Genomic DNA, 131974 nt, shown 5'->3' with positions numbered 1-131974 from the left:
AATTGAAATGCTTCAAGAACATAGTTGGTGATCTTTAAAATTGGATGTGATATATGATATGATACTAATATATTATAGGATTTCAATTTCATACATCTTATTACCTTTTTCTTCTCTTTTTCCAGTACAACCTTCATGTTTTTCTTCACAGAAACGTGTGTGCTATAATTTCATTCTATTCCCTTGTAACCACACAAAATTTCCTGGTTTTGCTTTAAATATTTCTGCAAAATAAAACCTCGAGTATTGAATTAACTTTCAAGAGCAAATTTAACTTGTCTAAATTTTTTACTAGCACGGTTAAAACGGACCATTCGATCCAATTTGACCGAACTTATTACGGGTTAGTCACATAGTGAGCTAACGCAATCTAGTTTATTTATTAGCGAGTCGAAAAAATTCGGACTCAACCTAATCCATCACAAATTAGTGGGTTAAACGGAGAGTGTTAGTCCCTTCACTACCACGGCTCCTTACACCTCTCCAATTTTTTTTAATTCCAAAAATATCCTTATTTACTTTTACCTTTTGCCTTTTTTAAATTTTTCTTAAAATCCTAATTTTTTACTCTCTTATTCACTCAGCCACACACCACACCCTCATCTCCACACTCTTAGGCTTTGTTCACTTGAATAAATTTTGAGGAGAGTGGTTGAGGGGATTTGGAGGTAAATTTTGTTGTTGTTTATTTGAGTAGATTTGGAGGCAAGTGAGAGTGGATTTGGAAGTAAAGTTTGTGAGAATTAGTGTGAATTTAATTGATATGACAAATTAAAAAAAATTACTTCCAAATTCATTCTCATTTATCTTCAAATTCACTCAAATAAACAACAAAACAATTTACCTTCAAATCCTCTCAAATCCCCTCAATCACTCTCCCCCAAATCCATTCAAGTGAACAATTTACTTTGCTCTTTCTCTTTCCCCAATTTCTCATCTTCCTCTTTCCCCAATTTACCATTTTCGTCAAGGTTCTCTTCTCCTTTGCTTGGTTCGTGCTGGTGCTTGGTTGGTGGTGGGTTCATGCTTTACAGTTTGATGCTTCCTTTGTTGTTGTTTCCGATCTAAGTTAGTAATTTTATATGCGCATCTTTTCCATGTTAAACGAAGAAGAAGAGAAACGTTAAAGGCTGCAACGGATATGGGACATCCGTTGATCCTTCAACAGATCTCAATATCCGTGGACAGATCTCGAGATCCGTTGAAGGCTCAACGGATGTCCCATATCCATTGAAACCTTTCAACGTTTTCGGTGTTTTCCTCCGTTAAAGGTCCAATGGATCTCCCATATCAGTTGAGGCCTTAGCGTTTCGTTTTCTTGTTTTTTTATGTTATTAATTTAATTTTATTTAGGTTGTTAATTTTTGTACATTTATTTTAATTTATATATTGGTGGGAGAAGGAAAAGAAGTGGAGTGTGGGGTGCATTCATATATTGGTGGGAACCTGTGAACCATTAATGAAGTGGTTGGAAGTTGGAGAAAGTTAAAATTTTTAACCACCACATTAAATATTACAAAAGGGCAAAAGATGAATGGAGAGGTGCAGGAAACCCTGTGTGGTGATGGTGGAGGGAGTAACACTCTTAAATGAGTTGACACTCGCTCACTTAATTACAATTTTTTTTAAAATAAAAAAAATTACAATTTTTTTGTAATTCAAATTTAAATAATTTCACTCTACATGTTAAACTCACAATTCAAAATAAAAAGTTAACATAAACTCAAATAAACAAGTTTATAATATTTATAATTTTTGTATCACTTATAATAATATTAAAACACAAAATAATAAATAATTAAATTAAAGTTTAAAATATAGGAATAGTAAAAAATACAGGGAGTAATTGATTATTTTAATTTCCAAGTGACTTAATAATTTAGTTATTGTTTACAATATACATTAAATTATAGGTCATTTGTACAGTATATTTTAAAATAAATATAAAAAAAATGTAGTTTAGACTATTATTTTTTAGTATGGCAGACTCAATATTGGAAAGTAGAAATAGGAGACAAAGATGAATATTGTACTATATTTGGGATTCACAGTTCAATAACATGTTTCTATTATTATTTTTCAACGAGATGAGGTTGAAAAGATAGATAAAAACCTTATGTGACAGGATATTTAAGTATGTAGTTACCATATTATCATAATTAATCTATATTTATAGTTAATTGATTAATGTTTCACATTTATTTACATCAAAATTTTGATATTCTTAACACTTAGGTGATAAGAAAGGTTTGATCTAAAATTGTTACCAGATGAAGAGACTTCAACACTATCTTGACATGAAAATATTTGTTTTGAAAATATAATATGATAGTCCTCATGTACCAAATCAGTGAGGAAGATTAGATTCAATTTTGTGTCCATCAGTTGGAAAATTCTTGACATGTCAATTTTTGAGAATTTTTATAATGACACAAATTAGTATTTAGAATATTTGATTGTCTTATTTTTATAATAAGACACTAATTTTTTGGAAAATTTTTATTATTGATGATGATAATAACATGACAAAAGTGGAGAATGATCTCATATGAATTTCTTTTTACCATATTATTCAGGCGGAGAAGGAAACCCATGTAACTATGGTGGGACTTTAAAGAATTTGGAATCTATAGTACTAATATCCCATTATAAATTTTTTTATCTTATACATTGGTGGTTGTGAAAGAACTTCCATGTTAAATATTTTAGTCATTCAGGTGAGTCATGTTATATGTTATATATTTACTACATTCATTTAACTTATAATTATTGCGTTGAGTACATGAATAAATTGAGTTTGGAGCAAATCAAATTCAAAATATATAGATTTGTTAAGCCTCAATCCATGTTGAAGTCTGAAAATACAAAAGTCTTAATCAAACAATATTTACAAATATGGGTGAATGACTTTCATAAAAATATTTATATGATTTCATAGATTGAATAATTGATTTTAATGATTATATATATTTTTTAAGTACGGTAATTATTCAACCAACAATTTCTCAAAGATTATATTATAGTGTGATTTTATCAGCTTCACCAAAAACCCAACAAAAAATAAACATTTATTATAAAAAAAATTAGATTTTTTAAATACATTAGACAAGTATAATAATTATTCCTAACATAGTTCTTTGGTTTAATTAGAATTGTGTGGGTGATGAGTGGAATTAAGATGAATTGCATATATAGTATTATTGATAAAACCGAAAAAGGTCGTGGGTTCATGAGCATTGGGATCAAGATGCCACGTTGGGGAAGACTCATCAATTCATTGACTCCACCAACATAGTTACGAGCAATGAAAACAGCAGGCAAAGAACAAGGTCTTAATAATGGCGTTGCACAGGCAGCAAGAGCTCTTGCAGAAGATCACCGCTGGACTCTCTAAAACCATCTTTTGTGTTGAGTGCAGAAATGGGGAAGTAAAAGAAAGTTTGAGAATGAGTTACCACTTAAACAGAACAACCAAAGATGAGGTTTTTTATGTGAGATTCAGCCAAATACGGCATTCTTATATAGTGGCAATGGAGAAAAGTGGAGAATCATCGATCAGATATTTGGGTCGGTTTCTTTCTTTGTATGGTTTCAAAAGTAATACTTATATCACTTCATTCACAACTATATTTCAATGTTTAATGTTTAATGCCCACACTATTTGATTCTTGCCACATAATCAAAAGTTTTCGTGTTTTGTTTTACATGATTGCATATAACGTACGACTCCTGTTTGGGGAATGAGGACCAGTGTATTTATGTAATTGTTGTTAATTTGGAGCCATTAGATTAGTTAATTACTTAATAAAGCTATTTGAATGATTAAATTAATTTCCTAATCATGGTAAGTGTTGCTAATTGTGAAGTTTCTGCCTTATCTCGATCTTTGAGGCATCTGCTCCGTTTATCCAATTGGGACCTCTTTTTGTGCTGTTTTAGATTCGCATCCAATTCCAGAAAGGGAAAGATCACTGGAAATTAAATATTTTTTACATAATATTCATGATCTTCTGCAGTGACAAAATATTGTGATTTTGAGAGTTGAAATACAAAACTGTACATATTGCTATTTTATTAAGAAAAAAGGATCAAATCAAAGAGCCATGTTTAAATGATATAATATATATACCCTTTTGCCTTGGTTATTGCTTTTTAAGATACGAGACACACAGAATTGAATAGCTTAGCCTCTCGCCAAGTATCCAAAAAGCACAATTCAAAAGCAAAATTCTCTTGTTTTTCTCTTTTTTTTCGCATGCCGAATAAAATATATCGAAGAGTATATATGTATATATATATATTTACATACTCATATGGATGATGAACTTTTGCAATTTATATAACACTTATTTATTCCATAGTTATAAGATAAAATATATTCGGAGATTTAACAAGATTGTCTGACTATGATTCCCACGAGCATTATGATTTGCCTTTGATTGCGGCAGAGCATCTATCTTAATCAACAACCGTATGCAATTGCAATGTTTTATCACATGCAAAATTATATATTATGATTTCTTTTTATTTTAATCTACAATTATAACCTAAAATCTTGAGATGATAAATTTGTAAATGGTTTTTGTACTATACATAGGTAGCAGAACATCTTAGGAGAGGACCATCTACACCGACCGGTAATTCAATGATTGTGAGCAAGATAAGATGGATGTCGTTAATGACCAATTAATACACTTGTTGACCATATCAGTGAAAAATATACGGTATTTATGGACAGTTAGCAGGTATATTATTAATATATTAATGGTTTGATTGCCGTATCAAATATGAATATTCGACAATATTGTCATATCCAATATGAATTAATGAGCTTGAGTGACATAAGCCCTATAAATATAGGGTTAATGTCCAGGTAAAAACATCTTAATCTATTACAATAAAATATAGACCTCTTTATGAAACATATCTGACTTGAGTGTCTTCTGCAGGTCAACAACTCATCAAAGTGGATTGCATTCTCGGAGAGGATTGAAGATCAAAAGAGAGTAGAGTAAGGAAGGACGACCGACCTTCGGACCAATTCTATCGAAACAGTTTTATTCAATTTAATTTAATCAAAGATTTAAATTTATAATTCCTCGTATATTTATATATTTTTGTTTTGTTTAGATAATAAAAATAACATTTTAACTATTAATAGAATCTATATATTCGTGACGCTTTTTGAGAGTGGACATGCTCTGCTAAGCTAATCATCCGTTTCAGCTTGACACTAACACTAATGATCTAATTTTTTTAGTGATTAAGTTATTATTTTTTAAATAACATTATAATTAATACTTAAATACACCAAATAACTATAGTTTTTTAAACAACTAAAAGTATTTTACATTACTCATTCACAAACCAGTATGGTTAACTTTGTAAGAAAAAATATCATATTAAAAATTACTTTAAAGATTTTTATTGATTATGGTTATAAATATTTCAATATCCCTGGCCACTGGTCATAGCACTAGTTTGTCCGAATGTGACAAGTAGAAAAAGTAATATATAGTTGAACGAGACCGGTAACCTTCGTCCTGTTGGAAATCCAAGTGTAAGTTTTAAATTGAATAGAAAGAAAAAAAGTAAAATATTATATAAAGATAAAAAAACATATTAACTCATTGTTTTAAGGTTTTTGATAGATAATGATGTCAATCTCTTATATAGTTTTTGAGCTCATATCTCATTGGTGTATGTGAATCCCTCTTTGATAGACCCAACACATCAAATCATAATATAAGAGAAAAACATTTATTCTCTAATTAATTATTAATCAATTTAGATATTTGTTCATTTATTTTAGTCAAAATCTTAATAGATAATGTTTGTGATTAATTTAAAATTTAATTCAAAAATTAATTATAATTTTTTATTCATAATAGAAATTATTTTACATATATCATTTTTACATATAAATTAGTATCTCAAAACTAGTTATTATAGCAATTAATTATTTTTCTTTTAAATTTGATTATTATTTAAAAATTAGTGGATGTATAAAAACTTAAAAACTATTAAAAATATATAAAAAAAGAGTTATAGAAACCTACAAATATCTCGAATGTATAACTATCAATATGTTTAAAACACTCCAAGCAAGCATGTTATAATACACTACAAGTTTAAAAAGATATAACCTTTTATTCAGAGATTCAATTTAAGTAAATAAAATGTTTGTTTTAAATACTTTTAGGTGTGGCAAATTTCAGTTGGAGATTCGGTTCAATAATTTTCTCAAAATTAACTTTTAAAGAAGGTAAACATCAACTAATTAATTTGTGAGATGGTAACTTTTTTTTACTCCATTTAACATTAAAATTATTTAGTTGGAAATTACCAGAGTGACAATTTATTAAAATACACAACACTAGAATCATTTTCATTCAATATTCATGAACAACAAATTTATATTTATTTTTATGTTGAGAATTAAAGTGAGTTTAAATTTTATATTGAATAGAGATAAGAAAGTTAAACTAATGAGTAAATTTTTTATGGGTTTGTTTTGGTGATGTTGTGGTGTTATCTCTTTTGTGATTGAGATGAAAGTTGCAATAAAAGAAAAGAAAGAAATATGCACAACAACATAGAGACTTTTATTAGTAAGTAATTATTTGTAGCCAATTGCAAACTATGACCTTTAATAAATTTTCAAATCACACTCCCTTTTCCGTCAATGTATCCTATATATTATTCTCTTAATTTTTTGTTTTTTTATTCAAAAGGTTTGAATTTAAGACTTATATACTTATAGAAATTGAATTATATGTTTTTGCTGGTTAGGATGTATTATTTGAGTTATATGTTTTTTATTGTTAGTTCAAGTGAAAAATATATTTAAAATACGTGAGATTTAAAACAAAATTGAGTAAATTGCGTAATTTAAGAAAAGAAAGAATGAAGTTGAAGATAGAAGATTGCGTAATTAAAGTCACAATTTGAAGAATGTGACAGAATGATTAAAGGCCCTCATAAACTTTTTAGCTCAAAATTGTTAAGGTGAATTCTCTCCTAGGTCGATTATCTTTCACCGGTAATATTTACAAAAGTTATATAACTTCTTTTATTTCTACTTTTCTAATTATAATACATATTTATATTATAGATTTTTTTTTTTATCAAGAAAGCTTGCCAATGTATAGAACAAGTTACGGACAAAAAGAGTAACATGTGATAGTTGAAAATTATAATATAACTAATCAATAAGCAAGTTATCTCCTCCATCTTACAAATTAAGTTTTAATTAGATTTTGTTTACGTTTTGTTTTAAGTTTTAGATTATCAATTTTAAGTTATACATCTTACTATTTATTTTTATTTCAGAACTATTTATTATGTATTGGAAATGAATAATTTAAAATATATATTTTATTTCGGAAATTTTTTTTGTATTACAGGATTTTGTTTCCTACCAACACAAAAAATTTAAGTCTGTCATAACATACTTAAATTTACTGTTTTTTTATTTAAAAATTTACTTAAATTTAAATATGTTAATTATCAACCGAATTAAAATTTAATTCTATCAAATTTAAATCTATTTTAAAACAGGCTTAAAAATCCAAAATAACAGTAAGTCTTTTTTGTAAATTTTGTTTGAAAAATATATTGATCCCTAATACGCACAGAAAAAACTTAATTGCTTGGCAAGTGTATTCTCATTTTTTTAACTTTTTAAATAATTTATGAGGTTGATATCTATTGGAAATCATGTTTAAAACGTGATAATAAGATGTCCTTACAACCCAATTTTATAAATTGAATAACATTAAATTTAACTTTTTAATACTTTTAAGTAAATCGTATTATAAATATTATTAAGAAGTGAAATTCGAGCGTGAGAGTAGAATTAATGGGTGGTATAGTAGTCCGACAACGAGTGAATCCAACCATAGTTCTGATACCATGTTAAAGAAGTAGATTTTAAATCTAACTCAATCTCACAAAATCGGTTTGTATGATAAGGTTTGCATCACACTTATATATTATAATTTGACTTTATCTCTAGTTAACGTGAGACTTTCAACAAGTATTTTTTTTTTATGTGTTTGTGAGTAGATGTCCTTACAAGGAAAAGTTCTCAATGTTGTCTTAATGATTATTAGGACGAATTAAACATCACTATAAAGTAAGTAATGCTTAGGCTTATATTTTTGTTTTTGTTTTTTATTTTCACTCATAACCTCTCTTTTTTATCTTCTTCTATTTTTATTTTATTCTTTGTTTTCCAATAATTGTAAAGAAAACAGTGAAATAAATTTTACTATTTATTTAAAAGTAATATGTTACTATATCTTAAGATATGAATACAAGTGTTAAGAATCGTTTAAGTGTAATCTTAATTACTATTTATTTAAAAATATTAAGAATATTATGTTACCTCTATTCTGAACTCCACCTCTTTCCTTCCTTTAAAAGGCAATTGAAATTATTAGAATTGTATGAATGACGATTAATATATATTATTGGATTAATTTACTTCCTTAATTCAAAGTCAATTTGAACAATGCAAATTTGGATGAGGATGAATACAAATGTTATATTAATCTTGATTTACTTTTAAAAATAAAGATATTACGTATATATACATAAAGAATTATATTTGACTAAAAATATTACACTATATTAAAATATTATCTTTTTTAAATACATGATTTAAAATTACTTTTGGCATTTTATATTTTAGATGTCATTTTTTAAACATAAATTACTCAAATTTTGTTTAGAATTACCTATATATATATATATATATATATATATATATATATATATATATATAGAAACATATTTACATATTAAAAATGACTTAATAAAAATACTTAATTAATTGTAAACTTCAATAAACAATTTTATAATTGACAAAAGTAAAAAATAAAAATAGAAAATCTAATCATTTAATATTTAAACATTAAAATTCATAAAAATTTAGAACTATCATGATTAATTGTATACAGATAGTAATTGTACTCCATGCAGACATTAAAGTATTTAGATAAATATTGTTTATGAAGATTGGTATTTGATGTCATGCGGCCATCCCATGAAAAGGCATAAATGCATCGACACGATAAATATATCATAGATAAGGTCAAAACATGTAGTGAAACTCATATACATCAAACCAAGCTTAATAATATTATATAGTTTCTTATATTCGTATATATTAAATAGAATTATTTATAACTTAACTCTTTAAACTTAAAAATATATTCTCTTAATAATAAATCGATGTAATAAAATGATTAAATATTTTTAGATGAAAATTGTCATAATAATTTGACAAAGAATATTTTTGCAATTGATATAGTATGGGATGCGACTATTCGTATCCGCCACGTTGTGTGTTCCCATCCATAGTTGACATTCCCTTAAGCACCTCAAAGGACATTTTCGTCTCCATCTTTCGGCAGCGTTTGGCTTATCTTTATGCCCTAATTGATTCTCTCTCCATTCTCACACAACTAGCTATGCTTAGCAACTAACACACCACAAAAGTCCCTATCAAATCAATGGTATTCCCATGCCAAACACTGCACAACAACAACTCCTCCACCCTATATATAAATACTGAACCCCTTCAACCCTAATCACATCACAGAGTATAACTGTTACCATAATATAGATGGATCGTGTGGCAAAGTTGGCATCACAGAAGGCAGTGGTGATCTTCAGCAAGAGTTCGTGCGGGATGTGCCATGCAATAAAGCGACTTTTCTACGAGCTTGGGGTGGCTCCGGCAATATACGAGGTGGACGAGGTTTCAAGAGGGAAGGAAATAGAATGGTGTCTGATGAAACTAGGATGCAACCCTTCTGTGCCTGCAGTCTTCATTGGAGGCAACTTTGTGGGTGCTGCTAACACTGTCATGACCCTTCATCTCAATGGCTCACTAAAGAAAATGCTCAGAGATGCTGGAGCATTGTGGCTCTAGAAAAACTAACTCCACATCATCATATCATCTCATGTCATATCATGCATGCATGCAAACCAAACAGCAACAGCAAAAAGCATGCGTTTTCAGAACCTGATTTAGATGCATGTATTATAATATAGCTTTTTGGGGTGGCAAAGATATTTGCATGTATGTCCTTCTTTTGTTATCTTTGAGGAAAAGATAAAGGTATTAAGTACTAAAGATTGTGCTTAAATCACTTTCTTTTTCTCATGCACACTGCTGCTTTTAGAATATACCTACTTAATACTGGTTATTTTAATTAATCAAAAAATAAATATTTTTAATTAATCAAATAACTAAGTCAGATTAAATTTAAAATAACTACCGTAGTATAATCCAAAAATCTATATGCGAGGGAATTACTTAATATAATGTAAACCTTGTAAATAAGTTCTAAAATTGTTTAGAAAGTTACATTCTAGGGTTGTGTAAAGAACCTGTTTTCTACATTAGTTAAAAGTAATATAAGTACTTTAATTAATTTTTAAAAATTATCAACTGCGTTATACCATTTGCAATACACTCTAAACCGGAATTGGTATTTGTAAATCTTGATTTCCAGTTCTTTTGTTTGCAAATTAACATAGATAATACATGAAATAAATAAAGAAGGATAAATGAAACAATGATAAAGTTAAAAATTATTTTTCAAAATTGTAAAAAATAATTTGAGAAAAAATTGAGATTTGAACAGTAAAAAAATACATGAAAAATAATTGAAAGTACAACTAATATTTAAAAAGGTTTGTGCAAATGTGGATGGCAATACGTCATTCTACTGGACTTCCTGGATCATCAGTTAATTTGATAAAATTCGTTACCATTACTTTTTTTATTTTATTTTCTCTATAGCTTGACAAATATGCATACGTATGTATTGGTCAAACTTAAGTTCTACTTTGATCTCTGCAGCATTTCAGAATAGTAATTTACTACAACTAATTCTACTTTTTTATGGATGTTGACATACAAAGAAGATTAATTGTTTGATACACAAGCATCAACACCTAAATTTTCTCGAATAATTAAACTGTTTTGAAAATTAATAAAATTCAAAAGACACTAAAATAGACAAAATTTTATTTTGTTTTATTTTTTTGAAAAGTAACTTTTATAACCAAAATAAGTTTTTATTTAAATAAACTACAAAACACAAAATAGTTTTTATAAAATTAATGTTTTAACTAATTTAATAATGTTAAATATTAAAAACATTATAAACTAATAAAAATAAGAAAATGAATTTCATAATAAAATAGGTTTTTATTTAAAATTCAAATATATATAATGTTATGTTATAATTCTATTGCTGGTTTGCTGGTTGTTATGTTATGTTAACACTTCAAGCAAGAGGTTTGCTGGTTGTTAATGCATATAATGTTATAATTCTATTGCAATTAGTTTTTATTTATTTTATAAATAATTTTTTCATTAAAAAATAGTTAAATTTTTTTTCTCTAAATAAATCTTATAATTATAATGTTAGATATTTTACCACGACAACTCCTTAAATTTGAAGAACTATATCTTGAAGAAGAGAAACATCATTAAAACATTATCAGTTAACATTATGATTATTATTATGTAAATATCTTTATATGGATAACTATAATAAAAATAATCTTTGCCGTAATTATTAAAGTAACTTTAATAAAAATTAATAAATTTAATATATCTAATTAGTAATTACTAATATATTTAAAAAATTAGTAATATTTTTTGTTGTTGTGATAATAAATATAGTTCAATCAAGTCAAGCCTCTCAAATTTAAAAGTGTCATGTTTTTCATCTTGATTGGTAAGTGCTTTTATGTTTATGGTATGATAAGATTGTATTGCCTATGATTGTATTCTAAAACCTTTTGACATGATTGGTGAGATATATATGATCATAATAATGTAAGGTTTTGTGAGATAATTGAAAATTGTGATATTAATTATTAGTATATAGAGAGAGAGAAACTAAAGGTGATGATGAGATAAAGAAGAATAAAGAGAAGTTTTGTGTTAGAAAAGCTAATAAGATTGAGTGATGGAATAAATTCCAATTTATCTAATAATAATAGCAATATCCGAAAAGTTAATTATACCATTCATGCACACTGTTACATATTTATTATTGTGCCTTCATCCTCGAATTTTAATTCATCATCTTCATAAAATTCATCAATGTTGGGTCAACATCTCATTCCTTTTATATTATTCGATCAATCAATCTTATAACAAATAACATTGTTCAATCAATCTTATAGTGAGGATGTTTGAGCTTAACATTTTTTTTTCTCAACAAGGAAAAAAAAAACGTATATATTAAAAAAGAAAATTCTGTCTTTTGGTAACTATCTTTTTAAAAACTATATAACTACTCATAAAAAAAATTACTAGACAAAGTATTTATAATAAAAATATAAAAATTAATTATTGTTATAATTATTTTTTATAAAAATCAATTTAATAACATTTTTATTTTAATAATTATTATAATAATACACTTTTTTTTTTTGCTGTAATGAAGTAAAATGGTAAACTAATTTATTTTACTTTAGAAATTGGTTAACTTTAAATAAACAGTACCTTAAATGTAATAATAATGGTAAAAATTTGTATACACAAAAAAAATAACCATCTTTTATTAATTTATAACTATTAATAAAGGGAATTCACTCTTATATTTGTTTAGTTACCCACCATAAGCAATTGTCATACTACCAAAAGAATTTTACAAACCAAAAAATTAATGCGTCATAAAATAAAATTTATCAACAAATTATAAAATTTTAATAATAAACCTATCAATAAAATATGTAAAAAATTTAGTTGGTAATTTTAAAATTTTCATAATCGAGTCAAAACAGTGTATCATACACACACACACACACACATATATATATATATATATATATATATATATATATATATATATATATTAGTAATGTATGATATAAAAAAATTAGTAATTTACTATTTTCTAAAGTTATAATTATTAATTACAAAATTCATGGTTAATTAAGAATTTCTGAAACACTATTATTTATTTTTTTGTAATTATTAAGTAAATTTGGTTTTGTATAAACATGTGTTAATGTCTTCACCCGTAACTCTAGTTTCAAAGTTCATTAGAAATCATAAAACAATGACAAAACATGACAAAAGCAACAAAATGGTGCAATTTTTACTTCAAAGTTATTAAAATGATGTAATTTGAAAATTATATCAATTTAGTACAATTTTAATTTAGTACGATTTTAATTTAGTAAGATTTTATTTTAGTATGATTTTATTTTGAAGAAATAATGTTAACTTAGTAAAGTTTGAATTAAAAATAAAATTACAATGAGTTGAAATCGTATCAACTTAACATAACTTTCATTTATATCATTGAAGTTGTGTCAATTTATATCATAATACATTAAAGTTACATCAATATGACATAACTTCAATTAAAATTAAAATAAAAAATTACTAACAAACTAAAATGAATCAAGATTTTTTTTTAAAATGAAATCATAACAAGTTTACACAATTTCAAAATTACACAATTTTAGTAATTTAGCCGACAAAACATAGTAGACTACGATAAAACAAAAGAGAAAGAAATGTACTTATATTTATACTAAAATAACTTTTCAAAGGTAAAGAACAATTGAAGTTGAACAATTGTTCACTATATATGATGAGAAATGACCTTGTATTTACACGGGTACTTAACAATTATAAGGTAATAATAAAGAGTAAATAAAAATATTTATATTACATATATAAATACTCACATGTAAAATATAAAAAAGTATATAATAAAATTATTAAAATAGTTTTTTATTCTAAAATATTGAATCGAGTTTTTAATTCATGAATATGTTACCCACCCAATTTTAATTGGGCCAAATAATAAAATTCAAACCAGCTTAATAGTTTACCCCAACTCCATATAGTGGAATTTGGTTTTGTTAAGTTGACCCATTTATGCTCCTGTATTAAATTTATTTTTAAAAACGAAAATGATTTTTTAAAATATTTCTGTTGAAATAAATTTTCAACTAAATAAATAAACTGGAAAGAACACCCAATTAATTTTTTTTTGTAACGTATAGTGAAAGTACTGTAAGTTAAAATTTAGAGGCAAATAAAAGTACTATAATTTGAAAAAATTAAGCCTTGAAAATAATAAAATATAAGTAATTTGAAAAAAAAAATCTTCAAAGTAAACATTGGTAATTTACATATGTATATACATTAAGTATATTGGACGTAATTTTTTGATATTTTTTATGTCTTTAATTTTAATAATGTTAATTTTAGTTACATTTTGTATAAGTTCTTTGAATTTAAATCTAATCTTTAGTATCTTACATATTTTATTATTTTTATCAGTTTTGAAAGTGTTGGCAGAAGAATAAAATTTGATAGATTTGGAAGGGAATTGAGAATGTGAATATTACAATACAAAAAGTGAAATTTATGGTTTGGACTTATAAAAAATTGAATAGCTTTTGTATGAACATTTAAATGGCCTATTTCAAGATGGTTTAAGTAACGATCTAGAAGAGAAAATAGGTTTTTTTATAACATTTAAACTACCAATTTTTTAACACTTGAGTTAAACATAATAAAAAAATAAACAAGTTTTTATAAACTTTTAAACCATTGTTTTTTTACAGTCTAAACATTTTTTTATATAAGTTTATTACTAGCAAGAAATACAAATTTTGAGACATTATTAAAAATCAATTTTTTCCGACTCCCCATTGATTCTCTAGAGTCATGCTTGTAGATTCTTTTATTGGTTATGGATTTTGATCATGTTTCGAGAAGAACTTAAATTAGAGGTGATAATGCTTATTAATTCATCTCGTTTTGATTTATTTTGTATTTGATCCACAAAAAAATGTATTGTATTGACTCATTCTGCATAAGAAATATAAACTAATTTCTAATTTTATTATTTTGAATTAACAAGTGTAATACATTATGTTCAAAGAATAAAAAAACCGTAGTTTAAATGTAACTAATAAAATATTAATTTAAAATAAAATAACATTTATACTTTTTAAATGAATCTTAATTTTTTTCTCCTTGTAACTATTAATTTTTTTTAATAAAATTAAGAGTACTATTAATTATAAAGGTTAAGTTCAAAGATTTACCTAAATACTTAATAAATAACCTTTCTTGCAAATCACCGTGTTGTATCATGGAATATTTGTCTTTTCATTTAATATTAAAATATATAATTCTTTTACAGATTAAATTTATATAAACAAGGTGCAAGTTATACAAAGTACACTTAAAAACTAAATTCATCTCACGTCATCATATCTAACTTTGTAATTGGTTATGGATGCATAGCTAACTTCTTGAATTAGTAAGATTTAATATCATGTAATGATTAAATATATTATTTTTTCTTTATAATTATGCAAATGTGTAATTTGAGTTTTATAAAGAAATCAATTATATATGACATTTCTACTTCATTGATATTAATATTACAAATCAATAATGAAAATTTATTAATAAACATATTTTAATAATTTTGAAACTAATATCAATAAATTAACAATATATACTAATGAATTAATAAATATAAATATATTTAAATTAAAATCCTGAGACTGAAATTATACAATTTTAAGTGTCTAAGAAAAAAAAATACTAATAGTATTAACTCACGTAAATTTGGAGGGAATATAATCATAATCAACAATACTTTCACGTACTTATAGCAGCGCACTCCATCTATATATACTGTCATTACATTGTATTTTATACTTCGTTTTCAGTTTCTTAGTCTCTTGAAAGAGCGTTAAAGATCTTCTTCAGAGAGTGAAAGGAAGAAGGTAAAGACAGAGTGTGATTGGTTTTCTTCCATTTGGATATGGGTTGTGTTCTCTCTTGCCTTAATGGATCAACAACCATGGAGGAATCTGAGGAAAGAACACTTATTGCTCTTGGCTCTACCACAGGTCACAACAAATTTTCTATCTTTCTTCCATTAACTGCTTCTTCCTTCTATTTCCTACACACTTTGCTTTCAGGGTTGCATTAAATTTTCCTCTTTTTTTCGTTTTCTTTCTTTTTTCTTGAATCTTGACCATGCTTTTCTTGGAAACTATTGGTTTCTTTCATCTTATATATTATTCATCAGTTTGATGAATTTCGATCTTGAGGCACAAGAAATAAGAATGACACAAGTTAAATGTTAAGTTTGCTGAGATGAAACTAAATACTTTACAATCCAAGCAAGATAATTAAACTGCTGAAATCGCACTTTAACTGATTGTTGTGCAATATGCACACCCTTGTCTTGGCTTTCCTTATAAAAGATGATTGTCAATGCATTTTACACCTTCTGGCTGCATAATCTTTTGCAGTATCAACATAATGGCACAGCCTGTCTACAAGCTTTGAATTCAATACTTTCTATTGGCGCCTACTTATACCGTATTATTTAATCAGATAGAAGAGCAAGATCAGAGAGTCCAATTGCCATTAAACGTGCGAAAGCATTTTCATTCAGAGAGCTTGCAGCAGCTACAAAGAATTTCAGGTCAAGACTTCTGTTAGGTAGAGGAGGCTTTGGGAGTGTGTACAAAGGTCAACTCAAAAACGGCCAAGTAATAATTAAGATCTTCGAAGACTAATTATCAATATATATGCTGTGTGAGTTCCCATTTCTAATCCATCCATGCATTGCATTGCAGGATGTTGCTGTGAAAGTGCTTGAAAAAATTTCCCAACAAGAAGACCAAGAGTTTGTCACCGGGGTTGAGATGCTGTCTCTCTTGTATCACCCAAATCTTGTGACACTGATTGGTTATTGTTGCGAACGTGACCAGCGGCTCATTGTTTACGAGTATATGCCGTTGGGGTCCTTGGAGAATCATTTATTCGGTAAGAGATATATATTCTATGCATATTCATTTTACTTTTCCGTAAGGTTTGATTAGTGATGATTGTGTTGGTGCAGATCGTCCTCTTGGCAGGGAACCACTTGACTGGAATACAAGGATGAAGATAGCAAGCGGTGTGGCAAAGGGATTGGAGTATTTGGAGATTTGGAGAGACCTTCCTGTGATGTTTGGAGAGCTCAGATCATCGAACATCCTCCTGGACGAGGGTTATCATCCCAAGTTGTCTTATTTTGGGATACCGAAATTTGGTAATAGCAGTCATGTTTCAACAGGATTAGTGGGAACATATGGTTACTGTGCCCCAGAATATGCAGTCACCGGCAACCTAACTCCGGAATGTAAGGTCTACGGTTTGGGAGTGGTCCTTCTGGAACTCATTTCGGGGCGTAAGGCCATTGATAAGAGTCGTTCCCCTGAAACGTGCCATCTTGTTAAGTGGGTGAGTTCTTCACCTTGTAAAAACTTGATTTTTTTTTTTTTTTGAGATGTTTGATCTAACTCTGCTGGTGGTGTTTTGGAAGGCACAACCTATTTTGAAGGACATTAGTGAGTATCATAGATTGGTGGATCCTCTACTTCACGGGTCTTATCCAGTGGAATGGCTTAATCAGGCGATTGTTATTGCAGCTATGTGTTTGCATGAAAAAGCTGATAGAAGGCCTACGATACGGGAAGTGGTGTCTGCTCTAACGTACATTGAATCACAGCAAAAACAGTGTAACAGAAGGGGTCGACATCCATGCTCTTTCTTCTACCCATCTCTTGTCAGAAAAGAAAGTGGATTGGAAAAAGAACGGAAGAAAGGGGAATTTGAGAGAGGCAGTACCGGTTATGGTGCAGATAGTGGAAAGCAAGTAGTTGGGTACATAGAAATGCTAGAGATATGACTAAACATACCGATTCATTTGTTCTGCTAGATTTTGCAAAAAGGTCATATCTTTACAAAACTAAATTTCCATGTATAGTATCATGCATATCAAGAACAGAAATGAGGCCCTTTTAATGCAATCATCATACAGAATGTCGGATTTAATTTTTTAAAATATGGTTTCAAAGTCATGTTTTCGAAAGATAACTTTTGCATTTAATCAGAAATTGTGTTTTCACACGAATTTTGTTTTTATTTTTTTTTAATTTTTTTATTCTTCTCTTAACAAAGTCGCATCCAACATGATTTCACTTTTTTATGTTTTATATATTTTTTTTCCAGATAAACTTCTTTTTATTTCAAAAGTTACTTTAATTGTTCGATTAATAAATTAAAATCTAAATATTCAAATATTATCCTATATTTTTAAAAATATTATTAGAATTTTTAATTTTGCATATATAATTTTAATAATGTCAAAATTTAATAATGACATTTTAATAAAAAAATATTGACATTTTTTTTAAATTTTGCATATATAATTTTAATAATGCAATTATCCAAAAATTTTAAAATAAATATATTTTTTATAGAATAAAAGAAACCATAAATTTTAAAGAGTAAAAGAAAATTAAAATATTATTTTTAATTCATTATTAAATAAAAAATTATGAAAACATGAAGAAAAAGATAGACGAAAGCAGAAAAGTTAGAAGTCGTTAACATGAAGTATGACTTCTGAAAAAAAAACTAAAAGATAGAAATAGAAATATTTTGATGTTAATCCATCAATCTCACAATTAAAAATGTATAGTTTACACGGTTTCTGATAGATGTGAATTAGATTTAAATTATTATTTTCTAATTAATGATTATTTTTTACTATCAATTTTATTTTTTATCAATAGTTAAAATTATTTTCAAATGCTCGTTGAGAAAACGTACAAACAATAATTATTTTCTTGCATGTCAACTGGAAAAGAATTAAGTCAACATGAACAGGAAAACGAAAAAAACAAACAAATTCATAAAAATAATAATCAATCTTAATGGCTTTAAAATTAGTAACAATTGTGTGATATTTAAATAATTTTTTTCATTCAGTAAAATAATTAAAATATTTTATTTAATGAGAAAAAATATAACTTCTAATGTATAAGACAATTATTATAGGAAAAAAAATAATGTTAGTAATTAATAAAAAGGATTTATATGTTAATAAATACCACACAAATTTGAAAGGTACATACTGATTTATTATAGGAGGTGATAGAAACTCAATTGACTAACTAGGATTCTGAAATAATTACAAAATGTTTCAGCTTCTAATACAAATGAAGGAGAAAGCAAACTGAAGTGGACTGGACTATAACTAAAGCGATAAAATGATTAATGCCGCATTCGATTTCCAAATCTAGTAGAACAGTTACTGAAACACAAGCAAAAGTACAGCTCAAGTAATTTCAAGTTCAGGACTCGTATGTTGAACTTGATGCAATAAAATAAAACGGGCATCTAATCTATCGGTTGGTGTTAGTAAATTTACAAGGGGTTGGGAAGCACACCAGCCAATCACCTAAAATATCAACTAGGCCACATCATATATCATTCCCCTTCACCTATTTATTTTTTCTTCTTTCCCTGTCACAATACCATACGGTCAGCATCTGGAAAATCCCAATGATGAAATATAAAACTTAAGAAATAGGAATATACCGAGCTTAAATAGTCATCCATGGTTAACTGCTTCCGCTTCTTCACCGAGGGACTATCGTTCTGTCTAGACATGGAACGCTTCGACGGGGTCATGCTCTGCAATGTTCGCCAAACTTGGTTACAACAACACTTGAGATAAACGAAATTTAAGTATCTCGAATAAGTTCAAAATACAAACCTTAGCCGCAAGTTTCTTCTCTTTACGAGCTTGCCTCTCCCTCTCATCATATTCTTGATTTTCCTTCTCCACCAGCCGAATGAGAGTGTCACACCTCCTAGTAAGTTCTTGTGTTGTGCGAGACTTGACAAACCAATCAAAACGAAATAAGGGAGACATACGAAAAGCTGCCTTCAACTCATCCCAATTACCATAGCCAAGTTTGTGAATCATGCATATCTGCGATTTTTTATAGTCAGATAACGCACTATTATGTTAGGTGAACACCTGATAAGGATATGAACAGAAACGAAAGACAAAAAAACTTGGGGGATAAAGCAAAAACTTGGTACCATGAATCGATCACATTCTTCGTTGTATAACTTCCCTTTGTTTTGTCCATATTGTATCTTCAATTCTAGCCAAGGATTCTTATAGCGGTCCAACTTCTTCCCGATGGCTTTCATGATTTCATCTTTCCGGGTTATTCTCGCCTCACCTCTTTCAATGTTTTTAATAATTCTATCATAATCTACATACAGTGGGTAAATAACAAATCAGGACCCCTGACATTTTAATGGGAAACTAAATTCAAGCTTCACTTGGCAATTTAACATGCATAAGACACTTCATATTTTAGTAGGAAACCATACGGCCCATATAACAAACCCGTAGTCATTCAGTGAGAAACTTGAATGTAACTTGTTATAATTCTCATTAGATTCTGCTAAGTACCTTTTAGCTTTTATGATGTTCTATGATAGATAACTGTCGCATTGGATAAACTTACCATTTAATTCCCTGTATCTTTCTCTGAAAACTTTTGCATATCTTTCAACCTCCTCTTGCGTTTTTCCTTCCATCTCAGAAGCAATACTTTTTATATCATTTCGACCATACTTCTCACAGGCCCTAATGAAAGCATTAAAATCCTTCCGGCTCCATGACGAAAATCCCTTTAATCATCGAATACCAAAATCAAAAAAGTTTAGCAATGAACAGAATTGTATCAAATCCTAGTTTATGTATGAATAATAATGCAAATTTGCTCACCTCTTCAAGCAACTGCTCCTTCTCTTCTAACTCTTCAGCAGTTAATGGATCTCCAACCTCTAAAAAGTGAACACGCATGGCATCATTGAAGTGACAAGGTTAAATTACGTTTCCATCTTAGGGATGTTTAAATTATACTCTACCCTCTATATTTAAAAATTACAATTACCTTTTTCCAAAGGATGCCATACAAATTTAATGTAAAACAACCACTTTCTTTTAGGGTGATAAACAATTACACGTGAGCCTCCTAGAAACATCTTTCATCCATTAACTTTCTGATACTATTGTAAACTAGTTGTGCACATCATTTATCAATTTTAAGATTTTAAAAGACAAACATGTCCTAAACATAAAAAAAATGCATTTCAGCTTCACCCAAAACGTTTAGTCTATTTTGCTGGTAAGCTAATGCTTCTGTCATGTCTAATGACAGCAAAGAAACAATAGAATTCTATCCACAAATAATTATCGCTTCACAAATGCTACAAATTTGAATGCCCCTTTCCCAAAAATCATTCTTAACTATTTTCATATTCCTGTTTTCTTCTAAGAAAAATTACTCTTTTTACCCTCTGTCCTGGGACAGACGGTAATGTAGCTACCTAATTAATTATACACAGATCGTAATATGGGAGGAGACAACATTCTGTTGAGTAATTTACATACCTTCAGGTTCATCAACATCTATGGAGTCTTTTAACTGATTCTTCTGATGTGTTTGCTGAAATTTTTTAAGCAATGTAAGCACCAGTTATACACACGTTGAAAGAGCTAAACTTAGACTTGTCTAATCAGTAAGGTTAGGTTAGTTAGGTTACATACCATGAGGTAACGAACTTCCTTTTCATACAGCTCACTCAGCCTTTGTGTGTTGAAAAACTGGAAATCATGCCTGAAGAAAACAGAATTGAGAACTCGGTTCAAATAAAAGCACTATTGCTAAAAAATATAGGAAAGGCTTTTGTGAGAAGCTTACAATTGAGGCATCCTAGGTATGCGTGGCTCTTTAGGTTTAGTTGGAGCACCTTGGCGCATTGTTTGCTTGAAATAATCAGACTCTGAATAACTGAAGTCATATCCCCAAATAAATTAATTTATAAATTAGTGACAACAAAAAATCACTGACTCGATATAAAGAAAGGGTAATATTTACTTGCGCTTCCGTTCTCTTCTTGGCGGCTCAACCCAGTTTTCACTCACAATTTTTTTAAAATCAAATTTGTTTTCATCCTGCATTTAAAGAAAAAAGTACATCCAGAGGTTGGTTAAAATAACATGATAAATGCAACGTGGTTGATGTCAAAAAACATGGTTCATATTGAGCAAAGATAAAATGTCAATTTACCTTCTCATCATCAAAATCATACAACTCAGCAGCTACAAAATGAAAATATAAAACATCAGTAACTTCAAACTTCGTAAAGTTTAAAAAGCAATATTAACTACCTAAACAGGAGTAAAAAAACTGCATTGATGAACATTGTGACTGTGTTGTATCTTTTATGCATCTACAACAGGAACTAACATACAAAACAAAGAACTATTAAATTAACTACTTCATTATTCAATCACAAGGATGACATTTCAGAGGGATAAACCACACAATGAAAATGATGCAAAGCATTTATTTTTTCGCTTAAATGATGGCTAGAAAAGTGCAGAACAAAACACCAAACCAATTGGTAAACAGGAATTCAGAAAAGAAAACATCTTAAATTTGATAGGTAGAAATGTTGCATACTGTCATCCATCTTAAATTTGATAGCATCTTCCGTAAATTTTTTCATCTTAGCATCAAGTTCAGCAGTTGCTTCCTCTCCTTTAGCAATAATTCTGTCGATATCTTCATCTGTAATAGTACTGTCCTTGGAACTAAAAACCATTTCAGCACCAAATCTAACCATTTGAAGCAACTCGTCTTTATTTACAGCTGCACACAAACAGATTGTACCATTTTATATAGTCCATAAATCTTGGAACAAAAAATAAAACAATTCCCGAAAACCCTTACTCTTCTGTTCAGCTAATCGGCCTTGCTGAATAACCAGAGCATCAAGTGCAAGCTTTTTGTAAGCTCTTTCAATGACTTTTTCCTCAATCGTATACTGCATGCAATGCAATTAACATGATATAAGGAGACATCGACATATAGATAGTAAAAACCATGAAACACCTTGACACGAAAATGGCTGTTATACCAGCAGCATCAACCACATCTTGAATATCTTCATAATTTCTAGGCACATATTTTTTTAATAACTTTTACACTTTATCTGCCAATATAACATTATTCAATGATTGGTAGTATTTTATTGTATCTACAGTTGCTTAGTTATGAAGCTTGGTGTCTTTATTCTAATTTAGCACTTCTAATTTATGTTGAAAATAGATATCAATTTTATCCCTTGAAGTAGTAACTTAAGAGCAAGAAACTAACAACTTTTAGAATTATTTTGTACCCACAGCCAATTGAAATCTCATTTATGTATCTAGTGCTAGTATCAGTGATTTCAAGACAAATTTAACTAATGAACAGGATAATAAAGTAAAAAATTAAAAACCTCAGTGCAAAATCGAAAAACTTGAACTTCTTTTTTCTGGCCAATTCTATGAGCACGATCCTGAGCTTGCAGATCAACTTGAGGATTCCTGTTATGAAACCAACAATCATTTAGACTTTAACTAATGGTACTATCACAAATCAAAAGGCTGCTGACAATCAACTAGAATACTCACCAGTCGCTGTCATAAAGAATGACAACATCAGCAGTAGCAAGATTAATGCCAAGGCCTCCTGCCCGAGTAGATAACAGGAAGACAAACTTTTCACTTCCTGGTTTGTTGAAATTCTCAATGGAAGCATCCCGATCCTCTCCACCAGTATTACCATCTATGCGACAATATTGGTATCCACAAAACATAAGATAATCTTCAAGTATGTCTAGCAGCCTAGTCATCTGGAGAAGTGCCAGGAATTAGGAAAACATGGAACAAATACACCAGGTTGAATGAAGTAACAGTCATACTAAGTAATTACAAGAATCTTTTTCTTACAAAAAACTGACCTGTGAAAATATAAGGACCCTGGAATCACGCTCTTTTAGTTTTGGAAGTAACTTATCCAGAAGAACCATCTTGCCTGCAAGTGAAATAATATTGTAAACTGTCATTATCTCAGATCTAATTGATCAGCCAAAGAGAGACTTTAAAGTACTCTTAAAGAAAACAAGGTATACCAGCATTTGTAATTAGATGGTCTCCTGTTGTAAAGGGTGGACCAGGTTCAGCGCCTTGAAAGAGATATGGGTGATTACAACATTTTCGTAGTTGCATAGCTATATTTAGGAGACGTTTCCGTTCTCCACCTGCATTGACCACCTCCAGATCCTTCTGAAGTAATGCCTTATAATACTGTTTCTGCATTTGTGACATGCCCACCTTGAGAATTGTTTCCTTTTTTGGTGGTAAACCTTTCTCAACATCTGACTTCAACCTTCGAAGGAGAAATGGACGGAGCACCTTAACCATACACAACAAAAAACATCATTATTATTATGTTATCACAATAGCCCCTTAAAGATAGATGAAGATTAAAGGCTTACCTTGTGCAGTTGTTGAACAACTTCTTGTTCGTCATTTTCACCAGAGATTTGAAACCATTCATCAAAAGTTTCAGCAGAACTAAATATTTCAGGTAAAAGAAAGTTGAGAAGAGCCCAGAGTTCATGAAGATTATTCTGGAACATCAAAAGAAATGAACCGCATTAATTTCTCAAGTGAATTCACATCATTAACCGTAAACAGCGAAAGAAAATTAAGATTCAGATTTTAAATAAGCCAGACCTCAAAACCAATATTTATAAGATATAAAGGATCTGTCTGGTCAAACTTCTTCAAAAGGACTTCCAGAAGAAAAAAATGAAATGAATTTTCTCATAACTAAAATTTACTTATGCACAAATTAAATTAAGGTTTTAGAGGGTATATGAAAGAGCTTCTATAAAATTAACTTACGCATAAGCTAATGAATAAGCTTACTTCATGCTTTCTTCTAATTTTTTTTCTCCTATAAATCCTGTTGGAAAAGTTAATCTAAAGAAGGCCAATGTGTGGCTTGAAACATAAAGCATTAAAATAAAACAAAATAGCAATTAAAAAGACTACCAATTTAACCAAAGTTATAATTACTCGGCGCTTTAATTTACACAACAATAATATGAACATAGATAAAAAACTACCAATGCACGTGAGTTACAAAATTTGCAAATAGACCATATACTAAGCAGCAGTACAGACAATTCTTGCATATTCTAACAAAAGCATTGTTTCCCAAAAAAAGGGTCTGAAATCTAAAAATAATAGGAAGAAATAACAAATATATATTGGGGGGAAATTCAGCTCTTTCCATTAAACCAAAAAAATCGATGAAAATAAAAGACTGACATCAGAAACTAAACAACTCAGCCCACCATCTATTAGAAAACAGATAGAACGGTCTCCTTTAATTGAGGATTCGTTAGCCTCATACCTATAGATAATAGTACTTAGATTGGCATGGTGACATTTCTATTCCAAGAAATCAATAAATTAAATACAAAGTGCTATAACAATAATAAAGATAACAAAAGAGTGCATTTCATTCTTTTAGCACTAGCCACATGGTTCAAATGAGGTCACTATATTGTCATAAATTATGTCTAGACTGTTCTTAATGGCTTCACATCTCATTTTTTCACCAGTCTCTCTCTCAGCCTACAGAGATTAGGCTATCCTCCATCTGGTCCAATTTCGTTATTGGGGCTACTGCAGATATTTTCCAACATGGTAACACCACCCAAGGTAATTTTGAACTATCTTTTCTACGAAGGGGTGCACTTCCAGCTGTTATCTCAGACGTATTCATTCCTAATCCTATCTAAACTGGCATATCTACTCACTCAACACAATTTTCATCTCTTCTAAAACAAGTTTGAATTATAACCACAGCAACCTATACCTGTAATGGTGTGCCAGTAATGAGAAGACGATAGTTCGTGTTGTATAGTCTCATTGTTTTCGACAGGAGAGAATTTTCGTTCTTGATTCGATGTGCCTCATCAATAATAATGTAGCGCCAACTAAATCGCCGTAAAGCAGACTTCTCCTTGATTACCATTTCAAAACTTGTAACACACACATCAAACTTACCAGCAACAAGTAACTCTTCTCTTATGTGCTTCTGCAATTATTTAAACCATTAAACCAAAGTGTCAGAAGCAAACATGATTGTATTTTTAAACAAATAATTGGGTCCAGCAAAGCTGGTCTCACCCTTTCATCAGGGTTGCCAAGAAACTTTACAGCACGTAAAACAGGGCAGAAGCGACGAATTTCGTTCATCCAATTTCCAAGAGTAGATTTTGGAGCAACTACCATATGAGGACCTGTTATACCTCTGAACTCGTGTAAGTAGCCTAACAAAGATATAGTTTGCAAGGTTTTTCCAAGCCCCTGCAAAACAATATATTTATTCATATTTCATCATAGCTTTTATTAAACCTTGTTATCTCATCAAAGTACACATCACAAGGCAGCTATTTAAAAGAGATTTATGAGACAATCGTCTGCTACTTACCATTTCATCTGCTAGAATTCCATTTATACCATTCTCATACAATCGTATTAGCCAGTTTAACCCAGCAAGTTGGTAATCCCTCATCTTCCCTTGGATACCTGTTGAACAAATAAGCCATGTCAAATTCAAGAGACAAAAAGCTTCAAGAACATTCGATATGAATACAAAGAATCAACACACTAGACAAACAAAACCATGGGCAGTATATCATTATACCAGACAGCCACACACAAGAATCCAATCATATGTAAGAAAATACACATAAAGTTTAAACAAAATAAAAAAATATTAGTTTGTTGGCTGTGTTCAATTTAGAACTCATGCAGCCATGAGGATAAAAACCAGCTAGCCAGAAAGTATGTCTTCAACCACTAGAAAGAACTTGCATAAATTATTTTGTCAACCAATGCATCCTTAACAAGTATTATTTATCACAGAAGCCACATCCCAATGTTCTTCCCCACGATCAAAGGATATATGTAGACAGAAAGAGGAAAGAAGGGGAGCAGGCACAAGCATAACAGCAAATGCTAATACCTAAAATAGAATGGTGTGCCCATGCAAGTATGGGCGTCAAGTAAAAGAGTGCTTACATGAAGGTTGAGACACCAGCCGTGTGTTTGCTAAACCATCTTCCTCCCCTTTTAGGTATTCTTCATCTTCCTCTTCTTCAGTGACCTTCGATGCATGGCGACCCCTAAAATAGACAGTGATTTAATGCAGCGTAAGTTCTTTTAAATACAGAGTCAGCATCAGATTAATCACAATTAGAAATTGAGACGCAAAAGTCATTCATTCATCTATTATTGTGATTACTTACTGTCACTTGGTAACATTTTTCAACAATTTAGATAACATTTTGAGGCATAAAATACAATTCCTCTATCAAAGTATAGGATATTCAGGACATTTCAGAAAGTACCTTCCTTTTGTCTTCTTTTGAGAAGATTGATCACCCTTGGCAAAATGGGCAAACAGCTCAGTTTGCTGGAGGAGATACTTCAATCGGCCCTTTCCTCTATTATTCTACATCAAACATGACAGTATATGACAATAGTTCACTTATAAAGCAAATTAACTACATAATATAAAATTAAATAAATAGCATCTCAGTAGTTTACAGTGAATAAGCAATACACACCATATCAGCATCAATGGTCGCGTTTTGAGCATCCAATATCTCCTGAATCTTCTGTTTCTTCAACGTTTGCATTTCTTTCAATCTGGCCTTCTCACGCTTGCTAACTTCAGGATCAACATTACTCTCATCCTACAAGCACCAAACAGTTAAAGAAAACAAAACACAACATGAAAACCCCATTTCAAGGAACAGACACACAGTGAAAGAGACAAAATTCAGGTTACAAACAAAAACAACAAATGCAGCTCAGGAAGCGAAATCCAAAGGAGTAGGAAACGGAAAATATAAGAAGGCAGTGAAGAAATTTAGCGCAAAAGTAAACACGAAAATGCAGTACACAAGACGAAATCGGTGAACGCCGCAGACGAAAACACAGACATCAGGATTAAAAATTACCTGTTTATTATCGTCGTCGTCATCGGCGGCTTCGTCCGGAGAGTTATCGTCGTCGTCGGAGCTTGCGGATTGCGCCACCGCTTGAAGCTCCTCCTCGTCGTCTTCGATCTGGTGGTTGTCGGCGGCGACGTCCTCCTCCTCCTCGTCGGAGGTTGTGTCGTTGGAAACCTGCGTCTTGGAGGGCCTCCCCATTGGTACCTTTGTAGAGATCAAGGGTTTCAAGAAGAGTGTCGTGAGTAGAGAGAGAAAGCGAGGCAATACTTATTTTAAAGCGTGTTGAGAAAAATTGTGGGTTAGGTGATTAAAGGCCTTGTGACCGTAAGATTTCAATAGTGGGATCTGCGGCTCCAAGAAAGTGGAAGCGAACCGAATATTTCGCGCCAATAATGGGATTCGGGAAACGTAATTTTCCCGCTTGCATACATGGAATTGGGCCGGCTTGGGCCACACTCTTTCTAGGCTTTGCTCAGCCCAACTTTAAAACTATATTGTGATTCTTGTTCTCTTCATACTGAATTATAAATTACGCATTAAATTACAATCTTGCTTTTTACTATTTTATATGTGATTATTTTTCTTTTCCCCGTGCTCGTACTTCATAAGCCAATACTTTATTTCAAATTTTTATTTCAAAAATGCTTCCTTTTTATATAACAGTAACTTAAAATAATAATTTAGGTTTATGGTTCAGAATAACAGAAATAATGTATGTAATTTGGAAAAGTCATAAAAAATTTATCATTTTTACAATATAAATACTAAAGTCACATAAAAAAAATATTTTTTAATATTCTTAGGTTTGTTTACTTAAGAAGTCATTAATCTTTTCCAAATTTTTCAATTTATTATCAGGGCAAATAAAAAAAAACACTGCCTTTACATGAGCATATATAATTTTTTTATGGTAATGAAATCTGGGTTGCTTCAAATTTTATGATAATAAATTGACCGACGAACAACCTATAAAAGATCATGTACAAAATCGATTTAACCTGGTGATACCAAGATTTTAGCTTTTTATTTTTCAGTTTAATCTAAAATAGTTTTAAAGCGAAAAATATTTTGAATAGAATTTATAAATTGACGTCAACCATTACTTTGTAATAAAGCATGAAATTCAGCTATTTATACCAGATGATATATATTTTTATCTTATTTTCATGTAATGTTATATTATATTAATTTATTTTGTATATGTAAACCTGTTATCGTAATGGACATTGTTATATTTTATTAATTCAATATAAATATAAATATATATTTAATTTAAATATTTATAGTTATTTTGATCGTTTTAAGGCTTCAATTTTAACTTTAGGTGGAATAAAATTACCATATTATATTTGTTTAAAATTTGAAAATATTTATACACTGTGTCGTTGTTAATATTTAATCAAAACCAGTGATTATTGCTTTAAGCAATTCATGTTGGTTGAGTTTTTGAAAACATTGATTAAACAAACAACAAACTATAGGTACACAAATTGAGTATCATACACAGCGGTGGAAGGTTTTCTATTGAGTTTAATTTCTGACAATTATACAAAGTATTTTTTTTTCATAATAATATAAACAATAGTTGTAAGTAAGTTATTTTATGTAATAATTATATATAAAGTTATAAAGTGAAGGGAAGATGAAACGGTGGAAGATGTAGGAAATAGTAACTCTTTTGGAGTGTATTATATTATAATAGTATAATGTTGGGAGAGGACAGAGGAAAGGAAAATCCAATGCAAGACGAACACAAAATGAACAAAAGCTAATCACCATAGACATAATTGAACACTGGGCACCGTATTGAAGCTATTTCCATCTTAATCATCTTTAGAAAATGTCTAACATAGAACCGGAAACACCCTGCACTTGCAATGCAACCAGAATAATCAATTCAGGTGATGTAACTCTCGTCCAATTTCATCCTTTTCTGTTTGGCTCGTTCGTGCCTGCAACACAAGCATGTTTCGATCAAATTCAAGTTGTCATTTCACTGATTAATATTCTAATTCTTGTTAACTACCTGCTCAAAAATTCAAATCTTTCTGTTCACTTAGGAGGTTGTGGTTGAAACATTTGCAACTTCAGGCTCTTCCTCCTTAGCCAAATTCTTCTCCTCGTCTTTTGTTTCCTTAACTTCCTCTTCCTTGACCGAGGTTTCTTCTTTTGTGTCTTTGCTTTGTTCTTCCTTCACCAAATCATCTCCCTTGACATCCTCTGCCAGGTACAATATTGTAAACAAGAATGATCAGAATCGAAGAGGTCATGCATCATCAGAATAAAAAAACTTTGGAATAAACAGAAGAAAGATAAATTAAAAAATTATATTTTTTTACAATAACATGATGTGTAAGATTCATCCTCTAACCTTTCTCATTTTCATCTCCCTTTTGTTCCTTTGGTTGTTGTTCCTCTGGTTGTTGCTCCTCTGGTTGTTGTTCCTCTGGTTGTTGTTCCTCTGGTTGTTGTTCCTCTGGTTGTTGTTCCTCTGGCTGTTGTTCCTCTTCTACAACAGCAACAGCAGCATCCTTCACTTCTTGTTCTTTGTCCTCCTTCACAGGCTCTTTTGGTTCTTCGGCAACCAACGTTTCCTGTGCCTTGTTTTCTTCAGCTTCATGGCTCTTCTCCAATGCCTTATCTTCTTGAACCTCTGCTATCGCAGAATCTTTGTTGGATTCACCAACATCCTTGTCTTCGACATTTTCCTTGTTCTTCTCTTCAACTTCCAAATTGACATTTTCAACTTTAACATCATTGCTTTTGTCCACTGATTTTGCATCGGTTTCCTTGATATTAACGCTAGATTTCTTGCTGAGGAGGGAGGTGGTGGCAACAGCACTGAGTTTAGATTTTCCACAACCCATTTTTTTTTTTGGTGATTAATTGGTTGTGGAAAAAAAGGACAAGTACAGAGAGAGGAAAATAGAAAAGATTGATGTGAAGATGAATCTGTGCTGAGAGTGATTATTATAGGAAGATGGTGTTTGTGTTGGTTATGGTTTAGCGGTGGAGCAATGGCCTGCATGGATGAATAGATGTAAATGGGAGATAAAGCGTTTTTCTCGCTGTCATCTATAGACAACTTTAGTTGTTATCATCGAAGAAACCTGAGAATGACAATTGTTTTGGACCAATGCCATTGATGCTTTTAATAATTAATATAATGATAATCACTAGGGAACATGCAACCCTACAACATTTCCAATGTTCTTTGTTTCTTGGTTCGGTTCCACTCCCCTCAATGCATGCATGGATCTCAATATTTGATAAGCAGAAGTAATTATTTCTTAAGTTTTATCAAAATATTTATTTAGGTCCAATAACATATTCATCTTAGGTATACATATTTTCATTCATATAGAAAAAATCAGGACTTCCTAACTATTTGGTCAAAACATAATATGTTTGTTTACTTTTTATTATGATAATTATAAAATTAAATTAAATAATTTTTATAATTAAATTTTGGTTAAGTATAAAAATGATAAAATTAAAAAATTAACTTAAATAAACTTTATAATTAAATAAAAATTTTGTGTGCAATATTTATCATATGTGTAAAAAAAATGAATGATAAGTATTATCCTAAAAATGTATATTAAAATAAAGTCAAATTAGATGTAAATAATAAACATCTCATAAGGTTGGAAAAAGAAACCGATCGTATCGTTCTATAAAAGAAATGAAAAGGATGTTCACCCAATACCAGATTAAACAAGAATAGAAAATAATATTTTAAGTACAAGAAAAACTAAAATTAAAAGTTTATAGAAATTATTATTATCTTGAAATTGCACTTTACAACTTGGAAACATTAATTTATATTTCCATTATAAAGCTTAGATGAATGTTTTTTATATAGCATGACTCATGGAAAAAGATATAGCCTGACTATACAAGGAGATAAACAATTCTAACACATGAATGTCTTTTTCTAAGTTTATTTGCTTTCACTTCTGTCACAAGCAAGTCTTGAAAGAAATTACGAGATCTGAAATTTCCTTTATTATAATTTTAAGTATAAAACTTTGCATTAAAAGTTTGCATTAATAATAACCTATACTATGAATAAGTGAGGAAATAATAATCTATACTATGAATATGAATTTCAATGATTTGGAATTGCCCTCGAAACTCACAAGTGGAAATACTTTGCATTAAAAGTTAGGTGGTATTACATTAACACCCATCAAATAAAAACATACATTTCACAACCCAAAATCAATAATATTTTAATTATATTTAGTTTTACTTTCAACTTAAAATCTAAATATATATTATTATATTATTAAAGTAAGTTGTAAAGTGCCAGTAATTTTTTTCTGTCAAAATACTTATTTCCTTAACAGTTATAGTTAGATTAGTCGCAAGAGAAGGTTTTTACGTTTAAGATGTAGATTTTTAAATAGACGGTTGAGATTTTTTTCTCTTTTATCTTTCCGAATTTGTTCCCGTCTATTCTCTCTCCTTCAGGTGCGTATTTTACGCTATCGCCGCCATGTCGACAGCGTCGCTGCCAGACAGCCCCACCAGATCTGTAACTACCACAACACGGTGATGCCTCCGCTGTAACCACAACAATCCACTACCGGAATCAGAAAAAGATCATCAGAAACGGAAACAACCGCTGGCCTTCAATTCCCCGTTGCAATTTAAAGAAATAGGAAATACTCGTGGTTTGGGGACAGACACTCGCATGTACCTCACCGCCTAGGTATTTTCAAAATCAAACAACAAATAAACAACCATTCGTCGTTGAAATCAATTTAAGTCATTCTAATTCTAATGGAATTTTGGAGTTGGCTGTGAATGCTGGACTCGATAACACGAAGAACATGATTAACCCTAGCACGTCACGTGTTGATTCTGGTGAGAAAAGAGGATGAGGCCAGAGGGCAAATAGGGAATAAGAAAAAAAAAACCTTGATCTTTGATCGGGAAAGAGTAAATCTAAACCCTAGAATCTGTGACGATTGGGTTGGTTTTCTGGAATCCTCTCTTGTTGAAGCCACCCTTGTTGTCTGCCCTCTCCCCCTCCCTCTCTCTCTCTCTCTCTCATCCCAGGTGGCCACAATCTATTACTGCTCAAAACCGAAGCAGAGAAAATATTTGTTTCATATTATTATATTGCATTTAAAAAATGAAAATGGTGTCGTGTTTGTGAAAGAGACTACTCCATTTTTAACCCTTTCACTTTTGGGAATCACGGCACGGCATAATCTAATAAATTCCCAACCAAGAAACTCTCATCTTCCCTTTCTCTGTCTCGCGCAGAGGAAACACCAACTCATGGAAGGTTCTGTCAACGAACGTCTTGATTTTGGGAAGATGAAATACGGGTATTTTTTTTTTCGCTATTCCTATTGCCTATTGAATCTCTTTTATTTCCATATTTTTAACATATTCATAACTTTTTTTGTTTCAACCGTGGTGATAATAGGTGCAAGCATTACAGGAGAAGATGCAGGATACGTGCCCCCTGCTGCAACGAGATCCATTCATGCCGTCACTGTCACAACGAGGAAGCGGTATTTCGCCTTCGTTTTCTTCTACTTTTGTTCAAAGGTTTTTCCTTTATACGCTTATATAAACTGGGTTTTGACTCTCTCTTTTTTTTCCAATCAGAGTTTGTCGAAGAATTCATTTGATCGCCACGAACTCGTTCGCCAAGATGTTAAACAAGTACGATGACACTGCATTTCATATTGCACTGTGTTTTCTATTTGTTTTCTTTATTTCTTAGCGATGAATACGGGATGATGAAACTAATGCGCTTTTTGCACCTTTTTGTTGTTGTTTCAGGTTGTTTGTTCAGTTTGTGACACTGAGCAATCTGTATGTATTTAAACCAAATTTCGGTTTAAAACTTCAATTGCTTATTTTCTTGATTTTTTTTTGCAGAAGGGTGGTTGTGATAAGCTCCTGACTTTATTTACCCCCTTTTCACACTTTTTTAACCTCTTATTTTTCTTCTGAAGGTCGCTCAAGTTTGCACTAACTGTGGCGTCAAAATGGGAGAATATTTCTGCAACATATGTAAATTCTTCGATGATGATGTAATGCTTTACCGAACTTAATAAATGGCAGTATTGGATTGTTTTTTAGTTTTTGAATGTGATTGATGTACTTCTACTTTGGACTGATCTTGCTGTACGGTCCTGGATTTTGGATTCTGACGATGATAATAAGTGTTTAATCAATTTGCATTTGCAGACAGAGAAACAGCAGTTTCATTGTGATGATTGCGGGATCTGCAGGTGTGTTTGAGTATATCCTTCTGTCATGTCATATTCACAATTAAGTTTTCCTAAATTGTGCCTTATGAACTAAGTAGTGGAAATTTGAAACAGGGTTGGTGGTCGGGAAAATTTTTTCCACTGCAAGAAGTGTGGTATGCATTTGTCACCAAGTCTGCCTTTGTACCTTATTTACTTTGCTTTTGAATTCCTCCCCCACCCGAGTTTGGTCATTTTTAAAATGGATATATTAATACCAGTCTCAATTCATTTTAGAGCCTGTCACTGTTTTATGTAATATATAAGTTGATGATACTGGATCAGATTTAACTCATTCAAGTAATTGTAATTAGTAAAGTTTAATCTTGACACCTTTGGTTTATCAATATCAAAGGAACATTTTATATTCAACCCTTTGGGTGTATTATATATATATATATATATATTTTAAATATGTGATTAGTCAGTTTTAAACGTTCTGTAGAACTAACTAAATTTTGTTTTGGTGATGGTGTGCTTGATCTTACGTCTTGTTGGTTCATACTAGAGTAGAGTTTGAACAGAGCGCCCTCTCTTATAAAGACTTGTCCTGCATTCTTCAACGGTTGATTATTCTATATGTATGAATTTGGCTGCTGATCCTATAACATGTCACATTAGCTATTGAATGGAATTATTTTTTTCTTCCTTTGTTAGCTAAAGGAAATACATTGCTCAATGCTCTTTTTGTTGTGTAAGGACTTCTGTAGTAATGAACTATGCTCTACAGGGTCTTGTTATTCAATTGGTCTGCGTGATAATCATTTATGTGTGGAGAACTCAATGAGGCATCACTGCCCCATTTGTTATGAGGTGCTTGCTTTATTTCCCTCCTTTTTACCTGGATTTGGTGTATCTGCCAAACAGAGGATTTCATTTTCCATTGAAAACCTTAGATTACTTTGTTAATGTTGGGACTTTATTATTTTTGTGTAGTATCTATTTGATTCATTGAAAGACACGGTTGTTATGAAATGTGGTCATACAATGCACCAAGAATGTTACCACGAGATGGTAAATCGTGATAGGTGAGTTCCTTATCCTTAAGTCTTTGAAAAATTCTTTAGTCTATGAGCATGACATATGCTTAACAAGGAACTTGCTTTTTTTACATGGCTTAGGTATTGCTGTCCCATATGCTCCAAGTCGGTGGTGGACATGTCCAGGACGTGGAAGAGAATTGATGAAGAGGTAGCTGATTAAATCACAGCACATGGATGTTTCTCTTTAAATGATTTATAGATTTTACATCGTGCACTTGTCTAGTCAAAAATATTATTATGCTTCCGTTCACTTAAGATGTCTTTCTGATGTTTTTATCGTCATATGATATTAGATTGAAGCATCTATCATGCCTGAAGATTATCGATACAGGAAGGTAAGGTTTCATCCTCTGAATTGCTTCTAATAATAATTACCTATTTCTATCTTCAGCTTTGAGTAACCTACTTGATTTAACCTTTCCCTTAATGCACTGATTGGCCATGAGGGTGCTTTTGAGTATGAATGTGCATTTTTTGTCCTTTATGCCTGTGGAGCGAAATCTCTAAGCAAAACTATCGAAAAAAAAAGAATGAAGTTGATGTTTATGAGAAAACTTACCCGTATGATATTCGTGATATATGGCATTTTAACATGTAATTATGTCATGTGTTAAAATGATAACACAAAATCCTCATATGCAAATCAATTATACGTGTATATCTCGATATAACTAAGCATCTACCTTCCAAAAGGCTAAGAAGGCTTCCCTGCAGGTCTGGATACTATGTAACGACTGCAATGACACAACAGAAGTTAACTTCCATATTCTTGGCCATAAATGCGGTCATTGCAATTCATATAATACTCGCTCAATTGCGCCTCCAGTTCTTCCTCAATGATTGGATTCTTGTGATTCAACTTGAACAGTACGAGGGGAAAAAAAATCAAAGTTAGCACATTGGTTTATTTCAGAGGATTATTGGATTAAATTCAGCATCAACAATAATTATTATGTTGTGTCCTAGATAGTTTCTTCAGGTTATTTTTCGACCACCAACATGTGGAGTGGTATTGGTTGTCTCTTGGTTTTTGGACAGACATAAATATCTTCATGCTATACTGTAATAGGGGGGGAACTTTTTTCTCCCTCTAAATTGCAGGTAATAGTAGTGATGATGTATTGATACTTGATGATTGATTGCATTGTCTGCCGCAGTGCTTTTTTTTAATTTGGTTGATGCTATTTGATCATGTTTTAGGTCTGTCTCGCAGATTGGTAGACAGTGATTGTTATTAGTTTTGATTACTCTATTCCCAGCCATGATTTCATAAAAAGCAGAAATAGTCGTCTTTTTGCTATTGACTTCACCGTCTCATTTCTACATTGTGGAATGGTATTACTATTTTTTTCAGATGCATTCCTCTGACTTTTTATTCTTGCTAATTCGTACATCAATTTCATAGAAGAAACCGTTGTGTAACATTCAGAGTTTAATTGGATTATTTTTAAATCAATTTTGATCCCATTTTTCTTTATTTAGATTCGATTGGTTTATTTGATTTTATATTTTCATTTAGAATTATCACGTCAAGAGTGTTAGAAACAAGTCGAAAGGTTAGATAATTTTAATGATCGATTGATATCACGGATTGTTATCGTAATTAGTTTTGGTACGGTAAATTTGAAAACAAATTATTTTAAGATAGTTAATGTATGTGAAAAATTAGTTTATATATTATTTATAAAAGTAGGGTGAGTGAAGCTCAAAGGAAAAGAATAAATAAAGCAATTTCCAAAATTTACAATAACAGATCGTTCAAAATTTACGCCAAGATGCTGCACCTGGAATTCGTATGACAACAATACGTTATGCTTGAGTACTTACCATGCATAATATGGGGAAGAAAGTTGAATACAGATTGAGCTTTTTGTATCAGAATGGTATTATTCTACACTATCATAAATACATTCTTCTCTTTTTCAACAGTTATATACAATAAAAAGTGCCTTATCAACTATTCATTACATGTAGTTCCTCTTAGAGCAAATAATAAAAATAAAATAAATACAAAAGATAAACAATGTGTAAAAAAAATAATATTCATAGTTATTGTAAGTTTTATTTTATTTACTTTTGGATGCGAAGCAAGCGGGTTAAAAGAAATAAAATTAAAATATTTAATTGATTTGTGTATTTGTTAGAAAATTTCAATTAGATTTTTATATTTTAATAGGTCCGAGTTAGGTTCTATTTTTTAAAATATGTAATAATTAAGTTCTTTCTTTATATTAATAATATTAAATATATGTCTCGTATTAGTTCTAACTTCTTTTTTTTTTAATTTTCAGGTCTCTTTTTATTTAAATCTCAATTTGGGCTATTTGTTATATTTAATTAAATTAAATTTAAATTTTATTTTTAAATAAAATAATTTAATTCTTTTCAAATTAAATAACATTCAATTTGTATATGAATATTATACTGTTATTTTTATTAAAATTGAAACTTTTTAAAATAATTTTTAAAAAATTAAGCTTATTTAAATTTATATTAAACTTTATTTAAAATTTATTTTAAAATTTTAAATATATTTGTATTAATATTTTATTACATTAAACTTTAATATTGTTATTTTGTTTGAATTTATATTTTAAGTAATTGTATATAAATTTATATAGATTTATAAATTTATATTTCAAATTTTTGTATAACATTATATATTAATAATTTCTATATAAATGTTAAAATTAGTTTAAAAATAACAACTTTATAAACTTAAATATAAAATATAAATTTAAATAAATTTAATATTTTCAAAAAAATTAATAAAAGTATTAGTATAAGTTTAATTTCGATTTTAAAAAGGACGAAATTATTAAATTTTAAAAGAATAAGATTAAATGGAATAAAAATAATAAATAAAAAAAGCAAATTTATCGGACAATAATTTAACAAGTCATTTGAAAAAATATATTAAAAAAATTACCAAGTGATAAACATATCTAACATTGTAAATATATTAATAACAGTGACCTAATTAACCAATAAAAGAATACAGAGATTTTCGAAAAAATATGATGATGAACGTTATATTTTAATAAGGAAAAAAATGAAAGGACCATGTAATTATCTGCGAAGTCCATGTTAACAAAGGTGTAGACCGTTCCACCAAAGTGGTTTCGCTCCTTGTCTCGTAAACCCTGAACCCATAGCGATCGTTGCAGCATCTTCCTCCCTAAACCTACTGAGTTCGCCACGCGGAACCGGCAACTAGGTCGTGACTCAGTTGTTTCACATTGAACTATGCAAGTCATCTCCAACGCTCGCCGAGTCTCTCGGTTCTTCCTTTCGCCTCATCTTCGAACCTCTGAAGCCCCTCACTCCACCGCGCTCTCTCCTTTCTCAGGTCATTAACGGAAATGTTTATTCAAATCGGTGTTTGAATCGAACGATTTAATGACACGTAGTTGTTGAATTAGACAGGGCTCGAACAACACGATTACCGGCGAGTGACAACTGATCGGAGAAACTGGTTCTTGTCGAAGGAATTTTTCTCTTCAGGAGTGGATACCGTTGAAGGAGCTCCCTCAGGTTCTTCCTTCGTTTAGCTGCTCTTCAGATTTCTTTTTCTTATGTATTGTTTACATTATTGAATTTTGAATGCAGGGGATGTGAAGGAATTATATGATAAAATGCTTGACTCTGTAAAAGTTAAACGATCAATGCCTCCAAATGCTTGGTTGTGGTCAATGATTGCAAATTGCAAACACCAGCACGATATTAAGCTTCTGTTCGACATTCTGCAGAACCTCCGCATATTTGTGAGCTTCTTTTCTGTCGCAAGTTATTATTATTATTATTATTATTATTACTATTGTTATTTATGGTGATGATTTTTAATCTAAATTGTAAACAGAGGTTGTCGAATCTTCGAATTCATGACGACTTTAATTGCAATCTCTGTCGTGAAGTTACCAAGGCGTGTGTTCATGCAGGAGCTCTTGATTTTGGTATGTGGAATTTACTGGTGCCTCAACTTGTGTTTTTTCGTTTATGGAACTTTGAAGATATTATATTGAGGCAACGCGGCTAAAATTCGTGTACAGGAAAGAAGACTCTGTGGAAGCATAATGTCTATGGATTGACCCCGCATATTGCATCTGCTCACTCTTTACTGGTATTGTTGGCATATTACTGTTCGAAATTCTCCGATTATGTTTCCGGTTCGCAGTTTGTAAGTTAGTTTCAATTTGCTTTAGCTGTATGCCAAGGACCACAATGATACTAAACTGTTGGTGGAAGTAATGAAACTTCTGAAGAAGAACGATTTACCATTGCAACCAGGGACAGCAGATATAGTTTTCAGGTATATTGAAATTCTTAAACAAATTTCTCACTTTCGTTTTTGTGGTGTAGAGTAGTCTTTTAAATTTGGATTTGGATTTTACCTCCAAAACCAGTAACTAGCATTTGGTACAAATATAATTATTCTCTTAGTTGCTGGCATACTTCTTTCAAACCCATTCCTGTTGTTAGTCGGGCAAACCAGTATATTGGTTGTATGAAGTCAACTAATCCCTGTTTATGTGTTGGAGACAACAAGTCTGAAAATACAGTTGTTTTGTATAAATTTCTAAGAAAACAAATGGAGGGTGCATTATAACTAGTATTTGGTACCCCAAACTTTTCTTTGAAGCAAAAAGTGACGCAATTTAGGACAAGAAGGGAGAACACGGCCTCTTTTCAAGCTATAAACGTTGTCTTTAGTATTTTGATATGGCATTAACTCATATAACTAAAAAAAAATTATATTGCCCTCAATTGAGTTAAGCCCTCTTGTTATGATGCTTTCATTCTCTTGCACATATGCCTCTAACCTGTTACCTGGGTTGATCATTTGCAGCATTTGTTACAATACAGATGACTGGGTGTTGATTAGTAAGTATGCACAAAGGTTTGTCAAGGCTGGTGTAAAACTAAGACAAACCTCATTTGAAACATGGATGGAATTTGCTGCCAAAAGAGGTATGAATATTTTGAATATTTTTTTTCACACTTTTGTTAGCTTTATTCAATAGCAGTTTGTCAATGTGGATTTCTTTATTAAACATTTGTTAACAAATATACAATTTTATGGAGATTTATAAATTGGCTAGTTTCTTAGCTTTCATGTTCTCTTATGGTGGCAAAACTGTTTTCTCTTAGTCCCAAAAAATTGGAAAGAAGCCCAAAAGATAGACTACATAGACTAGGTTGCGAATGTAATTTCATCAAATGAGAAAATTAATGTTACAAGCTGGGACTACATAGACTAGGTTGTTGCACTTGAATTGGTCTTGCACATAAGCGCCCTCTGGTTAATGTTGTAAAACCTATGCCTTATATCACAAAAGGTTGTTTCTGAAGATTACGAAAGAACGTTGCTTTCTGAATGTTAAACCATCCCGAGTCAAATCCTTGTCTGCAAGGATCGGATGTGGATTCTGTGTGAACGTTTTTTACCAACACCACAAGGTGCAGATGCAAACTGCAAGGTTCTTCCGCAAGTCAAGGAGTTTGCTCCCAGTGCTCATTTTTTTTTTATTTGTTGAAACCGTTTATGACCAGCTCCTCATAGGATTCTTCCTCTAATCATGGGTTGTGGGATGGTTCACAAACTCTATACATAGAGGCTTGTGCTCACCTCTAATAGACACATTTTTCTCTCATTCTCCTTTTTCTCTAAATTTCTTCTTTCTCTCTTTTCTTTCTTATAATATCCTGTGTTTCTTATTTTATTCATTGAGAGTTCCTTACTAATTCTGATATCCTCCGAAATTTTTGAAAAGTTCCTATTGTATCTTGGGAGGCTTAACACACCGCGGATAAGTCCTTAAGGATATTGTATCTACATGCCTCAGGAAATCTTTGTTCATAGTTTTTTTTTTGTCAACATTTTTTAAGGCATAGGTTTTACAACAATAACTTGTTAGGTTTATCGAGGAGGAGATCCACTGGAGAGACACAACACCAATGAGACTTGAGTTCAACCACATGAGGAATTGACTCTACTCTCAACCCAAAATCTTAAAAGGCAATGGGTTTATGGGTCTTCACCTTTATATGGTGTTTCACTTTCTCATTTCTACCTAATGTAAAACTTAAACTCACTTGGATTCCCAACCATGAGTATCCCTTCATACCGTCGTTCATCTTTAACGGGACACATTTACCTAGAACTCTTACTTGGAAAACTTTCGATACAGGGATTATTGTACTCGTTGAGTTAGTCACCAAGACTATCCATCGGCTTTGATATCACTTGACATCATATAAAATAGCACAACAATAGATATAACACCACAACTTCATAGAAAAACACCATGACCTCATAAAACACCATGACCTCATAAAACAACACGACATCATATAACACCATGACATCAGATAAAAATACTACGACTTCATATGCAACATAACAACATCTTATAAAAATGCTATGACTTCCTATAAATCACCACGACAACATATAAAAATGCCACAGTTTCATATACAATACCACAACATCATATAAAAATATTACGACTTCCTATAAAATACCAATACAACATATAAAAATACCTCGGCACTCGTTCAAAACAACCTCTCAATCACACTCAACAGCTCGGTACATGTAAAGCACATCATGACAATTCCATACAACTCGGCCATAACCAAAAATAGTCATGACAACACACCCAATAACATAGCAATAATCCAAAATCACACTCAAACTGAGCTTTACATGCTTTGAGCTTTGAGCGTTATAATCAACTGAGTGTGTTTATATGCTTGGGTCTTCTAGGAGACACTAAGACTTTTAGAATGGTCCAAATAGAATAGTCCAAAATAAAATTATGCTAAGGGAAAATTATTTTGTCTCGACTGTGTCTATATCTTTTTCAAAACTCCTAGGTTCATTTGTATTAATGACCTCTTCAAGTACGTAAAGTAGTATTATGATATTTCAATATATATTTAGCTTTCTAAAATCATTTCTGCCCGTACCAATTCAGTCATATATTTATTTCATTTACATTGAAGGGGACACCAAGTCATTGTGGACAATAGAAAAGTTGAGATCTGAAACAATGAAGCAGCACACATTGGCGACTGGGTTTTCTTGTGCCAAGGTAGCAAATCTATCTACACTATTGTCTTATTTGACAATTAATTTTGATTGTATTGCAGTGACTGAGTTTATTGTGCTCTGCAAAAGCATACCATATTGCACAAAAGCTATTTTATATTTTTGGCATGTTTTTTGTTTATCAGTGTAAGTCTGTTTATTTATACTTCTACAGGGTCTTCTGTTGGAACGTAAACCCAGTGATGCAGTTGCTGTCATTCAAGTTCTAAATCAGGTATGGACTCTATGATATTAACATAAATTGTTGTTAAAATTATAGCTTTTCAGAAAGGAACTTTAGAATCAAATTAGTCCCAATAACACGGCAGTGAAGAAACTATATCCGATTATATTTGGTTAAATGTTTTTTGTTGCTTGATTTTTGTGTGACAAGACTTCAATATTGTTGACGATTAACTTCATGATTGAATTGAGTCGGTATGACCTGGATGTGAGGCATTAAATTACTTTTTATTATGTTAATCCTTCACAGTTCACCTTGTGTTTGTTTTGGTGACGGATGTATTGATTAGAATGACTGTTGGCATACTGAGTGGACGTTCATATTTGTCTTTGCTTTGTTCTGCATTAAAATAACTCGTTCTTTTGACTCAACTATTGCTAGACCTTGTCTGATAAAGGAAAGTCAGGCATCAAGGATGAACTTCAGAAGCTTGTATCTGAGTGGCCTTTAGAAGTTATTAAGCACCAAAAAGATGAGGACAGAAAGGTATTATAGCAAAACACTATTGTTGACATTTTGGTTCATTTGCGTTGCTACTATTCTGAAATTTGTTTTATTCTCTTGTTGGCTTTTCTGACAGGCATTAGCAGCCTCTTTGAAGTCTGATATCCTTATCATGGTTAGTGAGTTGCTGAGCATGGGTGTTAAGGCAAATGTAAGTTTGGAAGACCTAGACAGGAAGGAAGGTATTCCACAATAGCATTTAGTTCAGAATTTGATGACATTGTATTTCAGAATGTGCTTATTCGTGGAGTATCTCCTTCCGAGGATGCTTCCTAGCACAGCATATAGATAAGGAGTCTGCAATCATAGGAAATGTTGATTATTAAATTAAAATTATTACTTTGCTTCCGTTGTTACCATTTCTTATTTTACGTCTTCGAGTACTTGAGTTTTTGGTAGCATATTAGTGGGATTTTGTTATTGTCTGATAACCGAAATTTGGATATCAGAAGATTATGTCGAAACAAAAATAATGTGGCATGTGTCCTCTACTCCATGAACGGCAAGCAATTGGTTTGTTTTTACCTTGAGTGATAGTCTCCCATTTTAAATAAAATATTGTGTACGAACATAAAGTAAACAAACAATTTACTCGCATGCGATCAAGTAGGCAATAGAGGTGACCACGAGCTTGTATTCACGTTTCATTTGGTTGATAATTTGGGTTAAATAATTCCTGAAAAGAAAGAAAAGAAAATTATGTAGGTGCGTGTGCAATTGGTTCAAAAGAAATCAGGAGACATTTTTTTTTTTGTAAAAAAAGTTGTGATATTCCATTAAATTTTATTATATTCAATTCACATTTTTTTTTGAATTTTTTAAAAGACAATGAAATCTGGTCATATTTATTTAATTCATATTTTAAAACTCTACATATTTCATTTTTATTTAAAATTGTCCCACTTTTCTACAATAAACTTTTTGTTATTGTTTATTATGTTGGATTATTATTATTACTATTATTATTATTTAGCCTTTTTATCCTTTTTATAATTTGACTTTTTACATGATTATACTTTTAGGCCTATCGAGTTTTTAAATGTTTTTCTTAAATCATGATTGTAACATGATCCAGATTCAATGGTTAGAAAATACAGTTACTATAAATTTTATTAAACAACAAACAAGAAAAAAATAGTAATGACCTAATATTCATTTTCTTATAAATTACAAAGAAAATGCTTACATGGATTATATCATTTTAATAATATTGTATAATTAAGAACGTAAAATTGTATATGTCTATTCAATTTGTATTTCATTTCACTTTTTTTTATTATTGAATTAACAGGTACAGCACTGTTAATACAAAAAAATCTCGTTATTTTTTATTATAACTTAGGTTGGTTGATAAAATAGAAGGGTTAAATATGTTTTTAGTTTCTCAACTATCAAATATTTTTTAGTTTAGTTCCTCTTCCAAAGTTTGCTTCATTTTTATCATTCTCCTTAATGAAACTATAACTTTTAGTCTTCCATAACCAACTGCATTAATTTTTTTTCTGATGTGGCTAACAATATGCCACGTGTAAGGCCTATTCTAATTTTGTTTCTGACTATAATTAAAATTAAAAGAAAAAACATTAAATTGGAGGGTCAAAATTGGAATCCTTTTTCTTCTTCCTTCAAGGGTTTATCTTCTGTGAGCACTCTTTTCTTCTCCGTCTTCAACCAGCCATGGCGTCACCTGTTTGAAAAACAAAGAAGAATTGAAGAAAACTACGTTGTGCGAACGAATCAGTGAAAAGAGGAAATTAAAAGAGGAAGAAAGAGATGAATTGTGTGTAGAGAAGATAAACCTGAAGAAGATGAATTGTTTGGCAGACTATGATTTTTTCAAGTTCCTTTGACTATAAATAAGAATAGGTGTAGCTGCTTAGAAACTAACTATTTTTTGTTGGGTATGGTCACCAGGTTTTAACAAAAACTGATGTGTTTGCTGCAAAATCATGCACCCTCCATGACAACAATCACAAGGAGGTGAAGGACTACGAACTTATTTGTCTCTAGTTTCTTCAGATCCCGTCTTTCCCTTGAGGAGCTTAGATCAAGCATTGGCAATCTCCATGAATCTCCGATTGAAAGTGTCAGTTTTCGGAAAATTTGTCCTATTGCTACAGTAATAAAAAGAGAGAGTGATTGCACACAATTTTTGAGGTTCAAATTCAGGTTCAACTTCTCTGCACACAATTCATCTTTCTCTTTCTCTTTTAATTTCCTCTTTTCATTGATTCGCTCGCACAATGTAGTTTCCTTCAATTCTTCTTTGTTTCCCAAACACGTTAATTGCACATTTGACGCCATGGCTGATTGAAGATGGAGAAGAAAAGAATGTCCGCATAAGATAAACCCTTACACGAAGAACAAAATGAATTTCAATTTTGACCCTCCAATATAATGTTTTTTCTTTTAATTTTAATTATATTCAGAAATAAAATTAGAATAGGCCTTTCGCGTGGTACACCATTAGTCATGTCAGAAAAAAATCAACGCCCTGTTAGTTAGTTATGAAGGACTAAAAATTATAGTTTCATAAGGAAAAGGATGAGAAATGAAGTAAACTTTGAAAGATGGACTAAACCCAAAAACGCTTTATAATTGAGGGAATAAAAACATATTTAAATAAAATAAAATAAAAAGATATACAAATAATAAGAGGTAAAAAGACATGTATATAAAAAAGTCAAATAACTGTTAACAAAGTAATTCACTATTCATTAGTTCTACTATATTTTATTTTTTTAACAAGACAATTAAATCTACAACATTTTTTACTTTTTTGATATATAATTTTTTAAATCAATCTTATATCTTTTAAATGTTAATAAAAAAGTTGAATTTATATATATATATATATATATATATATATATATATATATATATATATATATATATATATATATATATATATATATATATATATATATATATATATATCGAGTGAAACCACATTTACTATAAAAAATATTTGTAATCTTTCATTACAATTTGAAATTTTTTTCTATATCATGAAAACAAAAAATTTAGTTAATGAAGATAAAAATACAAACGGTAAAAGAGATAAAAGAAATATACAGAAAAACTAGGCACAAAAACTCATCATCATTATTAATTCATAAGTATAGTATTATTATATTACTGTCCGATCTATTGGACTTTTTAAAAAATATAAACATATCCTTCTTCACTTAACGTTTTCTATGTGTATAACCTCTTAAAAAATCTGGCTAATTGCAGAGAATATGGTTTATGTAAAAAAAAATTAATACTTCAGAAAAACATAATAATCCATGTGACACATCAATATTTGTTTAAAATCTGTTGTAAAAATTTTTTTGTGTCCACATGTGTCAAAGAACTATTCAAATAAGCTTTAAAAGAATATTATAAATAAAAAAAATAAACAAAATTACTTTGTAGCCTTTGAATAAATAAGCATTGTAAATATCTGTATATATTTAAACATTATTTAAAAAAAACAATTTATTTTTTACTCAAATAAAGTGACTTTTATAAAAAATATTTTCAAATAATAACAAAAGATTCATATTTTAACTTTTTAAAATGGATTTATTTAACCTACTAGTTGTCCTGAAATAGCAAAACTTGCTATAGTATTGAATCATGCTTCTGTTTCACTTCCCAACACAAAATCTTCCACAATTGCTTCATTTTCTGCTACAAATTTCTAATGCTCCACCTTATAAGGAAGAAAGATAACACAAAGCAAAACATATTAAATGTCTGTGTGTCCATCACATGCTTTGCAATGCTTTGAGACAACGAATCACTTTTCTTCTTTATCTAACACCCTTATGCCTTCCTTCTTAGGCCAAAAGTAACTTAAATTGTTCTCCAATTTCTTCACCAAGAATAAAAATAAAAAATAAAATCAAACACCATAGTAATTGTTTTTTGGTGGTGATGTTCATCACAATCACACTAATCATGATCTATATCAGGTTAGCTCCTTCTGTGACAAGGTACAAAAATCAAACACCATGTGATCTAACGCAATTGTTTTGATCCTACAAACCCATAATTTCTCTTTTAATCTTTTCAACCACACAGTTTCCATTGTTTTGCACCAAAGCTGTGATTGCCAATATCAATTTCCCATTATTAACAGTCACATTTGCAGCCAAAATCTCTGCTTGGTGATTGCAAAACACCTTCAAAATTTGTGTCACCAAACCTGGTCGAGGCATCCATTGAATACCAAAGAATGCAACATTATCAGAAACAGTAACCACGAGTGAACAATTTCTATTATTGTTACCACATTCAACCGTTGATCCTTCCACACCTTTCATGGTCTCCTTCAACTTCTTCAACTCCTCCAATCTCTGCTTCTTCTTCTCAAGCTCCTTTATGTACCCAATTGTCTCGTTTATTATCACTTCTCTTGTGGCCTATGATTCCCGCATAACAAAGAAAAGGGTCATTCAAAAAACTCACTGACATTAAAATAAACGGGTGGAACAAAAAACATGAAATGTGGACACATAATGTAGAAAACCCATTTTACCAAAACCCCCAAAAACCATGAAATCGACAAGACATGGAATTTTGGATGATGATTGATGAACCTGAGGTAAGAGACCAGGGACAGAGGTTTGAAGCTGAGTGAACATTTGAGTCATCTTGGACCTTCTTTCACGTTCCATGTTAACGCTCCCACAATTGGAGTGACTCGTTCTCTTAACACGCTTTCTGCTGGTGGTGTTAGCAGTTGCTTCGGCAATGGTTGAAGGGTGAAGAAAAGAAGAAGAAGAAGGTGGGATTTGAGAGAATGGTGGCATGGTAGAGTGAGTTTCAGTTTCCTTTTTCGTAGTGTGACCTTGCATCTTGGTCAATAATATACATCATATACTTTATTTAATTATCTCTCTTCTCGCTATATACCAAGCAGTTTTGTTCTGTTTTGTTTTGTATCGTATCGTATTGTATTGTATTTCTCGAGTGAAATTGAGAAAAAGAAAAAGCTGGGGTGGTTAAGATTAATCATTGGTTTGATTTGAATCGATCTGCTAGTACGTACCTGCTTGCAGAAAAAGAAAAGGCTTCATCTTGAAAGATATATAATATATGCACTATGATTTTGTGTATTTTCACCCTTATCTAATTTCTATTATATTGTTTATTGTCTTTATCTATGGCCACTCTAGAAGGAATTTTGGTGAAATGAAGTAAAGTAATTGAGGAAAGGGGATTGATGGTGGCATCCTATGATTGTAAAAGTGTTGGAATTTGTGTAGTTGGTAACAGAAATGGTAACATTTGGAAGAAAAATAGGTAGCGGTAATTGATTAGATTCCCGCGGGCATGTGTGATCGTGACACCTTTCTGTATCATGATCATGCAGAGTAACCGTATGAGTGGGAAAAAGCAGCAGAGAGAGAGACTGAAATAACAGACTTATTGGTGTGCAGAGGTTGGACCCACAAAGTGATGAACAATAAAAGAGAAAAGAGAAGTTTGTTTTGGAGTGGGAGTCAAGAAAACAGAGAAGAACAGTCATGATTTATTACTCATTTGGTTCCTCCTTCTTCAAATAATGAATTTCAATCATGTTTATGAATACGATGAATCCTTAAAAAGTTTGACAGTGTAGTGTTGTATCAGATTACTGTTTTATGTGTCTTAATTCAGAGAAATAAGTTGTATTAAGACATTTTAAATCCAAAATTTACCACACAAGGTATATGTATAAAGTTTTTTGTGCATACGTTATAGTAATAAAAGCTAGAACAGTGATTAAAGCAATGAATATGCAGCAATTGAAACATTTGTTCGATAAACTAGTGTCTCGTACATTATTATTCAAACACATATTACAATAATAACTTAATATATTCTGATAAACATGAACTAGGATAATAAATAAGACTTGGTTTAATTGTTAATTGACAAAGTTCTTCGATGAAGTCTCACCACAGGAATAACCACAAGCAAGAGAAATGCCAACGATCCGATCAACGACACACCGATTGAAACAGCCATTTGACCACAGAATTTATCAAACACATTGCACACTTTTTTCCAATTCACATGGGAGTTTCCTTTGTAGCCAAGGACACCCACCGCCGCCGCGGCACCATTGCCGGAAAATAGCAAAGCCACCATGAATGCGTCCAGAACAGTCATCACTGTCCACAAGCCTTTACTTTTACCTCTGTTCACTACGGCAACAACTAGAGTCAAAGCTCCATACGTGCATGCTATTGCATTGGTCACCAGAAAATACCTAGGACATGTTGTAAATTAATTAAGATGTTTGAAAATCACGTTAAACACCAAAGTTTTACACTTTTTAATATATAAATGTAAAAAAGCCATAAATAATTTTATTTTTAGAGATAAATTTTATTTATTATTTTATTATTTTATCATTTAAGTGAGTTCCATTTCACTTTTATTATTTAAAAATATGCTTTAATACATATAAATATTGGAAATTATTTTATGCATAATGGTGTTCTTTTTCATATTTCGTTTAGTTGATTTAAAAGAATGTTTAGCCTATATTTTTGTTAAACTAAATTGAATGCTAATTCCACCTAGAAGCGGTGACATTAAAGAAAAAGTAGCCCCACTATGATTCATTTTTCAAAATATAATGTTCTTAATAATATGATACCGACTTGGATCTGTTGTTAAGGGTCAAAAACAAAGTCAATGATATCGGCCACCTTAGTACTACAACTGCAACCATAAATGGCAGCATTAAAATGGCAGATGGGAAAATGTCAAGTATATCATACATTAAATTAAAGCATATATTATAGCCAAGACTCTTAAAAGTATAATAACTATTTATTAATAGACTCTATAGCCAAGACTTTTAAAAGTATAATAACTATTTATTAATAAACTCTAGTGCTGTGAAAATAGATTAAAATCTATGAATTAATCTAGTTCATCACAAGTTTAGATTGAGAAGAAAAAAAATTTAATACAAGTTAATTTTAAATTTGACCTATTAAAAATTTGGATTTAACGTGTGGTAAGTTAGGTTTGTTAATCCATTTAATTTTATATTTTGTTTTTATTTTTGAATTAAATTTAAAATTTAAGATGATTTTGGATTATATTTTAATTGTATTATTTTTTATTTTGAATTGTTTTTTAAATTTAATATAAATTTATTTAAATTTGAATTAAAAAAAATGTATTTCTTAATTAAAAACAAAAGTTACCATTAATTGAACAAGTAAACCTGTTTAATCCATTGTAAGTTGAATTAGAATTGAATTTTTTTTTACTTGAGTTAGATTAGATTGACTTATTAAGTGACTAATTTAAGGTGACCTGAATTGGATTTCACGAAATTGACAAACTTGACTAGATTCTATTATACTTTATCCGAAAGTGTTTTATTTATTAAGAAAACGTTTATGAGCATAAATTTTTACTTTACCAATCTTTCATTTGTTCCTGTGCTTAAAAGCACTAACATTTGAAGCTACCATATTGCTAACTACAGTGAGGAATACAAAGCTGTAGCTATATTTCAACTGTAAAATAAATAAAGAAGTTCAAAATTAAACACACACACATGTATATATATATACTAGTGATTGATTATGTGGTAATAACAGTGATACAAAGTGATAGATTCTCAGCAGCAGAAGCATCTATGATTAGATAGATTAAGAAATTAAAGCATTATTGAGTGTTTGATAGATGAGAAGGTGATAGATTTAGTAGGATGAATCCACAGAAGAAAAAAATGAAGAGCATGCATGAAATGAAAGAGAGAGCTTACAGAATAGCAGACATCTGATCCCACTTAGCAGTAAGAGGAAGATGAAAAGGTGGTAAGGAATCTGAGATCTGAATGGGAACAACCTTAGTCTGTTTATCTGTTGCAATAACTATGGCAGCAGCAAGAGTGAGAATGAAGGCCAAAAGCCTCATAAGCAAATCAGAAGCACTCAGAGTAACTGCTTTTCCCATTTCTTTGCTCTCTGCTTTCCACACCATACCTGCTTCTCTTATAAACACCTCCATCTCCTAATTTCTAACAGCAACACAAAATACTATTAATTTCTCTTATTTAAGAGAGCAAATACAACACCATTAAATGCTGATGTGAGTACAGCTACCTCACTCAAATCGACACTTTCATTTTCCAAGTCAATAAACTCTAAGCAAGTCTGGAAAATAAAACTTACCAGTCAATTTCAGGTACTACAGACAGAGTAGTGTATTTTATTTTCAAATAATGATATCATAACATCCTTTTACATTCATTTAAAAAAGATTATAAGAATAAAATAATAAAAAAAATATAAACTTTTATATTATTTCAAGAAAAAGAAAAATAGAAAGTAAATAAAAATACTATCATATGAATATAAAATATTTAGGTGTGCTAAAAAATCTTTACTCTTTATTCTCACAGTTAGGCTATATAAAATATTTAGGTGTGCTAAAAAATCTTTACTCTTTATTCTCACAGTTAGGCTTTCTGAGTTTAAATATTTTAAAATCGTTAATTTTGACTTTACACATTCTTTATTATTAATTTCTTTTTATTGAACAATATTAAATAAATTCTTTAATAAGATTTGTAAGATACAAAAATTCTCTATTCTTATTATACTTCAATCAATCAAATATTATGGTTATGAGAACTTAATTTAATTTAGAGATAAAATTTTAAATGAGTAAAGAAAAAACTTATAAGTGTAATATAAATGTTCCTTTTCTATCTCACTAAAAGTGTTATCAAAGTTATGCTCTCTCTCTAAGTATATAGATTTTGTTGTGCTCTTGGATTATACAATTGAGGAGGTCATTAATAAGTTGATAATCGAATTAGGTGATCAAAGTTATGATCTTGAGTTTGACATTTGAAGAATTGCTTGGAGTTACATTAAATTTTTGGAATACAAAATAAAGATTTTTTTTAGTTACGTTATATGATAATTTAATGTTAACATCTAATCAATAACTTGATTATTTAAATATGTCAAAAATGTGGTAATTAATTTAATAGGTATACCTTCGTGTATAGTTTTGAGTGTAAAGTGTATGTGTGTGTGATGTTAGTGAATTATTTGGAGATTGTTAATCAGTGTTTTGAAGAATTTGTAAGTAATTTGTTTTTTATATTTCTTGTTGAATTCTCTCTTTAGTTGAATTTTTTTTTTCTCAAACTACGTACAAACACTGTGTAATTATTATATTTATCATTTGCTATGCTTCAACTACAGCATGTCATTCAAATAATAAGGAGTACAACTCAAGTAAAAATCTATAATTTGGGTGAGAGAGAAATCAAAAGAACTGCATCCTTTAAGAAGGAAGTGATATTTTTAAACATGAAAGTCAGTAAAAAAAAAATATATTGATGATATAAACATGTAAATAAGACTTAAAGTGGTGACAAGTTAATAAAAAAAGTTATTGTATTATTGCTTTCTATTTTATAATACATGCAAATGATCTACAATTTATAAAAAACCTTTTATGTTAAAAAAGTTTAATACAAATCTTTTGACTGAACAAAGTATGACAAATTAGCTAGTTGATTTAGATGTAATTGAGAATTCATTCTTATTAAATATAAGTGATTTAATTATATACATTAAATAAAAATAATTAATTATAATTTAATATAAATGTATACATTAAATAAAAATAATTAATTATAATTTAATATAAATGTGATAAATGATACGATGTGATATTTTATATAGATATAAATGCCATATGCTTCTTATATACCTACTAATACAATTAAAATTAGTAGAAAGTGATTATACCGCCTTAATTATTCAGTATTTAACTATATTTAACGAATATTTATTACTATATATTACTTATAACGATGACACTTTTTTTATAATAAAATTGATTAAGTGCATAATAATAATCTAAAAATACATCTTAAATCATTTTTATTATTTTAAGTTTTATACTGTAAATATACAATAAATAAACAAATAAGTTATAGGTGACGCCTTTAATTTGTATTAAAATTTTGTATAATTATATTTGAACTGACCAAAAAAAGTGGGTAGGGAGATGGAAAAAGAGAAGATTTTGACCTAATGAAGAAAAGCATTTAAGAAGAAAAGAAAGTATAGAACTTGTGATGTCGACAAAACATTTCCAACTTCCCAACTACAACCTACCATGCTAATATTTATTTATTTTATTTTAATTTATAAATCTTATATATAAAGTTAAACTACTTTTTGTATAAACTTTTATAAAATTATGATAGCCTAACCTATGAGTTAGAATTTAGAGGGATATTAATTTATAAATTTAAACTATTTTTCTTACAATATTATATTCTTAATTTCACTCATCATAGTACTTTTGGGGCCTATATAATGTCTCACATGTTCACTTCAATGAGTTGGTTCCACCTAAATTCCGTGTTCTCAAGTTCAATCAATCAATAAAATATATTATTATGAAAATTAGTGTTTCAATGATCAAACTCTAATGGTTGATGGAGTTATTTCAATAATTAAAATCATGTTTAGAACATTAATTAAAATATTTTCTGTCAATACCGACCAATAAATGTTCTCAAAGCTACAATAAAACAAGAAATAGGGATTTGTTCATACGAGATTTTCTATTAAATAGTTTATAAAATATTAAGAACAATGAATTAAAATACATTTTAAATATGAATAGAATTAGAACTTTAATTTATATCACATATAAATTATATTATTTTAAATACCTTATTTAACAGATACTCATTTAAATATAAATATAAATATATATATATATATATATATTTAAAACATATATAATGAAATATATATTTTTTAAATATATATATATATATATAACATATATTATGTTTTTTAAAATATGAATAGCTTATTCGTTAAACAATGAAATAATATAAAATATAAATATTAATCTATATTTATAAATAAAGAGAATTTTTTTGTGTGTTGATATTTATTTTCTAATTTGTTCTTTAAATAAAAAATAATTTAAATTAAAACGATAATTTTATGAATTTTATCGTGATTGTTTTTTATATTTAATCATTTTTTATTTGATTATTTTTTAAAAATTTAACCATTTTTCTTAAAAAATATACATAAGAAATAAATGAAAACCAATAATAATAAAATTAAAAAAATGTTTATTTTTAGTTTAATAATTATAATATTAATATTAATAATAATTTTATTGTTTTTATTATTATAAAGAAAAGTGAACATGTTCACTAGTATAAATTAAAGTTTTAATTCTTTTCATATTTAAATTTAAATATATTTTAATTCATATTTTTCAAAATATATATATATATATATATATATATATATATATATATATATATATATATATATATAAACCGATGTATGGATATAGATGTACAGATAGATAGTAGTTGTATATTATTAAGAGAAGAGGATTAGTATACATCCTTTTCAAATTTGACTTTTCTTTCAATCAAAAAACAACATTTAAATATTATTTATATTATTAAATAAAAATAACATGATAATCAAGAAAAAAAAATGACATACGATATATATATATATATATATATATATATATATATATATATATATATATATATATATATATATATATATAATTCTACCTTAATCTATACTTAATTTTCGTTTAAAATAATTTTAGTTGGATCTTTAATTAATTTAAAAATTTAAAGTTACACACATATTATGTGTAATATGCAACACCACTTAAGTGGGCACTTCCTGGAACTTGTCCGAAAAAATAAACTTGTAGAAATCCAACATAAAATTACATTTTTGTGCTAAAATGATTCATTTTTTTTTCACAAACACACAATCTATTTGTGATAATAAATGTTGATGAACTCGATAAATAATTTAACCAAGCTCATTCACTACAAAAATATAGTAAATTAATAGAGGTTTGTTTTATGGGGTCTTAGAAACCTCACCTAACTATTCAAGGTTTTACTACAAAACCGCAGTCATTTTTTTTATTTTTTATCGTAATTTTTTGACAGTTTAAAAAAAGAATTGTAGTTAAATTAAATTTATTTGTTTTTTAAAATATATTTCAAAGGTTTCTTTACACCAAAGTCGCTTATTTCGTACCCTCCTAAGCCTTGTCTCCATGCTTTGTTTTCCACCTTCATCAGAGTTTCTTCACTGTGCCGTTTTCTTCTTCACCTTCACCTCTCAAGTTCTTCATCTTTGGCTTTCGCGTCTCAACTTCTCCATCTTCAGCCTTCCCGTCTTGACTTCTTCATTTTTATACACTTCGTCACTTCGCAATCCCTGATTTTCTTGTATTTTTTTTTTTCAAATCTCTAATTCCGAAAACCCAGAACCCAAGCATAAGGAGCTCACCGATCACGAATGACTTTTTGAGGAGCTCTCCGATGGTGTTGTTTTTGAGGAGATTGTGATTCTCACAGCCTTCGTGTCTTGTCATTTCCATCTCCCAACCTTCGTGTCTCACCATTTCCATCTTGCGATGTGCGCGCCCTGCTGCTGCCAGCTATGTCTGTGCAACCGTCGACCGTATCCTCCCGTCACAGCCAAAGGCCGAACTCGGTAGTGTAGTGCGATTCTCGCAAATCTGTTTGGCCGGTAGAAGCGGAGGCACCACATGAAGGCCAGGAAGTTCCACGTTGGATTGATGAAAAAGAGGATGTCGAAGATTCAAAGAACGGCATCGCCGCTGCAGGAGAAAGCGTGCTCTCTCGGACGATAAATCCCCGGTTGCCAGAAGGTATCGTTCCCGAAGCTTCTAGAAGAAGCCGGTGACTATATAAACAGTCTACCTAGTTGGACAAAGCTGATTCTTGTTGTTGTTGAAACTTTACATGACTTAGCCATTTTATTGTATGTCAGTTTTTCTTTGTTTATTCGTCTTAGTATTTTTAACAGTGCTTATATGAATATTTTTTTATGCTTAGAGATGATCATCCCGTGAGTTTTTACCTAGCTCCCTCTCTTTAACCTCCCCTCCTATAAAGGTAGATAATTACATGGGTCAAAAGAATGACTTTTCAGAATTGTGTATAGTGAACAAACACGACATTTTTTTAACTTTGCAAATACCTTCACTAGCATCACAATTTTTCTGTCAATTGAGATATCTCTTGGATGTCCATTTTCTTTTCACTTGCATGTGTTATGTATTAATGCCTTCCTTCTATATATCATAATTCTGAGATGCACAAACTGCAAAGGATGAACAAAGGGAGCAACTTGCGAAGGAAATTTCAAAGGATTGGAGTTCTGGTATTTATTTAGAATCCTCTGTTTTCAGCTTGATTGTTGTTCTTTATGACTTTCTCCATAATGTATAACTAATTCATTGCCGGTGTTCTGGATGATAGTTTTTGAACATCAATACTCTTTTTCTCACTGAAATGGTTCGAGGTCTAATGCTTATTCTGAAATACTTCTTTGAAACAAAAATTACAGTAAGTGTCTTTTGAAATTGTTTTTCTCAGCATTCAAAATATTGTCAAATATGATAGTATAAGAATATTTTTTATTGTCTTTGTTCAAAGGTAATATTGTTATTCAAGGACAACAATAATCAAATGTTCCTTTTTTTATTGACATCGCTATCCTCTTTTCTGAATGTCCTCCAGATGCATGTCTGCAGAACCTGATCTTCGTCTGGCTTGAATCTAATGTTGAGGCATACTCTGGTGAAAGAAACCACTTCATTTTATACTTTGATTTAATTTTAATTTTGGTGTTTTTGTTTTCTGTGATTGTTACTTTTAATTTTAATTGGTCAATTAGTCATATTTATTATTTATAGTTTTTGATTGTTCGAATTAAGTTTCTTTAAATTTCATTTAATAATTAATAAAATTATAATGGAAGTATAATATATTACGATATGTATAGTTTAGAAGAAAATCCGTAAAGCATTAAAATAATAATAAAACCTATATTTTATTATTTTTATTTAAACATTATTTATGTTTTCAAATGCATCATGGAATTTTAGATGAAAGATGGAAAACTATAAGAATTCTGTTTAGACTAGACAACTATAAATAAAGAATCAAAATTAAACACTGATTTCATACATTTTTGTTAAAATCTTTTATTTTTTTTCTGAAGTTGGGAAATGTTAAAATGAAATCTATCACTATATCATCTCAAAAGTATAGTTAAACATTAATGTATAGAGTAGTTGACCTTAATTTTAAAAATCTATGTATATAGTCCATCTGGATCTCGGGGAGAGGGATACAAAAGGAATCTGATGAAGCAAAATTGATATTTACTGCTGCCGAGGTAATTTAACTTAACTTTTCCCCACTCTTGTTGTTTATAGCCATAACATGATTGTTTTTATATAACAATATGATGGATGAGCTATATCTTTTATTCATATATTTATATATTTTGATAATTGGTACATACAAGGTGACCATGTAACGTTCCTTAATGTATAAAAGGGGTTTCATCAATCTGGTAAATTTTCACAGTGGTGTCACAAGAACTATGTAAACTATCATGCCATGTGTATGTTTAGCAAATTTTCACAATATAGGCATTTCAATATAGTCCATGCACTTTTTTCCTTTCCAATATTGATGTTGTCATGGCTGCTTAAATTTCACAGAGAAAGGTTCTTGAAGTTAGAGAGCAACTCAAAAGAATTGCATAGAGGATAGGATTAGTCTTAAAATCTTGTGAGAGTGATATGCAGGTTGGTTTTTATCTTTTATACTTATGGTTTCAATTATTTTTTAAAAAGACTGGATTCAATATTTTCTTGATTTATGATCTGGTGGGTGGTCAAATAGTCAAATTTAATGAAATCTCTACCCTAGTGTAATCATTATTTTACTATCCTGTTTCATTCTTTGGTTTTCTACCCTATTACATCAAGTACTTGTTAAACAATTGCTTATGTATAAGTTGTTTTAATAATTGAAAGAAAAATAAGAGTAAAGTTTTAATTAATTGATTATGTATAAGTTGTTTTAATTAATTGTCACTACGTGTGTTCAAATTTTAGAGTGGCAGCTAAATTTGGCCTGAGGTATAATAACAAAGTTTCTAAATTAAGATAAATAATCGAAATGTACATAAATGATACAAAACATGAACATGTTTGTTTCATTCTGTATTGGATTGGCTTCCAAATCTAAAACTGGTTAACAATTCAACTTAATAATTTAATTTTAGTTTTAGTTGGATTGATTGGTTTGGTGTTATGAAGTGATTCTGTTTTTTTATTTTCAACAGGCTTATACAATTATGAGATTATGTTCGTCGTGCTTGTCACATTATCGTTGTGAAGCTTTCCTAGTTCTTCAACAAAGATAGATTTACACGGGTTTAATATCATATTAGATAGTTTTATGTACAAATAAATAATGTATTAAATATTATTACACAATTTAATGTATCAAATGAATTTCATTTTGTTTGTTGAATTGAATCTGTTCATTAATTGATTATAAATTGATTCGATGAGATCATAACCCAGGAAAATACAGAAAAATTGATTGAATGTTAAATATAAAAATATAATTTTTTTTTTAAAAAATGATTTTTCGGCGGTTTTGAAAAACCTCGGGTAATTACCGGTGGTTTCCTAAAAACCCCTGTAAATACCGACGGTTTTGGAAACCCCCAATAATTACCGGCGGTTTTTATGAAAACCCCTGCTAGTGTCGGCGGTTTTGTGATAATGTTAATTCTTACCATTATCTAAGGATCATCTTATTAGCAAAATCAACTCTTTTTTAGCTTATTACTTGCTTAAATTCTCTCTTTTATTTAGTTTTAGTATTTATCTATATTTTGAGCTACATTACGTAAATAATACTCTAATTCCTTGTTTTTTGATCTATTTCGATGTTAGGAAGATCCTCCATTACATTGAAGAGCCTCGGTGATCCAGGAAGTCATTGATTTAAAAGTCATTTTCGCTTAAGCGAGAATAATTTAGCTTAAGCGAGAATTCGGGCAGTATATATACTCACGAGGCAGAAAGAAAAAGGGTCTTTGGTTCTTTGGAGGCACGATTTCACGTCAGGAGCTCATGGAGGGCGCGAGGAGCTTGTGGGAACATCTCCTCCTCTTCCTTTGGGTCTCCTTCTTCTTCCATCTTCCATGTTTGTAAGCTTTAGGGTTCTCCATGGAAATGGAGAACCAGATTCATCTTGTTAAGGTTAGATGTAGCCTATGAACTCTTGTGTAATGAATGATTGTTTCGTATTTATAAATGTCTTTTCTATCTATTACTAGTATTCTTGTTTCCGATCTTAAAGTTTGCATGTAATGGGGATGTTCATGACTTGATTTTGGGGTTTCATTGAGCCAGGGATGGGATATGAAATCTTGAACTGAAATAAGAGTCCTTGTGGGTCATTGAGCCAGGGATGAGATATGATTCACATGTTGTCTTAGATCCTAGTTCTTAATGCGGGTTTGCTTGTTAGATTGTCCAAGAGAGGAAATGAAATTGGTTATACACAAGAGTGCATTGGTGAAAACTAATCTTAACAATGTCATTTCATACCATTTCTAGTCTTTTCCATTTCCAAGTGCCTTCAATACCAAAGTCCAACCTTGTAATTACTTGTGAATTTATCTTTTTGCACATATTCTTAAATGATGAGTTGTTCTTGAGTCTAGATGAGTTGTTAATCGCATAATTTTCTAGTATTACGAGTCTCTTGAGAAAACGATACCTGATCTTACCACGGTTTATTACTTAACGATTTGGTACACTTGCCAAAGAGATTAACATTTTGAAAACCCCAAAAATAGAAGCGGTTTTCAAAAAATCGCCGGTAATTATGACGCTGTTTTTTCCAGTGATTTTCGTAACCGTGAGAAACCTATTTAGGAGGTGTTTTAACCCCGAAAACGTAACAAAAAACCCCTGATAAAATTGGATATTTTTGTAGTAATTGAGGATAATATTCAGTTTTAGCTTTTCGTAAAAGAAAAAATTTTTGTGCTAAAATGATTAATTCTAGGAAAATATCTTAGAGTAAAAAAATAATTAATTTTTCAAAGAAAAACATGTATGTTGATTTTGTAAAATAGAGTTTCACCTAAATAAGTCATTATATTTTGAAATGTTCAATTATTTTTTTGAGACTGTGTGATTTTTTTAATTAACTCTCGTACTTGATTATAACTATAACCTAAATGACTGATTCACAAACACTCACAAAAATGAATCTCACTCTCAAAATAATACAGGATATAACTTTCCTCCTCATCTATAACTATCAATTCTCCTTTCTCCTTAGTTTTAAAAAAATTAAACATTTTTTATCTATCAAATATTATATTACTCACTAACTTTTCATAAACTGTATTTTCGTTTTTTTTTTGTTTTTTTCTTAATCCAAACAACTTCACATTTTTTTTTAATTCACTCAAATTCATTTTCAGAAACAAACTAAGCTTAAAAGTGTGAAATGTAAAAAAGAATAATATATGGTGTAGATAAACTTGCGAATTTAATAATTCTTTTAATCTTTGAAAATTCAAATTAAGGTTTGTATAATTTAGTAAAAAGATTGAATAACAAAAATCATAATCTTACCTAAGGTTTGGGACATATATACTTGCCAACCCCTTCATTTAAATGCTGTATTTGATTTATCTCTCACATGTGCCTTTCATTTTCTTGTTTTATGGAAAGCGGTAACGTCCTATTTGTAGACTTTTTCTTCATACTACATTTCTATTCATTTATGATATTAACATTTTCACTTGAAACAAAATTTTCTTTGTCAACAAGTTTTATTTATTTTTAACTATAATTTTATATTGATTAATGCTCCTATTATTTTTCCTTTATATTTTGAAGACACAATTAAATGTTTTGGTGAGCTTAATTCACAATGACATATTACTCTAAATATTTTAAAAACGTGAGACTAATGGCAACAATTTAAGAATATATTAAAGATTAAAATTCATAAAAGAATTTTTTAAGTAAAAGAAAAAAAATGGATTGAGTGAATTATTTGTTGGAGATTTCGTATTAACTAGAGATAAGATAATTTTTTATTATATAAAGTTAATGCAAATCTCATTTTGAAGCTAATTGTGTGAGATTGAGTTAAAATTAAAATTTACATCTTAACATGATACCAGATCCATGAGTTTGAATCTATCATAATAATATTTGTTATTTTTTGGGTTTACTGTATCACTTGTTATCAAATCATTATTACTGTATAGTCTAGTACTCGAGATATATATATCTCGACTTGAGAAAGTGTGTTAGAAATCTTACATTAATTATAAAAAAGTCAATTTCATAATATACAAAATGGACGTAAACTTTATCTTTCAAATTATTTTTAATTATGAGATAGTGTTAGAAACTAAAAATTATTATAAATACCTTTTAAGTTGTCTAACAATCATAATTAATTTTAAAAAAAAATCAAACAAGAAAGATAGTCTCAAAATAGATGCAACTTTTTAAATTTAATTATCATATTATCTATTTTCATAATATAAATGGTTATTATATAAATCATTATAGATATTAATTATCTTTCTCTATTTCAAGTTATTTGTCATTTAATTTTATTGTGATTCTTAAATTTTTCTTTCTAAATATAATACATTTTATTTTTAGTTCTTTAAATATGTTGTTTTTATATTTAGTTCTTATAAATATAGTATTTTTATTTATAATTCTTACAATTACTTTTGTTTTTGTTATTGCTAGGTTATGGCTTTTTATATTTCAGTTTGTTATATATACTGGGATAATGTTGATTTAAAAAGTTCACTTTATCATGACATCATTAACTTTATGAAAAAAAAATACTAATAGAAATATGAAAATTATTTCGGGAAGAAAAAAGGGATCAAAGATGGTAATTTATGATTTGATGAAATCTATATTGTGATTACATCTATTATTATTATTTTGTCTTTATTAATTTTTGATAAAAATAAAATATTTATTAGTAACAAAAAAAATTATCTGAAAACTTAAATAGGACAATTGAAATTTAAAAAATATAGCATGCCAGTTACATAGAATAAATGCAATTTTATCATATAAATAAAATCTACGATAAATAATTTTTTAAAATATAAAGCACGACTCAAACTTTATTCAATAATGGTTATATTTTATATTTGTTTTTACTCGTGACATCAAGTTTTAATGAGGTTTTAGGAAAATAACCATTTTAAATTGAGATTAATGAGATTAAGTGATGTTTACTATTTTTTGACTGGTGTAAATTAAATATTTTTGTTTATATTTTATTCCAGAGTAAAATATTAATTAGGCTTAAAATGGGATGTTTATTTTTCTTCACCTTTAGAACGCTAACGTAGGCATCATAGTTAGAAGTGAAAAAATATGATTTTTTTTTCAAATGCACTCTTACCATAAACTTCAATGTATTGTTAATTTAATAAATAATTCATTTTCTTAATTATCCAGTTGTGTAAAAAAAATTATTGGAGAAACCCAATTCTACAAAGTAAACGTTTCAAATTCGACACTTTTAATATAATATTATTATTAAAAATAGTATATGTCAAACTTCAATCTTCACGAAACTTGAACATATTAAGCATTGATAAAGACATTTCCAGTTCTATGGTGAAACACTTGATGATTCATAATCCCAAAATTCATGTTGGTTTAGTATATTGAATACAATGTATAGGTCAACTTTGCTGTTTATTTGAAGGCATTGATTGAATAATTGTATTAAATATAGGAACTTGGTGATTGAGTTGGATGAAGATGACCAAAACCAGTTGTCAATTCGATTGCGTAAGCTGTGTTCATACTTAATGGGAACATGCTTATATATGGAAGATTTCTACAACTTCAAACTTAAAACTTATCCCATTGTGACGTTATCCACACGACATTCCTCAATTAATGTTCTTCATTTGTAGAACCCATAATTGAATTCCTTTGCTTCCTTTTTCATGGTCCAATTTCAAATTCATACATGGCAGACATTACAGGTAAATGCTTTTGTGTAAATTAATGAAACAACGAAAAGAAAAGAAAATTTGAAAGAAGAAAAAGGAGATCCTTTTACTCTTTTTCACTTTCTTTTGTTTTTTTTAAGATATTTTAAGACCCATAGAAAATTATAAGATAATTACAAGCTTTAGTTATGTTTTCCATGTTTCACATAAAGCTATCTCAAACAAATTATTAATATAAAAAATAATCGAAGTATGTTGATAAAATTAAGAAAAAGAATACAGTATTCCACAATTGCTTCTTCTACATGACCCACCAAAAAATCAAGAAGGAAAGAAAAAGCTTCTAGAACATGCAGCAGCCACGCGCAATTTACATTATTTTTTTCTTTATATATATATATAAAAGATTTCTAATTGAATATAGTATTTTTATACGGAGTATAATATTTTTCTATGTTTATCTTCAAGACGAAGGTGAAGGTTTATAAAACTTACACAAGCACGCAATATGGATATATATATATTTTTCTACTGTTCTTTGGGTATTTTTTTATTGTAATATTTTCTATGAATCTGCGAAATCAAAGTTATTATATAAAATTCTCCCTGGACTCTATAATCTTAAGTTTCATAAGTAATTCAGAGACTATATATATATATATATGAAAAAAAAATTCCTTTTGAATGGGAAAATGCACTTAAAAAAATATGTGTAGTCACATTTGTTGACAACGAGGATAATAATTTAAAATTGTAACAGTTTAATAATTTATATGAATAGGAAAATTTTTCAAACAAATATTCAATACAAAATCTATTTTGTGTCACATCAACACCTTTTTATTAAAGGAAATAATTTTTTATTAAATATTTTTGGAAAAAATTGTATACCTATAAATTAAATTGATTTATAGTATTTTATTATAATCTCAACTTTCAATTAATTATTATACTATTTTATTTTCTATAGTATTATCAAAGAATAATAGCTAACTAATTATTTTTAATAAAGTATTTTCAGGACTCATGTAAAATCTTATTCAGAAATTCTGAATCCAATTTCACTCTAACTAACATGCCGATTCATGCTCTGTAATACAACCCTTTATTTTATATACCAGTCAAATTTACAAAAAAAAATATCTCATCTTTTGACTGACAAAATAAAGTCAAAATTACTTATGTATTTCAAACTACTGGATATATACAATTTGTTTTTTATTCTTTTCAAGAGTACGTGTTTTTGTTTTTTTTAATTTCATGTCTGTAGACAGAAAATAGGAAATCACAGATATCATCACAAATATATAAAGCTTTTATGAAGAACCAAACTTTTTCTATAATTTAAGATTAACTTGTTCAGGGTTTGTGATGTCTAGTCATTCTTTATCTCTTTGTTTATCACCAAATTATTGTGGTGATGGCTTTGTGTAAAAGTGTTTGTCTCAAAATCAATTAGCACAGTAATAGTCTATTAATTCTATATATAATGAGGGTGAAATCAGAATCTATGCTATAACTGCAACTTTGATTCTGGATAAACTTGTAGAAATCATGATTGGGTGAAACCAAAATGATTGATTTAACATGTTCTGCATGATGTCACTTAAGACAATCAGTTCTTATCCTCCAACCAGAAATTACCAACCAAGTGGTCATAGATGTAACACTCAAATTGTCTATGCAGTGTAGACAAATGAACATATAATAATACAGACAAAATCAGAATCTAAGATTACAATAAGCAAGTTATTTAGCTGCCAACCCGAAATATCTGTTGTTTGAAACAAAGTCTACATTATGTATATTGATTTTCCATATGAAAAGCTTGAGATTTCCCACATATATAAAATATTCTAACATTAGACCATGATGTGTGCGAGGCTCATACAATCACACGTCCACACCAACTAACAAGCAACTGTTCAAACCAACTCTAACGTGCAGGAAACTCCAACTCATTTTGTTTTTAAACTTTTCTGCTTTCATTTCCTTTTCCTCGAGTCCCTATCCACCTATATATATCTGCACAATATCATTGTTCAACCATATCCTTATAAAAAAAACCAAGTTAGCAAGCTACACTGCAAACCAACATGGCTTCTACAGACAAACCTGTAGACACCGAATACAGCAGACCAACTTCATCAGCTCATGCAGCTGTTGGTGTTGATTTATTTAAGTTTGATGTCATCCTAAGGTTTTTGTTGTTTGCAGCATCATTGGTGTCTGTTGTGGTGATTGTCACTGGTAATGAAACTAAATATCTTCCCCGGCCACGGCCAGCCAAGTTCAGATACTCACCAGCCTTTGTGTAAGTTAGCTCATCAACCTTTCCTTATATGTGATAAAAATTAAAGTCCTTAACTTTATGAGAGTTAAATAGGGATGTAGGGGTATCCAGGTTTGTGCTTATGTTTCTAGCCAGAAATTGGTAGACCCAGATAAGGGATGCTTCTACCTTCCTTAATTAGATGTAAACGACAAAAGGACATACAGGTTCCAATGTTTCAGCCATTAGATGGGGTTTCAAAGGAAGAAGCAACGCTATCTATGTATTATTTTTGTCCCATTTTAGGGTTCTGCTTTCTTTCTGTTTTTCATAGTATTTCCAAAAGTATTGTCAGAAAACCTTTTCGGACGAACTTGTTGATTTTCTTCAGTGTTACATATATTAATATTCGATGAGAAATGGTTGGTGGGGAATTGTTGGCGTACGTTAAAACTTTGAAATTTTATCTACTTTTTGATATCACCATATGACAAAGTGCTTCCAGGAAATTGGTATTTTTCTTTGTGAACAGGCATGGAAATTTTAAACTTCCGTCGTGCTTCGTAAGCTTTGACTGTTCATGCTTAACCTTAGTTTTTTGTACTCGTTTTGTTACTTAATGTAGCACCTAAATTTAGACGAGTTCCAAGCCATAATAAGGATGAGTCAAAGTCGTCCATGATGCATGTTTATTGTTTTACCTCTGTTCTAATTTCCTGATGTCATGATCTTTAGGCATTCTTTTATTGTATTTATAAATCAAAAGTCTTCCATCTGCATATACAATATCAGCTTATTTATTAGTACATAATGGATTATTCTCACGGATACTTTTTTTCAAACAAGTCTTCTTAATACCCCTTGCTGTTATGGAGCTGCCATTTGACACGTAATGTGTACATACATGCAGATACTTTGTGGCTGCTTTGTCCGTTGCAGGCCTTTACAGTATCATTACAACTCTTGCATCACTCTATGCCATTAAAAATCCAGCACTTAAAGCAAAGTTGCTCCTCTACTTTATCTTATGGGATGCGGTAATTAATCCAATAAACCATTTTTCTTCACCTTTGCAATTCCTCTTTTCTTCAACTTGCTTGCTTTCATTTATATACATCAAAAGCATAACAAATGATTGAATGACCATGCTTCTTTGCAGCTTATATTGGGGATAATAGCCTCAGCAATAGGCACAGCTGGGGGTGTAGCGTATGTGGGTTTGAAGGGTAACAAGCATGTGAACTGGGACAAAATTTGTAATGTTTATGATAAGTTCTGTAGACATGTTGGTGCCTCCGTAGCAGTGGCTTTGTTTGGAAGCATTGTGACAGTCTTGCTCATTTGGATTTCAGCTTACAGCCTTCATAGTCGAGTTCCCAAGTAGATGGAAAGAACATGGATCGTGCATTCTGCGTATTTATTCACGTCTTCGTTTATAGTTGCATTGTTTATAAAGTTAGTGTGGTCGGAAATTGTTAAGAGTGTGTAGATGACTTGATGTGTTGCTTCAGTTGTGTTGATTATTTTGTAAATCTGTTTCCCCTTGAAGACTCGGTTGTATTACTTTACATGACATTCGTGCTATAAATGATTTCAAATTTTTCATTATACATACTCCCACAAAAATACAAATAGAATGTCATGTTACTGATGCATTAAAGCCTTTAATTACATTCGTGTAATATATGAGTAAAGTCATTGGAATTAGAAGCCAATGCTGCAATTACTAACGATTACACTTCTCAACCACAAAACGAGCATTTTCCCTACGCAAGCTATAGCATTTTCTACAACGAATAAAACACTACCAATTCTGTTTATCTTCTAATACTTTGAAAGGATACTAACTAAAATCCAATAACCAAGAATAAAGAGAAAATGTTAACGGTGCATGAAGGTTATGTCCAAGCATTAAAAAGGACCCGTTTTGTGGTCAGCTATCACAATCAGCTTGAGAATAATTCACATGAAATGAAAGGTCTAATTTGCAGTATCTGTATACAACAACAAAACTACTAAATCAGCGTAACAAGTAACGTAAACAAACCTTCAAGCCTTTTTTATTTATTTATTTTATAAGGTGCTGCCATAAATCAAGTTTGTGAATTCATAGTTATATACAACAAGATTGGAAGTTCAAATATGCCAATAAGCATTATGAACTTGTTATTGTATTATCTTTGATGACATTCTTTGTATGTATTACGACAACAGAGTTTGAAAACAAACTATACACAATGAAACTGAATTACTGATAGCTATCACTGCCTTATGTGATCTCCCTATAACTTTCTATTCCAATCTGTGGGACCAATGTGCTGATTTACGACCAATCACAGAGATTTGAACACGTAAAACCTCATGAATAGTACCTCGGCGAAGCACTCCCAAAACATGTTCATCATCTTCTGCTGCCAAATCTGCCAAAGAAACCCACCGAGAATGTGTTTCATCCCTCATACGGAAGCCATAGAACCATCTACCAACTTTCCACCACTTGACACAGACACGCCGATCTGAGATCTCATGAGTCCGAAGAGTTTCTACAAGATTATCACCCTGCCATTGAAGACACTTACATATATTAAATACATACCACTCTGGTCAGTTCCTCCAAAAGGGTTCACATGAACGAAGTTCATATAACTATGACGCAGACATCTATTCGATTATATGTTCTATGCAATGCACTATCTTATATATAACAACTTCCAGGTAAAAGCCTTCTTGGGAGAAGTGGGAAAATACATATTACAGATCATGGTTCACTTTTATCCTGTTTATTTCTCTAAGGAAGGATAAGAATAGGAATGGAATTTAAAGGAAAAAGAAACAGGTAAGATATGAAAAGACATCACTTATTTCTAAAGGTTTTAAAGATGCAAACTTAGGAACAATGCAACAAATGCACACACAGGTAATTTTGAGCATGTGTCACGGATTTTTTTCCTAATCAGTGTTTCATATTACGTCCCTGCATTAAACTGATAAAAAGATATTTTATTTGATTGACCAAAGATTATGAATAGGCACGAAAAAATTGAAGCTTTAAAGAAACAATAACTAACGGTCTTAATTAAATGTGATGAATTAAACAAGCACAATAAATTTTGCAACGATGTTTACATTAGATAAACTTGAATAAACTCCACTAATGCAATCAAACAGTTGTTCAGATTCACATTTGGCAAATGTCAAACCATATTTACTCTTGTTTTCCAGTTGCACCCTTGCTTCGAATAAAAGTACCATATATACCATTGCCAATATGCCAAAGGTGCAGTTTGATAAACCCGTGCATAGTAAAAGTACTCATCCAAATTTTTACCAAGTGACATTAAGTTAACCTAAAATGTGTTGGATCACAAACAGGAGTGTATGTAGTTAAACTCCATAAAAAACAAAGAAAATTAAGGTGCATTACCCTATGAGTTCCAATGTAGCTTGCAATCAAAGCTTTCTAGTATCTATTTGGACAAACATCTTCATAAATGCTTTTAGAAGAAAAAAATAGAAAGCGAAAATGAAACAAGTCTTTCTATAAATTAAAATTAACTTATGCAAAAATTAAAAAGTTAGAGAACTATATGAGAGTTTGTGCAAATTAGCTAACATGTAAACTGATTTAATTTATGGAGAAATTTATTTCAATTTTTCTTCTTATTTTTCTCTCATAGAAACCTTTATGGGGAAGGTTGTTCAAACAAAACCCTCATTTTTTATTCCTTAACTTGGATACTAGTCAGCATGACCCACAAAGCAAACCAAAATAGGGTGTCAAAGAATGGGAATACCCGAATCCCAAGGGTTGTGAGGCAATAGTGTACCCCAACCAAGTTAATCAGCACATTCATTTGAGGGTCGAACAAGAACCTTTGCACGTCTTCAAACCCAAAGCTCGTACCAATCAGGGTGTCAACAGCTTTCAGATGGTCCCCAACCTCAACTGATTCAGAAGGTGAGCAAGCTTCCACAAACTTCACAACAGACCTTGCTCTCACTCCCAATTCCACGTGCCTATCCAAGTACAATTTCCTCCACTTCTGCAACCCAATTTCCAAACAAAAAATTACCACACATCCAAGAATCAAATCATCAGCACCATGTAACAATAATTCGGTGGAGTTTAATCTCTATAGAGTGACAATGTAAAAGGTTTTTACACCATGTTATGATACCTTCTGAGGTAACTAGCAAATATTAATAGAAGTACAGTTCCTGACAATTTGTATTTCGTTGATGGTGTATTTTTTTTTTCCTTTTACATTACTGATGCATGTTCTATTTACTCAATTCAATCGCAGGGGACAAAGTTCTTTCCAACGAAGTTAACAAAAAAGTTTAACACAAAATAAATAACAAATTTAAGGCTTCGATACCCAGAGGTCCCAATTCAGAAACCAATAAAGAGAAGTATCAAACTTTGATAAATTAAGGTTGAAAAACAAATAGGGTGTTCCTCCAAAAAGGGGAGAATCAGTGAATACCTTGAAATTGGGAGAATGAGTGAGAGTAGAAGAGGAAGGGAAATGGAAGGAAGAGAGTAAGGGCCATCTGTTTCTGACAAGAGACTCCCAAATGCAATCCGAGAAGCAGAGTTCCCTCCAGAACCTCGAACAACAACCTAAGGCACACAAATCCCGCACCTTTTTTTGGGTTTTTTTGCACCAAATTGAAAACGAAACAAAAGGGTCAAGTAGAATCGAAGCTTTCCTATCTAAGGAGAATCGGAATTCGTGATCAGAATAAAAAAATGTAAAAGGGAACCTGAAGCAGCGAAGCAATTTTGAGGACAACATCTTCAGGAAGGGAACTGAAGATGGAGACAGAATCTGATTTTCCTTTGTTCATTTGAAACAGCAAATAGAATGAACAGTGTTATGTTCATTCGACGATTGCAGTGTTGATTTAATGGTACAATGAAAAGGACAAAAAGGGGAATGACATCCTTTGTCCAATTTCAACCAACACCTATCACTGGCGAGAAGGAATCCACCGCTTCTCTGATCTATTTGAGTTTTTTTTTCTCTGTTTTTTAATTAATGTCCTTTGCCACAGTTGAAAATGGCGTGTAACAGCAAAAGTGGTATTAATATTTTTTTGTTTAATGTCTCGGTAGGTCCCTATTTTCGGACGTGAATCTCAAATAGGTCAATTTTCTTTTTGGCGTCTCAATTGGGTCCCCATTTCTGTAAAATTGTAACAATTAGGGGTCTGCCGTTAAATTGAACAAACGGCCGTTTAATTGTTTGTTACGTGGCATGAACAGTGTTTTCAGTAATTACAGGTGGAATTAAAAAAGAGTTTCAATTAAAAAGTATGAGGTTAAATCAGCTTTAGTGAGAGGGCATAGTGGGAAAACTGATTATGATTCCCATCTCGCACTGACTTTCTATCAAACACCTTCTCTTCAACCTCGCCACGTCAGCCCTATCATCTTCCACCCACAGAAAACCTAACCCTAGCCGCCCGTTGCGCTTCCGCCGCTCCCGCCAATGCCGCAAGTCGTCACCACGGCCAGAACATCATCTCCTTCCTTTCTCGCCGGCGCATCAACGGACCACCACGGTGCCTCAACCAAGACCGCCGCTACCTTCCTTCTCCTTCGCGCAAGGGTTCGAAGCCACCACGACCGCCATCTGCGAGTTCGTCTTCGCATCACCAACATCTCGCCGCCGTCGCACAAAGTCACCGTCCTCTTCTCCACCACCATCAACCACGCCAGCCGCCGCGACACCACTCTTCTCACACGCAAATCATCGAACACGCACCAGCCACCGCAACCTTCATCGCGCCTCTCCTCCATTGACGAAAGCTTGGCACAACCATCTTCATCTTCTCCATTCTCGGAACCCAATCGCACCTTCATCTCGGATCATCACCTCGCGATCTTCACCAACCATGCCGCGACCACCACTAACCTCCCTCACCTCGCGAGCTTCCTCGCCGTTGCCCAACCTCCATGGCAGCCATCACACGCCACCGCACCTTCCCGCTCTACAATCGAGCCTGCATAAAAACCAGACCTGCAAAGAAGAACCCAACAATCACAAATCGCGCACTGTTAGGCGCAGGACCCATGGCTTCCTCAAGCGGAACATGTTCGGGTTCATCCTCTCTGCTTTAGAACTCGGGTAGTGTATGAGAAGGAGAGGGGAAGATGAAGTGGGAATTCCCACTGTGCCCTTTCTCTAAAGCTGATTTAACCTCGTAGTTTTTAATACAAAACTCTTTTTTAATTCCACCTATGATTACTGAAAACACTTACCATGCCACGTAATAAACAATTAAACGGCCGTTTGTCCAATTTGACGGTAGGCCTTTAATTGTTACAATTTTACAAAAATGGGGAGCCAATTGAGACGCCGAAAAGAAAAGGGACCTATTTGAGATTCACGCCGAAAATAGGGACCTACCGAGACATTAAACCTATTTTTTTTATGTTTACTTGGACAGTTGAAAATAAATATACGTGTTCAAGTTTCTTTCCTTCAAGGAATCTTCATGCATCCTCGTTAAAATTGGTTTTTTAATACAATTTGAGTGTCTTCTAAACTTTAATATTTTTTTGTACTCGTTTTACTTACATATGTAGGATAATTACAGTTCAAAATTCATTATCTGGTGGTTGTTTATAAAATTCAATCTAAATTCACACAACTATAAAAGATAATGTAACCTTTACACTTGATGAATAAAACTATACTTACTTTTATCTAAGTGATGTAAAAGTGTTCATCCATTTAGTCTGGTTTGCTGACTATTTAGACTTATTTATTAGTAAATAAAAGAAAATTAGTTTAATTTATTATAGGTTGAGGATTAAATGAATTGCTTTAATAATTCACTTAATTATAATTTTTGTTAATTTAAAATATAACAATTCTTTTAATTTTAAAAAAATAATAATTTATTTTAATTCAAATTTAAATAAATTTCAATTTAAAATGATGTTAAAAAAATAATTCAAAATAATTTAAAATAAAAAAATACAATACAATATAAAATCATCTTAAAATCTAAATACAATTAATTTAAAATAAGTGTCTCTGCAGTGATGAATATTAAGAGATAAGCATGAGTTTGAGTATGTGAAAGAAGAAGCGTAGAGGAACATGCATCTGTTGTTTTGGTCATGTGAGTGATGGAATGGAGTGCAGGTCTCTACCTCTTATCTCTTCACTAATTGCTTGAAAGTTATGTCTCTTTTAGAGCACTCTTTCAATTAATAATTGAAATTCAATTTTTTTCTAGACGTAAGGATCATTAAAGTTAGGTTCGTCAAATTTCTGAGGACAAATCATGCTTAAAAAATTGATGAATCATAACCCAAACAAACCTACCAAAGCCGTTGACGTAAATGATATTAAATGAATTTTTGTCAAGGGAAGAGTTATGACGGTAGCGTGGAGCTGGGCCCTTGAGGGCTGTCCCTGTGTTGCAGTTTTGTTTGGGCCTTGCATATCTCCTCAAGCCCGTTCTATTTTGTAGTTTTGTGTCTGCTCTGATCTATAAAAAAATACAAACACGAAACATAAATAGAAAAAACATGGCACGTGTGGCACAAACATAAATATAATATATACGAATATATTTTCATATTCCATACAAAAAAAAAACATAAACATTGAAAGAGAGAGCCACAGAGAGAGTGAAAGCAAACATGGGAGACAGAGATATTGAAAGATGAAGTGCATAGATAGTACAGAAAGGAAACTCTGTTCCATGGTATGCACAAATGAAACTCTGTTCCAAATGTGTTACTTGCCTCTGAATTCCAAATACAACAATTTTTCATACAGAATGGCCATCTCTTCAATTCCCGGACCTTCTCACATCTATAAATAACTGTCAGAGACATCGATCATGCAGCTTTCAATATTGCAACATGCACAACGTTAGTTTCTATTTTGTATAGCGTCGGTTTCTCTTATCACATTATCTTACTTAAGGATGTAATCAAATTATTTAAATTTTCATAATTCTTTCTCATTCATGTTATTTATATTTTAAATATTGAATTCTGTCAATACTAAAATACTAACTTTGTCATAACATCTGTTATATTTTTATTAGTGAACTTTTTTTTTCTATATTCACAATTTTTTTCTTCTACTGTTTTTCAAAAAATTGGTAGCGTACGCCTATGTATATTTTTTTTCTTGAAATGAAAGATAATATTCTTTATATGTGCAGGATAGTCTTACTATCACAATCATAATATATGAATTTTTTAATGTTTGTGTTTGAGTTTCTTCGTTAACCTTTAAATTCATGTAGCATCGATCTTATGGGTTATTATCGTATACTGAAACTTATTTAATAGACAAAACTATAACATCATGTAACTTGAATAAATACTTTAGTGCTCCTCCTATTAGAGATGACAATAAAATTCATATCGGTTGATCAAAATCTGTAATAAATATTAAATAAATATTATTAATAAATACTTGGAGTTATTAATATGGATATTTAACTACTTGCTTATGAAACAAATACAGATATGGTATCTTACTTACATATGCTAATGATTATATTTTGATATAATTCAAATCAAATTATTCAAGAAAATATTAATATAAATAAATTATTTTAACTATATCTATGGATACATTCACATTCCTAAAGTTTTATTGGTTGGTTCGAAGTTCTTCTCATCAAACTTACAATTGAAACTATACCAACTAACATCTTATCCACATATAATAAAATCATTATCATAAAATCTATCATAATAAATAAATATAATGGTCTAAACTTAATACACAAGGGAGGAGTCAAATCTTTTTGTAACAAACACTTAGATGCCACTAATTTGGTCAATTTGCAAATCAAACCTTTTTCTTCTTCTTTAGAATCTTTTGGTTCCTGGTCATTTTCTGCAAAAACTATATCTTTTTAAAAATAACCTCATAGATGGTGGAATCTCATATTATACCCTTTGCTTTTAGTGAATATAGTAAAATTCAATAAAAAGATAAATTCTTTAGCACTTTTTTATCGTCAAGCAAGAAAAATACTTTATGTTATTCACTTTCATATACAAATAACGTTTTAAATTTAACTCAATTGTACGAAATTGATTTTTAAATGAAATTTGCATTGATTTATATTCCATCTTTTTTAGTTGGCATTGAATATCCAACAAAACTTAACTCCCACGCAGCAGAAAGAGATGAAAATAAGTGACCAAATTAATATCGTGGAGTGTATAGAAATGTGAAGTTCATTCTGTGATAGCAGACAAACAACAACTAAACATAGTTGTTTGCAGGTTCCCAATCATGTTACCTCAGTACTAGGTACAATTTTGATTCCATGTCCAACTAACCAAATTTTCTCAGTTTTGGAAAATGTTGCTGCCTAATCTATCTCATCATTTATGTAACACACACATATATAATTGAAGGGGGCAAATTAAAATGCTTAAGGTCAATTTATGCTCACCTATCTTAACCACCTTGTTTTCTTCTACCTGTCCTTTGCCAATAAAATACTCACTGGGTTACTATAATGTAAACCAATCACACTCTTGCTTACTTCACCACATTTTTTACGATTTTTTCCCATCAATCACTGTGGCTCACAAAATTTCCCATATATATCCTATGCCATTGCCCTTTACCACACAATTTTAAATTTTTCTCTCATTTACTTTAATTTTAATTATTTAACCATATATTCATTTTCACATCATTTACAAAATATATTTTTTTTACATGATTTTTGAGAACCCGACAAAGTTCCAAGTTAGCACAAACAAAAGGTCCAAACAGGACCAGAGAGCGTAATAAAGTACGCATTTATCACCAATGACTAAGAACCAAACCAGCAGAGAAAGTACGATTCAAGCCAACTGTCTCCTTTGACAATAAGCTGCATGTTAAAGCAATCAACCAACTTCGATGTAATGCATGTAATATTGTTATATTTTTGTTATTGTGGTGTTTTTATCATTATACATGAACTATAATTAAAGTTTTATTTCTCTATTGCGATAGCTATTGATTGCATTGTGTTCACTTGCAATGTGAATGACCAACTTTTCTTTCTTTTTCCAACGAAAAAAGCAAAGCAAATAGATATGTAATAGCCAAGGAAGGAAGCCATGATGAGGTAAAGTTAGTTTAGTTGCTAGAACATATAGGACCCACCATGCCATTTAACCAGTCATATTTTTGCATGTTAAAATTAATATAAACTTCACTGTGGTCGTTGATCATCAAGCTTAATAAATAATTATATGTGTCCAGGGCACGTGTCTTTGATTTTTCTCTCTATAGTTTTTCCATGGAAGTTTCCTTAGTGGATACAAACCCAGTGCTGCAAAAATCCGAAACTAAATTGTATGTAAAGACACTACAACGTTGTGAGTGTGTGAGAGTGAAGTGGGAAAAAGCATAGCAGATCCTTCCCGCACATTATTATTTTATCTCAATTTCTAGTTTCCGAGACATCATTTTTGTGTACATTAATCTTTGAATCTGGGATGCTCCAAACTCCTAGAATTTTACTGTTTTTTACAACCTTGATCTAACTCAGTATCCATCCATATCTACATACACTTTAAAGGGGTTAACAGAAAAAAAAAAAAAAAAAAAAAAAAAAAAAACCCCACTTCCGAGAACAGAGCAGGAACAGCAAGAAACAAAGGAACTTCGCTGGTGGGGGAAAAGCTGGTCATATTTTACTGTTTTTTTTTTTCTGCTTTTTCTTTTCTGCTGTGGATGTCTGACTGATATAAGCTCATTTTCTTTGACTGCATTGCAACTTGTGGGGTGACACCAAATCATTGCATTCTCACTTTTGTCTGGAAAAGTTAGGGTCTTTTGAATTTACATTTGCTCATTCCCTTGGTTGAAACTCAAAACCCCCCTTTCAGCTTTTTGAGATTGGTGGGGGGGAAACTCCTGTTAGGGCTTGATTCTCATTCGCTGTGGCGTTTTGAATTGCAAGAAAATGAGGGAAAATGGTGTTGTGGCAATTGAGGGAATGTGAGGTGGAGGAAGGGGAAAAAGAAGAAGAAGAAAAGACGGGGTTGAGTAAATGAGTGTTTTGAGACATGGGGTGTGTGTTTGGGAAAGGAGCGTCGAAGAGGAGAGAGGAAGTGAAAGTTGAAAGCGCAGAAGAAGAGGGTGCTGTTCAGAACGGTGGGAATGTGAAGGAGGGTGGAGAAGAGGAAAAGAGCAAGCCCTCAAAGGGGGAGAGAAGGCGATCTTCGAAGCCGAATCCCAGGTTAAGCAATCCACCTAACCATGTACATGGTGAGCAAGTAGCTGCAGGGTGGCCCTCTTGGCTCACCAAGGTTGCTGGGGAAGCTATTAATGGGTTGATCCCTAGAAGAGCTGACACTTTTGAAAAGCTGAATAAGGTATGGAGGTTAATGACTGCTTTGCTTTCTTTTCCAGTTCAGGTATGTGGAGCTTGGTTATTTTTATTTCAAATTTGAAGATTTTATTGCTTATGTTGTTTTGTTTTCAAATGTAAGCAACATCTAGCAATAAGAATTCTGTGATTTGGTTTTTTCTGTCATCTTGTAAGTTATTAATTGAAAGCCCTTCTATTGAAATGTTTGTTCTGGTAAAGTTAACAAATATCTGGTCTGTGACTGGCCTTTTTGGACTATTTTTCCATCAGGTTGGACAAGGTACATATAGCAATGTTTACAAAGCGAAGGACACTTTGACAGGGAAAATTGTTGCCCTAAAGAAGGTCCGCTTTGACAATTTAGAGCCGGAGAGTGTGAAATTCATGGCCAGAGAGATCCTTATTCTGCGCCATCTGGATCATCCCAACGTTGTCAAACTGGAAGGTTTAGTGACTTCAAGGATGTCATGCAGTTTGTACCTTGTGTTTGAATACATGGATCATGATTTGGCTGGACTTGCTACAAGTCCAACAGTAAAGTTCACAGAGTCTCAGGTATTTACATATTGTAAAATCAAGAACTGGGGTTGGTTGAAATTTATGATTCAAATCAGTCTTCTGTTTCTGATTTGGAACTTCTTTTCTTGATCATGTCTGGGTGGGTGTTTTAGGTTAAATGCTATATGCATCAGCTACTTTCTGGACTGGAACACTGTCACAACCGTCATGTGCTGCATCGTGATATAAAGGGGTCAAACCTTCTAATTGACAATGAAGGAATTCTTAGGATTGCTGATTTTGGATTAGCTTCCTTCTTTGATCCTCATCAAAGGCACCCTATGACCAGCAGGGTGGTAACTTTATGGTATCGACCTCCAGAGCTTCTGCTTGGAGCCACAGATTACGATGTAGGAGTGGACCTCTGGAGTGCTGGCTGCATTCTTGCTGAATTGTTGGCTGGCAAGCCTATTATGCCTGGTCGAACCGAGGTAATCTTTGAATGATTCATTGCATTTTATAATTTCTCTTGGAGAACCTTTCAAGAACATTAGACTTTTCACTTTACTAGTAAATGGTGCAAGAGTTTGTTACACATGCTGTGAGGTTTGTGCTTCTGATTTTATTGATACATATCCACCGTGCTTCATAGGTGGAGCAGCTACATAAGATATTTAAGCTTTGTGGTTCTCCCTCTGATGAATATTGGAAAAAATCGAAGCTTCCACATGCTACCATTTTTAAGCCCCGACAATCATACAAGAGGTGCATAGAAGAGACATTTAAGAATTTCCCAGCATCATCCCTACCACTGATTGAGACCCTTCTTGCAATTGATCCAGCTGAACGCCAAACTGCCACAGCTGCATTGCACAGTGAAGTAAGATACAATTTTATCACTAGCTAATCCTGTGAAATCACTTATTTCTGCTATTTTCTTAAAATATATGTGAAGGATTGCTACATCTAAGTCTAACGTTAACTGCTTCTGTTTTGCAGTTCTTTACTACAAAACCTTTTGCCTGTGAACCCTCTAGCCTTCCAAAATATCCTCCCAGCAAGGAGATGGATACAAAACTGCGAGATGAAGAAGCTAGAAGGTGGATAACTTAAATTGCTAGAACTCTCAATTATCTTTTGAATTCTTGTTTGCATAAAAATCTGACCAAGTTTGCATGTTACGTCGCTTTGTCATGACTGTAGATTGAGAGCTGTTAACAAAACTAGTGCTGATGTAAAGAAATCACGTCCACGTCATAGAGGTGGAAGGGGAATTCCAATTCCAGATACCAATGCTGAGTTGCAAGCAAATATTGATGTATGTCAGATAAGCACCTCATTCATTTATGCAGATACTTTTTGTCTTGCTGAATATTTTATTCTTCTTATGGATAAAGCGATTGCTAAAACTTTTATCTTCATTTGCATCTATCTGTCTAAATTTTCATAATATACATTGATACATACAATGTGGTTGGTTCATATGAGAGCTTAGTTTTGTGTCTGAATGCTGTAGTAATGATTTAACTGTTATATCAGAAATGGCGACTGGTGACACACGCAAATGCGAAGAGCAAGAGTGAAAAGTTTCCTCCTCCTCATGAAGATGGAAGTATAGGGTACCCTTTGGGTTCTTCACATCACATGGATCCAATTTTTGATCCTTCTGATGTTCCATTTAGTTCCACAAAGTTATCATATCCAAAATCAAATATCCAGACCTGGTCTGGTCCCTTGGTGGAAACTAGTGTGGATGCACCAAGAAGAAAGAAGAACATGCCAGGGAATGGCCGCACACATTCAAAGAATGGCTCTTATAGATAAATGCTGTCAAAGATTATTCAAAATAATTTAAGAATTTCAATACAACACCAATTATTTTTCACAAACATTGGTGTTTGGTGAAGCTGCAAAAGTGCCGCTGTTCTATTTTCTTGCTTCTGGCTGCTAAAGCCATTGATTGGCACCCCAGAGCTACATGATATTTTATCTTCCTCAATGATCAAGGGTTTATTCCCTATCTTGTATAATGATCATACATATTGTACGCATAATCTTGGTTATGCTGAATTTTATACAGATTTTTCATTTATAGGCTTTTTTATTATTCTTTTTTCAGCTTTGTATAACACATCTTATTCATGCATGATTCACCTTCTAGTTACTTATGCTTTTACCACAGAATATAATTCGACTTTTTATTTTTAGATACTTATGACTATAAAATAAAATCATTAAAAATGATTTGGTATATGAACAAAAAAATCATTTTATTAAGTATTTATTATAATTCATGTATCTTTTAGGATTATCTAATGTGTGTGTCCACAGGATTCATACATCTGGAACTATTGAATAAGAATCAAAATTAATATTATGTAATCACGTTATATGGTTTTATGTTGAAGAGGAATATCCTTTTTTTTCAAGTATTTATCAATTAGAATATATTTTTACTGTGATTTAATGCTGAAAAGTTATTTCTAACTAATATTGTATATTTTATTTGTTTGATTCTAACTAATGTTATATTTCATTTCTTAAAATGTAAAAAAAATTCTATTCTATATCTAATGGGAATATTATCAATATGCTGCCGAAATTCTTAATAATATGCATACTTAAGACTATATATTTGCTTAAGATCCGATATAAATTTAGGAGGGCCTATGATAAAAAAAAAAACTAAATTGGTATAGAAAATTTTGTAAAATATAGTGAAAATATAGTTACATGATGAGATATGGAGGTCCACAAGAGGGATTCATATGTATTGTTTGTTTGGAATAAAAGTAGAAAATTAATTGTTGGACTCTCCATAAAAGAGCCTTAAATTTAATAATGTTTTTTATTTATGTAAAAAAAGTATAAATAAACTGGAAATGAATGGAATAAACAATTGTAGTAATTCTTTGAGGTGAAAGACATTAACTGTTAGGGTTATTTCTTGAATATTTTCTATTTTATATAAAAAAATTGGCAATCCCCAAAAACTGATCAAATTTTATTGTTTGTGTTGTTTATTTTTATGTATTTTTTTCGTCTAATGGCATCTTTGCAAGTTATAATCTTTATTTTTTTCAATTTCACAACTTGTAGGGTCTATCATTGAAAACATTATCTCTAAATTTCATATATATTAATATTTGTTCATGTAATTTTATTAATAAATACGTGAACACCCTACTTAGGTCTAAAATTTACTAAAACTAAACCTAATACTCATTGTTTGGTATCAAGAACATGTTATTAGAATTTTATTTTGGACTTCAATTTGATTAAGAAACTGTTTTGTTTTCGAAAACACAAACGCAACAAAAAGAAAAAATTGCTGTTTCTGGTAAGTTTTCAATGTTTTTATTATTATGTATATATAGCAAAATAAATAAAATAAAGTATACTCAACTAAGTGTCTTTATTCTAGTTTTAATTCATTTTTATTTTGTTTTGTTTGTTTGTATTTTTTTCTAATATAATTTTTCTTATTTTTATTTTTGTTATGTTTGTTGTAGTAAAATTGTCATTTAAACCTTTTCAGTGCCACTTCTAAAAGTAAATTTTTATTATAAATTGTTTACTTTTTGTAAGAAACCCGACTATAGAGTAAAAAACAAGAGAACGGTGCTTCGTTGTAAAAAATTAATAATTTGAATATAAACACAGGTGAAACCATCATAAAGTGTAAACTGGTGAAAATAATAATGTTGTTTTTTTTTTATATTTTAATCTGAAGTACATCAAGAATATATGGTGATCAAGCTACTATTTAATGTTATGATTACACAGATACAAAGATGAGTATTACTTTTAACTTCAGTGAGTTGGTGTAAACATAATGAAATTATATAAATAAATATAAACATATATGAAATTTAGAAGATGTTAGATTTAAAACTTACAGAATTGATAAATATAAATTTTGACATACACAAATACAATTAGACTAAAAAAACATAAAAATAGGTATTAAAAACAAAACTCTTATAATTTTTTAAGACCGTCAGAATTTTTTTTTTTAATAAGATCAAAATAGTTCAAATAATGATCACAACAAAGAATTTGTCTCGCCTCAATAATAACTAAACATTTGTTTATTCCATTCATTTTTTTTAAGAATTTTTATTTTTTTAATTGCTTAATTAATTTTATATTTGAAAAGTTTTATTCTCTAAAATGTTTTTATTCTATTATACTCTTAATTATATATTTGTTTTTTATATGATTTTATTTAATAATGTATTAAATTATTTATAACATATATTTAATTATTTTTATTTTTTTAATAATTTTATTTATTGTTTATTTTTATCATGCAAAATATTGTTTTGATATTTTTTATATAATTATTTTTATTTTCTAACTAGTGTAATTTTTTCATGTTTAATAGAAGATAATCTTTAATGATATATTTAGAAAATGCAACTTAATATAACTTACCATAATCATGTTACTTTGTTAACTTGGAAATTAGTCTAGTCTTCATCTATATAATATTAGGTTAAAACGATTGAATCAATTTCATAAAATTTAATTTGAATTAACTACTTTTTTGGATGTTTTATATTAAAATTAAGTTAATAATTAAGCTCTTCATATTCACTTACCATTATTTAATATATTTTTACACTAATATATATATTGTATTTTATCAAGTGTTAAATTTCATTTATAACATCTGAGGGAGGAAAGTCTTTAAAATATGTAAATCAAGTAATAATTTATTTAAATGATATTTAATTTAATAGTTACCTTTTAATCTCATTATTCTGGTAATTTAAATTATTTAAAAAACATTAATGTCTTAAAAAGTAAAGGTAATCTTTATTTATAGTATAAATATAAAATAATAATTATTTCATTATCTCACATTTCAAAATTACACATATATGACATAATATCCATTAACTTTTTAAGATAAATTTCCCATATAATATTATAAATTTTTAATATAAAATAAGAAATATTCATGTACATAAATAGTCAAATACATATTGCTTGCACATCGAAATTTTGAATTGATTTATAATAAATTAAAAACCTAAAATCCTTTTCTACAAAACTAAACAAACAATTAAATATTATATATAAATATATATATATAAGATATATTATTTTTATTTAATTTGTTATTATTTTTCTTTATATTTTTAATTTATTTTATATTTATTTTAGGTTTAATAGGTTCGGAGGTCCCTATATTTGTGGTTCGTTTCAATTGGGTCCTCCAATTTTGAAAGTGATCAATTTGGTCCCTAATTTAACAAAATTGAGTCAATAATACCCTTTCCGTTAAATGCAATGGACGTCATTTACTTTTTAAACATGTGGTATGTTGAAGCATCCTTCAAATAAAACTGTGCCACCTGCAAATAAAAGGATGCCTCAACATGCCACATGTTTAATATCTAACGAAAAGGGTATTATTGACTCAATTTTGTTAAATTAGGGACCAAATTGATCGCTTTCAAAATTGGAGGACCCAATTGAAACGAACCCACAAATATAAGGACCTCCGAACCTATTAAACCTTTATTTTATTATTATTATTATTATTTATTTGTATTTTATATTTAGTTGATATTTATTTTATTATAAATAAAATATTTTATACATACATGACAAACCATATAAATACTGAAAAGGTACTAACATTCAATCCAGTCCCATAACCCTAATTTGAGGACACAATCTTCACTCAGGTGAGTTCTATGCATTTTTGTTGTTTCTGATTTCAGTTTGGTTGAGGCCGTTTTTTATTTATTTTTGTTTTCCAATTCAGTTTAGTTGAACGCATTTTTATGCTGTATAGGTTTTAGGGCTACGGAGGGACTGACGAAGATGAAGAACAAAAAACGAAAGGGTAGTGTTGCGGCAGAGAGTGATGAAGTTGTTGAAGATTTGGGGCGTGTGATCCAGAAGCATACCCTTTTCTTTGACAAGTTGATTGAGTTGATTCCCGCCAAGTTTTATCTGCCTACTGATGATAAGGAGAAGCCATGGTTTCAGGGTCTCAGCAAGGTTGCAAAGGCTGAGGCGAAGAAAGAGACTAAGGAGAATATCAAGAAGTCTCGAAGGGACCGTTTGGATCCCGACAAATCCTCTGCGACTACCCTTGACTTTCTCAAGGAAAGTTTGGGAAAAGAAAAGGTGGATGACAGTGATGGAGTGCATGATCGGTCTGTGACTTATGAAGAGCTTCGGCAAAGGCTTCATCGCAAATTTGAAGAGTTTCGGGCAGGTCGTAACCTTCTTTCACGTTCCATGTTAACGCTCCCACAATTGGAGTGACTCGTTCTCTTAACACGCTCTCTGCTGGTGGTGTTAGCAGTTGTTTCGGCAATGGTTGAATGGTGAAGAAAAGAAGAAGAAGAAGGTGGGATTTGAGAGAATGGTGGCATGGTAGAGTGAGTTTCAGTTTCTTTTTTCGTAGTGTGACCTTGCATCTTGGTCAATAATATACATCATATACTTTATTTAATTATTTCTCTTCTCGCTATATACCAAGCAGTTCTGTTCTGTTTTGTATCGTATTGTATTTCTCGAGTGAAATTGAGAAAAAGAAACAGCCATTTGACCACAGATAGGTAGTAGTTGTATATTATTAAGAGAAGAGAATTAGTATACATCTTTTTCAAATTTGACTTTTCTTTCAATCAAAAAACAACATTTAAATAATATGTATATTATTAAATAAAAATAATATGATAATCAAGAAAAAAAAATGACATACGATTTATATATATATATATATATATATATATAATTATATATATATATATATATATATATATATATATATATTTAATTCTACCTAATATATATACCTAATTTTCGTTCAAAATATTTTTAGTTGGATCTTTAATTAAGTTTAAAAAATTAAAGTTACACACATATTATGTGTATGCAACACCACTTAAGTGGGCACTTCTTGGAACTTGCCCAAAAAAATAAACGTGTAGAAAGCCAACATAAAATCACATTTTTGTGTTAAAAAGATTCATTTTTTTTTTTCACAAACACACAATCTGTTTTGTGATAATAAATATTGATGAACTCAATAAATGATTTAACCAAGCTCATTGAGGATAATATTCAGTTTTAGCTTTTCGTAAAAGAAAATAATTTTGTGCTAAAATGTTTAATTCTAGGAAAATATCTTAGACTATAAAAAAATAATTAATTTTTCAAAGAAAAACATGTATGATTTTGTAAAATAGAGTTTCGCCTAAATAAGTCATTATATTTTAAAATGTTCAATTATTTTTTAGACTATGTGATTTTTTTAATTAGTTCTCATAAGATTACTTGATAATAAAACTATAACCTAATTGATTGATTCACAAACACTTGTAAAAATGAATCTCACTCTCAAAAATAATACAAGATATAAGTTTCCTCATCATATAACTATCCATAAAATACATCCTTGTATAAAATTGACTTCAATTAATCTAGAAGTGAATGCATTTTATTCACTAATTAAAATAAAAATATATATTTAGTCTCTAATTGTTTTTCATAGTATTATTTAGAATGAGGGAGAATCAACTTTCCTATTTCTTTGGCAAGGAAAAATGGATTTTCATACCTCTTACAACGTATTTGTTTTGAAAAAACGAAATAAGGAGAATTAATTGTCCTTGCTCCTTATTTTCAAAATTTAAATTATTTTTTATCTATCAAATAACATATTCCTTACTAACTTTTCATAAACTTTATTTCCTTTTCTCATTATCTTTTTCTTAATCCAAATAACCTCATATTGATTTTCTTTTTTCTTTTTAAATTCATTCAAATTCATTTTTCTGAAACAAACTAAACTTAAAAGTGTGAAATATAAAAAAAAAATGTATGGTGTAGATAAACTTACGAATTTAATAATTCATTTAATCTTTGAAAATTCAAATTCAAATTAAGGTTTGTATAATTTAGTAAAAACATTGAATAACAAAAATCATAATCTTACCTAAGTTTTGGGACATATATACTTGCCAACCCCTTCATTTAAATGCTGTATTTGATTTATCTCTCTCACATGTGCCTTTCATTTTCTTGTTTTATGGAAAGCGGTAACGTCCTATTTGTAGACTTTTTCTTCATACTACATTTCTATTCATTTATGATATTAACATTTTCACTTGAAACAAAATTTTCTTTGTCAACAAGTTTTATTTATTTTTAACTATAATTTTATATTGATTAATGCTCCTATTATTTTTCCTTTATATTTTGAAGACACAATTAAATGTTTTGGTGAGCTTAATGAGATGTTACTATAAATATTTTAAAAACTTTAAACTAATAACAATAATTTAAGGACATATTAAAGATTAAGACTTAGAAAATATTTTTTTAAGTAAAAGAAAAAAATGGATTGAGTTAATTGTTTGTTAGAGATTTTATATTGAATAGAGATAAGACAGTTTCTTATTATATAAAATTGATGCAAATTTTATTTTACAAGTCAATTTTGTATGGTTGAACTAAATTTAAAATTCACCTGTTAACATGATATAGAACAGTGAGTTTGAGTTTATTCTAACAATATTTGTTGTTTGTTCGATTCATCGCGTCACTCGGACAATTATTAATGTCTAGTTTTATGTTCGATATATGTTTATATATATAAAAACTTAAGGGAGTGTAATGGAGATCTCACGTTATATAGTATATAAAGTGGACGCAAACTTCATCTTATATGTTAGTTTTATGAAATAATTAGACTTAAAATTTATTTTTTAATATTATTTAATTTTTTTATAATAATATTTATTGTCAATGCTGAATGAGATAGAAAAAAATTAATCACATTAAAGATAAAATTGATTTATTTAATGAAAAAAATAATCAAACAAGAAAGAAAGTCTCTCAGTAGCATGCAACTTTTTAAATTAAATTATCATATTATCTATTTTCATTATATGAATGGTTATCATATAAATCATTATAGATATTAATTATTTTTCTCTAATTTTCAAGTTATTTGTCATTTAATTTTAGTGTGATTCTTAAATTTGTCTTTTTAAACATAATATATTTTATTTGTAGTTCCTTTAATATGTGATTTTTATATTTAGTTCTTATAAATATAGTATTTTTATTTCTAATTCTTACAATTACTTTTTTTTAGTTATTGCTAGGTTATGACTTTTTATATTCTAGTTTGTGTTATATAGTCGTATATAATGTTGATTTAAAAAATTCACTTTGCCATCACATCATTACCTTTATGAAAAAAAATACTAATAGAAATATGAAAATTATTTCAGGAAAAAAAATAGGGATCAAAGATGGTATTTTGTGATTTAATGAAATCTATATTGTGATTACATTTATTATTATTATTTTGTTTTCATTATTTGTTTGATAAAAATAAAATATTTATTAGTAACAAAAAAATTATCTGAAAACTTAAATAGGACAATTGAAATTTAAAAAAAAAATAGCATGCCAGTTACATAGAATAAATGTTATTTTATCATATAAATAAAATCTATGATAAATAAAGCACGACTCAAATTTATAATAAAAACTATTTTTTAATGTACAAATGATAATTTGCATTTTATAATGAAAAAATATGTTAATAAAACATATCAATGGTTATAGAATAGTACTGTTTTGTGTTTGTATATAAAACCTTTTGAAGTGATTAATATGACATTAATTGTATTATTACATCAAATTTTTTCATCATTTCAATGAAATTATAATTTTATTATTATTTTTATATAATTTTCCATTTCATCTCTTAAAAATCATATTATATTTAACAAGACATTTGAAAGCTGAAATATTGTAATTAAAACTTATTTGCATTTCTATTTCATTATATTTTTTTTGTATCATATTGTTATTTGGTCTTACTTAGAATTCATTTTCAGTATTCATGTTAATTATAACTCCAATATATGATGCTCTCATTTGCTAATGAATTTTCGTCTTTCATATTCGAACAAATTACAATCAAATCAATATATTTTGTGAATATTTTTTCGGTAAACCGACCATGTTGTATCATTTGTCTAACCATTGTTCAACATGGTCGCTTATCAATATTAAAAAGGTCATAGAAAGGTTAGAGATTAGAGAAACTGCATTACGTTGTAAAAAACTTTTGCTTATATATGGAAGATCTCTACAACTTCAAACTTAAAACTTATCCCATTGTGACGTTATCCACACGACATTCCTCAATTAATGTTCTTCATTTGTAGAACCCATAATTGAATTCCATTTGCTTCCTTTTTCATGGTCCAATTTCAAATTCATACATGGCAGACATTACAGGTAAATGCTTTTGTGTAAATTAATGAAACAACGAAAAGAAAAGAAAATTTGAAAGAAGAAAAAGGAGATCCTTTTACTCTTTTTCACTTTCTTTTGTTTTTTTTAAGATATTTTAAGACCCATAGAAAATTATAAGATAATTACAAGCTTTAGTTATGTTTTCCATGTTTCACATAAAGCTATCTCAAACAAATTATTAATATAAAAAATAATCGAAGTATGTTGATAAAATTAAGAAAAAGAATACAGTATTCCACAATTGCTTCTTCTACATGACCCACCAAAAAATCAAGAAGGAAAGAAAAAGCTTCTAGAACGTGCAGCAGCCACGCTCAATTTACATGATTTTTTTCTTTATATATGTGTCAAAATTTTGAATTGATTTATAATAAATTAAAAACCTAAAATCTTCTTCTACAAAACTAAACAAACAATTAAATATATTATATATATATATATAATATATAATATATATATATTATTTTTATTTAATTTGTTATTATTTTTCTTTATATTTTATATTTATTTTATTATAAATAAAATATTTTATACATGGCAAACCATATAATATAAATATGAAAAGGTACTAACATTCAATCCAGTCCCATAACCCTAATTTGAGGACACAATCTGCACCAAGGTGAGTTCTATGCATTTTTGTTGTTTCTGATTTCAGTCTGGTTGAGGCCGTTTTTTATTTATTTTTGTTTTCCAATTCAGTTTAGTTGAACGCATTTTTATGCTGTATAGGCTTTAGGGTTACGGAGGAACTGACGAAGATGAAGAACCAAAAACGAAAGGGTAGTGTTGCGGCAGAGAGTGATGAAGTTGTTGAAGATTTGGGGCGTGTGATCCACGAGCATACCCTTTTCTTTGACAAGTTGATTGAGTTGATTCCCGCCAAGTTTTATCTGCCTACTGATGATAAGGAGAAGCCATGGTTTCAGGGTCTCAGCAAGGCCTCAAAGGCTGAGGCGAAGAAAGAGACTAAGGAGAATATCAAGAAGTCTCGAAGGGACCGTTTGGATCCCGACAAATCCTCTGCGACTACCCTTGACCTTCTCAAGGAAAGTTTGGGAAAAGAAAAGGTGGATGACAGTGATGGAGTGCAGGTGGCAGCAGTGGCTAAACCTCTTGTGTCTGGATTGGGAGGAGATGATCGGTCTGTGACTTATGAAGAGCTTCGGCAAAGGCTTCATCGCAAACTTGAAGAGTTTCGGGCAGGTCGTAACCTTGGGAACGCGGAGAAGAAGAGGGAAGAAAGGAACGCTAAGAGAGGATATAAGGACAATAAACGTAAGAGGGATGATGAAACTGAGAAGGGTGACAATGTGAGTGGTGAGTTGGCGGAGAGAGTGAAGAAAGATGCTGCAGAGGCTTCCAAGGAGCTTGTGTTTGGCCATGTCAAACTTCAGAATGAAGAAATGCTAGGAAAGAAGAAGAGGAAACTTTCAAAGCATAAGGAACTTGAAAGGGCTAAGAAGTTGGAGGAAGTGAAAAAGAATGATCCTGAGAAGGCTGAAGTATTTGCCAAGAAGCAATCGTGGAAAGCAGCAATGGATAGAGCATCAGGGGTTAAGGTTCACGATGATCCCAAACTGCTAAAGAAAAGCATTAATAAGGAGAAGAAGAAGCAGCAGAAGAATTCAGAGAAATGGAAAGATAGAATTCAAACAAGGGACCAATTGAAGGCGGAGAAACAGAAGAAAAGGTCGGAGAATATATCTGCCAGGATTCATGAGAAGAAAATGCGAAAGATTGCCAAAAGAGAGAAAAAGCTTATGCGACCAGGTTTCGAAGGTCGCAAAGAAGGTTTTATGAATGAGGGTGGTGTCACCTAACATGATTTTGAAGTTTATTGATTTGTACCTTTTCTTTACATTGTTATGACAATTCAAGGACTGGAAAAAGGTTTACCTGTATGCTTGATCACATTTCTTGAAATGAAACCTATTTTATTTTCTATTATGATACCATTACCATATTTGCTGGCTCTTGTAACTAAATGCTGTCGAAGACCCTTAGTGTACGGGGTTTGGTCTCAAATTTGTGTTCAATTCAGACATGTCTCCTTTGGATAGGAATTTAAGATCATTGTAGTTGAGGAAACCAATACATGTATCACTGAACTGATGCTTTAATCTGAATGAATTTGATTAAATGACTCACTGCAATTTCAATTGCTCTTTTATTCTTTAACCGTTCCAGGTTTCGAGTGAAGAAGAAACAATTTTTCCGCAACTTTATGACTATTATGCTCTTTGGTGCAGTTGGTACTTTGATATCTGCATCATATCACTGAGTAATTGAAGTCATCCACTGATTCTTCTTTTACGACAAATTACATTACAAAGTTACATCAAATCATATTTGGTTGTGTTGTCCAAATTTGTTTATAAGTTTTATTGATTTGAATAGGTGCCATACATTTTTTTCAGAAGTTGAATATCGATTCCCTCAAGATTGGAGATTTTCTTGGTGTGCTTAAATTTCCTCCTCCCTTTGCAATACTTTTTTTGGAATTAACTGCAAACTTAAAACATTTCCTATATCCTCCTATCTCTACTTACCTGAGTCAACTGAATGCAGCAATTGGAGTAATATTTTCAGCAACAGATTCAGTTTGCACGTTGCAGGTATATAAATGTCTGAAGAAACACTGTAAACTTTCTTTCTTTCCCCTTACATACACTGAAAATGATCATATGTATTTGTATGCTTCAGGTTCTTAATCAGGATGAGACTCCTTTACTATATAGCCTGGTCTTTGGGGAAGGAGTAGTCAATAATGCTACCTCTGTAGTGCTCTTCAAAGCAATTCAAAATTTTGACCTCTCTCACATTGACTCAAATACTGCCTTACAGTTAATAGGAAATTTTTATATCTATTCATTGCAAGCACTGTGTTGGGAATCTTTGTAAGTTTTCCTGTCACTTTCTAACATGTCCCCTCTTTTTTTCTGATGCTACCGTTTGCTTGGGATCATTGGTGTTTCTTTTCGTTTTTCAGGCTGGATTGCTTAGTGCTTACATAATAAAAAAACTCTATTTTGACAAGCTAATAAGGTTCGTTCTAATATATATTCCACTATTTTGCAATATGCTTCACCCCTGCAATGAAATATCTCACACAAAATTGTTGGCGATCATTCTCTAATTGATTTTCATGACAACTGTTAGACATTCTACAGACCGTGAGGTTGCTCTCATGGTACTCATGGCATATCTTTCATATATGCTGGCTGAAGTAATGTTTTTCTCTGAAACTTTTCATCACCCTTTTAGCATAAATAATTCCAATGCTAACTAATTTATTTTTTTGGCAGCTGTTTTCTTTGAGTGCCATTCTGACTGTTTTCTTCTGCGGAATCGTGATGTCTCACTACACGTGGCATAATGTAACTGAAAGTTCAAGGGTGTCAACAAAGTACGTGAAATTAATTCTTCAACACATCAGACAATTACAATATTGTTTCTAATGATATTACTTTTCACTGTTTTTAATTTCCCTGTTGCAGGCATGTTTTTTCCACTTTGTCATTCAATGCTGAAATCTTCATCTTCCTCTATGTGGGGATGGACGCATTAGATATAGAGAAGTGGCGAATCGTAAGTGAAAGGTAAAAAATTTCTGGATGAGATCAAACTTGCTTGAAACTTCTGTCAAGAGTGAAATTGACATTGTGATCTCTTCATTAGCCCAAGAAAATCTATTGGGGTCAGTTCGTTGCTGTTGGCACTTATTCTAGTGGGAAGAGCTGCATTTGTTTTCCCTCTGTCCTTCTTATCCAACTTGTTTAAGAAGTCTCAATCTGAGAAAATTGAGTTAAAGCAACAAGTATGTGGTTTCCTTTTGATTTCCTTGTCAGGGTGTTGATAACTGAGGAGTTTAACATTCTTGTCGTGATTTTGTTTCTCAGGTAACAATTTGGTGGGCTGGTCTCATGCGTGGAGCAGTTTCTATCGCACTTGCTTACAATCAGGTGAAGGAATCAAACTTCATTGCTTTCAATTCTTCTCCTCTATGGCTAAGTTGTTGGGTCTTTTTTACTAAATAATGCCATCATGATCACTAGTACCATCACTGTTGTTTTCTTCAGCACATTGGTTAGACGCTAATCTTCTCTTGATCAGAACATTGGTTGCTTGAGAAAGTTAAATTAGTACATAGTCTAAAATTAACACTTTTATCTGGTACTAGTTAGTTAATCTGTGAGTTAGAGTTTTTCAATGGAGTAGTAGATTAGGACCATGGAAATAAACAAATAATGAAATGATGGTTGTCCAGTTTGGTAGGAGTCCCCAATGGTTGAACATGAGAAAACATAGTTTCTTGGTGGATTTGGAGAAGTGTCATTTTTCTTGTAATGAAAAGGAAAGTGTTGTTTGATAGGTGTGATTCCCCAATGATAAAATGGAGTATGAAAAAGCGATGTATAATGGTTTTGAAATGATGTGCAGGCATTTGGGTTGATGACGAAGCCACTTGTAAGGCTATTGCTTCCTTCGTCAAAGCATGCGATGAGCTTTGCGTCCCCACCATCGACGCCAAAATCATTCACAGTGCCACTTCTTGGCAGTGGAAGAGAGGATTCATCAAGGACCAATGGTGGCACCCCAAATTAATATCGTGGAGTGTATAGAAATGTGAAGTTCATTCTGTGATAGCAGACAAACAACAACTAAACATAGTTGTTTGCAGGTTCCCAATCATGTTACCTCAGTACTAGGTACAATTTTGATTCCATGTCCAACTAACCAAATTTTCTCAGTTTTGGGAAATGTTGCTGCCTAATCTATCTCATCATTTATGTAACACACATATATAATTGGAGGGGGCAATTTAAAAGGCCTAAGGTCAATTTATGCTCACCTATCTTAACCACCTTGTTTTCTTCTACCTGTCCTTTGCCAATAAAATACTCACTGGGTTACCATAATGTAAACCAATCACACTCTTGCTTACTTCACATTTTTTACGATTTTTTCCCATCAATCACTGTGGCTCACAAAATTTCCTATATATATATATATATATATATATATATATATATATATATATATATATATATATATATATATATATATATATATATATATATATATATATCCTATGCCATTGCCCTGCACCACACAATTTTACATTTTTTCTCTCATTTACTTTAATTTTAATTAGTTAACCATATATTCATTTTCACATCATTTACAAAATATATTTTTTTACATGGTTTTTGAGAACCCGACAAAGTTTCAAGTTAGCACAAACAAAAGGTCCAAACGGGACCAAAGAGCGTAATAAAGTACGCATTTATCACCAATGACTAAGAACCAAACCAGCAGAGAAAGTACGATTCAAGCCAACCGTCTCCTTTGACAATAAGATGCATGTTAAAGCAATCAACCAACTTAGATGTAATGCATGTAATATTGTTATATTTTTGTTATTGTGGTGTTTTTATTTCTCTATTGCGATAGCTATTGATTGCATTGTGTTCACTTGCAATGTGAATGACCAGCTTTTCTTTCTTTTTCCGACGTAAAAAGCAAAGCAAATAAATATGCAATAGCCAAGGAAGGAAGCCATGATGAGGTAAAGTTAGTTACTAGGATAATTGTATTACTACGACAGTAAGGTCCGTGCTTCTTGTCTTATTGGAAATTTATATATTTTTATAAATCTGTTCTTAGCCAGGGGGGAAATAAAGCAAATACCAGGGGGCAACTTCTTTACTCCTACAAATTTTTGTTCTATTTTGTTTCCCAATGAATCATTTTCATCAACTAGATCATTTCTTAAACAATTTAGCATACGCAATCCAGTTTTCTTTTCCTGGCACTAGATCGTGCTATAAAAAAGGAATGCTAATTTGATAGCACCAAGTTGTGTAATTTGCGAAGACATTTGCTATAAAAAAATTCTTTATAATGCAGTAATAATATCCCTTATTTTTAGCATTAAGTAAAAAAGTAATATCTTTTACATAACAAGGTATATATGCAATCTTAGAAACACGGTTTAATTATTGCTGTAAATAGTAAAAAGATTAAGCAAACTTTAATTGTTAATTACAGACATGTGGGCAAATGTCCATTATTTAATCGGAGGAAAACTGCGAAACGGAAGAGATACTTTTTGGATAATGTTAAAGAACATGTCTTTTGCACTTGTAGGAAATTAGAAACAAATGAAAGGTAAAGCTATGAAAGAATAAAACATATACGCACACAACAGGGAACTAGATACAAATATTGAAGATGTTATACAAATGAGTCAAAAAATTATCTCTGAAAGACAAACAACCGTTCACATCCGCTTAACCACACTGCTAAAGGTCACGCTTGAATGAAAGCCAACATGATCAAAGAAGCAAATATGACAGTTACAATAAAAAAGACTACACAGAATTAACATAATATCTAAATGGACCGCTAAGGCTTTGAATAAGCAAATTTATCAACATAGCTGAAACCCACTTTACACAGAAACAGTATGGTCACATGATCAATAGAAGGAAGAAAAAAAGAGAGCTAACAATTGCTACCAGTTAGGCTGCTGCAAACACCCTCTACCTTCTCTAGCTTTCTCTTTATCCATTTCTTGTCCAAGCTATGTTCTGATTTTAGAATGTTGAGCTTGGAGATGAATACCTGTTCAAAGATGCTTCAAACATGCATCATTCGCAAGCAACCGTGGTAGCAAAGCTGCTGAGGCAGATTGCAAATGCCTGAAATGCTGAGATAGGGTACCGGTAATCCATTGTAAACAAGTCCTTCCCAACTTTTCCAAATTGGAGGATGACATCATCCTCTTGTGGTTCAGCATGTCCATTTACTGGCAAAGCAGCCAGCTGAAAGTTTTTAACTGAAGCAACTGTCACTCGCCCATGAAAGTTTAAGCACCAACACTGCATCTGCTCATGCCACCTGGCAGCCTTATTTCTCAACACTAGAACGTCATCTCTTTTATTGTTCTGCTCTCCAGATATGGAGTTTTCCATATGAGTTGAGTTTGTCTGAAAAAATGGGAATGAAGTACCTAAGTTACTAACAGAATAACTGGTCTGTGAAGGAGCTACCCGTTCTGGTTCAATAGCAGAAGCAGGAATGCTATCTATGACACAATGCATTCTCCTGGGCCCCCTGCTTGCCATGAACATGTCGTAAGTATTGTTTAGCGTGTACATAAGAAAAATTCAGTTAGGTGATATGCTTTCAGCAGAAATATCCACAACTCAAATCATTATGGGTTTGTCAAGCAAAAGAAAAACATGAAGGACAATCATAGAAGTGTATAATTGCAAAAAAAAAAAAAAAAAGCTTTACCTGGAGCCTAATACATTCAATTCATATGAGATATGGGCAACTGGGTAGTTGCCTGTAGGGACCTTGGGTGAAACTTGTTTCGGATTCACGAGCTTAGTGGAGCAACTTTTTGCCATATTTGCCCTTGAATGAGGCAGTTGGACATCGTACACTGTGAACTTGGTTCCCAAAAAATTTGATCTTACCAAATGTGAAGGAAAATGGGTTAGTCTTCACCCTTGGAAACTAAAAAGAACAACAATAGAAACAGCGCCTAATTGAAAGTGCACCTCAATTTCCCTATGTAGGCATTGCTTTCCCTGGACATATAATCCGCATCCAGGGAGATAATATAATCTGTGCAGGTTGGGCGTCTGAACTTTCGCGCGGCTAAAAGGAATTTCCCATCATCAGCTAGTGCTGCAAATGAAAAAGATAGTAGCCAAAAGGAACATACAATAAAACACAGAGAATCTGAAATATAACCAAGTTAGTTTGGAGGACAACATTAAACAATGAACTGAGAAAGAACAAGAAAGAAACATTATATTATCCTCCAAAACTAACTAAGAATTTTGCACAAGGGAATCAAGAATAAGCTCGACTATTGACCAATCACTAACCACTAGATAAACTGAGAAACAGGTAATATGTCTGTGTGCCATTATCGCGCCTAATGAAGCACTGAAGTAGATGTTCCCTTGGGCCAGGCTGCCAAAATGTATTTACCAACTCAGGTTATGTTAAAGCAGTGCAACTTAAAAATAACAACACAAGAAAGACAAAAGTCTAATTTCAAAAATCCAACTCATAAATCACTAAACAAATGTGCTCTTTGTATCTTAAATTTCTTATATAACCACACATGTCTAGCTGCAAATCTCAATAAAAAAATTCGATCTAACCTAAAACTAACTAATGCTGCTTTAATATAATGAATTAATGAACTAGAATGATTTCCTTATGGTGAAACTAAATACACGAATATTTATTAGCTAGTACTTGAAGTGGTTCTGGATCAAGTATGGTGAATCCTGAAGAAAATAAATAAAGGTTGAAGAGTAAAGCCCATCTAACTGAAATTGAGGAAATTTGAAAGGAGAGCATGTACAGTAACCTGTTTGAGAGAGATGGGGAATGTTATGTTGGAAGAGAGTTGAGGTGGCTTGACAATCTCCTTGATGATCAGCCTCCAGGTACGGCAGACTCCGGCGCAAGCCACCACGCTTCTCCGCCGTGGCCACTTGGCCTCCGACGACTCAATTCGGAGGAGGACCTCTCTGAGAAGCTCATGGGGCATGTTGGCCCACCAACTCTGCTCCAACCCTTCATCCATGGAAGGCACCACACACACCCCTTTTGGGGAAAGACTCCAACTTCAATGATGGGTCAGCGTATTGCTTGACCGTTGATTAAGGAGGGAGGAGTGTCATTTTTCTACAGAAATATCTTTTTGGTGGAGAAAAACTCGAATCCTTTTTGGTTTGGTCTATTCCAGAATGTGACAAGAGGGTTACCAGTTATTGTTAGTTAAAGAAAGAGAAAACACAAAGAAAAAGGTAAAACTGTTGACAAAAGCAAGTCTCGTGGATTGATTAGATACCAAGGATAATACAAGATTTGGATCGAGCTAGAGCACAATTCCAGTTTTTTCCAAATTTAATCTGCTTTTAGGTTACTCTAAATTAAATTAAACTAAAACTCAAATTAAAATTTTCAAAAATAAAATTATTTTAATTTAATTGAATGCTAGAGATTAGAAAATATGCTTTGAGATAGGATGTTGATTAATACTATTTCAAAATAATTCAAAAATAAATTTTGGAAAATTTGGGTTTAGTTTAATGAACCAAGAAAATGAATCTCAAACTACAAGAGACATTGCACCACCAAAATATCTACATGGAAGTCAATATAAGATTTATATATATAAGTGGTGATAAGATTTAATGTCTTTTCTTTCACACCATTGATAAGAAAAATAACATCATTACTTTGTTAGATTTAATAATTGAACATTGAAATGAATATATGATAAATGAATTAGAATCCAAAAATGTAATGAAAAAAATTCATAAGAACAATATTGCAACAGTGAAAATGAATAGTAATGGACACTCTATGTTTATATCACTCTCTCTCCATAATAATAAAAATATTCTCTGATCAACTACATTGGTATATAATTATTCTGCATAAGCATAAGTATGATATTGAAAACTCAAAATTATGAATTGTTTCTATCGTGCATAATTTTCTCCAAAAATCTTCTCATTCAACTTCTATGATGATAACGTGTTATGCCCTTTTCATCTTATTTTCAGAAAAAATCTCTGAGAAATAATTTAGTTTCATTTATTTGAAAATATGTTTATATTTAATGTCTAACTATAAACATGATTGCTAATCAATTTTCTCAATCATTAACAAAATTTAAATAAAATTAATAAAATTAAAATTTGTATGCTACAACTATAATGTTGATTGTTATTACTATGATACTGAAAATAAAATATTTATTTTTCTCACTTAATTATTTATCTAAATTCATTATATACTGAAGTGAATGACTGTATAAAAATACATTGTTAAGGGCATCATAATTCTATTATAATTTACACTAGGAATCATGATGTTGTATTCTTTAGAATTTACTAACAAAAATTGTTGTAATTATTACCATTTGTTTTATCTTTTCTTGTTAAGTCATCCTAAAATTGGACACGTTCAATATTTCTGGTTAATTAAACGAAGGTGTTAAAATAGAAATAATGTGTTGTATATGTAGGTAGAGTTTATTTTGATAGAGATTAATTTAACTTGATATAGAGATTAGTGTAACAGGTTGAATTCAACATTCAATAATTTGAATATTATTTGAATTTGAACTTTTGTTGTCATAATTCTTTTTTTATATTTTAATTAAATTAAAACAGATTTTTTTAAAAATAGAATGTAAAAAATATTAATATTATTTTGATTTAATTAAGTTTTAAGTATCTAACCAATTTAAATATTTTTTTATTAAGTTCATATTAAAAAAATTGTTCAATTGAATGTTTAAAATATTTTTTATTTTAGTTTAGTTATTTTGTGCTTTATTTTTATCTTAACTGAATAATATAATAATTATTCTTTTTTTTCATTTCATAATTGTTGATAAACTCATTCATTTTCTCTTTCATTTTTTTTAGTTTATGAATTAAAATTATTTCTTCAAGAACAAGTTGACTATTATCTTAAAAGAAATTGAAGAAAAAAAATATACAAATTCATTTATGAGTTATGTGGCATCCCAAATATATAATAACCACAATCATATAACTTAGGCGTCCACATTCCAATAAAGAGAACAGTCAGAGTAGAATAGTAGTTCAGTAGCTGATATTACAGTCATCCACAAAAGGACAGAACTTAAAACTTAAACAGTTTAGAGTCCTTCAAAATAACACCAACTTAAATTTAGAAATCCTAAAAATATTATACTGCATCATCAGCATCCTCCAACTCTTGCTCCAAGGGAACCTCCTCAACAACATCTGCTCTCATCAAGTGGATGATCATCGCAAAGGAAAACATACACAAGCAACACACAACAAAGAAGCAAGGGTGAGCTAGATAAACAAGCAGTAATCATATAGTTCAATCAATAAATATCATCGTGCTTAGCTACATATAAAGAACAATCAAGACATACCACTTTAAACCATGACTCCAACACTCACACGACTCATTCGGATTGGTATAACTGTCGAACTATTGGTCGTCTTTGCACTTGCGTAGTTCAGCTGGCACTCCCCAACACTATGCAAGGTAAATCCCCCATCTGTCTATGTCTAAACTCTAAGACTATAGACGAGAACCTCCCTCTACTCTCACCACTTACACTGCTCTCTTCTATTTGAGCATGAACAGTGCTTCGAGTGTAGGGATAGACATACCAGTTCAAAGCTCCATACAGTTATACAAAACAACAACAACACCCCATACATCACTTTCAATCATCTCACCCTGAGATGTCCACTTCATACTCAATTACATCATTGTAGTTCACATTCATATGCTTTACAACCACTCAACAACACCATACATACATCCTGGCAGTCAAACAACATCAATCAATCCAAACAGAAGAAGAAAAATGAGTAAGATCCCCTCCATGCACCAGTTTACGTTCATATATATATATATATATATATATATATATATATATATATATATTATGATAACAATTTATATCATATGTTAATATAATATATATCATGTTTTCCTAACTTATATATATCATGTTTTCCTAACTTATATTTTCATAACATTTAATAATATACATACATATATATTATGATAACAATTTATATCATACGTTTCATATGTTAATATAATATATATATATATATATATATATATATATATATATCATGGTTCTTATTTGGTAAACTACTTGTCTAATTTTCATCATAGTAGAGATCTTACTTTCCCCCAATTGGTCATCGGAGAGGGTTCAGATGTCTGAACGCATCAGACTCACCTTCGGCGCTAGCACATATGACTAGTCACAACGTACTGGACCAGGCCAGGGCTGCTCTATGATCAGGGATGTGCCAACTCAGGTTTTTAAGTCCCCTCTATCCTACCAACAAAGAAAGGCTTTTAACAAGTTATGATTTAATTATCTAAGTTATTAAAACTGTCCTACAGTGTTCTAGACATCAAATACCCAATTATATATATCACCCTTCCCCTCACAGTAACCTTAAACAGTACCTGCCCATATACATGCTATCACAGAGCCCTTGCTCCAAACCCTCTAACCAGAACAATTTCAACCAAAACAGATTAATTTCAACAGAGACACTTACAAACATAATTGCCACATGTACCAGTTCAACGTTTTGGGTTTTTTCATGTTGTCAAAGAGTTGAACAATGAAAATGGATGACTAGTGCCTGATCGAATTGATCGGATCATGTAGGAACAAGGTTCAAGTCTAACGGTCTGTTAGGATGCCTCAGCTGCATACATCACTGCACTTCCACTTGACACCTATCATTAATTAGAAACAGCTCGTCTCGCCGTGACCTTCTCTTGAATTCTCAAAACTTCTTTCGCTCCATCCCCGCTGGGGCAGAGAACCCATCGCTGTCTCGGCTGTGCTACCGGAGGCTCTGGGGAAGTCGGAATAGGAGAGCACTCATCTTGGGGTGGGTTTCCTACTTAGATGCTTTCAGCAGTTATCCGCTCCGCACTTGGCTACCCAGCGTTTACCGTGGGCACGATAACTGGCACACCAAAGCATAAATTATTTAAGCACAATTCCACAGTCTCAGTTATAATTATCCAATAAAAATTAACATCTTAGAAAAGTTTCACAAGAACACACCAGTTCAACATTCAACCTGCATATATTTGTATAAAATAAATTCATACAAAAATAATTAGCTCCCCTTACCTAGAAGTTGAGCAGTACAACTTGCTAGAATACTTTAAACAGGACCCCACACAGCGGAGAACCAAACAGGATCTACAGATCACCGCATTGGTGACAGCCAACAACTCTTAGAGTTAGAATAGGGCAAGGAATGAAAAGAAGAATACACAAGGCACATGCAAGAGCAAAATCGCATGCCCTAATTTCAAGAACAGTGGAGGAAAAGGGCAAAACCACTTACCCGCTATAGAACGCGAAACCGATCGGTTCAAGTCGAAGCTCTCGACTCCGTGAACGCAGAATCACCACCTAAATGACAATGCACCGATCAAATTTCAAGATTTGCTAAAGAGAAGGCAGAGAAAGTTAGGGCTGAAGTTTTAGAGAAAGAATATGACTTTAAAGAAAATGTACAAAGTTTGGTAAAGTTGATCTGGTTTATACGTTAATAAAATAAAGGAAAAATCTCCCCTTTAATTTAATTTTTTTTCTTTCTTATTTAATATATGCTTCTATATTTATATATAATTACATGTCCTTATAAGTTAGGACAGAAAACGAAAGTAACAAACAAATTATTTTATTAATAGTAAAATAAAAATATTACGTACTTGGGTAAAAGTAAAAAAATATTTTAAACATCTCAATATATCAATTTTTTATATAAATATATGTAAAATTACTTAAGATTTATTTATTTTTAACCGTTGAAAAGGACAGAGAGACATTCTTTTATTTCTTTCAAGGAAAAGTCAATCCAAGAACTTTTGATATTAATTACACAAATTAACTTCTCTATCATGCTATATCAATATGAACAAAATCATTAGTTCAAGAGACTGGCTCTGGATTCGTTGAATAAAATATTGATTTTAATATCATGGATAAATAAAATTGAGTTTTCAAAATCAGTAATCAGTTTATATCAATAATATAACTATTTAAAAATAAATAAAAGTTCAATATATTTGAAATTATGATTTTAATTTTTGAATTAAAAATAATAATTAATAAAAAAAATTATCACGATATAAATTATTTATTATAAATGTAAACAAATAATGTTTATATAAAAATATTATTTTCTAATGGAATTTTATTGTAATATATTTAATATTCATAACCCTTTATTATTGTAAACTTTAAGTATATAGAACGAATAGACTCTCTTCTTTTGGGTAAAATGTTAATATCAGTTATTGTGTTAAGCGTTTCATTACATGCATGTCTACTTCCTAAAGGTAAATTTTAAAATAAGACATTTATAATTAATTACATGATAAAAAAATTAATTATGTACTACTTTTTGAACTTAAATGTAAGGAAAAAAATGCCTAATTTCACACCAACTAAGTTTTTTTACGAGGTTCATCCAATTTTTTCATTTCATAAAAAGGAAAATAAACATGTTTTTTAAATTTCCTTTAATTATATGTAGCCAAATTTAAATAAAAGGATATTTCTACAACAATAACGTGGATAACTTAGTGTTTTATATTTAAAATTAAACAAATATAGTTTTTTTAATTCACGCAGAACAGTTTGTCTGTTTTCATTTTTATTTTTTTGCGAAAAATTAAGTGAATGGAAACATAGGTGCATTATTATGAAAATTTATTTCAGCTTCGCATTGCAAATTAAGAACTTCTACGAATAAAACGTTTGGGTATTTCTTTCTCCACGTTCAATTCCCAAAAATAATATGAGGTTGCGTTTCTCTTTTAATTGAATTCAAAATCAGTTGAATAATTTTTTCTTTAACAAATTTTGAAATTTGTTAAAAAAATTTAAAATAATTTCAATACATTTCAAAATTTATTGACGTTTTTGAAAAATTTGGATTTTGAAATTTATTAAAGAAAAAAAAATTTAACAAATTTTAAAATAAGGTGTGAGATTTTTTTAATTGGAGAGAGAGAAAAACTTGAAAAAAAAATTATTATTATTTTTTTACAAATTATAGTTTTAGAATTTTTAAAAAATATTAGAGGTGTAGTAATTGGAGCTGAGGAAAAAAAGTCCAAAACGTTGTGGTTGCAATGATACAAAAGAAAAGTGTGGATGTCGAATAGCAAAGCCCTTAACCTACAAGCAATGACATTATTATATTATATATTTTCAACCCTGTCATTTAATTAATCAGTTCGCATTTTTACTTGAATAACAGCCTACAAATAATTTAAATAGCTATATTTGAGTTCATTGCTAACAAGTTTTTTATTTTTTATTTTTAAATTTTTAAATTTTATTTCTTTTATATTTTTTAAACTGATTATATTATTTAATATTTGAATAGTCTAATAACTTAATCTTTGAATAGTTTAATATTGGTTTAAATGATTATTATTTTAATAATTTTGGTTGGATTTTATTTATTCTCAGTCAGGTTCAATTGATAAAATCTGATAACCGTGAAATATTGGGTCAAATTAGGTTAATTTTTTTTTACCAAAATTAATTAAATATAACTTGGATAAAGTTTAGAACAAATTAACGAAGTGGTGAATTTTGAAAGGATATCTGCAAATATTCAAAGTGAGGATTATAACTTTTGCTTGAAAATAAAATGAAAAGAAGATTCAACATTTAGGACATAATTAAAAGAGGTGGATTCTTAGAAGGTATAAAATGATTTAGTGGTAAAGTCAAAAGAGAAAGTGAGAAATATTATGAATTAAATTTTCTCGCTAAAAAAATATAACATTGATTGGAAAATTTTAAAAATATGAATAAGAAAAGTTATATATTTCTTTCACTAACAAAATTACTAATTACTAACAATTGTCCGTCGATAAATTAAAAAAAAAGTTCATGCAATGATCTTGAATTAATCATCCTTTTAACCAAAGCCAAAGAACATTGGTTGTTTGAGAAACCATATGCAGCAAATAAAACATAATTATCAGAAATCCGTCAATGGGGAAATAAAACAAACATTTGGTGTGCAGAAGAAAGATGAGTGTATGTTTTGGTGGAAGAATGAACATGCCCTCATTGCTGTCTATCAAAAGTTAAAATATGGTTAAGGGTTTTTTCTAAAGGCTTGTCTTTTTGTTTATTTAAAAAGGGAAAAAATGTTAATCTTTGAGCTGTGATGTTTTTTCTTTTATGAATGAAAAAGTATAAAGTTGATATTTTATGATACTTTATAGTACAAGTTGTTTAATATATATTTAAAGAAATTAAATATTGATGATGAATTAAACGGAACAAGTATATTGTCGTTTCTAAGTTGGACAGCAATAATGGGATTGTTTCCATAATGAACTAATTCTGTGGAAATTATAATAATAATGGACTCTGTACAAACCCACCATTCAATTACGGAATAAAATCAAATCTATATAAGTCAGCAATCCAGGACCCACTTATTCAGAATTTCAGATTTCTTTCAAACTATATTTTTTTCAGTCAATTGTTACACATTAACACGTAAAACCCTTCATCAACAACCTATTTAGAATCATTCAGATAATTATCAATTTTGGATGGCACTTCATTAATACTCAATTTATATCCATTTCAATAATCCAAAAGCAAGAAGGGCATAATCTAAGGTAATGAATCATGTCTTAATTAAATCTTTGTAAAAATTTAAACTAATTTTAAAGATAAACAACAAGTCTCCTAATAGATTGAATTTTTTTTAAGTGTATTATCATCTGAATTTAAGTATATATTAATAAAGTATATGTAAGATAAGTTTGTTCCAATTTTTGTATTGTAATTTTGTTTTATTTTAAGTTGAGACTTGAATATTGAAAATAAAACTAACTATTTGTAAATAGTTCATTGTTTGATAATAATAATAATAAAGTAAACTTAACAAATTTTATTAAAATGGATTTTAATGTTATATTAGAAAATGAGTTTAGATTTAATTCAACTTTTAAAAAAATTAACATGTAATTTATCTACTTATATGGTTTATCGTATAGTTTTTTTTACTATTTCTTAATCGTTATTATTAAATAGAAGGTTTGGAATTATTAAATATTTAAATGATGAAAATTGAAAATATAATTAAAACAATATAATGAAAAATATATAATTTTGGATTCTCGACAAATTATAATTGTTTTGGAATTTTTGTAATAAGAAAACAATGAAAAAGTTGATATTTTCAAGCTAGAAAAGACATATATGAAGCAAATAAATTGAGTTAAGCTTTATAAATTGGGAAATGAATCAAACATATTTGAGGAGCACCTTAGATTAACTTAGTCTATTTCCTCTAACATCAACTAACAAAAGAATGTTATAAAATTTGATGTTCATCAATAAATTTTCTTCTTTTCATATAATTGCTTATTAAAAAAATGCATGGTATTATTAACAAAATAAACCTAAACAGAAAGCATCATGTCACATATTACACACGTGGACAATGAGTCGAGTGATGTAAAAAAAATTGTCATCAAAATTACTCATCATATCAAAATTACTCATCATATCAATATGAATGTGATGCTTTCATGGCCATCTTCCTGTTCAGTTCGTATATCTTTATACATAAAATTAAACTCATTTAAAAAATTAAAAGGACAAATTAATTTGATTTTGCAAAAAGTAATTAATGTCACCTGTAATAACTTCTTCCTCAACAATAATTTACAGATGGTGCTCCTAAAGTAGTAATTACCTAAAAAGATTAACGCCTAAACTTATATTAGAGCTTAACAAGTAATTAAAATAGATAGAATATTTGAAGCTGAAACTTTATCGAAAAGAAAAAAAAGAAAAGCACGACAGCTGACATCTAATGTTTGAAGTTGTGTTGAGAGTGAGGGACAATTGAATCCTTGGAAGAGTATCTGTTTGTTAAGTACGAAGAAACTATTGATAATCATTATGAACCCACACCATACTGCAACTTTCATATGTTTCTAACTTAACATTTCAATTTCAATCACATTCAACAAAAACTCATTAAAGTAATCCACGTGTCAACTCTCTACTTGGGTAAATTGGTTTTTGAAAACAATGCTAAATAGATGAATTTTTTTACTAGTTATAATGATAAGAATAAGAATATAATGACACATTGATATTCGTTTAAAACACTTAAACAAGAATAAATTAATCTTAAAAAAATAAATTTTTATAATTTTTTGAAAAGAAAAATGAAAGTAAAAAATAAAGAAGGATAAAGTCATAAAAAAAATTGTGTGTATTAAAGTATTATTTTTTAATGAGAATATGTTATTAATATTATTTTATTTTTTTAAATTACCCTTTAATCAATATGTAGTACTTCATTTGAAATATAGAGAGGATAAAGAGTAATTTGGAATAGAAGAAAAGTACGTAGGGAAAGAGAAAAATAACTTGAGTACTGCACAAACAGAGTTTTCATCCCATAGTTGTTAAGAAATTGTAGTATTTTATGCTTTGTTTTCATGCGTGGATTGTTTTGGTAGATGTGTAAAGACTGATTTTTTTTTTATTTTTTTTTGTGTTTGTTTTCAGGGAATTTCAGAGAGTTAATTTGTGTGAGAGAGGGTGAGTTATCTGCATAAGCTGTAAGGATTTTTTGGATGTGAACTATATACGTTTAAAGGAAAAAATAAAAAGACTCTTGTTTTATTTAAAAAAAAACTGAACATTTCTGATCAGATTCCTACATGCACAGTAAGCTTATTCTATTTTTGGCTCTTTTGATCCCAAACAAACAATACAGAATATTTGTGGTTCTATAAACAAATATCATGAATGTGGTTGTTTGATTTATTTATAAGACATAACAAAGTTAGCTACTTTTAAGAAGTAAAGTTGGAAGAGGAGAAGATTTGGATCAAGAAATTCAACCTCTTTTAGTTCAAGTAGCTCAAACAACACTTCCACATTATAAAATGAGATTTTAAAGTGTGATATTTTCAAATAGTACGAGAATGAAAAGGATGAAAATTAAAAGTACTATATTAATTTTTACGGTTCCTCAACTAACTTATTATATATAAAAAAATAACAAATTTAATTAATCGTCATATTAAAACTGCCTTTTGTATACCAGATTTTTTGTAATGATTGTTTCTAAAAAGAGACCAACTATATATATACTGTAAAATTATATTTATATTGTGTGTAAGAGAAATGTTTGTAAAAGTTATTTCTTATGAAATTAATTTTGATTAAACTTAATCGTAATTGATGTTATGTTTAACTTAAACTATAAAAGTGAAAAAAAAAACCTTACATATGTTTTATTTTAAACCAACTTTAGATTTAAAATAAGTTATTCATGTAAGATAAAACATGTAAAATACCTACAGTGACACAAAAATGGCTTATAGGCTCACCAAATTAATATCATCCCACCATAATTTCAACATCAAAACTCACAGTGACATTTTTGTAATTAAGATACAAAACTTAATGTTAATTCACACATCCTCTAACATCAATAGGAGAAATAATATCGGTCAGTTCGACCTTCGACATCAATGTCATGTCTCGTTGTACATTAATATAAATGATACAATAGAAGTCATTTTGGAAAATAAAATGTTAAATATTTCAATCATCCAACTATGATGCAGGCAAGTTTTCCAATTTTCATATATAAATCTTGGAATTGTTACTTTTTAATTTATATTTAACTATATTGTTATAGGTATCACTGTAAACCAAGATTAGCCTTTTATGTATGGATTTATCGAACCTTAGACTATCCAAAATTTTGGGAACACATTCATATACGAACATATTTGCAAGCATTGATGTCTAAAAAAGAGAGATGTACCCTGCAGTAGTCTTATTGAATGTAACATTTTATGAATTAATGATAATTATTTGTTTAATTATTTGTGATTCATGGTAGGTCTCATTGACAATTAATGAGCATGATTCTAAAACAATACATAATTGTATGATTTTGTACTCTGTATAGGAAGACGAAAAGTGATATGAAAATAGTTTGAGTTTCATGTTAATAGTTTTAATTTTGACAATTTTAATATTAAATGGTTACATTTTGTATTAATAATTTTAATTTTGATATATTTGAATTCTTTTTTAATTGTGTTGAAATATTATTTGTTTTTTAGATTTTGATGAATTGTGAATATAAAGATTTAGAAAATTAATAATATTTAATGTTTGTTAGTGTATTAACAGTAATCAAATTGTTCAATTTTTGTTTAAAATAAATTGAATTGGATGATTGTGTGATGCGACACTTATCATTAAATCGTAGAATTTTGATTTAACTGAAGTTCAAAAATATTAATTTTTAATTTTGACATCAATGAGGTACAAGTCAAACATTTCCCTGACATTAAAAATATTTTTGTGTTAGTACTATAAAATAACATAAATTAATATTTTAATTAATGAAACCAAAGAAATAAAAATGGTGTTGGATTTCTCATAACTAAAAATAATCTAACATAAAACCTTTTTCTCTTTGAAGTGATTTCTCAAACCATAGTAGTTATTATAATTGTCGTATTATAATATAATCTATTGACTTAATTACTATTTTTCTTAATATGTATTTGTTTATTAAATTTAATGTAGTGTCTATGTGAATAAAATATTTACTTAAGCATTTTTTAAAATCCAATAACACGGTTCTTTCCGGATTCAGTAAATATTGCAATTTACAAAGCACACCACGATATTATTAAGAATTTATTTATTAATTGATTGTTTAATATTATCAATAACTTTATAATTTTTAATCAAATAATTAATTGATACACATTATGAAAAATTTTATAAGTTTTAATTAACTAAATAATGTATTTTTATTTATTATTAATTTATTTTTAATTAATTAATTTATATTAAATATTATAGTTATTTAATACCAGTAATATCAATAAGTTCATTCATCTATTAATAGAGAATTGATATTAATAATAATAATAATAATAAACTCAAAATCTTTTATTAATAAAGGAAACAAATAAAATAAATAATTAAACATTAAAACCTTTAATTATTAAAGGAAAGAAATAAGATAGAAAAAAAAAAGGTAACTAAACCTAATTTATGTATTGTTAACTTGTACAGAGGAAACTTTTTTTTGAAGGATAAAAATTGAAAAAAGAGGGTAAATGAGAAAGCGAAATGCGACAGAATGATGATGTGGGACATAGAGAAGTGCGAAGTCATGTCTCCCTCTTCCACAGGCACAGCATAGCATTGGCATGCCAAAAAGCAAGTGTTCCCTACGTTCCAAACCTTCATCATCGTTTCTAAATCACCTCTTTCATTTCTCACACAATTCCTATATATATCAAACCCTTCACCCTCTTCCTTTTCCCACCACCTTTCTCTTTCCACTCACTCCTATGCTTCTGCATTCTTCTCCATTTCACTTCGAATGTGACACATATATTGCTCACTGAACCAGGGAGGGAGCACCTGCAACAAGTCTGTTTCTTCACCTTTTTACAACCTCTTCTCTTTCACCTTAATGTCTACCATGCCTGTTGGAGCAATGTTCCAGAAACTCACCACATTCATGACCTCTGATCATGCTTCTGTTGTTTCCATGAACATTTTTGTTGCCCTTCTGTGTGCTTGCATCATCATCGGTCACCTGTTGGAAGAGAACCGATGGATCAATGAATCCATCACTGCCCTTCTAATGGTCAGATTCTTAGTCTCTATACCTAGTACTCTCAATATATATACTTGCTTCTTCTTTTTCTTTTTCTTTTTGTAGCTATCGACATTGATAAGTTTTAGAAAAAGTATGGTTTTTCTTTGGCAGGGTCTTTGTACTGGGGTCTTTATACTGCTTACCACTGGAGGAAAAAGCTCTCATATACTAGTCTTCAGTGAAGATCTTTTCTTCATTTACCTTCTCCCACCCATCATTTTCAATGCCGGGTTAGTTCACTATTCTTTTCTACACTTTCCTTTCTTTTCTTTATTCAGCTTTTAGTTACATATGCTGAAGCTGTGTTGAACTGCATAATTTAAGATTTTCACTGAACTGATGCTTTAATCTGATTGAATTTGATTAAATGACTCACTGCAATTTCAATTGCTCTTTTATTCTTTAACCGTTCAGGTTTCAAGTGAAGAAGAAACAATTTTTCCGCAACTTTATGACTATTATGCTCTTTGGTGCAGTTGGTACTTTGATATCATTCTGCATCATATCACTGGGTAATTGAAGTCATCCACTAATTCTTCTTTTATGATAAATTACCTTACAAAGTTATATCAAATCATATTTGGTTGTGTTGTCCAAATTTGTTTATAAGTTTTATTGATTTGAATAGGTGCCATACATTTTTTTCAGAAGTTGGACATTGATTCCCTCAAGATTGGAGATTTTCTTGGTGTGCTTAAATTTCCTCCTCCCTTTACAATACTTTGTTGGAATTAACTGCAAACTTAAAACAATTCCTATATCCTCCTATCTCTACTTACTTGAGTCAACTGAATGCAGCAATTGGAGCAATATTTTCAGCAACAGATTCAGTTTGCACGTTGCAGGTATATAAATGTCTGAAGAAACACTGTAAACTTTCTTTCTTTCCCCTTACATATACTGAAAATGATCATATGTATTTGTATGCTTCAGGTTCTTAATCAGGATGAGACTCCTTTACTATATAGCCTGGTCTTTGGGGAAGGAGTAGTCAATGATGCTACCTCTGTAGTGCTCTTCAAAGCAATTCAAAATTTTGACCTCTCTCACATTGACTCAAATACTGCCTTACAGTTAATAGGAAATTTTTTATATCTATTCATTGCAAGCACTGTGTTGGGAATCTTTGTAAGTTTTCCTGTCACTTTCTAACATGTCCCCTCTCTTTTTTCTGATGCTACTGTTAGCTTGGGATCATTGGTGTTTCTTTTCGGTTTTCAGGCTGGATTGCTTAGTGCTTACATAATAAAAAAACTCTATTTTGACAAGCTAATAAGGTTCGCTCTAACATTCTACTATTTTGCAATATGTTTCACCCCTGCAATGAAATATCTCACACAAAATTTGTTGGCGATCATTCTCTAATTGATTTTCATATCAAATGTTAGGCATTCTACAGACCGTGAGGTTGCTCTCATGGTACTCATGGCATACCTTTCGTATATGCTGGCTGAAGTAATATTTTTCTCTGAAACTTTTCATCACCCTTTTAGCATAAATAATTCCAATGCTAACTAATTTATTTTTTCGGCAGCTATTTTCTTTGAGTGCCATTCTGACCGTTTTCTTCTGCGGAATTGTGATGTCTCACTACACCTGGCATAATGTAACTGAAAGTTCAAGGGTGACAACAAAGTACGTGAAATTAATTCTTCAACACACAATTACAATATTGTTTCTAATGATATTAGTTTTCACTGTTTTTAATTTCCTGTTGCAGGCATGTTTTTGCCACTTTGTCATTCATTGCTGAAATCTTCATCTTCCTCTATGTGGGGATGGACGCATTAGATATAGAGAAGTGGCGAATCGTAAGTGAAAGGTAAAAAATTTCTGGATGAAATCAAACTTGCTTGAAACTTCTCTGTCAAGAGTGAAATTGACATTGTGATCTCTTCATTAGCCCAAGAAAATCTATTGGGGTCAGTTCGTTGCTGTTGGCACTTATTCTAGTGGGAAGAGCTGCATTTGTTTTCCCTCTGTCCTTCTTATCCAACTTGTTTAAGAAGTCTCAATCTGAGAAAATTGAGTTAAAGCAACAAGTATGTGGTTTCCTTTTGATTACCTTGTCAGGGTGTTGATAACTGAGGAGTTTAATATTCTTGTCGTGATTTTGTTTCTCAGGTAACAATTTGGTGGGCTGGTCTCATGCGTGGAGCAGTTTCTATCGCACTTGCTTACAATCAGGTGAAGGAATCAAACTTCATTGCTTTCAATTCTTCTCCTCTATGGCTAAGTTGTTGGGTCTTTTTCATTAAATAATTACTTTTTCACACGCAGTTTACTCGGTTGGGCCATACTAAATTGCGTGAGAATGCCATCATGATCACTAGTACCATCACTGTTGTACTCTTCAGCACATTGGTTAGACGCTAATCTTCTCTTGATCAGAACATTGGTTGCTTGAGGAAGTTAAATTAGTACATAGTCTAAAATTAACACCTTTATCTGGTACTAGTTAGTTAATCTGTGAGTTAGAGTTTTCCAATGGAGTAGTAGAGTAGGACCATGGAAATAAACAAATAATGAAATGATGGTTGTCCAGTTTGGTAGGAGTCCCCAATGGTTGAACATGAGAAAACATAGTTTCTTGGTGGATTTGGAGAAGTGTCATTTTCTTGTAATGAAAAGGAAAGTGTTGTTTGATAGGTGTGATTCCCCAATGATAAAATGGAGTATGAAAAAGCGATGAATAATGGTTTTGAAATGATGTGCAGGCATTTGGGTTGATGACAAAGCCACTTGTAAGGCTATTGCTTCCTTCGTCAAAGCATGTGATGACCTTTGCGTCCCCACCATCGACACCAAAATCATTCACAGTGCCACTTCTTGGCAGTGGAAGAGAGGATTCATCATGGACCAATGGTGGCACCCCAAATGGGCCTCCTCCAACCACCACCTTTAGAATGCTACTAAGCTCCATTCCTACTCGTGGGGTGCACCACTATTGGCGCAAGTTTGATGATTCTGTCATGCGACCCGTGTTTGGTGGACGAGGTTTTGTGCCCTATGTTCCCGGGTCACCCCTTGAACAAAGTGTTCATCAGTGGCATGCCAGTTAGAACAAACACACACACACACACACACACATATATATATATATATATATATATATATATATATATATATATATATATATAGATACTGATGATGTTTGATGATTATGTGATGTATTGAAGAGGTTTTGGGTGTGGTGTATGTAAAATCGGCTTGGCTTTGGTTGTGTGGACTTTTTTGTCAAATAGTTTTACAAGATTTGAACTTGAGATGTGGAAGAGAAGAAAAAGACACGAGGGAAGAATTTTTGGTGACCCTGATTTTGCTGACATAGGAAAAGAAAAGGGGTTGTTTGGTTTTTAGTAAAGTTGTTAACTTGATGATGATGCTGCTGAGGTGATTGGAATTTTGTGTGTATACATGGTATTGATGATGCAAAGGTATTGACTATAGTTTTTTGCGTTTGCTAGATTGTTACAGTCAATTTTAAAGGATAATTTTGTGTGTTTTGAAGGCACAGCATTTGTAAGTAGGATGTTTGATTTCTCACGATTGTACACAACGCAGTGTGAATTTATCTCAGCTATATATCACTGCATAATCACTCAAGCACCTGTTCTGTATATTCAGCCGCAATTAACATAAATAAATATTTTATAATGATAATCTAAATTGTTTTTTTATCATAGAACTATTATGGTCAAGGATAATAATATATACGTACAATGGTATTTATGGAATGAATGTTAATATATTTTATTTATTAATTTAGATATTTATATAACGATAGACAAATGAAATGTGATTATTAAACCATCGATTAACCATTGAATCCTTATTTAGAGAAACAACTTATCGTTCTTGATAGATTTAACATAATAGATTTAATATTATAAATCCATATTTTTCATTTATCTTTCATCAAACAAATTTTTTTTATTCTATTTTTTACTTATTTTTCTCCCTTTCTTTTATTTTCTATTTAATTTTTTTTTTCAATCAAACGGAAGTCAAGAAAACTTGATTCTTTGCTGATATATTTTGAATGCCTAGTCCGACATCACGCAGTGTTTGGCAGGAAAAAATAGTTTTTCGAAATATAAAATTGAAAAATGTATTTATATTTTAATGTTAAAAAAGATAGCATTTTCAGAAAAGCAATGTCAACCCAAGTTTTCCATTAACATATTGTACAATTTTCGTATATGGATAGTTTTAACTTTGTATCTGAAGCTCTTTTAAGATCACGCTGACTAGACTCATCTATGGAATTGGGCTCAAATAGTGAATTCTAACAAGTGCGCATAAATATCTTAAGGGCAGCTTCCTGCACCACCACAAATTTCTTCCTGCAATCTTATGAAAAAAATATAGTTTTGGATTACACAATTTGAATATCATTTTTATACTCTACAATCTGAAAATCTTTCTTTAGAAAAAAAGATAACTTTGAGACCGTATAACTTGAAAATTACTTTTATTGGACTAAACTAGATGTGAAACAAGTGTGCTGCACTGGTTTGATTTGAAGTGTAAATTGTAATTTGAACATGTAAAAAATATACAAATAAACGAAAAAAGTTTATTAAGTTACAATTTATAGCAAATTATGAATTGTAAGTATTTTAAAGATAATACAGGAGTTTTTTTTATATCAATAATGTGAACTGTTGAGTTTTTTAATGAAATTGGGATTAAAATTCACCTCAAAATTAAAAAGTAAGTCAATTATAACACTCCGTAGAAGAATATACTAATAAAAAATGTTATCTAAAATTATTTAAGGAACAAACCAAAGTATCAGAATGCTGGTTATTATACTTGTATTAAAAGGCTCAATTCACTTTACACCGATTCACAAAGCTTTCATCTCTGTAGTAAAACCATCACAATAAACAAATGAACCATCCTCTATCTCAGTTATCATTACGGAGAAATCCATGATTTTTGAAAGTGTGGTATCCTATACACGCAGTTTTCTCTCTTAAGGATGCCTATAATATCCAACTGCCATGCTGATCAGAGCAACCATGCACACAAATAGAAATGGAAAGCCACCCTGAGTTCTTTTCCTGGCGATTTCCCTCTTCAACAACTCCTACCAAAACATGAAAATTTTTATATCAATTATCAAATTAAGAAAAAAAATACCATTAATCAGAAAACTTAAATGGTCATTATCTTAATAAGAACACTCCACAATTGACAGCACATAAAGATGAGGATCCTTTTCTCTTTAGACTTAGGTCAAGGAACAAAAATAAAACCGTACCAACTCTTTCTTAAGCAAGGTTTTTTCTTCCGTGTTCTTGCGCCTCTCCTCCTTCAGCTTAGTGATGGTTACCGTGACCTGCAGAGATTCTAAACATGTTGATTGCTTTCATTTCTGAAGTTTAAAAAAAATTAACGAGATGCAACTTAAGGAACTAACTCCACGCCCTTGACCATAAGCTGAGATAACATATTTGTAAAATTAATTGATAAGACAGACATATAACCATATAGCAACCTTTAGTGACAACTTTTAAACCACTTTAGGAACTAGGATACAGAAACAAAAGCATGTTAACCTCAGTGATACTGAAAACGATAAAGTTTGACAGTGATTCCTATTTAGTAACAGGAGCAATTAATCACATATTAGATACCTTGAAAACAAACATTATAATATTTTCTTTCCCATTTAAGATACTAGAGTAATCAATTTCAGATATTTGGCAGTAAAGTTGTAATGAAATTTTAAGAAAGTAAGAGTGAAACATGGAATAGAAAACTAACATAAAAATGACTGTGGCAAACAATTTGTTTGGATAATTGTTTCTAAATATTTATAAGAAAAATAAGTATAATATTTTTTTCGAAAGTTGAAGTTAATTTATATTAATTTTTTTTTATCTTAACTAGTCTAAAAATATATTTTTAATTTATGCATAGAATAATTTCGAATTTAAGAAAAGTTTATTTCCATCTTTTTATAAGTGTTTACGGAAACATTTACCCATATCTAAAATTTAATCTAAGTTCACGATCTCTAACCTCTCTCAGCTTTGAATCCATTATACCAAACTTTGACTTCAATTCCTCAGACTCGTTATCTGAATTCAACTGCACGTCGTCCTTTGCTGCCTTCATGTCACCCATATTCTCAGTTTGTATTGGGACTACATCCTCATCTGCTCTATCCTCCTTCGTATCCTTGATTGGTTCCAAACCTTTAACTTCCTCTGAAATCTGATACAAATAAAAATAGTAAATGATAAAGTTATAATATATCAAGCGATGGGACAGAAAACCACCATCACGTTGAACCAAAATTATAGCTACTGGTTCACGCAAGTTAACATTGTTATTCAGAGTACATCACAACAAGTATACAATATATTTTCCGAAAAAAAAAAATACCGTATCGTCAAAATGAAATCAACTCGAAAGAAAGAGAAATTGAAGTTCAAAGGGAAATGATCGGAAGGAGGAGCTCACTGTGCGAGGAGGTATCTTTTCAACTCCACTGAGCACCCTATCTTTATGCACATCAATTTCGTTGGATGGATCATGCTTCATATCACCATTTACTGGAAGCAACACCGGAGAAGACGATGAGCTGATGAGGACTACCCTCAGTTTCTTCTCCTCAATAAGCCTTCCACTGTCTTTTGCAAACTAACGAGAGAGAGGGGGTTTATAATCGATCAAGCCTACCTAAAAAGCAATACTTTACAAGAAAAATGTAGTAGAAACTAGAGTTGAACCGTTGTCTAAAAATCCTTGTCCTTCACATATTACTGGCATCTCAAAACATGGAGAAAATAGATAAACAATGAACTCTGGTTTATAGACACTCCCAATAGTATCGCCGACTTTTGATGTCAGTATTATTCACATTCAAATTCACCCAATTCTCACCTCAATTTACTCTTATCAATTTTTTCAATGCATAACATTTACCAATTTTCTTTCTACTCTTTCTCCCTCTCTCTCCTTCTTCCACCTCGGCACTCCATTTGGGAGTTGAGATCAGACCCCTCCTCTCTAACTCTCTGTTCACAACTCCTCTATCACATAACATCTATAAATTTCCTATCTTGTTATCTCTCTCGTTGTCTACCAAAAATCTTCCATAAACAAAATAACCTCACCATATTATACGTGATGTCATCTTCCGTGGCTCCAAACGGGGCAACGGTGCTCTGAATCAGAAATTTGTCTTTGCACTGCATATCAGGCGGTGCATCACGCTGAGCTTGCATAGTAACTGCATCCAACACACACATCACAATAAAATACAGAAACCATACAACCATATCCGAGCGCGTTAAAAATTGTACTGATAATATCGGAAAAATACCAGTAAAATCACATTTGTCGTTGGGCTTGATGATGCCCATGTTGGGTCTGACACAATATTTCTTCGGTGACGTTGTTTTAACCTGCGAGCAGAGAGTAGTGAAATACAGATGTGTTTCTTGTTATTCTTGCCCTGACATTGGCATTTGATTCATTTGGCTTTGCTAGTGATTAGATACAACAAATACAAATGTGTTGGCTGTTTTAAGGGATAAACCAGAAAAATTCGACAGCAATGAACCATGATTCGACCCATATAAGCAAAACAAAAACTAAAGACCCATAGAAGCAAACCAAAACTTTAAGGTAAGTCAATGAGAATGTAGACATTATTTCCTTATATGTGCTGCTCAACACTCTCGTCTATTTTCAACGTGTCACAACATGAACTCCTAACAAAATGAAAAAGGGAATGGAATGAAAAGAAAAGAGAGGAAACGAACGGTACCTTAAAAGCAATATAATGATCAGTTTTGTTCCCAAGTTGAACCAGAGATGAACTTTGTTTCCTCACTTCAACTAACGGAAAAAAGAAGAGAAACCACAGTGTGGTGTGATCGTTGCAAGTTATGCTTAAGACAGACCAATATTTTGAATTCAAAAAAAGAAAAAGAAAAGAGAGACTTACAAACGAATCGGAGCTCCGGCGGATCGATTTGAAGAAGCTCCGTAGCCATGGGTGGTTTAATGGGTGCTGTGTTCTGCAAAATGAGAATGGCGAAGAAGAAAGAATATAATAGAATAGAACAGAACCCTAATCGGAAGATGAAGAAGAAAAAGAAGAGCTGTTGGTGGTGAAGGAAATGAAAAGAAGAAGCGAAAAGACAAAGAAAGAGAAAGAGAAAGAGAGGAAAGAAGCGTTGTTGTGTTGCCATGAGTTGAGTTGTTACTTTGGAATGGGATGGTTGGCGTCGTCAGTTACGGAAGTGGGCCCCACTCACTCTCTGCAGTTCTAACCATTCCTTTTCTCCTTTTTATATACTCTGCTCTCTCTCTTCAGCTAATTACCCCGTTATTTCTTACACCTACCTTAACCTGTCCCTCGGATAATGCTATTCATAATCATTGATTAGTAGTAATTAAATGTAATTAAACAAATTTCATGCAGCATAAATACTATAACAATTTATTTCCCGACACGTTTAATCTAAATTTTTTAAAGTTTCATTTTGCGTTGCAATGTATTATTTAATTTAACTATTCACGTAAAAATAATCTAATTATCTTAATTTTAAAAATTATTTATTACGCTTAACTAACATGTAATTTTCTGAAAACATGTCAAAAAAACAATGAATCGTTTTCAAGAGCTTTAAATGTTAACGATCAAAACATGTAAAAAAACAAATTCATGATCATCATTACATTCGTGGTGGTGCGATATCATGTTCTAATTGGAAAGTTTGAAACAAACAATCTTGTTTTTAATGTAATCACACATAAAAGGAACTTTACTTGCATATTGACTCTCTTCTTTGAATCAATACAGTAAATATATAAATAAATAAATAAATAGAAGTTATTACTTCATAAAAATGTCATAAAAAGTTATAAAGCTCTACTTTTAATTTTTTTTTCGTTATTATAATATTTAATGCATATATAATATTATGTGTGTATTTGTTAGCATGCATGTGGTGTGTATGAATGTCAGATTCCTCTGTGAGCTTGAATTAACATGGAGAACACTAAATTGCCATTTCAATAAGATCACGTGGGGATTTCTTTCCCAAGGGGTTTTCTAGTTGTCATTGCTCTGTATTATTTAATTGAGTTGTGTTTTTTTTTAAATGGTAAAATTGAAATTTTTCGCATAAATTACTATTAAAATGTAATATGAATAATGATAGTGAAGTGATAATATATGTTATAGTGTGATGATGTTTTTTATAATTTTAATTTTTCAATATTATAGATATCGCAGCGAATATAAAGATAGGAGTAAGTGGAATATAAAGATGATGAACAATAAAAAAAAAAGGGATAGGGAAAGAAGAAACTTGGAGTTCTTCTTAGCTTACTTGACCGGAAATTTGAAACAAGGAAAGAAAACAGGAGAGGGAAGTTGTCTCAATAAACACTTTTGAGAGACAAGACAAAAATCACATAATTTGGATTGCTTATTTTTTAAATTGTAAAATAAGAATAAATTGGGTCTAAATAAACAAAGAAAAATATTTATCTATAAATAAAATTCATTATTAATCGTAAAATTAATTGATAAATTAAAAATCATCGTCAAATTATCAATGATTAAAAATCATAAGTAAAATGTTTATTGAAAATTAAAATTCATTAATAAGTTATTTATCAAAAAAATTTAATTATAAGTAAAATTTATCTTTAAATATCATAATTTATTTTTTCTAAATATTTTATTTTTTTCATCATTTTTCTTCTCATTTCTCCTTTTTTTTTCTTATTCTTTTACTATACCGGTCGTCTTCGTCTTCTTTCTTTCTATACTTTTTATTTTTATTATTATCTTTCTTCTTCTCATTTTTTTTCTTATTCTTTTCATTTATTTCTAATTAATCTATAATAAATATATATTTTTTAATTTAACAACAAAATTACCATTCATTTTATCAACGATTCTAAAAATCTTAACTATTAATAAATTTTAAAAAAATTTAATGACTACTAATTAAAAAAAGTATTGTCAATAATTCTATTAAACTTTAATCACCAATAAATTTTATTGATAAATATTTTTTCTAATAACAAAAATTATTTTATTAACAAATTCATTATTCACAAATAATTTTATTGGTAATTAAAATTCTAATATTTGTCCATAAAATTTAACCGTGGTTTATATTTTGTTGATGGCTTTTTATCGTCATTAAAATTACGTCAAGAATTTTTTTCGTAATGATAATATTACATCAAGGTTGTCAAATGGTGGGAAATTTTCTTTTTAAGCTTTGTGCTTGACAAAAAATGTTAAGATTAAAATTGGGGTTCAACCATTTGTATTTGTTTCTACTAATGGTCACACCCATGTATGCCTAAATAATATATGGTGACTTTATTTTTTAATTTATTTTACTAATTTATTCAAAATAAAATAATTAAAAAGTAATTATTTAATACAAATATTTTTGCTGCTTTGTTTTAAAATACATATATTTTATTTAAACGTTTAAATCACCTACTCATTATCCAAAACAATTAAGTTAATCATTCATCCTACATAGTAGTACAGAAAGACTCTTAGACACTACCCCTACAGCATGAGAAATCACTTAAGACCATGCACTCCCAAGAAGAACCGAACGCTCGCTAATGACGCTCGACCATACTATCACCTTTGCTCATAATACTACGGTTCAAAGATTAAACTCTATCTCAACTCAGTTCACAGCGTATATCATTCATCCATCCACACATCCAAACAAGTAGTACATGCATATTTCATACTCATCAAATAATCAAACAACGTATCATGCAAGCATACAAACGTTCAACACAACAATCTTAATCAAATTATATAAGCTTCTCTTACCTCTATATGTAACCGAACGCTCAACTATGCAGAATTAGAGCTCCCCACTACCCAAGACTTAACGTTCGACAGTCACGTTTTAGGAGTATTGATCCAAACAGAAACCAGAAACACTCAAAATTATATTATCCACTCAGGCGACCATAAATAGAGGGTTGCATGCAAGACTAAACGAACGTACTATAGAGAAAGAAACTCACCGGCTCAGAATCATAAACCGATCGGTTTAAACGAAAGCTCTTGTCGTCGGGAGTGTTCAAACGGTGCCTGAGAGGTGATCGGAAGAAGAAAATGTGAGATTTTCTTAGAGAGAAGGTGGAGAGTTTTAGAGAGAAGGAGGAGAAAATGGTTTCAGTAGTTTGTAGAAGAAGGAAGACATGCAGAGAAGTGGCACGACATTTGAAATTTCGCATTAAGTACTGCCGTCACCCAAACCGAACGGTCACTCTCCTACAGCTACCTGTTTTCCACTAACTGAGACGTTCACTCTCTTATTGACACATGGATCCCACTACTTGGGGTTTTGAGTGTGTTTTAAATGGAGTCTGACAATTTTCACGTAAAATTAAAATTTGTTAATGTTATAAATTTTGATATATATTTTTCTTTAAATTTAAAATATAAATTAATATAATTATTTTAATTTAATAATATCAATTTTTTTCGTATTAAATTATATTACTAACATTTGAATTATAATAGACAAATTAAACTTGAATCCAAGATATCATTTAACACGTTAACATTCTTTTATGTAATTGAATTAAAATGATTATATTTTAAAATTTGAAAAGTTTAAAATAAAAATGAATTCCAATTTTATTGAATTACACGCATATTTAACTTTTAAAATTAAGGTTTGTAATTTTTTATTTTTGTATCGTTTTATAATTTACTTTCTTCATTAAAGATTATTAAACCTAATTAATTGTATTAAGATTTATTATATTTATTTGGTAGATTTGTTTCATATTATAAATCCTCTTATATAAAAAAATAGGTATATTTTAAAATATTTGTTAATATTTCTAACTAGTTTGAAAAGATAAAGTAACACTCGTCAAGTAAGCATTTATTACTAAATTAAAATCTATAACTTAGAATTAAAACATAACTCGTTTTATTTAAAGATAATGATATTTTTATAATATTTTTTACAATATTTTAACATCATTTATGTGTTAGTCTGTGATTGATTGATTTTGGTGTTTATGAATATTATTATTATTATTGATTGTGAAGTAATTTTGAACCAATCAAAAAATAATACGTAGATAAAGTTAAAATATTGTAAAAGTATCATTCTTTGTTTAAAAATATAACAACTCATTTGTAACTCATTTTACTTAATATTTGTGAAGCCAAATCCTACCCTACAAAACTCTGTCCCTTTCAGACAGATAAAATAAAGTATTTTATTTAAAAAGAAAATATTAAGTATTTAGAGAATAGCAGTTGGGAACTACTAATATGCATTTGAATGTTAATTTGAAAAACAGGTGTGGCGTAAAGGACACCGAAAAATGAGAGATAAATAGATACACCAACTCATGCCTACCTTCCTCCTATAATCTACTTCCTGCTAACCTATTTCAAATTCCAAGACAAAACTCTGTTAATTAACTTCAATAATTATAATAAACAAACTAAATATATTATTCAATATTTTATATGCATTCATATAATTATCATACTCATTCAAATAAAGAAATATATCTTTAAAATAAAAATATTCCCTTTTATTCATTGACCAGAATTAGAAACAGAGTGAAAAAGTGATTTTTTGCTTTATTTTCAATTGAAAAAAAATGTCATGGTTTGAGAAAATTTTCATCATTTGCTTATAATTCTTAATTTTAGAGAAAAATGTATAATTACTCACAAAATATAGATTCAAAACTCAATTATCAAATAAGAACTTACAAAGTTTTTCATCATACCTACCTCAACAATAGAAATTGGTTTAAAACACTCCTAAACAATTATATACAATTTAACACTCCTTATTGCACCCTTTTAACTCAAATGAACATTCTTACTCCAAAACATTATATTTTTCTCACAGAAATACAGTAAGTGAATGTATCTACTTTCAAAACAAATCAAAAGAGAAAACTACAATTTAATATGAAGCATTTTCATATTTTAGGTTAATCTCTAAGTGCAGTGCTCAAAGGTGCCCCATAATAATTGTTACACCAAAAATAATAATTCAAACTCAACATCAAAATATCATTAACATAATTTGTTACCTAAAATAAAAGCTCTAGCTACTCAACACTAAAATTAATATTTTTTTATAGAAAATATAAATGATACATAAATCTGTGCAGTTTATATGATATATTATCATAACTATTTTTTGTATTGATTAAGTATGAGTGTAGATAGAAATAATACCTTACTTTTTTCAATTATTTAAATTATTAAAATTCTTATATTTTATTAGATAACCTATCTAAATAGTGTATATATATGAAAAAAATATATTTCATTAAAATATAGAGAAAAAAAAGTAAAAAGAAAATTGAAATATTTTTATGAATTTTTTTCTATTAATATTTATAAAGGAAATAAATGTTTCGATTGTTTGAAGCATAATTTATGTATAATTATATAATATTTTATATAAATTGTTTTTCTCTTTTATTTAATTGTTATAGATATTCCGATTTAAAATTTATATCTACCTTTTATTTTAAATATTTGACATTAAAAAAACACATATTCATTTTAATATTAAGTAGTTGATAATATTATATTTTATTATAATAATTTTTAATTTTTATAAAAATGAACTAATTGGTATAAGAAATCATATACAAACACTTACAAAAGTGGGTGACTTTCGTGACCTTTGCTTTCATGGAGTTTTTCTCGTTTTTCAACTTTTGCAAGTAACTATTATTTTTTATAGTAGAGGTAGTATAATATTCATTTTGACATATATAAAATGATTTTAAAAGAGATAATTTTTATAATTTAAAAAAAATATATAAAAAATAATGTCAAATAAATGAAAAAAAAATATGCGTGTCAAAATATTATTTTTATTTTTTTATAGGATGCAGGTTTTGGAAACAAGATTTTTCAAACGAAGAAGATAATAATTTTGGATAAAAGATGTGAAACTCGAATAAGTGATAGATGCAAACTGTATTGGGTCTCTCAAGAAGTTATTACTTTTCACACCATTCAGTGTGAGAAAAATAAAATAGCCCATACTGTTTCAACTTTGTAGTCAGGAGGTAATTCTTCCACAAGAATACCAACATTTTAAATAATTCAAAAATTACTCAAGATTATCTTTTTGCATTTTTATGATATTTATTCCTGCATTTATCTGAGAACTGATTCGAGGAAAATCTTAACTTTTATATTCATGCATAATAAAACTTGATTTCAAAAATTACAAAATCATATACTTTTTTTTAAGTTAGAAGTCTTGCAATAAATAATAATATTTATGTGTAATATGATCTTATTTAAAATAATTAAAAATAACAAAAATATTTATATTGAACAAGTATTTGCACACATAAAGTAATAAGTAATAAGTAATACTTCACTATTTACAGAGAACGAGTAAAAGATAATTTAATATATATTTATAAATGGATTGAATTCCCAGATCAAATTGAATTAAAATTCAATTTATATTTTATTAAATTTAATTTAATTAAAATTAAAATTTAACTAAATTTATATTATTTTATATTTTTTAATTTATTTTATATATTTTTTAAATTATTTACTTTTTTAAATAATTCGTAGATAACTATGGATTTTAAAATATTTGTAAACATTTTTTAAATGAGTATATAACAAGTAATAAGTGGATAATGAGTTAGATTTTCTATTTGGAATAACTAACGGATAGATATTATTTATGCTTGTTATACCGTATAAACTGATCGGTTTAGGCCACTTGATCGATCAATCACATAGGAAGTCAATTATGGGAATCCTAAAAAACAATATTAATCGAATAGTCACTAACGGACCTGGTAACCATTCGATATCATGCACTTCAAATATTTCACTATTCGATTAACAAGGTAAAACATGCTTAAATGACATTAGGTTGTGATTAGATCAACCATAATCAAAAGTTCATTTCGAAATCTATAAATACAAACTAGATAATTGTATTTATTTGACATTTAAGACTAAATAGTGATAACGTTATAACAGGTATCCATCCACTCATACTTAAATTTTACATGAGAAGATTCAACAATGTATTGAAAAAAGAGAAATAAACTAAATGACTAGTTAAAAGTGTGAAGATGTAATTTTCAATATTACCAACTAAAACACTTGTCATTTCTATTAGGACATACTCATATTTAAATCACATATTATTAAAACTAAAAGAAATAAAATCAAATGAATAATATATATAAAAAATCTATAATAAAAGACTCTAAATTGTCAAATATTATAAGTGTTTCTCTCACAAAAACCATCTCATCTCATGTATATGATGTTTCATTCAAAATTCTCTTAAAATTTTAATTTAATTTATTGTATTTTAAAAATCAGTGTGATATTGTTTCAAGAACAAAAACTCATAATTCAAACACATAAATTGAACTCATTGTTTGGTTTACAATAATAAGCAGTAAAGTAAATTTGGACTGACAAGTGTTTGTAAATAGCAAGACATAGACTGGAACCAAACCTAGAGACAATGACTAGGATGGATAGAAGAGAAGAAAAGGAAAACCAAACCAACCAAACAAACAAAGAGCACTCATCGAAAGTAACGAAACTAACCTACAAACCAAAGATTGATTAAACGGCGCATTTATTTCCTATAAAGAGTGCAGTTATCACACTGTCACCCATTTCATTTTTTCCAACACACTCTTTGTGGCTTCTTTCCACCCCTTCCATTCTTCTCTTCAGATCTCTCTTATTTTCTCTAATGGCTTCCTTCACTTCAACCTCTTTCTGTCTCACCTCATTCAACCCAACAAAAACACTGGTATTTTCATCATTTTTCTTTCTTTTATGTCCATGCACGAAATTCCTTCATTCATTATGTGTAGCATTAATCTTATAGAAACTATTACATCACAATCATACGCATAACATGCTATTGCTTCTGAGTTTTATTTATTTCTGACACCAATATATAGATTACATCACATGTTAACTCTGTTTCTCTCATCACAGAAAAAGTAAAATTTGATTTTTTATATTCATTTAACGCACTCATTGTTGGATGAAAAATCAGGTACCTGGTTGCAGGATCTCTAACCCGGGTTCAGTTTTTGTTTCTCTCAAGGGGAGAACTTTTCCACCCATTACTTTGCAGAGTAGAGTACCTCGTTTCCAAATTGCATGTGCTGTAAGTGTAACACCACAAATTCATCAATTGCTGAATGTCTTTTCTGTTGAAATTATCTATGACGGCTTGTACTTGTAATTTTTCTGATTTCATAGATTTTTGTGTTACCATGTTGTTCAGGCCAAACCAGAAACTGTAGAGAAGGTTTGTGACATAGTCAAGAAACAATTGGCGTTACCAGATGGATCTGCTGTTACTGGAGAGTCCAAATTTTCTGCACTTGGAGCAGATTCTCTTGACACGGTATTATTAAACATCTTCGTACATTCACAGCACTTATTTACTGTCTATTGTCAACAGGTACATGCTTCCATAATTTTTTACTTTTTGTTTGTAATTGCTATTGGTTTTGGGCATTCTGCTTGCCAGAATTCCACAAACCTATCCTTCTCTGCATGTTATTTTTCCTCTTTTTTATGTTATGCAGAGGGTGAGTAAGTTGCTGTTTAGAAAACAAACAGTTTTCCTTTTTACTGATATATTTTGCATTATTCTTCATGAGATGAAAATAAGAACACAACATAGATTTCACATCATGATGAATGTGTATTGGGTCATAATTTAGAGTTTGTGCAGGTGGAGATTGTGATGGGACTGGAGGAGGAATTTGGGATCAGTGTGGAAGAAGAAAGCGCTCAGAGCATTAGCACAGTTCAAGACGCAGCAGACATGATTGATAAGCTGCTTGAAAGCAAGAATGCTTAAACGACCACCTAAGTTATTTTGCTGAAGAATCTTAAATTTTATGTTTGGTTTTTGGTATTTCCTGTTTGATTGGTCTTCAACTAAATGCATCCTTTTTAAATATTGAAATTTATCTTACTTTACTCTCTACTTCAGAGCTGAGTTTGAATAAACTGTTATTGATTTGTTAAAAATGGCCAAGAGTATGAACATTGTTCGGTGTTAGTCTCACACTTCCGTTCCATGCCTCCACTTTTGAAGCCGCAAAATCATGTGCTAAGGACACCAATACCAAACCAAAACACACGATTTTTTTTTAGTTGCAGCATTATAGCATTATAGGATATTAATACTTAAAAAAAATCATTTACTTAGGTCCTTACATAATTAATAATCTACTAATAATTGTAATTATTAATAATATAGCATTCGATGTGTGTATATATATATATATATATATATATATATATATATATATATATATATATATATATATATATATAGAAGTACTTAGTTATAGAGATAGTGGAAATATGAGATAGTTAAAAAGTGGAATGATAAAATAGTTTAGACACGAGGATCTATTTATTAATAATAAATCAATGCTCTAACTGTAACATTTGAATAAAGTGTATGGTATGATTTTTATTTCTTTTGTTTATTTGCTTGTTTATTTTAACACATCATTATTTTTTCTAGAGTAACACATTATTCATAGAGTTTACTCAAATGGAATTGTTTATTGTTTATAATCAAAACATGAAGAAATTTTTGTTCAAAGCATCATTCTCAACAAGAAAAAGTATTATCATTCACTCAAACAACATTGTTTACTTTTCATAGTAAGAATTTGATTCGGAATTGAATTCTAAAATAGTTTGGACACATTATTAAAAAAATGATAGAATTCAATACTTTTACAATGTTTTTAAAAGTTAACAGTGTAATTTTTTTTATAAATTTCATATAAACTATTAAATAATTAATATTTCTTTTACCATTAATAAAAATATAAATTTATTTATCTATTTTGTAAAAAAAAATGGTATTTTTTGTAATTTAAATTTATGAATTTCCTTATCATTTTAATTAATGATATTTTTACCATTTGTTTTAAATTTCAATTCAAATTATTTAAAAGTAAAATTTCCAATACACTTAAATAAATTAAAAATAATAATATTAAACTAAATACTTAATTTAAATTATAAAATAAATTTACAATTTTTATTAATAAATACTTTTATTATTAATAATAATAATATAAATAATTGGTGCATAATTGAAGATAAATTAAAAAAAAAATAGAATTACCGTGTAACTGAAAATAAAATTAAATAAAAAGTAAATAAACAAGCTTAATGTGTAACTAAAAATAAATTAAATGAAGTAAATAAAACTAATTACATACTGAAAATATTAAATGAAATAAATAAACATAATTAATATGTAATTAAAAATAATATAAATGAAATAAATAAATATAATTAATACATAACGAAGATAAATTAAACTATATCAAATGTCTAACTCAAAATAAATAAAATAAAGCAAATAATTAATGCATTGAAAATAAATTAAATTAAGTGAATAAAGATAAATTAAATTAATTAAATAAATAAGATCAATGAGTAACTACAAATAAATTAAATTGTATAAATATAAGTAAGTAAAGAAGATAACAATAACAAGCAAGTTAAATAAGTAATTTAAATAATATAAATAAAAATAAATAAAAACTTAATAAAAGACACATAAATTTATTAATATTAACATATCATTTTAACTTCACTCTCCCTATTAATACACTGAATATACTTTTAGAAGACTTATTGTAACATTTTACTCCAATTTATCTTTCTTTTTTTTTCTCTATTTTTTTTCTCCTCTTTCTTTCTCTTTCTCTTTGTTTCTATGATCTTAACTCATTCCCTCCTTCTACACCTTTTCATCCAATTTATGTATTTGTAAGTTTTCAAGTAATTATCACTTGTGAATATTAAATATAATGTTATCTCGTTTTATATCATTGTCTTCTTCCTTAATTGTCTTCTTATTTTTTTAAAGTAATTTACGTGCATTAAATATAATCTTATATTCTTGTTTCTTTATTTTATTTTTCTTTAATTATTTTTTATCTCTTAAACTTAAGATAATATTAAGAAGTTTTTTATCTCTTAATCTGTGTGGGTATGTATCAGTAACTAATATACTTTTAATAATTAATTAATATATATTTTCAATTACATTTATTTTATTATTTTATTTTTATTACTATTTTCATTTTACTAGTCATGATATTTTCTTTTTATGTTCAAACTGTGCATAGATAAAATACAAAATATTTTTTTTATGTATATTTAATCACAGGAGTACAAGCACAATATTTTCTAATTATTTTTAAAGTTAGGATAAAATAAATCACGGAGTTCATTAAAAGTGGAGATGTTACAAAATACCCAGAAGAGATGTATTTTTCTAAAATGTTTATTCCTAAAATAAGAATAAGAAAATACTGTAAAAAAAATTAAAAAAATTGTTTCCAAGAATAATTTATCATGCTCCTACATATTTCCATATACAATGTACAAAGATTGGGTTCATGTAGCTTTAGAAAACTATTTAAGAAAAATATTTTTTCTTTTTTGGATAAACCAAAGATTGACCTCCTTTTTATGTTTTTATTTTTTCACAATGAAAAACAAGGGATATTGATGTACGTTTGGCAAGTGTACCAATCGTAATTGTAGTAACAAAATATCGTCTTCTGGGATTGAATGAGTTGAGTACCAGTTTACTAACTTACTTAATTTTGAGTGATGAAATTTATCCAGTGAAATGATGAACATAAACAAGTGATGGAAATTCAAATGATATAAACAATGTTAGAGAATTGATTTCATACCTTTTCATATAATTTCCTCCCATTTTCAATCGATGTGTAAATTATAATTATCCACTTGAGTTTATTTAGAGCTTGTTTACCCCTAATCCCTTAGTAGGCAAACGTATCCCTTGAATTTGAATCCCCAATCCCTTAGGCCAATTACAAATTCAACAAGATCATGAAGAACAATCATATCTCAATTCAAACTAACTAGTCCTGCCCAATTTCCCAATTGTGACAGCATCTAATATGTTCTATTTATAAACGCAAGCAATTCCCAATCTCCCAACTGTGAAACTCCTCATAGAATAGACATTAAAACATAAATAGAACACTGGGATAATTAAAATGAACTTAACATCAATTGAAAAAGGTTCAAAAAATATAATCCAAAGCACTACATCAATCCACTAACAAAAGAAAATTTAGTTCTGCATAATGGAAAAGAAAAATCAAAAAGCAAAAAATTGCAGCCAAAAGCTCCAAGAAGAAGATGAAGAAGAAGCCCCCTTTGTTGTACGTGAATCCCCTTTTTGTCTCCCCCTTCCACGTGCTTTCATTCCTCCTCCATCATTTCCACCAATTCCTCCTTTTTAGGAGAGTGGTTTTCCTTTTCCCTAACTTCCTCTAATTTTCCTTTAATTTAATCTCTTTAAATCAGTCATAAAAGAGATCAATAACTGCTCAATAACTGCTCCTGGAAACTTTCACAGCCCATGGAAAACTCCCCACTCTGCCTGTGTTCTTCTCTGCTTTAATTCTGTTTTCTTACGTGAATCCACAAATTACTCCACAGGTTGTGAGACTGTTCACAGCTTGGTTGTTGAACTCTCTGGTTTCATCATGGTATCTTGTACATCAATTCTTCCCAATTTGTGATTTTGGCACTTAGAATCATCAATCTACAATAAAAACACAAAATGCCAATGTATGATCCGAAACAAAGATAATCCATGACTAAATCCTTCAATGAATGCAATTATGCATGCAAATGACCTAAACTAAGACATGAATGCAATTACATTTACTCACACATCAAAATACCCCATGCTTAGACGTTTGCTTGTCCTCAAGCAAAGAGAATTCAACTAACACAGAATGATTATGCACACAGAATGATATAAAACCTAAATGGAAACATACCTTCTCATCTCAAGTTCAGTTCAAACAATGATATTCCTCAAGCACACACATCATAATCTTGTCAGCATGACGACTCACTTATGGGGATCCTAAGTGCAATTATTTAGTGGAGGTATGACACTAGACATCAAGGCAAATAAGATTTGTCATTTTAGTGGCTTGAAAAAGATTTTCTATTAGGTTCCTCACTTAGAAAACACTTACCTGCCAACTAAGCATGGATCTTCCACTCATTTTGTCTTTTACTTGCCACACTCAGTCTCAAAGGAGTGTCTCTTCCCCAGTAACATATAGTCTCAAAGGGGTGTCAAATTATTCACTCAATATTTTTGTTTTGTTTTTTTTTTTTCAGTTTTTATTTAAAATTTGACAAACAATTCTCCAGTAACCAAGTGCAGTGAGTGTCACCATAGAAACCGAACGGAAAATATTTTCTTTCTTGTACCTCAAAAATTATCTTCCTTAAGTGTCTGTGTCAAATCTCCTGTGTAGTGTGTGAAGTTTCCCAACAAGCAATCAAAACTATATTCACCATGTGCTTAGAAAATATCATTGTTTAGAACATAGAACTCAGAGCTAAGATGATACATTTCCAGTGAAACATTAGATGCAACATGCAAATGCGAACAATGTAAGATGTGATGCATACAAAATATTTACATGGTCCCTAATGTATGGAAAGTCAAAAGTACAGGGGATGAAACTCACAAAATTAGTGATGACTAGAGTGGATCATGGTGAGAACGTCTTGCAAGAGTTGTTCCACCTTTTGCTGATGAAGAATCTGAGTGTCCCGAAATTGGATGAACTCTTGATAATGCTTGAGTTGTTGGGCTTGGAGTTCTGTAACTGACTGCTGGAGATGAGCAAGAGTGTCAACCGCAGAAGGTCGAGGAATGGGAGGTATGTGAGAGGACGGATCAGGATCATGATGAGGGGTACTTTGACATTGAGAAGTAGAGAAGGTCCACCTATCTTTACCCCGCACTGTAGTGAACTCTTGATTTGGAAGAGGTTGAGGTTGCAAGCCCGTGATAGCACTCATGACTAAGCAACACTGATCTTCCCTTTTTACCAGCATTTCATTATGGATTAACATTTCCAAATCAATTCGAGAGTTTCCTAAGATTGCCTTGTAATTTTCCAAAGGAATGTTGAGATGCAAAGCAATAATGGTGATCAGCCCACCAATTGCTATTTGTCCAGATGACGCTTTCCCTACCTTGAGAAACTGACGTGCCAACCAAGATCCTGAGTCCAATGGAACATCGTTAACCATACCCCACAAAAATAATAATTCTGACTTTCGAACTGTAGAATGACTGACACCCCTAGCAAATAGCGTATGAGCCATAAGTCGGTGAGCATATCTAAAACAGGGGTGTTGAATATTTGCTTCCTTAGAATCAGATGAGACAAAAGAGCTTGATTGAGACAATTGGAACCAAAAGGACTCAGCGTCAAATTGTTTTGGAAACCTCCTTGCACCTCCAATTGGAAAACCAAAGATGGCATTAAACTCAACTAGAGTGAGTCTGTAAGTAGAATTATGCAATCTAAATTCAATCAATCCTTCCTCACAATCCTTTCCTTGCAGTATCTTCAATTTAATTACTTCTTTCCTTACCACTTCCTTCATAGTCGGGTTGAGCCTCCTTTGTGGTTGCCGCACAGGTTTGAAATCCTCTTCCAAATAAATTTTATGCATGCATGCAGTAGGACTAATACCTTGCAAATCATCAATTTTCCACCCAATGGTAGATTTATACTCCCTCAGCACCCTTAAGAGTTTATCTTCTTCAGTAGAGGAAAGCTCATTGCTCACAATTACTGGATTCGGCTTTTGCTCATCAAGGAACTTGTATTTCAGGTGAGAAGGAAGTTGTTTTAATTCTACCTTGGGCATTTCTACTTCTCCACTTTCACCCTTGTGTAGATCTTCTATTCCTCTTGTGGAATTGAATATTGGCTTCAGCACTTCTAATTGTTGAGTGCAGTTCAATACCTCTTCCTCATTACTTCCTCTTTTCAACTTCTTTGCTTCCATTCCTGACAATAGAGCTTTCTCTAATGGACTCTGCTTAACCTGGAATTTTATCTCTTCTAACAAAAGAGACTCAATTATTTCAGCTTTGAAACAGTCTTCTTTGTCAAGTTTGTGCTTCACTGCTTCAGTCATAGAAAATATGACTTTCTCATCTTCCACTCTTAACATCAGCTGTCCTTGTTCAACATCTATCAATGCTCTCCCTGTTGCTAAAAATGGTCTTCCCAAAATGATTGGGACTTTAGCATCTTCTTCCATGTCAAGAACCACAAAATCAGCTGGGAAAATAAATTTGTCCACCTTTACTAGAACATCTTCCACAATTCCATAAGGATAAGTCAT

The 131974-nt window shown here is 30.2% G+C and overlaps 18 protein-coding genes and 2 long non-coding RNA genes across 28 annotated transcripts; 12 read left to right on the top strand and 8 right to left on the bottom strand.

The window, feature by feature from the left end:
• Nucleotides 1-9593: 9593 nt before the first annotated feature.
• On the top strand, nt 9594-10160 carry LOC108340380 (monothiol glutaredoxin-S10). The gene has a single exon (XM_017577726.2). The coding sequence runs from the start codon at nt 9632-9634 to the stop codon at nt 9938-9940; it is 309 nt and encodes a 102-aa protein (XP_017433215.1). The 5' UTR covers nt 9594-9631; the 3' UTR covers nt 9941-10160.
• A 6559-nt stretch (nt 10161-16719) lies between these two features.
• On the top strand, nt 16720-17863 carry LOC108330065 (probable serine/threonine-protein kinase PBL7). Its single transcript, XM_017564528.2, has 3 exons — nt 16720-16855; nt 16932-17314; nt 17397-17863. Exons 1-3 carry the CDS (start codon nt 16735-16737, stop codon nt 17760-17762), a joined length of 870 nt encoding a protein of 289 aa, XP_017420017.2. The 5' UTR covers nt 16720-16734; the 3' UTR covers nt 17763-17863.
• Nucleotides 17864-19112: 1249 nt separating this feature from the next.
• LOC108319646 (ISWI chromatin-remodeling complex ATPase CHR11) lies at nt 19113-28129 on the bottom strand. Its single transcript, XM_017550852.2, has 25 exons — nt 27824-28129; nt 27428-27556; nt 27209-27312; nt 26880-26983; nt 26287-26384; nt 25983-26162; nt 25669-25890; nt 24275-24409; nt 23909-24191; nt 23738-23811; nt 23409-23629; nt 23234-23321; nt 22684-22777; nt 22414-22602; nt 22018-22049; nt 21826-21902; nt 21649-21738; nt 21495-21564; nt 21339-21393; nt 20670-20728; nt 20407-20572; nt 19970-20148; nt 19638-19856; nt 19460-19555; nt 19113-19384 (listed from the first exon to the last, which is right to left on the bottom strand). The coding sequence occupies exons 1-25, from the start codon at nt 28013-28015 to the stop codon at nt 19367-19369; spliced, it is 3174 nt and encodes a 1057-aa protein (XP_017406341.1). The 5' UTR covers nt 28016-28129; the 3' UTR covers nt 19113-19366.
• A 1356-nt stretch (nt 28130-29485) lies between these two features.
• On the bottom strand, nt 29486-30882 carry LOC108341372 (FK506-binding protein 4-like). The gene is made up of 3 exons (XM_052871713.1): nt 30189-30882; nt 29844-30037; nt 29486-29769 (listed from the first exon to the last, which is right to left on the bottom strand). The coding sequence occupies exons 1-2, from the start codon at nt 30682-30684 to the stop codon at nt 29874-29876; spliced, it is 660 nt and encodes a 219-aa protein (XP_052727673.1). The 5' UTR covers nt 30685-30882; the 3' UTR covers nt 29486-29769; nt 29844-29873.
• A 1351-nt stretch (nt 30883-32233) lies between these two features.
• Nucleotides 32234-36306, top strand: LOC108323904 (E3 ubiquitin-protein ligase MIEL1). The gene is made up of 13 exons (XM_017556723.2): nt 32234-32534; nt 33095-33159; nt 33261-33348; nt 33446-33502; nt 33623-33655; nt 33799-33876; nt 34034-34077; nt 34171-34211; nt 34826-34908; nt 35032-35123; nt 35217-35286; nt 35432-35473; nt 35853-36306. The coding sequence occupies exons 2-13, from the start codon at nt 33110-33112 to the stop codon at nt 35976-35978; spliced, it is 804 nt and encodes a 267-aa protein (XP_017412212.1). The 5' UTR covers nt 32234-32534; nt 33095-33109; the 3' UTR covers nt 35979-36306.
• Nucleotides 36307-38207: 1901 nt separating this feature from the next.
• On the top strand, nt 38208-43506 carry LOC108346071 (uncharacterized). The gene is made up of 11 exons (XM_017585063.2): nt 38208-38487; nt 38565-38672; nt 38748-38902; nt 38998-39091; nt 39188-39258; nt 39341-39447; nt 39985-40106; nt 42144-42232; nt 42404-42463; nt 42854-42958; nt 43053-43506. Exons 1-11 carry the CDS (start codon nt 38385-38387, stop codon nt 43170-43172), a joined length of 1134 nt encoding a protein of 377 aa, XP_017440552.1. The 5' UTR covers nt 38208-38384; the 3' UTR covers nt 43173-43506.
• A 3309-nt stretch (nt 43507-46815) lies between these two features.
• On the bottom strand, nt 46816-48411 carry LOC128194994 (basic helix-loop-helix protein A-like). Of its 2 annotated transcripts, XM_052871711.1 has the most exons (3): nt 47566-48411; nt 47283-47388; nt 46816-47171 (listed from the first exon to the last, which is right to left on the bottom strand). In XM_052871711.1, the coding sequence occupies exons 1-3, from the start codon at nt 47821-47823 to the stop codon at nt 47005-47007; spliced, it is 531 nt and encodes a 176-aa protein (XP_052727671.1). In that variant the 5' UTR covers nt 47824-48411; the 3' UTR covers nt 46816-47004. The 2 variants fall into 2 exon arrangements, with proteins under 2 accessions (XP_052727671.1, XP_052727670.1); XM_052871710.1 differs by having other exon boundaries at nt 46816-47388.
• Nucleotides 48412-48750: 339 nt separating this feature from the next.
• LOC108338400 (CASP-like protein 1E2) lies at nt 48751-51005 on the bottom strand. The gene is made up of 2 exons (XM_017575264.2): nt 50745-51005; nt 48751-49223 (listed from the first exon to the last, which is right to left on the bottom strand). The coding sequence occupies exons 1-2, from the start codon at nt 50987-50989 to the stop codon at nt 48872-48874; spliced, it is 597 nt and encodes a 198-aa protein (XP_017430753.1). The 5' UTR covers nt 50990-51005; the 3' UTR covers nt 48751-48871.
• Nucleotides 51006-55016: 4011 nt separating this feature from the next.
• Nucleotides 55017-59190, top strand: LOC108334138 (uncharacterized). Of its 2 annotated transcripts, XR_001832651.2 has the most exons (6): nt 55017-56211; nt 56571-56630; nt 57160-57231; nt 57563-57649; nt 58192-58282; nt 58814-59190. It is a non-coding gene; the product is annotated as an uncharacterized LOC108334138 (long non-coding RNA). The 2 variants fall into 2 exon arrangements; XR_001832650.2 differs by lacking the exon at nt 58192-58282.
• Nucleotides 59191-64832: 5642 nt separating this feature from the next.
• On the top strand, nt 64833-66775 carry LOC108347636 (CASP-like protein 1D1). The gene is made up of 3 exons (XM_017587020.2): nt 64833-65209; nt 66078-66204; nt 66327-66775. Exons 1-3 carry the CDS (start codon nt 64992-64994, stop codon nt 66549-66551), a joined length of 570 nt encoding a protein of 189 aa, XP_017442509.1. The 5' UTR covers nt 64833-64991; the 3' UTR covers nt 66552-66775.
• Nucleotides 66776-67205: 430 nt separating this feature from the next.
• On the bottom strand, nt 67206-70191 carry LOC108347627 (uncharacterized). The gene is made up of 4 exons (XM_017587008.2): nt 69935-70191; nt 69655-69813; nt 68962-69210; nt 67206-67726 (listed from the first exon to the last, which is right to left on the bottom strand). Exons 1-4 carry the CDS (start codon nt 70016-70018, stop codon nt 67460-67462), a joined length of 759 nt encoding a protein of 252 aa, XP_017442497.1. The 5' UTR covers nt 70019-70191; the 3' UTR covers nt 67206-67459.
• A 5201-nt stretch (nt 70192-75392) lies between these two features.
• On the top strand, nt 75393-79127 carry LOC108321810 (probable serine/threonine-protein kinase At1g54610). Of its 2 annotated transcripts, none has more exons than XM_017553682.2 (8): nt 75393-75834; nt 75994-76541; nt 76808-77092; nt 77209-77526; nt 77688-77915; nt 78035-78135; nt 78239-78353; nt 78575-79127. In XM_017553682.2, the coding sequence occupies exons 2-8, from the start codon at nt 76233-76235 to the stop codon at nt 78857-78859; spliced, it is 1641 nt and encodes a 546-aa protein (XP_017409171.1). In that variant the 5' UTR covers nt 75393-75834; nt 75994-76232; the 3' UTR covers nt 78860-79127. The 2 variants fall into 2 exon arrangements, with proteins under 2 accessions (XP_017409171.1, XP_017409162.1); XM_017553673.2 differs by having other exon boundaries at nt 75990-76541.
• A 3527-nt stretch (nt 79128-82654) lies between these two features.
• On the top strand, nt 82655-83531 carry LOC108342786 (uncharacterized). The gene is made up of 2 exons (XM_017580589.2): nt 82655-82734; nt 82845-83531. The coding sequence occupies exon 2, from the start codon at nt 82874-82876 to the stop codon at nt 83321-83323; it is 450 nt and encodes a 149-aa protein (XP_017436078.1). The 5' UTR covers nt 82655-82734; nt 82845-82873; the 3' UTR covers nt 83324-83531.
• A 4349-nt stretch (nt 83532-87880) lies between these two features.
• LOC108342759 (uncharacterized) lies at nt 87881-89293 on the top strand. The gene is made up of 2 exons (XM_017580555.2): nt 87881-87965; nt 88076-89293. The coding sequence occupies exon 2, from the start codon at nt 88105-88107 to the stop codon at nt 89164-89166; it is 1062 nt and encodes a 353-aa protein (XP_017436044.2). The 5' UTR covers nt 87881-87965; nt 88076-88104; the 3' UTR covers nt 89167-89293.
• A 196-nt stretch (nt 89294-89489) lies between these two features.
• On the top strand, nt 89490-92225 carry LOC108342776 (sodium/hydrogen exchanger 1; the record flags this gene model as incomplete). The annotated part of the gene is given in 13 exon segments (XM_052867685.1): nt 89490-89607; nt 89610-89627; nt 89744-89803; nt 89915-89961; nt 90050-90203; nt 90206-90243; nt 90336-90391; nt 90506-90572; nt 90652-90752; nt 90844-90945; nt 91025-91163; nt 91246-91308; nt 91787-92225. Coding segments are annotated over 13 exon segments (1128 nt in total), but the record flags the coding sequence as incomplete, so codon positions are not given.
• Nucleotides 92226-93562: 1337 nt separating this feature from the next.
• LOC108342769 (tubby-like F-box protein 3) lies at nt 93563-96172 on the bottom strand. Its single transcript, XM_052871709.1, has 5 exons — nt 95745-96172; nt 95251-95338; nt 94918-95047; nt 94649-94828; nt 93563-94465 (listed from the first exon to the last, which is right to left on the bottom strand). Exons 1-5 carry the CDS (start codon nt 95961-95963, stop codon nt 94000-94002), a joined length of 1083 nt encoding a protein of 360 aa, XP_052727669.1. The 5' UTR covers nt 95964-96172; the 3' UTR covers nt 93563-93999.
• A 1733-nt stretch (nt 96173-97905) lies between these two features.
• Nucleotides 97906-100477, bottom strand: LOC128194993 (uncharacterized). Of its 5 annotated transcripts, XR_008246499.1 has the most exons (5): nt 100297-100477; nt 100077-100148; nt 99487-99906; nt 98325-98724; nt 97909-98166 (listed from the first exon to the last, which is right to left on the bottom strand). It is a non-coding gene; the product is annotated as an uncharacterized LOC128194993 (long non-coding RNA). The 5 variants fall into 5 exon arrangements; XR_008246501.1 differs by having other exon boundaries at nt 97906-98724; nt 99508-99906; nt 100297-100475; XR_008246498.1 differs by having other exon boundaries at nt 97907-98724; nt 100297-100475.
• Nucleotides 100478-108207: 7730 nt separating this feature from the next.
• On the top strand, nt 108208-112267 carry LOC108342751 (sodium/hydrogen exchanger 1). 2 transcript variants are annotated; one of them, XM_017580545.2, is made up of 14 exons: nt 108208-108654; nt 108778-108896; nt 109081-109178; nt 109295-109354; nt 109465-109511; nt 109600-109794; nt 109888-109943; nt 110055-110121; nt 110201-110301; nt 110387-110488; nt 110570-110708; nt 110791-110853; nt 110947-111030; nt 111384-112267. In XM_017580545.2, the coding sequence occupies exons 1-14, from the start codon at nt 108478-108480 to the stop codon at nt 111726-111728; spliced, it is 1653 nt and encodes a 550-aa protein (XP_017436034.2). In that variant the 5' UTR covers nt 108208-108477; the 3' UTR covers nt 111729-112267. The 2 variants fall into 2 exon arrangements, with proteins under 2 accessions (XP_017436034.2, XP_052727668.1); XM_052871708.1 differs by lacking the exon at nt 110947-111030.
• A 1194-nt stretch (nt 112268-113461) lies between these two features.
• LOC108333062 (vesicle-associated protein 1-2) lies at nt 113462-116923 on the bottom strand. Its single transcript, XM_017568393.2, has 8 exons — nt 116636-116923; nt 116456-116526; nt 116009-116090; nt 115800-115915; nt 115144-115323; nt 114700-114894; nt 113936-114013; nt 113462-113761 (listed from the first exon to the last, which is right to left on the bottom strand). Exons 1-8 carry the CDS (start codon nt 116880-116882, stop codon nt 113648-113650), a joined length of 1083 nt encoding a protein of 360 aa, XP_017423882.1. The 5' UTR covers nt 116883-116923; the 3' UTR covers nt 113462-113647.
• Nucleotides 116924-124349: 7426 nt separating this feature from the next.
• On the top strand, nt 124350-125710 carry LOC108338437 (acyl carrier protein 1, chloroplastic). The gene is made up of 4 exons (XM_017575324.2): nt 124350-124505; nt 124758-124871; nt 124992-125114; nt 125448-125710. The coding sequence occupies exons 1-4, from the start codon at nt 124446-124448 to the stop codon at nt 125574-125576; spliced, it is 426 nt and encodes a 141-aa protein (XP_017430813.1). The 5' UTR covers nt 124350-124445; the 3' UTR covers nt 125577-125710.
• Nucleotides 125711-131974: the final 6264 nt, after the last annotated feature.

The sequence above is a fragment of the Vigna angularis genome, chromosome 1 (assembly GCF_016808095.1).
Source record: "Vigna angularis cultivar LongXiaoDou No.4 chromosome 1, ASM1680809v1, whole genome shotgun sequence".
NCBI classification, from domain to species: Eukaryota; Viridiplantae; Streptophyta; class Magnoliopsida; order Fabales; family Fabaceae; genus Vigna; species Vigna angularis.
Note: the sequence above shows the minus strand (reverse complement) of the source record. Positions and strands in the feature narration are given on the sequence as shown.

Bases quoted from the DNA above. Each gene is read 5' to 3' on its own strand.
- LOC108321810 (XM_017553682.2), top strand. From the start codon at position 76,233: ATGGGGTGTGTGTTTGGGAAAGGAGCGTCGAAGAGGAGAGAGGAAGTG. The intron at 77,916-78,034 runs GTAAGATACAAT...TCTGTTTTGCAG, and splicing joins CAGCTGCATTGCACAGTGAA to TTCTTTACTACAAAACCTTT. The intron at 78,136-78,238 runs GTGGATAACTTA...TCATGACTGTAG, and splicing joins CGAGATGAAGAAGCTAGAAG to ATTGAGAGCTGTTAACAAAA.
- LOC108323904 (XM_017556723.2), top strand. From the start codon at position 33,110: ATGGAAGGTTCTGTCAACGAACGTCTTGATTTTGGGAAGATGAAATAC. The intron at 33,503-33,622 runs GTACGATGACAC...TTGTTGTTTCAG, and splicing joins TTCGCCAAGATGTTAAACAA to GTTGTTTGTTCAGTTTGTGA. The intron at 33,877-34,033 runs GTAATGCTTTAC...TTGCATTTGCAG, and splicing joins GTAAATTCTTCGATGATGAT to ACAGAGAAACAGCAGTTTCA.
- LOC108342786 (XM_017580589.2), top strand. From the start codon at position 82,874: ATGAAGAACAAAAAACGAAAGGGTAGTGTTGCGGCAGAGAGTGATGAA.
- LOC108340380 (XM_017577726.2), top strand. From the start codon at position 9,632: ATGGATCGTGTGGCAAAGTTGGCATCACAGAAGGCAGTGGTGATCTTC.
- LOC128194994 (XM_052871710.1), bottom strand. From the start codon at position 47,823: ATGCAAGGTCACACTACGAAAAAGGAAACTGAAACTCACTCTACCATG. The intron at 47,389-47,565 runs GTTCATCAATCA...CGGGAATCATAG, and splicing joins TCCCTGGTCTCTTACCTCAG to GCCACAAGAGAAGTGATAAT.
- LOC108342751 (XM_017580545.2), top strand. From the start codon at position 108,478: ATGTCTACCATGCCTGTTGGAGCAATGTTCCAGAAACTCACCACATTC. The intron at 109,355-109,464 runs GTGTGCTTAAAT...AACTGAATGCAG, and splicing joins CAAGATTGGAGATTTTCTTG to CAATTGGAGCAATATTTTCA. The intron at 110,122-110,200 runs GTAATATTTTTC...TTTTTTCGGCAG, and splicing joins TTTCGTATATGCTGGCTGAA to CTATTTTCTTTGAGTGCCAT.
- LOC108319646 (XM_017550852.2), bottom strand. From the start codon at position 28,015: ATGGGGAGGCCCTCCAAGACGCAGGTTTCCAACGACACAACCTCCGAC. The intron at 25,891-25,982 runs GTGAGACCAGCT...AAATAATTGCAG, and splicing joins TTGGCAACCCTGATGAAAGG to AAGCACATAAGAGAAGAGTT. The intron at 24,410-25,668 runs GTATAGGTTGCT...TTGATGTTCCAG, and splicing joins TTACTGGCACACCATTACAG to AATAATCTTCATGAACTCTG.
- LOC108347627 (XM_017587008.2), bottom strand. From the start codon at position 70,018: ATGAACAAAGGAAAATCAGATTCTGTCTCCATCTTCAGTTCCCTTCCT. The intron at 69,814-69,934 runs GTTCCCTTTTAC...ACCCAAAAAAAG, and splicing joins AAATTGCTTCGCTGCTTCAG to GTGCGGGATTTGTGTGCCTT. The intron at 67,727-68,961 runs GTATTCCCATTC...CTTCAATGGCAG, and splicing joins TCACAACCCTTGGGATTCGG to GGTGATAATCTTGTAGAAAC.
- LOC108333062 (XM_017568393.2), bottom strand. From the start codon at position 116,882: ATGGCAACACAACAACGCTTCTTTCCTCTCTTTCTCTTTCTCTTTCTT. The intron at 116,527-116,635 runs GTAAGTCTCTCT...TTTTTCCGTTAG, and splicing joins GCCGGAGCTCCGATTCGTTT to TTGAAGTGAGGAAACAAAGT. The intron at 116,091-116,455 runs GTACCGTTCGTT...CTCTGCTCGCAG, and splicing joins ATCATTATATTGCTTTTAAG to GTTAAAACAACGTCACCGAA.
- LOC108338400 (XM_017575264.2), bottom strand. From the start codon at position 50,989: ATGGAGGTGTTTATAAGAGAAGCAGGTATGGTGTGGAAAGCAGAGAGC. The intron at 49,224-50,744 runs GTAAGCTCTCTC...AACATGTCCTAG, and splicing joins GATCAGATGTCTGCTATTCT to GTATTTTCTGGTGACCAATG.
- LOC108346071 (XM_017585063.2), top strand. From the start codon at position 38,385: ATGCAAGTCATCTCCAACGCTCGCCGAGTCTCTCGGTTCTTCCTTTCG. The intron at 38,673-38,747 runs GTTCTTCCTTCG...TTTTGAATGCAG, and splicing joins CGTTGAAGGAGCTCCCTCAG to GGGATGTGAAGGAATTATAT. The intron at 39,448-39,984 runs GTATATTGAAAT...GATCATTTGCAG, and splicing joins ACAGCAGATATAGTTTTCAG to CATTTGTTACAATACAGATG.
- LOC108342769 (XM_052871709.1), bottom strand. From the start codon at position 95,963: ATGGATGAAGGGTTGGAGCAGAGTTGGTGGGCCAACATGCCCCATGAG. The intron at 95,339-95,744 runs GTTACTGTACAT...ACATTTTGGCAG, and splicing joins TCCCCATCTCTCTCAAACAG to CCTGGCCCAAGGGAACATCT. The intron at 94,466-94,648 runs GTAAAGCTTTTT...CATGGCAAGCAG, and splicing joins TTGAATGTATTAGGCTCCAG to GGGGCCCAGGAGAATGCATT.
- LOC108338437 (XM_017575324.2), top strand. From the start codon at position 124,446: ATGGCTTCCTTCACTTCAACCTCTTTCTGTCTCACCTCATTCAACCCA. The intron at 124,506-124,757 runs GTATTTTCATCA...ATGAAAAATCAG, and splicing joins TCAACCCAACAAAAACACTG to GTACCTGGTTGCAGGATCTC. The intron at 124,872-124,991 runs GTAAGTGTAACA...CATGTTGTTCAG, and splicing joins GTTTCCAAATTGCATGTGCT to GCCAAACCAGAAACTGTAGA.
- LOC108347636 (XM_017587020.2), top strand. From the start codon at position 64,992: ATGGCTTCTACAGACAAACCTGTAGACACCGAATACAGCAGACCAACT. The intron at 65,210-66,077 runs GTAAGTTAGCTC...ACATACATGCAG, and splicing joins AGATACTCACCAGCCTTTGT to ATACTTTGTGGCTGCTTTGT. The intron at 66,205-66,326 runs GTAATTAATCCA...GCTTCTTTGCAG, and splicing joins ACTTTATCTTATGGGATGCG to CTTATATTGGGGATAATAGC.
- LOC108341372 (XM_052871713.1), bottom strand. From the start codon at position 30,684: ATGGGTTGTGGAAAATCTAAACTCAGTGCTGTTGCCACCACCTCCCTC. The intron at 30,038-30,188 runs GTTAGAGGATGA...TGTACCTGGCAG, and splicing joins GGGAGATGAAAATGAGAAAG to AGGATGTCAAGGGAGATGAT.
- LOC108330065 (XM_017564528.2), top strand. From the start codon at position 16,735: ATGCTGTCTCTCTTGTATCACCCAAATCTTGTGACACTGATTGGTTAT. The intron at 16,856-16,931 runs GTAAGAGATATA...GTGTTGGTGCAG, and splicing joins CTTGGAGAATCATTTATTCG to ATCGTCCTCTTGGCAGGGAA. The intron at 17,315-17,396 runs GTGAGTTCTTCA...GTGTTTTGGAAG, and splicing joins CGTGCCATCTTGTTAAGTGG to GCACAACCTATTTTGAAGGA.
- LOC108342759 (XM_017580555.2), top strand. From the start codon at position 88,105: ATGAAGAACCAAAAACGAAAGGGTAGTGTTGCGGCAGAGAGTGATGAA.